The sequence below is a fragment of the Salvia miltiorrhiza genome, chromosome 7 (assembly GCF_028751815.1).
Source record: "Salvia miltiorrhiza cultivar Shanhuang (shh) chromosome 7, IMPLAD_Smil_shh, whole genome shotgun sequence".
Classification (NCBI taxonomy): domain Eukaryota; kingdom Viridiplantae; phylum Streptophyta; class Magnoliopsida; order Lamiales; family Lamiaceae; genus Salvia; species Salvia miltiorrhiza.
In genome coordinates this window covers 23,751,921-23,870,419 of record NC_080393.1, presented here as the reverse complement: position 1 = coordinate 23,870,419, position 118,499 = coordinate 23,751,921, and the positions used below count along the sequence as shown (strand labels likewise).

The 118,499-nt window shown below is 38.3% G+C and overlaps 11 protein-coding genes, 2 long non-coding RNA genes and 2 other non-coding genes across 15 annotated transcripts; 6 read left to right on the top strand and 9 right to left on the bottom strand.

Annotated features, from left to right (window-relative positions):
- The first annotated feature begins 7,321 nt into the window (after positions 1–7,321).
- Positions 7,322–9,541, top strand: LOC130993594 (uncharacterized). Its single transcript, XM_057918528.1, has 4 exons — positions 7,322–8,377; positions 8,459–8,611; positions 8,687–8,778; positions 8,848–9,541. Exons 1-4 carry the CDS (start codon positions 7,637–7,639, stop codon positions 9,443–9,445), a joined length of 1,584 nt encoding a protein of 527 aa, XP_057774511.1. The 5' UTR covers positions 7,322–7,636; the 3' UTR covers positions 9,446–9,541.
- A 96-nt stretch (positions 9,542–9,637) lies between these two features.
- On the bottom strand, positions 9,638–10,407 carry LOC130993595 (uncharacterized). Its single transcript, XM_057918529.1, has one exon. It carries the CDS (start codon positions 10,218–10,220, stop codon positions 9,660–9,662), a length of 561 nt encoding a protein of 186 aa, XP_057774512.1. The 5' UTR covers positions 10,221–10,407; the 3' UTR covers positions 9,638–9,659.
- A 3,317-nt stretch (positions 10,408–13,724) lies between these two features.
- Positions 13,725–15,828, bottom strand: LOC130993593 (uncharacterized). The gene is made up of 3 exons (XR_009091719.1): positions 15,522–15,828; positions 14,554–14,637; positions 13,725–13,950 (listed from the first exon to the last, which is right to left on the bottom strand). It is a non-coding gene; the product is annotated as an uncharacterized LOC130993593 (long non-coding RNA).
- Positions 15,829–23,152: 7,324 nt separating this feature from the next.
- Positions 23,153–25,234, bottom strand: LOC130993592 (uncharacterized). Its single transcript, XR_009091718.1, has 3 exons — positions 24,928–25,234; positions 23,959–24,042; positions 23,153–23,355 (listed from the first exon to the last, which is right to left on the bottom strand). It is a non-coding gene; the product is annotated as an uncharacterized LOC130993592 (long non-coding RNA).
- Positions 25,235–29,546: 4,312 nt separating this feature from the next.
- Positions 29,547–30,909, top strand: LOC130993591 (uncharacterized). Its single transcript, XM_057918526.1, has 2 exons — positions 29,547–30,159; positions 30,255–30,909. Exons 1-2 carry the CDS (start codon positions 29,833–29,835, stop codon positions 30,654–30,656), a joined length of 729 nt encoding a protein of 242 aa, XP_057774509.1. The 5' UTR covers positions 29,547–29,832; the 3' UTR covers positions 30,657–30,909.
- Positions 30,910–39,992: 9,083 nt separating this feature from the next.
- Positions 39,993–41,342, bottom strand: LOC130993990 (uncharacterized). Its single transcript, XM_057919029.1, has one exon. The coding sequence runs from the start codon at positions 41,340–41,342 to the stop codon at positions 39,993–39,995; it is 1,350 nt and encodes a 449-aa protein (XP_057775012.1).
- Positions 41,343–53,792: 12,450 nt separating this feature from the next.
- LOC130993590 (uncharacterized) lies at positions 53,793–57,909 on the top strand. The gene is made up of 2 exons (XM_057918525.1): positions 53,793–55,845; positions 57,610–57,909. Exons 1-2 carry the CDS (start codon positions 54,089–54,091, stop codon positions 57,614–57,616), a joined length of 1,764 nt encoding a protein of 587 aa, XP_057774508.1. The 5' UTR covers positions 53,793–54,088; the 3' UTR covers positions 57,617–57,909.
- A 525-nt stretch (positions 57,910–58,434) lies between these two features.
- TRNAG-UCC (transfer RNA glycine (anticodon UCC)) lies at positions 58,435–58,506 on the bottom strand. The gene has a single exon. It is a non-coding gene; the product is annotated as a tRNA-Gly (tRNA).
- A 6,005-nt stretch (positions 58,507–64,511) lies between these two features.
- Positions 64,512–64,583, bottom strand: TRNAG-UCC (transfer RNA glycine (anticodon UCC)). Its single transcript has one exon. It is a non-coding gene; the product is annotated as a tRNA-Gly (tRNA).
- Positions 64,584–64,593: 10 nt separating this feature from the next.
- On the top strand, positions 64,594–68,483 carry LOC130993588 (uncharacterized). The gene is made up of 9 exons (XM_057918524.1): positions 64,594–64,908; positions 65,025–65,101; positions 65,454–65,556; positions 65,870–65,967; positions 66,106–66,236; positions 66,483–66,591; positions 66,852–67,043; positions 67,146–67,282; positions 67,914–68,483. The coding sequence occupies exons 1-9, from the start codon at positions 64,686–64,688 to the stop codon at positions 68,206–68,208; spliced, it is 1,365 nt and encodes a 454-aa protein (XP_057774507.1). The 5' UTR covers positions 64,594–64,685; the 3' UTR covers positions 68,209–68,483.
- Positions 68,484–76,646: 8,163 nt separating this feature from the next.
- LOC130993587 (F-box protein At1g70590-like) lies at positions 76,647–79,083 on the top strand. The gene is made up of 4 exons (XM_057918523.1): positions 76,647–77,490; positions 77,969–78,102; positions 78,566–78,748; positions 78,822–79,083. The coding sequence occupies exons 1-4, from the start codon at positions 76,950–76,952 to the stop codon at positions 78,978–78,980; spliced, it is 1,017 nt and encodes a 338-aa protein (XP_057774506.1). The 5' UTR covers positions 76,647–76,949; the 3' UTR covers positions 78,981–79,083.
- A 3,172-nt stretch (positions 79,084–82,255) lies between these two features.
- On the bottom strand, positions 82,256–84,545 carry LOC130993586 (ARM REPEAT PROTEIN INTERACTING WITH ABF2). The gene is given in 2 exon segments (XM_057918522.1): positions 82,256–84,013; positions 84,015–84,545. Coding segments are annotated over 2 exon segments (1,908 nt in total). The 5' UTR covers positions 84,381–84,545; the 3' UTR covers positions 82,256–82,471.
- A 4,671-nt stretch (positions 84,546–89,216) lies between these two features.
- On the bottom strand, positions 89,217–89,843 carry LOC130993989 (uncharacterized). Its single transcript, XM_057919028.1, has one exon. The coding sequence runs from the start codon at positions 89,841–89,843 to the stop codon at positions 89,217–89,219; it is 627 nt and encodes a 208-aa protein (XP_057775011.1).
- Positions 89,844–91,561: 1,718 nt separating this feature from the next.
- LOC130993585 (protein DETOXIFICATION 30) lies at positions 91,562–96,355 on the top strand. Its single transcript, XM_057918521.1, has 7 exons — positions 91,562–92,031; positions 92,104–92,645; positions 93,576–93,662; positions 95,340–95,396; positions 95,489–95,727; positions 95,798–96,003; positions 96,076–96,355. Exons 1-7 carry the CDS (start codon positions 91,753–91,755, stop codon positions 96,157–96,159), a joined length of 1,494 nt encoding a protein of 497 aa, XP_057774504.1. The 5' UTR covers positions 91,562–91,752; the 3' UTR covers positions 96,160–96,355.
- A 1,719-nt stretch (positions 96,356–98,074) lies between these two features.
- LOC130993584 (uncharacterized) lies at positions 98,075–102,107 on the bottom strand. The gene is made up of 6 exons (XM_057918520.1): positions 101,601–102,107; positions 99,905–101,429; positions 99,670–99,816; positions 98,661–99,595; positions 98,479–98,583; positions 98,075–98,386 (listed from the first exon to the last, which is right to left on the bottom strand). Exons 1-4 carry the CDS (start codon positions 101,609–101,611, stop codon positions 99,287–99,289), a joined length of 1,992 nt encoding a protein of 663 aa, XP_057774503.1. The 5' UTR covers positions 101,612–102,107; the 3' UTR covers positions 98,075–98,386; positions 98,479–98,583; positions 98,661–99,286.
- Positions 102,108–118,499: the final 16,392 nt, after the last annotated feature.

Sequence of the window (118,499 nt, the reverse complement as noted above, 5' to 3'; positions counted from 1 at the left end):
CAACGTCAACTTGCGGGAGATCCAAAAGACGGTGGAATATTATGGCATCAAGCTGTATGATCTACCGATGGAGATAAGCAGAATATCACTCAAACAAGAGGAAATACTAACCCTCTTGCGTGATATCCAGACAAGAATGGAGGAGATCGAAAGGCGAAAACCATGTTCCGGAAAAATTCGGAATCAATGGTCCAAAGATCCGACGAATCCATCTCTATTCGATGCAGCACCCAAGGAGTTGCAGCCGAAGGACATAATCCGAATCATGAAAGGCAAATATCATGAATAGCCTTGACAGAATCGGATTAGAAGATCTACAAGAGTTAGCAGAATCTTTTGCTAACCTCAATATGGTTGATCTAAAGATGAATCAAGGAGATGAGGTTCCCAAAACCGAGCCTCAAGAAGGAGAATCGTCAAAGAAGGGGTCAGCTCAAGACGATGCAAGCCAGTTCCAAAGAACCAGGCGACGGAGACCTCAGATGCAGGATACTCCTGTAAGAAAGGTCACACTAGAACCAATCCATCAATACGGATTGATTCTCAACCTTGACGAAGCCAGTTTCAAAGAATGGGAGGGTCTCATCGACGAGTTGGTCTTCATCATTAAAAGTCGTGGTTGCTACAATTGATTACGACAAAAAGAATTTGCCAGAGTCTTCGAAGCTAGCTTGGCAGGAATGGCAAAACAATACTGGGAAAAACTTGAAGTTTTGACCAGGGAAGAGTTGTTTAGTAGTACGTCATTATATGACATCATTAAGGAGACTACTAAACAGATTAAAATCCATTTCTTGGGAATGGGTTTTTTCGAAGGATCCGCGGAGGAGAAACGCAAGAAATATCAACAGGCACTTTACAATCTAAGATTGATGGTGCTAGAGCCCAAAGCTCTCGATGAATTTCTGCGTCTGTACACCCTATATGTCCATATGGGTGAAGTAGAAGATCAGAAGGCCATGGACCTCTTCTTTCCAAAGTTTCCAAGTCCATGGAGGGAGATGCTCATCAATGAGTATGTTTCACCAGGAGGATATCCACTTGACAGTGCTTCAAGAAGGATGTCTTATGTCCACAAGAAGCTGTCCGAATGGTGCCAGAAGGCGGCGGACCTGAGGAATCTCAAGAGATTGGAGGAGACTCAACAAGAAATCCCCATTGATGTGCGACAACATCGATCTTCCAACAGAGATTGGTGCTGAGTTGCTGTATCAAAGGAGAAGCAGAAAGAAACATAGGTATCAACCCTATGAAAGAAAGTCCAGAAGAAGTTCTTGGAAGCCAAGAACTATGTGGACCAGACAAAAGGCACGCTCCTACAAATCAGGCCAACGGAGCGGACCATCAAGGAACCGTTTCTCTTCGCAAAAGAGAACCCCGGCGAGGAAAACTTTCAGGCGTACTCAAGCCAAAACAAATGAAAGTTTTAAGGATTGCAACTGCTGGACGTGCGGTGCAAAGGGGCATATTTCAACTAACTGCCCAGACAACGAGAAAAGAAAGATAAGAAGATTCGAATCCACACCGGATATCGAAGACGCTATCTACAACCAGGAATTGATACCCGTGTATCAGTTCGAAGATATATCCTCTGATGAGAGTATATATGAGCAGGAAGAAGTCTTTAGTTCTGAAGATTCGGAAATGACCGATGGATCAACCGGAGACGAGTCAGACTAAAGAAGAGCACGAGGTTCACCCACACCCAGAAAGAGGATCAGAATGGATTCACTAGCCATTTTCTGATTCCACAGGAAGAAGTGGTGAAGAAGCTCGTGAAAAAACTCAAGAAAGAAACCGAAGAGGTACAAACATACCAAGGGTTTTCTAATGGGAGACTGAATCGAGTTTTTCATAGCTTGATTCCAACCAAAATGAAGCATCATGTCTATTTTGGCGTCACAAGCCAAGAAATGGCGCTTCCCATTGAGATCACAAGTAATCAGGTGGAAATCCAGTTGGTTCCAGCTGAAGATATTAAGCAGGATCTCAAGAAAATGAAGCCAGAAGTCGCAAATACGATGAAATGGATTCATATTGGAGCAATTCAGTTGGTAATCAAATCCTCCATTTTTCCTGGGGACAGACCAACCGATTGATGTTGCACTTTGCGACAAAAGAGTCAGAGATGCCAGAAATTCAATTCTTGGAGCTTTTTCAGGCAATCTCTATGCCAAGAAGATTATAACCGAGTTCTATCCACAAATCGCTTATAATCTACAAGATTCATCCTTCAGCCGAGCCCTGACTCTTTATCAGGACTACAAGAAGAAGGAGTATATGACGAATGGAAATAGGCCATACTCATTGACTTATCAAGTCTCGTATGCCTTATCAAATTCTCATCACACGGAATTATTTCTGGGAAAAGAATATATTGAAATCCCAGAAATATTCAAGGCGGTTGCCAAGGCAGTCAGTCAAGACCGAGTGGAGATTCCTCAAATCGGAGAAATCGACATCGACATTGGAGACAAGCCGGTGCTTAGCCATACCCAAAGTCTCAGACTTGGAGCACCAAGACTATCCTTCCAAGGAAATAGGCTAACTTCAGGGCCTATATCAAGGAGTTTCTCTCAATCATATGAGAGAAGGGCGATTCAGGAAACCCCAGTTCCGAACATGAGAGTTAAGCTCAAATGCCCCGAAGGATGGAGACAGGTTTCCACAAGATTTAATACAACTAACAAGGAGAACAAATTTCCTTGTAGTTCGTTGTATTATTTGGCAAATCCAGGAGACAACCGATACATCGGAACTCTGGAGGTTGGAGGTTTTGAAATCCAGACCGAAGGCCAAGCCGGACAAGAAGCGGATGTCCTGATCTTAGGACGAGATTTCCTTGATAAATATAAACCATGGTCATGGAAAGGAGGAAGAATGGACATCACAATTGGACGCCAAAGAGTGATGATCCAATGACAAGTCCATTCTCAATATACATCTCTGTAGGGATGTTATACGAGAAATACAAAGCAGAATATTTTGCTGCTTATGTGGATTCAGGAGCAGGAATCTGTACAGCAAAACGAGGAGTCTTTCCAGCAGAAGTGGAAGAAGATCTACCTCGAATTGCAGGAAGGGATTTCTCCAAAAAGATTTTGCTTCTATCAAAGGGAGTGAAACAAACGGAAATATTGATCGGCGGAGCAGGACAGACACCTTGGTACAAGGTCAAGACTCCACCAATTTATTTCCATGATACTGGAGCAGATATATTATTTGGAAATAATTTTCTGCAAAGCTTCAAGCGATACACACAAGACAATGAAGCCAGGAGGCTAGTGTTCACAACCAATTGTGACCACAAGATCATTGTGCAAAGGCTCCATGGAGCTTTTAATCGCTCAATGCCAATCAAATTTCGCAGCAAGCGTGGTGATGATGGCAGACTCCGGAGACCCCAAATGAAGGATCAAAGGAGATTCGGAGAAGTTTTGCTCAAATGCAGAACTGAGGGATTTCCAGATCTCTCCGAGGAAGAAATCCAGATCCTCAAAGTCTCTCTGATATCACACAAAGATATCAAGGAAGAAGAACAGGTGTCCATTGCCGACGTCAAAAGGAGAATCCAGAAGTGTTACCACGAGGATCCTTTGGCATGGTGGGACAAGAACCAGCTCAGAGCAACCTTGAAAGTTAAAACTGGAAAGGAGCATGAGTTCGTAAGGTTCAGACCTATCCTGATGAACCCTAGAGATCAACAGGATATGATGAGTATAATCAAGGAACACCTTGATTTAAAGCTGATCGAAGAAGGAAGATCACCCTACAGCAGTCCTGGATTTCTGGTGAGAAATCATGGGGAGATCAAGCGAGGAAAACCAAGATTGGTCATTAATTACAAAGGAATTAATGATATTCTTGAGTTCGATGGATATTTCATCCCGAGCAGAGAACACCTTATCAACTGCATCAGAAGTGCAAGGGTATTCTCAAAGTTCGATTGCAAATCAGGTTTCTACCAGATTCACATGGAGGAAGGGAGTAAGAAGTTCACAGCCTTCTCAACTCCACAAGGACATTACGTCTGGAATGTCATGCCAATGGGGTTAGCCAACGCGCCTCAGATATTCCAAAGGAAGATGGATAATCTCTTCAAGGATTATTCTTCGTTTATGTTTGTTTATATTGATGACATTCTCATTGCATCAAAGAACATTCATGAACATGTCAGGCATCTGGAGATCTTTGCGGATGTTTGTCAACAAGAAGGACTTGTGCTGTCTGAAAAGAAGGCAGTCATTGCTACCCAGAAGATGGAGTTTCTGGGAATTGAGATCGATGAATCTGGAATCATTCTACAAGATCATATTGTGGAGAAGGTCCAGAATTTTCCAGAAGATCTCAAAGAGAAGAAGCAGCTCCAAAGTTTTCTCGGAGTTGTCAATTTTGCGGGGATGTTCATCAAAAACCTTGCAGAACAGAGAAGAATCTTCAGTCCACTACTGAAGAAAGATGTTTCATTCATATGGAAGGAGGAACATCGGGAGGGTATGAAGAAGTTAAAAGAGATTTGCAAAAATCTCCCGAAGCTTTCAATACCACAAGACGAGGATGACTTAGTCCTCTACACCGACGCAAGTGATTTCTGGTGGGCAGCTGTGCTCACAAAGATCACCCCTTATGGAGAAGAACCTTGCAGATACTGTAGCGGTCTTTTCTCCGACGACGAAGCTGTGCGATGGCACATAAATGAGAAGGAATTCTTTGCAGTGCGAAAGGCGTTTAAAAAATGGCCGCTTTTCTTACTTGCTAAGAAATTCGTTTTGAAAGTAGATAACACTAACGTTAAAGCTTTCTTAACAAAAAAGATTGAATCTAAACCTGAAAAGGCTAGATTGCTTAGATGGCAAGCAGAATGCCAATATTATGATTATGATATTGTCATTTTGAAATATGATCAGAATGTTCTTGCAGATTTCCTTACAAGGGATGGAGCTCCCTGAAGCGGAGGCCATCGGGGCAATACAGGGGCAGCTCTTCGAAAGTCTAGAGCTGCTACAACAAGAATGGCAGAAGTGTGTTCTACACACTAAACAAGCGGGAAAGATACAAGCGGCTGACGAAGCCCAAGTATCCAACCAAATCGATGCTTGCTTCATGAAGATGTTCAATCTTCAGGAAGCTCTCAACAAGCCGCTCTTGCGCGTTTTCCGAGATAATCGGAATAAAGCAATGCTTTCCGTACAGGGCGGATTACCTGTAGTAGGGGATTCAAGTACCCCTAGCACGAGTCCTAAGGCGCCGGTTTTACAGCCGGAGCCCAAAGGAAAAGATGTTGTTAAGGGGTCACACCCTGAATCAACATGTCAACCCTCCACCTCTGGGGTAAAAGAGGAAGAGATCAATCTTAGGCCCATGACAGGCCAAGTTAAGGTTGATACTAATTTTATTGATATTTCTCCTTCTTGGCAGATGTATCAAGACAGGTGGGAGAAACTTCTCACAAGAAGGGGCATTAATCCGGGAAATTGCCGGGTTGATGTTGCAGGAAAATATCCAAGAGTTTGGATGACTCCAGGAGCCAATCCAAATGACGTCAAGGAATGGTATGAGTTTGGGGCATTAGCCTCAGTTTATACCACCTCTCCAGTCTTCAACGAAATCAAGGGTTTACCCAAATGGATCCAAAGAACGGTGTTTGAAGCCTGGGAAAACAACGAGTCCCTTAAAAGGGGAGATGTTCTGGAACTGTATTTCTTCAGCGTAGCACCAGAACCTGTGGGAAAAGGAGTCCATGAAGCTTTCCATTTCATCAAGCTTCGAAGACCAGATACGGGAGCCTTGAACCGGATCAAAGTTCCCGAATTTCAAGCTGCAATCGTCTCAACATTTACGGAGGAACAAATCTCCACGAGACGAGCATGGGGTCTATGGGTCTGTCTCACAGAGATGGACAAAATGAAGTCTAGATTCAAGTTCTTTCAAAGCTCGGATCTAGGAACGTTCCTGGTTAACACAATGACAGGAACAACAACCCAGTTTGCCGAAAAATCTTTCGAGAATAAGAGGCAAACGATATGGGACAACAAGATTGCGGGGAGCAAGGAGACTCGTCGCAAATTCTGCAACATGGCTCATCTGGGCCAGTGGATCGAGAAAATCTGCGATCAATGTTCATCGCAGAAGGAGCCAGAATTCGGCAAAGGTTTCTTCCCGAAACCTGACAGAAGGAGGTTCCGGTCTGATGAGCATGACAAGCATCAGACTCCAAAGGGGAGAACCCCGCGGGCACCAAAAAAGTAAGGTGGCCGACAAAGCAAAGTGAATCATGTGATTCACAGCAAGGATCGCACCCACAAAAGAAACGACAAAAGTGGGTGGAATGACAGGAGGACCACTCACCAAACGCTCCAGGACAAACGTGAGTGGAAGGAAAAGCAGCCGGACCTACCAGCATTATCACAAAGCGATAAAGCAAGGGTCCAGCACCATGTGATGACACCAACAAGTGTCGGCAATAATGGCCAACAAAAGAAGGTGGCTGTCAATTTCAAGCAAGCTGGCCACGAAAAGAGAATCCGAGGCCAACAACCGAACAATAATAGAGGGATTCAGACCTCTATATAAATCCAAGTGCTGGAGAGAAGAAGGGCATTCGAAAATCACAACATTTTTCACAAACACTTCCTCTCTCTAGGAAAAAATTATCTTTGTATTTTTAATTTCTTGTTTTCAAAGTTTTTCGTTTTAGTTTTAGTTTCCTTTTTAATTTTATGTACACAAGTATTAGCTACTATGAGTAGCTAAAACAAGTTAGTCTCCTCCCTTGGGGAGTATTTTATGAAATAAATTAATATTTATATAATTCCTCTACAAACGCTTAGTTTTTGTCCAACTATTCCGGGTTGAGTAAAAATATTTTCTTTATTTTTCCAACAAAGTATTGAGTCGACACTTAGTGAAAGAGAAGGGTTGCAACCATCTCTTGCGAGTGTGTGGTTGGCGCGTGCCGGGAGGGCAGACGAGCCATAAAACGCAACAAGACCAACTCCTGAAGAAGACCAGTCGACAAAGGTATAATGTTGGTTTAATTTAAGATTTATTTCGAAGTGTTACGGAAGCATGTTGGGCCTGATTATTTGCTAAACTGTTTTAGAATTCATAATGAAGGTATTTTGTCTTGGTTTTGTTATTGTTGGGGTTATTCTGCACTTTTCTAATTCTGAGGGGTCGATTTCTAATAATTTGAAAATGGGAATGTTGAGATTGGCTACAATTTGAAAGGTAATATATTTCTTGGCAAAGATTGAAAGGTTAGAGGCAAAATGAGAATTGAGTTAAAGTTGATATATTTTGAGGCCAATTACCCATACCTATTTATACATTAAAAAATACTACTATATGACTTACTACTTTGTAGCAGTAAGGGCATCTAGTCTAGGACGTGAGCAGCAGAGGAGAGCAGACCCACCAACGCGAAACATGACCGTTATACTCCTCCGCAACGTTCCAAATTCCCAGATTTTAAATTCTTCATTTGCTGCCGACCGTTGAGCCTCACCTCACCTCTCATCACCACCGCTCCCCATTTACTTCACTCACGCAATCCACCTCCACAGCTAAAACAAAAGGGAAAATTTACCCGTTTCTTGGATTCATTGATTCATCCCCCTTTTCAAGAAAGCAGATTATGGCGGCCTTGGCACCGGGGATTCTGTTGAAGCTCTTGGACGGGATGAACACGGGGCTGAAGCCGACGAGCGAGCACCGGAGCTCGCTCGTGCAGGTCACCGACATCGTCCCGGCGGATCTCGACGAGAAGAACCTGCTTCCGAAGCACGGCTTCTACATCAAGGTCTCTGACTCCTCGCATTCCATCTACGTCAGCCTTCCCTTCGACCAAGACGATCTCGTCATGAGCAACAAGATGCAGTTGGGCCAGTTCATCTACGTCGACCGCCTCGACCCGGGATCGCCCGTCCCTGTCGTCAGGGGCGCCAAGCCCCTCCCTGGCCGCCACCCGCTCGTCGGCACGCCGGAGCCGCTCATGGGCCTCAGGGCCAAGGGCGAGAGGACCGCCGCCAAATTCTCCGCCCCCAAAAGGGCTTCGTGGGATACCGGGAGTGACGCCGTCGAATCGCCCAGGATTTTGAAGCCGGTGCCCTTGGATTTTGATCAGTGTACGCCGGTGAAGGAGAGGCCGCCCAGTGCGGTCAAATTCTCCGGGAATTTTCAGATGTCGCCGGCGATCAGAGGGCGGGCGATGAGGGATGGGAGCGCCGTCAGGTCCTCGGCCGGCGGCGCTCTCCTATCGAAAATGATGGAGACGCCGATGATGAGGAAGAGCTGCGTCATCACGCCCTCTGTGTCTCGAAGCAGAAGTGTTTGCGACAGAAAGCAACGGATTTCCAAGAGTCCCTTCAACTTAGCTGTAGGTACATCTTTGCTAAAATGGGGTTTTTGCCTGCTCGAGAAGAAGCCATTGTTGCTGATGCTATTTGTAATTTTGTAGGAGAAAAGGAGTTCGACTCCGCCTCCATCGTTCGCCGCCGCAGATTCGAAGCCCAAGAATAGCTCAAACCCTCAAATTCCATCTGATGATTCAAATTCCATAAGCACAAGTATTCACATGAATCTACCTGGAAAGCTCAGCAGTCTTGGAAAGGTAAAAACTTATCCAATTAGTTTGATCTTGAGTAATTAGGATAGTGTGTGCTAACTCGTGGTTTAATGAAAGTAGGAGGCCGTGCAGCAGCGGGAAACAGCGCAGAAGATCGCACTTGAAGCGCTACGAGACGCATCCGCAACAGAGAATCTCGTTCGCTCTCTCAAGTAAGATGGAGTAATTCTTATATTGGTTTGCAATTGAGCTTAGCTCACACTTGATTCCATTGCTTGTAGGGTATTTTCAAACTTGACAAAAAAAGCAAAAGTAGATTCCCCAGCAGCCTGCTTCGATCAATTCCTGGACTTCCACGCCCAAATTCTACAAGTAGTGGCAGAAATGACATCCATTCAAGCAGCAACCGCTGCTACCGAAAGATCAAAAACAGAAGAAAGTAGAGTTCTAAATGAAATAGCCCCCAACTCAATGGAGCGAATGGAGCATCAACCAAGCTCAGATTCCATTGCGTCCAAACGAGCTTCACAAAGGTCAGTGTTGGGGAAGCATTTAAGATCGTCAACCCTGAACCAGAAGGACGAGAACACAAAACCGGCATCTTCGTCTTGCAGCCTGTCCAGCTCCATCAGACTGGGAAAGCAGATCGAGACTGAAGCGGGTAACTGGTTCATGGAATTCTTGGAGAAAGCGTTGGAGAAAGGAAGCAGAAAACCCAAAGGAACAGCAGAAACAGATGCTCACAAACTTCCTCAGTCTCTTATACTCAAAGTCATAAACTGGGTAGAAGTGGAACAGAGTGACCCAAACAAAAGGCCAGTGCACCCTAGGGCTTCAATCATAGCTAGGAAGCTAAGGATTAAGATGAAGAACCCCTGAGTTCAAATCAAGATTAATTCATGGGAAAAATATTTCTGTTATATATGAGTGTGATCAGATTACAGCTGCTATAAAATTACATCTCTATTTTTTTTATCGCTCTCCAAATAATACGCATGTTCAGCAACCTCATTTCAAAGCAAGTTTTGTAACAATTTAAGCAAGAAATGAAAAAATGCAAGAAGAGCAAAGTATCGAACTTGTTGAAATCAATTCAATCCTCAAAAAATGCATCATCAGACTGTGGCCATACACTGGTCTTTTCTTTCTCGTATTTTACATAAATGGCGGAAACAGCCGCCACGAAATAAACCTGAATGAAAATAATGGAAGGAGTGTGATAGTTAATGACGCCCTGACCCGTCGCTAGCTCCACCAGAAACAGAGCCGTTAATCCCAGAATCGCAATCCGGCCATTGACCCGCTCCGAATACGGGCTGAACCCGAATTCCACATTCAGCCCTTCCGACTTTGGCTCTTTCAACGCCACCGGCGGCAGGAACACGCTCGACCCGGAACCGGATCCCGACCCGGTCTTCTTCCCCTTCCGGCTCTTCCGCACCTCCGCCTTCTTGCCGGATCCGCTGCGGTACCGGAGGCGGACTTGCGAGAGGCGGTTCTCGAAGCTGTCCTCCTGCTCAGAGGAGGCGGGCTCGGATGAGGAGGGTTCTTCTGGGGCGGCGCGGGGAGGCGCGGCGAGTTTGAGTGGATGGTGCGGTCGTGGTGAAGATGGGAATGTTATTGTTTGGAGAGTTGAAGGTGGTAGAGTCGCCATTGCTGCTTGATTTCTTATTCTGCTTCTCGCCCTTTCTTTTCTTTTTTAAGTTTGGATTTGTTTTTCTGAGGCTGAGGCCTGAGGGGATACCAACATTTTGTGGTAAATATCGCAGCCGTCCCCGTAATATTGTATATTTCCTTAATCGCCTCAGTTGTTTCTTAAATTAAAAATTCGATCCCAATTTTGCCCCAACTAATTGAGTTGTGTTATAGATATATACTCCTTCCCTAGTTTTAAATTTTAATAGGCAAAATATCATAATTCTTAAGTTATACTCCTTCTGTCTCATTATTAGTGGCACTATATCTCTTTTTGGGTCATTCTATATTTACACGGTCTGTTTTCCTTTTGAGTTAAAACTAGTTTATTACCCATCGAAATTCGACGAAAATTAATTATTATATATAAAATTTGATAATTATACAATCTGCAGATTATGAACTTCGTTTATATACTCGTATTTGTTTTAAACTCAATGAAAAATAATTTTATTATTCATTCTCATTCTAAGTTCATAATAGTAATATCCGCTAATTATTCAAATATGCTTAAATTTATTAAATATCTAAATAATCAAATACAAGTTGTTATGATAATTAGTTATCTATCTCAATAAAAGTTCATAACATTTCAAAATAAATATTAACAATAAATAATAAAAGATTAATAAATAAAGTTTCACGTACGCATGTAGATAATCTTTTATTTAGATTCTACAATTAGTAAAGTTTTCCGCAAAAAATAAACGTGGATTCCTGAACATCTATATGTGTGTGTTAACAATAAATAGTATGAATAATAAAAGCTATATAATTTGTGCACTCATTTAAAACTTACACAGTATATTTTTACTCTTGCCAAACCCGATTCAAAAGTAATTTTAATTATTCGCCCGTCCAAACTGACAAACATATGAAAGAGAGTAACTTTCTTTCCAAACATATATAATATCATCTATTAATTATCCGAACACATTTAAATTTTATAAAATATCTAAATAAATAATACTCCTAGTTATTGATTATCTAACTAAATAAAAACTTACAATCATTTATGTTTGTTTATGGACATTACAAAGTATACATTCAAAGTGTTTTTACTACCAGTTTCCGTCAAAACACGTATAGCAATATCCGCTAATTTTTCTCAAACTCGTTTACGTCTATAAATATCTAAAAAGTCAAATATAAGTTGTTACAATAATTGATTATCTGTCTTATTGAAAATCAAAACATTACAAAGTAAAAATTAATAATACCTAAATAATAAAAGTGGCTGATACTTTTCTCTACAATTAATAACTATAATTAATAACCTCACAATTCAAAAGTGGCCGGTACCTTTCTCTACTCAACACACTATCAAATAAACATTTCTTAAAACTCGTGTTATCCAATTTCATAAATTAGAAAATTATATAATTTACGAAACATGTTTAGAATTTATATACTCGTACAGTCGTACTCATATCATATCTGATTAAAAAATAATTTTATTGTTTGTCCTCCTGATACTCGCTTACTACCTGAAGTCGTTTAAATTTATAAATATCTAAATAATGAAATATAAATTGTTACAATAATTAATTATCATATCAATAAAAATTTGACATTAAAAAATAAATATTAATATTAAACAACACAAAAAATTAAAATGGATAAATTACGCTCTTTGTCATCTTCTAGGAAACCATTATGTAGCATGATTCCTTATAATTGTCTTTCAGGTTCACCTTTCTAAAATCATTGTAACACGTTGTGCCTCTGACGTGATTCAATAGCATCTTAAGTTGATACATTTTCTTATTTGACGAAGGAACATGAAAGATGATTTTTATGAAAAAATCTTTTTCTCGCTTTGTCCATTTAACTGCCTAATTTAAATTTGATCTATTTTTGAATTGCTATTGTAATCACAATTATAAAATTAAAAAGTTAATATGACGATTTAAAGTCATATAATAAACAAAAAAGTATAGAAAAAAATAAAAAAATGTACAATATTAATATAATGATTTTTAGATATTTAATGGTTTTTAGATATGAAAATTGATTAAAAGTTTAGAAAAAATAAGAATGCATGAGAATTGAGGAAAATTAGAATGGAGTGATTATATGTGTTGGTAGAGTGGTACGCGCGTAAAATATACATATCTAGAAATAGAAGGTGAAATAAATAAAATTAATTATACACATTTTTATAGAAAAAAATATAAGAATAGTTAATTTATCAAAGGATTCTTCTTCTGATAGGACTTATCTATATTTGAGTCAATTTCTTATTTGGTAAAAATTGTGATAACAATCATAAATTATTTAATCCAAATTTATAAGTTTGAAGTTATAAAAATAAAAAATCTAAAAATTAAAATAACATAATACATGAAAGTGAAATTTTATAACATTGCTACCAAATTAACCTAATAAAATCTTCCCATAACCAGTGCTACCAAATTAGTTATTAGTAAAAAAATGTGATGGATCGAATTTTAAAATAATATCCAAATTAATTATTGAAAAAATCATTACTACCAAATTAACCAAATTAAATATTCCTATAACCACGTTCAAATTAATTATTAAAAAATACAATAAATCAAATTTTAAGGGGTGGCGTTGATTAGATACACGAATCATTGGAATTTATCTTGTAATTTTAGATATTCATGATTTTTAGAGATGTAAATTGATTAAAAATTTAGAAAAAATAAGAATGAATGAGAATTGAGGAAAATTAGAATGGAGTGATTATACGACGCCACCCAGGATAGGATTTATTTTACTTATATATATATATATATATATATATATATATATATATATATATATATATATATAGATTAGAGCCTAATTAGAAGGTTAATTGTGACGCCCCAATTTTCTTATTAAATAAAAAGAAGTACTTTGAATAAAAATAATAAGATTTCAATACTTAAATAACTAAAACTCAAATCCAACTGAGAAATGTAAATAAACATCATAAACTGAGTCTTTATTCCAATTGAAAATAAAACATTATTCTTCTTTTATCTTGACCATCACTCGCCCTGCCTCTCATCGCCCGAGTCATCTCCTGAAAAAGATATTGTTTTGGGGTGAGTACAATAAACTCAGTGGGGTGCATTTATCCATATTATAAGAATCACAACAAAATATAAGTGCAATGAAAACTGTCTGCTCTTTCATATTGCCCGAAAGCAATAACTTTCTGTCTCTTAGCCCGAAGGCTATATAACTTTCTGTCTCATATAGCCCGTAGGCTATAACTTTCTGTTTCATATAACCCGTAGGCTATAACTTTCTGTCTCATATAGCCCGTAGGCTATAACTTTCTGTGTCACAGCCCGCCCTAACTAAGGATAGTTAAGCCGAGTGATCTACGACTAGGGATGGGGTTAAAGAAGAAGGGGAAGAAAAGGGGCGTCATTTATAGCCGTAAAACTTACTCATCTTAATAAAACTCATCATTTTTATTCATGAATACTCAATTGAAAATAGTCTATGAAAGACAGCATAAAACTTAATTAATATCATTAATCAAGTTATACATCATATGAAACCATTCTCTTAAGACTCAAAGTATGACATAACATACTATAACATCAACAACATCTTGCAGCGGAAAGTAGCTAGACATATGTATGAAGACATATTCTAGACAGGTTAACTATTTATTAACAACCCTGGAGACTCCGCTCATTGCAGCACCATCATCACATCAGCTCAACCTGCACATTTAGAAAACATATGCAGGGCTGAGTACAAAAGCACTCAGTGGGCACGTATGCCTAGGTATAAAAATACATGCTTCAAAACTGTAAATTGTCATGCCATCATAAACAGTACAGCAAGGGAGTTTTTCGCTAAAAAGGCCCAAGCTTACTAAGTTCATTTGTGATTCTTAAAGTTCGTCTGCAGACTAAGTTCTCTTGTAATCTATCATATCTGGAACTGTGTGCCGGAGAGGTGGCCACCTCTCACGGTCACTTGACCGGCCAACCCGCTAGATGACTCACGGTCACTGGTGTACACTAGCCCTGGCAGGATAGCTATCAACTGCTCAGGACCCGAATTCGATTGCATCATTGGCAAAGCCAAAGCAGATAGATATCATACTAAAATTTAAACATTTTATGGCAAGACAATACTTGAAATAACTTTAACTCAAATATTTTGTAACGAAATAACTTGCTCAAATGTAACATTAAACTCATTTGATAGATATATATAAAACTGAAATTAACAGTTAAATCATCTCATGCATTCATTCGTATAAGAGGCCTACGACACGCAGGGGATCTCTATATACGTATAGTAAAAGTAATGCCCACCTGATTGCAGTGTTTTGCTACTTAAGACAACGATTCTCTTTCCTTAGCGCGATAGGTTACTCAGACGCTTTTGTTTATTTGAACCTTTGATAACACGAAAACATGTGTTCGAGTGAATAATAGAAAAGCTAACAACAAATGCAGTGAATCACTTATTCACTCATTTCTCTAACTACCCATATTTCCTTAAACGACTATATCTAACTCATATACAATCGTTCTTCCTTTATCAAAATACTTCATGTACCTTTGAGGATGTAGGAAATTCCATTTTATTCATTTATTTATCTATTATAAATAAAGAATAATTCTATAAACATAAAACGTTTTCCTTTTCCCCATTTAATAATGCCAATCTCCAATATATATACATACACATCAATAGCTCATTTATAAACTAAAAGTGATATTTTATCAACAATAAAACTTAAAATCCTTAATAGGAATTATTTTGAATCATTTCCATCTCAACAAAACTGTATAGATTCAACTTCAACTAATAAACTGCTTTTACTCCGAACTCGTATGGAGTCGAATTTTATTTCAATAGAAACCTCTTTGAGTCTAGTTTAATTGAAAAAAAAGTGTGTTGAAAAACTCCAAGTAGTTTAAGAGATATAGCGATTTTCCCATCGCCTACCAGATTCGGCAGTTTCTGCCAACTGAAAGTCCAGATCTTTGAAAAATAGCAAACGTTTCCGGAATGACCCCAAATTTTATATGCAGATAGATAACGCATATAAATTTATACCATAAAAATTTGAGAGCTAAATATCAACATATGGTTACTGAAATAGTTAACTTAATCATCTGCCTCACGACAGTTTCAACAGATACGGGCAGTAGACTTCTCAAATTTTAAAAGGGTAGTAAACGAAGTTCAAATAACATGAAACTTTGTACAAATATTCACCACACTCCCATCTATACCCCAGAAATTTCACATAATATAATAGAAACGGGAATACCTTGAATAGGTGTATGGTATTAGTCTCTGCAGATTTTATATATGGCATAGATTAGAAGCCAATTGTGAAGAAGAATTGAATGAGATGAATAATCTTCACTCTATTACTTTATAAAACTTGCTGCAGAGGTGGGAATGGGTGAGTTGAGATAGTGGAATAGGTTTTAAAGAAGCAAAATTCTATTTGGAGATTGACTTTAGAGGTGAAGAAAATTGTGAAGTAGTAGGTGAAGAAAATTGTGAACGTATTGGTGAAGAAAATTGTGAACGTATTGGTGAAGAAAATTGTGAAGTAGTAGGTGAAGAAAATTGTGAAGTAGTAGGTGAAGAAAATTGTGAACGTATTGGTGAAGAAAATTGTGAACGTATTGGTGAAGAAAATTGTGAAGTAGTAGGTGAAGAAAATTGTGAACGTATTGGTGATTGGTTTAATAGAAGAATGAGAGGGATGTGGATGAATGAGAACCATATGTGCTTAATCTCATATAAACACATTAAGATATATAAGCCTAATTCTCATTGAAGCATAAAATTCACTTGAGCTTGCCTCTAACATAAATTAAATTACTCATGGGCTTAAGTAAACAATCGATAAAAGATTCATATTTAACACTTCAGTGTTAAATTCTCCACAATAAATTAATGGACTCAAAATATATTTTGAGTGCATCATCTATTGAAAATAAAAAAAATAAATCATCACATATATAAATTATCAAATTCATATAAGTTCGTATTTTATTAATGGATGCTGATCCCTAATTACCATAATCAATCCTTAAATCAGTAATTTAAAAGTATATAATCCTTAATAAAAAGTCGGGTCATTACATACTATCCCCCTTAAAAGAAATTTCGTCCCGAAATTTGTACCGCAGAAAACAACTCTGAGTACTTCACTTTCTTGTTAGACCGTAGTCTATTCTTGACCATGTTATATTCATAGGTCCCTTACTATCGGTATCGACTTAGTCCTTAGTACCTGAACTTCCCGATCTAAGATAGATTTGGATCTTCCTTCGTGACTCAAATATTGACTAATAACAATGTTGTTCTTATGGATCATATGTTTTGAATCGTAAACATTTTTCTCTAATTGCGACACATGGGATACATTACGCACATTCTCAAAGCTTAGCGCTAACGCCAAACAGTAAGTTATTGGGCCTATCCTTTCTACAATCTCGTATGAGCCTATAAAACGGGGTTTAGGTTTACCCTTCACATTGAGTCCAATGATTTCTCTTGATGGAGAAACTTTTATGGAAATTATCTCTCCACTTTCACATCATAGGTCAATTTGTCATTTGTCAACATATGACTCTGTCAATCATGGCCCCTATTTTATTCACTATCAAATTTTGACGGATGATTTCAATCATCTAGTCATTTCATCCCAACAAAGTGGTGATCTATATTTTCTCACGTGTAACGCCTCATTTGCCAACCTATCGATAGTCGATTGATAACTGGTATTATATCTCTCACAATGAGTGGCAAAAACATGTTCTCAGCTTTCACCCCGGTTTAGCTCAGTCGTCCTTAACATACCTTATTAGTAATTTCTATGTCATTTAAGCGGAACTATAACGACTAATATCTCTAAAGTATTCCTAAAGCAACTTAAACAGTTTGTAAGGAGACCCACCATTTCGAGCATGTAAGCAGTTAGCTTAAAATGCCGTTATAAACTTTTATTCATTCATTGAAGGAATCTCGAGTCATGTGGGCATTGACTACCCCCTTTCGTGACAACCTTTGCTTAAGTCTTAAGGATTCGAAAAATCAATCTCGACAAATCCATTAGTTCGTTAAGGGTTCGGTTTGTCCCAAACACGATTTTAAGCTAGACTTTATGAGCTCAAATACTCAAAGTAACAATATGATATGTTATAAAACCTTCACTTGCTAGCACGCAAGACATATCTCAACAAATGAGGTTACATCTCGTTTCATTCCTCCTAACTAGAATTTTTTTTCTAGATCTTAATACATCTTAGTACTTCCTGGTGATAGTATAAGGGTGTCGTGGCTTTATCTTATTCTTAAGTTCATTGTCATGGAGATGCATATCTTCCCTTCAAAGAAGATAGCATTATTTGATTCCTCGTGGTAATTCTTGAAACTTCTTATCCTTATTCTTACTCTTAACTTCTCATCCTTCCTTCGTGCTCCTACCACAATTTTCCTCAAGCTGGGTGGTTTAATCACTTCTATCATCATCTTATCACATCTTAGACGAGGCCTTCCGGCTCACTGTAACATCTACTACATTGGTCTTGTCCATGTGATGGTTAATACCAAAATCATAATCTTTTTCGGGTTCAACCCATCCTCTTTGTCTCATCAGCTACTACAAATTCCTTATCAGGTTTTAGAATTTCTAGCACTACAATTCAAAATCATCAAAACTCTTTATCAGTAAACTATCATTTATACTCGACACCAATTGTTCGAGTGTCAGATACCAACATTTATGTGCGTTATTCATAACTCTCACACTCACTCCATTTAGACACATAATCGATATCAAACTCAAATAATAATTTATATCTTAACAATTTATCATGCTCATAGTTCTCGATTAAATCTCGGACTTTGTAATTAAATACTAAATTCCAACTATAATTAATTAACATGCTTCTCTAATTTATTTACCTCATTTAAACTAATAAATCTAATCCATGCTAATTTCTCATACTTAGCCATTTTATATGCATTTCTCATGTAATTCAAAAAGCTCAATAACTTACTAATCATGCTCATCTCATAAATACTCAAATAATTCATATAGTCTTACTAACATAGCATTAACTCATATGCACTGCTAGTTCACTTACATGACTTCACATACTCCACATATCTCAACTTAATAAATCATCGAATAGTTAGAAAATTTGTATTTAATGGAAATAAATTCCAAAAATTTAAATACAAATATTTTTAACTAAACACATTGGCATGCTCAAAATAACTCAATTAAAATCGAGCATCGCTCGTCTCTGGCCTTATGACTCACGGCCTTCATCAAATCTGAACCTTGGTGTTTAAATTAATCTAAGTAAATTATACGTGCAATATTTAATAAATATAAACACATATATAAACTCAAATCATTCAATATGTTCCAGAAAATGCCACTTTCTTGAGCAAAACTCACACCTACTGATTTGGCATAAATTCGTTCACCCAATAGTACTTTTGTACATGGTCCCTAAATGTTCCTTATGTTCATCTTCATTCTTGGAGTCACTAAGACGAACTTATCCAGGTGAAGGTAGAATACTCTATCAATGATGCCCATGAATATATCTGGGCATTTGTTAGCCTGAATGGCACAACTACAAACTTGTAGTGGTCATAACCCGTTCTAAAAGTTGTCTTGGGTGATGACATCCGATCCTCAATCGATCTTGGAAAACACATTTGCACCTTTGAGTTGGTCAAACAATTCATCTACCCTCACTAAAGGATATTTATTCTTGAGTATTAATTTGTTCCACGCTCTATTATCTGTGCGCCTTTTTAAAGTACCATACTTCTTCATAACATACAAAATATGCGCTCCTGATGGGAATGCACTAGACATGATTAAACTTAGGTCTAGTCGTTTTCTGCAATTGGATCTCTAGGTTCTCCAACTCCCTTGGAGTAATCTTGTTCGATGCTTTTGATACACGTGTCGATCCTGGTACTAGGTCGATGGTAAATTCTACTTATCTATTGGGTGGCAGTCTTGGTAAGTTCTCCGGATAATCATAATGAAATTCACGTATAACTTCTACGTCCTCAGCTGTCCTTTCTGTGCTAGCTCATCCGTTTAGGTATACAAGGAAAACTTGGTAATGTTTCTTATTTATCACCTTCATGGCTTGTATGTATGAAATAACTGATATTCTCTCCTTATACTTATCTCTTGAAAACTTAATGCGTCTATTCTTGAAGGTTTGAAGGAGATTTCTCATTTAATGCATAAATCGTAGCATATAATTCTCAGCTAACCAGTCCATTCCTAGGGTTACATCTACGTTCTATATTGGTATAACATCAAGTTATTCGCTACCACCTTAAGTGATCTTACATTCAATTACAGGTTCATATAACTACGCGTTACTACCGTTATCCCTTCTACGGGTGAAAAGTTTTTTTTTTTTTTTTTCATGTCTTGACCACTTTGTTCAGTTTGAATTTGTGTCGGTTGATCCCCGAGCATAACTACCTTGGCGTCTAGAGTTTTGTTGAGTAATTCAAAGTACGTAAACTCACCGTGGTTGGCGAATGCCATTCTTATCTCATACTTTAGGCCAGGTCGAAACTTCTTCAGCATCTATTCATCGATGTCCACCTATTGTGGGGCATAACGGATATGTCGCAGCAAATCTGGTCGTACTTGGTCATAGACATCTTGTTTTGCTTGAGGTTGAACATTTTCGTTTCTTTCCACTTATCGCAGATATAAAAAAAATATGTAATATGTGTCCGTCTTATAGTCTTACTAAGACAAGTTTGCTAACATTCTTGAGTCATTGCTTTTCTTTTGGCCTCCCACCAAAATCTGTAGATCTAGTCAACTGGAATGCAACATATGAAGTCGTTCTGGTGCGGTACAAAGAAAATCAAAGATTCTCTTCATCGTCTTAATCTAGAGTTTACCCTCAACTGGATTCTTAGTTTCATTGATAAAACAATCTTTACTCGAGAAAAAGTTCATCCATCTTTCGTGATGGTTCATTTCTGTCCCCACCTCGTTTCTAGCTTCTCATCTACCAGACATTCTATTTTTAACAAAAAAAAAAAACGATCATCAATACATTCCTTTTCTCATATCACATGTGTAACATTTTTTCCATGATTCCATCGTGAAATCAGCATAGACAAAATAACTCAAGTCCTTATTCTCAACCTTACGGTTTGTACTATAAATTGTTAACAAAAGGAGTGGTCGATAATAATCAGAGGAGAAATACTAATCTCAACTAATTTAGACACAACTGAAAGTCAATTAACCATGCTATAGTTTGGGTGACTTACTAAGTCAATATACTAACACTTCTTAGTCGTATACCTCAAAAGAATCTACTAGAACAACTCAAAAGTTGCAAAGGCTCAAATCTCGAATGATATAAAGTGCTGCAGAAAATTTGTTCAAGAGACTCAAATAAATAACCAGAGGGTAGAAAGGAGTAACTACCAAGTCGAACAAAATGACCTAGAGTGAGAACCCATCTGATTTTTTTTTTTTTTTTTTTTAAACTGAAGTTGAAATACAGGGGTTTATAAACCCAAAAGACGTCTACTGAGATTTGGATCATGTGGACTGGCCAGGTCCAACATAATCACTTCCCAGTTACACGGGAAACATCATCCCGAACTTGGTAATTCTGGGTCTTCTAAATTCTCATCATACTATACATAACAAAACTTAAGTTCACACCAGCAAGCTAAAAGCTTAAACTCAGGGTCCTATGTTCTAGACTCTTGTTTCGAAAGTTCAATATTTTTTTGACTCTCCTCTCATGTTGCGGTGGTGGTGGCAGAGAATTATCCCGCCTATCTTTCACATCACACTCTTGATGACATCTTTGAGGCATTTTTGAAATCACAAAAGGAAAACTCAACTCGACCAACGCTCTAAGCATCCTCAAAACTCAAGTTCAATTTACTAACTCAACTTTAAGGAAACCCTCACGGTCACCTTAACATTCATCTGTAAGGCAATAAGCACTCACGAAATGCTAACAAAAAGACCACTCTGGTCAACCTAATATATCCATCAGTAGAATGCCTCTTTTTAGAGGACTTACATAAAGGGGTTATATAAACCCTACAAAACCATAGTATCTATCGTAATGTCCCTTCTAAACCGACACCATTAATAGTACTATGTCTCGGTCTGGACCTCTTACAGTAATTGCTACCAGTTAACTCATCTAGTTGCTACTTTAGCACACTAGGAACATCCATCTATTTAACATCAGTAGGGTACTATATTCGCATGCTTATCTATCATCATGTCAAAATCTCAAGTACCAGTATCTCCTAAGTAAGTTATATACATCGCAATGTAATTGCAACTAATCAAAAACGAGGGTGTACCGCGCATACTCTCAAGATCATCCTTAGCTCTAGCCTACATCGACTTCTCTTCTCATCCTCATCAACTCTAGCCCTCCTCGGCTACTTCTCATACTCATTATCGTTTATCATTTTATCATCTTTGGTAACTGATACTCAAGGATCGACTCGATATCTACTACACTCTTCTAGAGTCCCTGGTAGAAAACAAGCATCCGGTCAGTAGATCCGCATAGAAAATCTGGGTATCTGTAACAAATCCCATCTCCTGTGGGTCCAATGCTCAAGACGACATGTCCCATCATATTGAGTGGCTTTCTTCCTTGCTCAATCCTACCACTCGATTGGTAGCACGGGGACTAGGTGCACGATGCCATCCAGTCTAGTAACAACCATAAGGCTTTCATCCTTTCATAGTCTATGAACATGTGTTTGAAAATCTGCTAGGGTATCTCTGTACCACATACTGTACGCCTCGTCCTCGTATCCGATCTTTCCTGAGTTCGATCTCACAACAGTCCACTTTCGTGCAGTGCCAACAGTCCTGGCCAACCTATAAGGAGAACTTAAAGGTGACTCTAGGAACTAACTCTACTTGGCTCCATCAACAAAAATAAACAAAATATAACTTAGCAAAACTCCTATTAAGTAGTACTGTTATCTTAAAACTCAAGCTCAAAACATCTAAATTCTCATCTCGTCCCGTCTTTACTTAGTAGGGAATCTCTCTAAACAATGATATTAGATCCCTTAATCTAAATCATCGTGACTCAGTAAGACAACTCAACAATTCTCTCTCAAAGCCATCTCCAAAGACTATGGCTCATGATACCTCCTCAAGTACCATTAAGGTTGCGTGAGCAAAACTCGCGTCACAAAATAACTCAACATATCGTACAATATCTCATTGCAGCATGCTAATAACTCATCATTAATCATGCTATTATACTCAAGCTCATAACTCAAACTCATAACTCAAACCAACAAGTACTTAAAGCAATTGCTAATTCTCTCAAGCTTTAGCTCTAAGTTCTCATTTCATCCTTCTACTTAGTAAAAAAAAAAAAATCTCTCTTAACAATGACATTAGATTCCTTCATCTAAATCATCGTGACTTATCACAACTGCTCAAACAATTCTCATCACAAAACATCTCAAATACATCACATCATAACTCATCATATAACCTCAACATCATGCTCTTCAAAATTTAACGTCAAATAAACTTTGAAATTTTACATACCTCGTTGAGCCTGGTGTGATGGTGCGCTGAGCTCACGGTTGTTAATAACTATTAGTCTAGCGACTCATTCTAGACTAAACTCAAGACTTCTAATTCAGAGCTTTCCTTCGCTCTGATACCACTTTGTCACAGCCCGCCCTAACTAAGGATAGTTAAGCCGAGTGATCTACGACTAGGGATGGGGTTAAAGAAGAAGGGGAAGAAAAGGGGCGTCATTTATAGCCGTAAAACTTACTCATCTTAATAAAACTCATCATTTTTATTCATGAATACTCAATTGAAAATAGTCTATGAAAGACAACATAAAACTTAATTAATATCATTAATCAAGTTATACATCATATGAAACCATTCTCTTAAGACTCAAAGTATGACATAACATACTATAACATCAACAACATCTTGCAGCGGAAAGTAGCTAGACATATGTATGAAGACATATTCTAGACAGGTTAACTATTTATTAACAACCCTGGAGACTCCGCTCATTGCAGCACCATCATCACATCAGCTCAACCTGCACATTTAGAAAACATATGCAGGGCTGAGTACAAAAGCACTCAGTGGGCACGTATGCCTAGGTATAAAAATACATGCTTCAAAACTGTAAATTGTCATGCCATCATAAACAGTACAGCAAGGGAGTTTTTCGCTAAAAAGGCCCAAGCTTACTAAGTTCATTTGTGATTCTTAAAGTTCGTCTGCAGACTAAGTTCTCTTGTAATCTATCATATCTGGAACTGTGTGCCGGAGAAGTGGCCACCTCTCACGGTCACTTGACCGGCCAACCCGCTAGATGACTCACGGTCACTGGTGTACACTAGCCCTGGCAGGATAGCTATCAACTGCTCAGGACCCGAATTCGATTGCATCATTGGCAAAGCCAAAGCAGATAGATATCATACTAAAATTTAAACATTTTATGGCAAGACAATACTTGAAATAACTTTAACTCAAATATTTTGTAACGAAATAACTTGCTCAAATGTAACATTAAACTCATTTGATAGATATATATAAAACTGAAATTAACAGTTAAATCATCTCATGCATTCATTCGTATAAGAGGCCTACGACACGCAGGGGATCTCTATATACGTATAGTAAAAGTAATGCCCACCTGATTGCAGTGTTTTGCTACTTAAGACAACGATTCTCTTTCCTTAGCGCGATAGGTTACTCAGACGCTTTTGTTTATTTGAACCTTTGATAACACGAAAACATGTGTTCGAGTGAATAATAGAAAAGCTAACAACAAATGCAGTGAATCACTTATTCACTCATTTCTCTAACTACCCATATTTCCTTAAACGACTATATCTAACTCATATACAATCGTTCTTCCTTTATCAAAATACTTCATGTACCTTTGAGGATGTAGGAAATTCCATTTTATTCATTTATTTATCTATTATAAATAAAGAATAATTCTATAAACATAAAACGTTTTCCTTTTCCCCATTTAATAATGCCAATCTCCAATATATATACATACACATCAATAGCTCATTTATAAACTAAAAGTGATATTTTATCAACAATAAAACTTTAAAATCCTTAATAGGAATTATTTTGAATCATTTCCATCTCAACAAAACTGTATAGATTCAACTTCAACTAATAAACTGCTTTTACTCCGAACTCGTATGGAGTCGAATTTTATTTCAATAGAAACCTCTTTGAGTCTAGTTTAATTGAAAAAAAAGTGTGTTGAAAAACTCCAAGTAGTTTAAGAGATATAGCGATTTTCCCATCGCCTACCAGATTCGGCAGTTTCTGCCAACTGAAAGTCCAGATCTTTGAAAAATAGCAAACGTTTCCGGAATGACCCCAAATTTTATATGCAGATAGATAACGCATATAAATTTATACCATAAAAATTTGAGAGCTAAATATCAACATATGGTTACTGAAATAGTTAACTTAATCATCTGCCTCACGACAGTTTCAACAGATACGGGCAGTAGACTTCTCAAATTTTAAAAGGGTAGTAAACGAAGTTCAAATAACATGAAACTTTGTACAAATATTCACCACACTCCCATCTATACCCCAGAAATTTCACATAATATAATAGAAACGGGAATACCTTGAATAGGTGTATGGTATTAGTCTCTGCAGATTTTATATATGGCATAGATTAGAAGCCAATTGTGAAGAAGAATTGAATGAGATGAATAATCTTCACTCTATTACTTTATAAAACTTGCTGCAGAGGTGGGAATGGGTGAGTTGAGATAGTGGAATAGGTTTTAAAGAAGCAAAATTCTATTTGGAGATTGACTTTAGAGGTGAAGAAAATTGTGAAGTAGTAGGTGAAGAAAATTGTGAACGTATTGGTGAAGAAAATTGTGAACGTATTGGTGAAGAAAATTGTGAAGTAGTAGGTGAAGAAAATTGTGAAGTAGTAGGTGAAGAAAATTGTGAACGTATTGGTGAAGAAAATTGTGAACGTATTGGTGAAGAAAATTGTGAAGTAGTAGGTGAAGAAAATTGTGAACGTATTGGTGATTGGTTTAATAGAAGAATGAGAGGGATGTGGATGAATGAGAACCATATGTGCTTAATCTCATATAAACACATTAAGATATATAAGCCTAATTCTCATTGAAGCATAAAATTCACTTGAGCTTGCCTCTAACATAAATTAAATTACTCATGGGCTTAAGTAAACAATCGATAAAAGATTCATATTTAACACTTCAGTGTTAAATTCTCCACAATAAATTAATGGACTCAAAATATATTTTGAGTGCATCATCTATTGAAAATAAAAAAAATAAATCATCACATATATAAATTATCAAATTCATATAAGTTCGTATTTTATTAATGGATGCTGATCCCTAATTACCATAATCAATCCTTAAATCAGTAATTTAAAAGTATATAATCCTTAATAAAAAGTCGGGTCATTACATTCTGTCTCATATAACCCGTAGGCTATAACTTTCTGTCTCATATAACCCGTAGGTTATAACTTTCTGTCTCATAGCCCGAAGGCTCTGTCTACTTCTCACACATATAAATTGAGTAAAACGTATAATAAGGATAAATGTTAAATGCAACGTTATAACCCCACCTTAATCTTCTCTTTGTCACGTGTGAAGTAATTAAAGATTAAGTCTTGCGCGCCTCGCCTAAAATGAATTATAAAATCATAATTGTTGGGGATGGATCCAACAACCACGAAATTGGAAGTCAGGTACGTCCGGATCGGCGGGCACTAGCAACCTGAGAACCACAAACACGTTAGAGCCCTTCTAGGAACACCGGTGGGGGTGTCGATGGAAGGGTCTCCGACGCTCAAGTCAGTTCAACAATAAAAGATATTTAACGGAATTCGTAAAAATAATAATAAAACGTAAAATTAATGAAATGATAGAGTAAGGTTGAAGTAGTCGGTCCGGTTGGTCGGACTAGTCAGCCTGACAGGTCAGGGTTGTTCTGAACTTCAGACCGTGAGAGCGTGGAAGCGGATTAATTGAGCAAGAAAGCAAATCGTGTAGAGTATCAATGCAGGTAGCAGTGATTAGAGTATGAATGATTGGATGGGTCGTCTGACCTAGTCGGGTTGTATATATACTAGTCCCTTGGCGGCTAGGGTTGCTTCTCATCTTAAGTTCCACCCTAACTGCTCCGAAATTTTAGGAGAAGATCTCCCACGATGCCTATTTTCTTTTCCTCTTCACCAAGTAGCAGCCCTTTCTAGGGTTTGACATGACGAACCTGTATGTCTATGGGCCTAAATTTGGACTTTCGATATGGATCGAATCTGACCCATCCGATTGGATCATCTAGTTGGGCCGAATAAATTCATTTGGGCCTGATACGAATTTTGCCCAATACAGTTTGTCCCCCAATCTCTAATTGGATTATTTTCGATTAGAGATTTGTTTGATGAAAATCCAGCGTGACCTTTGTCAAAAATTTATTAGATAAGGTAATTTAAAATATTTCGGACGCTATTAGAGCTACTAGAATGGACCAACATAATTGGGCCCGTGCTTTCGATAATCCAAGGCGAGATCAGAAAATAAATGTATAAAATAAGTCATTGCTCAATTTAATTGGTCTTAAGCGAAAATTATGAGCAAATAAGGTTAAGTGATTAATCAAATCAAACTTTTCGTTCACATCACATATATAACATATTGGGGACCCATGATGAAAATAATAATCACCTTAAACAATTTATAGCTCAACATAATGAGTTGGGCGGTGGATTATTCATGAATATGTAGCACTATTTTTTTTTTTTTGTTCGGTGTATATATATATATATATATATATATATATATATATATATATATATATATATATTTGGGAGCCCATAACTAAATCAGGAAGCACCTTTTAAATTTGATGAGAGAGAAATGCACCACAAATAAATAAATAATGTGAATATCACAAAATTAACATTTGCTGGCAATTTCACTAACCTGTCATTCGAGATTGCTTTCTTATTTCATTTCACAGAGTAGGCTTTAGTACTTTTTCAAGCTACAGTTGGCGAGTCTGACACATTGCTCTACATACGAAAATTTTATTTTCTTTGCATGTAATCTTTGATAGAGTAGGATAGGATAGGTTGGGTTTCTTTGCATTAAACTTAACGTTGTATGCCTGCACATGAAAGCTTACTCTATTTTTTTTTTTTTTTTTTTTTTTGTAATCTTGGATTTGCCATCGGGTATTGTAGTGTAGGGTAGACGTGAGAGCTAGTTGGCAGCTAAACAAAAGCCACAAGTGGTTGGATGGGTTGGATAATTGGGAAAGCTGATATTAGAAGCAAGATAGTCTGTAACTAATGTGTATCTATCGGCTTGAGGTTTATTTCTCAATATACATGTAGGGTTGTGTTTGCCTCAAATGCAATGTGTCGGTAGGATGGGTAGATAGAGTTTGCTCCATTCTACATCAGATTTATTTTGTATTGTCAGGTTGGGTGGAGTTAACTTGACGGGTTGGCTGAATTTTGAAGGGTGTATCTTGTTGCTTTGATATTGAAGTGTTAGGTACATAGAGTAAAATAAGCTAGAACTGCATTGTCGGATTGGATGAACACTTATAACGTGTAGGGTATACTTCACTCATGCTTTCAAATAAAATTTTCCATACGTAGAGTTAGTCAAGTTATTGGGAGTTTTATTATGCCCGGTTGTTTGATCATCGAGGTGAAGCTTTCGTTGGCTTATTTGTAGGTTTCAACGAGACGAACCCGAGGCGACGTCGAATACATCAACAATGAGAGTGACGTGTATGTGCAACCTTGCAAGCTCGTGCATGTTGGGGTAAGCTCAATCTAATAAGCTTTGTGGTGAGAATTTAAACTATTTAAAGTTCATTTCCCATTTGACACGCTTTATTTTCGTTGGATTTTTGGAGGACTTGAAGAGCTTGTAGATTCTAGAGTGAAGATTTTTGGAGGAGAGTTCCAAGAGGTTGGTTTTCTTTCACTTACTTTGAATGTTCTTGAGGTTCTTTGAATATTCTTCGTATTTTCGTTAAGTTTTTATGAGCATGCCGTTTTCATATTTTTGTCGTATTTTGCTTTGACTCAGCTTGATTCGTCGTTTATTGTTTATAGCTTTGATTATATATGTTGAATGTTTATGACCTAGCCTCCGTCGGGTTGGATATTGGTTACATTATTTGTTTTGTTGCTACAACTTTTTGTATTTGTCCGTTTGGTTGGATTGAATTGTAGTTTGATATGTGCTTGTGGATAGTTGGCTTGGATGTGACTGTTAGTTTGTCATGCTTGTTCGATGAGTTGCGTCTTGGCTATAATATGTGCTTATTTGTTGTTGCTTGGTTGGTCGGTCGGTAGCCGTGGGGCTCTTTTAAACTCAAACTTGCTGCTTTATAGGATGTCTGATATGTCTTACCGAAGTGGGGACCACACGGGTTCGTCGGGTAGTTCCGTTAGGATATTTGGTGATGGAGAGAGCGCGATGTGTCTTGCCATTACGGGAAATGTGGTTGGGTCAAGTTGGGCTAAGTTGCCTGCTAAAAAATCCGGAGTCGGGTTTGGGGTGAATAGTTTTGGTCCCATTGTGGGTTCCCAAAAGATAGATGGCACTCTTCCAAAAAGCAATCGTGCTTCTAAGATAAATTCTGAGGATCAATTGCGTTGGATCCGTTGGGCTTATAGTATCCCAGAGTGGGCAAGTTTGCATGCTCCCGATACATCACTTCGCCCCAATTGGGATGTTGAGGGTATGGTCTGTATGTACGAGCTTCCCTTCATTTTGGGTCTTCGCCTTCCACTCCCCCGTCTGGTGGTTGAGCTTTGTAACTACTATCGAATTTCTCCGAGTCAACTAATGCCTAATACTTGGAGGATCCCACTGGCCGCGGAACTGTTTGCGGAACGGAAGGTTTTGACATCAATATATTTGATGTATTGTATGCTTACCAGCTGAGTGAGGCCCATATAGATAAGGGTCGTTGCCAGTTTAACTCCCGCTCTGATGCCCCACTGCTTATTACTAACCTTCCGGAGGATCCTACAAGATGGAAGGAAAAATATTTTTTTATCAGTGTCGAGGCTTTAGGGGTTCAAGACGGTTACAAAGTTCCGTCTGCTTGGTCCAAGCCGCGTGAGTATTTTGGTTTATTTGTTGTTATGAAGTGTGTTGTTATAAAATTGTTATCTAATAAGGCATCATTTCTCTAATATGCAGGTCGGATCAACAGGAGTCTTCCAGTTATATGCGGGTTACCGGAAAGGGCACAAAGGTTTTATTCATTCCCGGAGGGAGATCGTGACTGGCGGGTGATCTTGTCGGAGGACAATCTTAGGGGTTCTTCTTTGTGGTGTGAGATTCCTATTCGTACCGAAGGTATTGTTCATCCACCTAGTCGTGCTCGATTTCGTATTGCTCTATTAGCTAGAGCTTTGGAAATTCTAAGGCAAGGTCGTGAAGTGGAAGGTTTTCCATTATTATTTGAATTGACCCCTGCTGAGCGCGTATTTGTAGACCAAGCGATGGCAGACCTTCCATTCTACAAACCAAAAGGCAGTCGGGCTGCGTATGAGCGCATCCAACAGAAGAAAAAGAAAGTTATGGTTAGCTCAAGTGAGGAACCGACGACTGATCTCTTGGACGCGGTGTCTCTACCCTCACTTGTCGGGAGGGGCAAGCGATCCGCTTCATCCGTCGTCTCTGATCAGTCTGGTGGCTCAACCATTATGAAGTTCCCTGTGGATGCTGCTGCTTATACGCCTTGTGCTCCGCTGCTTGAGGATCGTGCTCGGTTGGATGCTGCTGGCTATGACTCGGCTATGGAGGCTATCGTTTCCCATTCATTTTTGGTAGGGTTATGTTGCTTCTTCTTCTTTGTGTCGTTCATTTTCTTTTTTGTTCAAATTGTAACAACTTATCGTGTTGATTGTTCTATGTCTTGTAGGGTACACGGGGTATCCTTTACTTGGGAGACAAGGTGAAGGAGCTTGAGAAACAACTGACGAAACTTCGTGCCGAGCAGGTCGACTGTAGGAAGGAGAATCGTGATTTGAAGAAGTGCAAGGTCGAATTGGACAATGTGATTAAGGGCTTGCGGGAACAAATGGCATCCCATGAGCAAGATGCTAGGAAGCTTCATGAAGCACTTGAGAATTTGGAGGCTGTCAGTGCTCGGGTGAGGGATCTTGAGTCTGAGATCGTACAGTTGAGGAGTATGATGGAGGATGTTGGGTTAGAGGCAGAGGTCTTGACTCGCGGTGAGATTTATCAAGAGTTTCGTGATGGTAAGTCGGGTGAGTGGGATATAGATAGGTGTATCCTTGAGATGGAGAATCTGTTGCAATAAAGGGCTGAGAAGGCTGTTGCTATCCAGGCCCAGGCGGCTGCCGAGGCTAATGAGTTAGCCGATACTCTTGGTCGATTGGATGCCGAGGATGCTGCCGGCGTTTCCCATGGTTCCACTGATTCCTGATTGGTGTTTTATCTTTATCGTTATGTAGACTTGCTCAAACTTGATATGTTTGGTTGTATTTGGTTTTTTCAAGATTATCTGTACGGATTTCTATGTTGATTTGTCCCCCAGTTTGGGTCTTAGTTGATTTGGAGACTAGACTCAAATTTAGTGTTGTCGTTGTATTGTTGAATTTTTTGGCATAGCTGACCAGTTGGAGGGTTTGAACCCTTAAATGTTATGAAGTTGTGATATTTGATATTGAGTTGATTTTCCTAAGTATTGATCATATTGTGAAGTTGTTTGTAACTTATGGAAGCATGTGGGTGTATGGTTGATAGGATGGATCTTGTCCAATCATATATTCAACATGCTGAAGATGGCAGTTGTGAAAGGGTAGGGGTTGAGGGGGGGTGGGGGTTGCGCTCCTTGGAGCTGCCTACATACCCTTTAAAGGGATCAAGCCCAAATGTAGTTCTGACCTGCATGGAAAGGTCAGTAGTTGTATAGTAGGTTGAGTGAGTCTCGTGAGACCTTTAAGAAAATAGAAGTATAGTAGAAGTGTAGAGTTCAAGTGTGATACTGTTTGAGATGGATAGCGTTCCAGCTATTGTTGATGTCACGTCCGTCTGTCGTTTGTAGTTTGTATGCTCCATGCCCAACCACTTTAGTGATCAGATATGGTCCCTCCCAATTTGGGCCTAGTTTGCCTGCTCTTGTCTCCTTGGTGTTCTGGAACACCTTTCGTAACACCCAGTCGCCGGGTTTGAACATGCGGGTACAGATGTGTTTGTTGTAATGTCGGGCAATACTTTGTTGATACGAGGCTAGTCGCATGTTTGCTCTGTTCCGTTTCTCATCGATGAAGTCTAATTCGTGGCACATAGCCTCTTGGTTTTCATCCTCCGTTGTCAGTTCGTATCTGGCGGTGGGCACTTCGCTTTCAGTTGGAATTATTGCCTCCATTCCATAAGCAAGAGAGAATGGCGTTTCTCCTGTTGATGATCTTGTAGTTGTTCGGTAAGACCAGAGCATGCCAGGTAGCTCATCTGCCCATCTTCCCTTGGCTTTTTCTAGTCGTTTCTTCAGGATGCTCATGATGGTCTTGTTGGAAGACTCTGCTTGTCCGTTTGCTTGGGGATACCTTGGTGTTGAAAAATTGAGCTTTATATTCCAGAACTTGCAAAAATCTTGGAAGTCTGCACTGATAAATTGGGATCCGTTATCCGTGACAATTTATTTGGGCACCCCGTATCGGCAGATCACATTCTTCCATATGAATCCCTTGACTTCTTTATCACGGACTTAGTGGAAAGAGTCCGCTTCAATCCATTTGCTGAAGTAATCGGTTACAGCTAACATATACACCTTCTGTCCTGGTTCAACAGGTAACTTGCCCACGATGTCCATCCCCCATTTCATGAATGGCCATGGTGATGTGATAGCAGTCATGGGCTCCGGGGGCAGGTGTGACACTTGGGCGAATCGTTGGCATCTATCACACTTTCTAGCATGGCCAGCTGCATCTGTTTTCATAGTGGGCCAGTAATATCCACTTGTTAATGCACGATGTGCAAGACTTCTCCCACCCGAGTGGTTTCCACACTCACCTTCATGTAACTCGGACAATATGTATCTTGCTTCTGCAGGGTTAATGCATTTCAAATATGGACCGGAAAATGATCGTTTGTATAGTTTACCTCGAATGATGGAGAATCGAGCTGCTTGAGCTTTAAGGCGACGCGCTTCATTCCTATCATCTAGTAGTGCATCATTCTCCAAGTATTCTATTATTGGGGTCATCCAGGTCCGTTCTGTTGATACTTCATTGACCTGTTCATTCGTCTCCTCCTTTTGAATTGCTGGCCATTGAAGACAAGTGATCGTTATGGTTTTAGGTTTTGCGGTCTGGATCGCTGATCCGAGGTTGGCTAAAGCATCAGCATGACCATTGTCCCCCCTTGGCACTTGGTTTATGATGAACTCTTCAAAGCTTGATTGAAGCTCCTTCGTTTTGCCCAAGTAGGCCAACATCTTAGCGTCCTTGGCTTGAAAAGTACCCTGCATTTGGTTAACTACAAGTTGGGAGTCACTGAATATTTTAATGCGTTTTACCCCCATTTCCTTAGCTAATCCGAGTCCGGCTAGCATGGCTTCGTACTCTGCTTCGTTGTTGGTCGCCTTGAATTCACAGCGGATGGACTGTTCTATCACGTCTCCTAGTGGTGAGATGAGTACCAGACCTAGTCCACTTCCTCGCATATTACTTGACCCGTCCACATATAGTTTCCAAGTTCCAGCTTGGTCGGGTTGTTCGGTCATGCAACAGATTTCCTTGTCAGCCTGCAAGGTAAGGTTAGGTGTAAAATCAACTAAAAAATCTGCTAATACCTGGGACTTAAGAGCGGTACGTGGCTTGAATGTAATGTCGTATTCGCTCAACTCCACTGCCCACTTCGCCAACCGACCCGACAACTCAGGTTTGTGGAGTATGGCCTTCAGAGGGTATGTGGTGGCGACTATGATTGGGTGGCATTGGAAATATGGGCGCAACTTCCTTGCTGTGTGAACCAACGCAAGGGCTAGCTTTTCTAATTGACCGTATCGGGTCTCCGCATCGAGCAGAGATTTGCTCACATAGTAGATGGGTGACTGCTTTCCGTCTTCTTCCCTGACCAACACGGCGCTGACGGCCGTATCGGATACGGCAAGATAAACCAACAATGCTTCGTGGTCTTTTGGTTTTGCGAGTAAGGGCGGGTTGGTCAGGTACTGCTTGAGTTGTTTTAGTGATTCCTCGCATTCTTCTGTCCACTCAAATGTTTTTGATCTCCTTAAGGTGTTGAAAAATGAGTGACATCTTTCGGATGACCTTGAAATGAAACGACTTAGAGCGGCTATCCTTCCCGTTAGCTTCTAAACATCTTTAACGCATGTGGGGGATTGGATACTTAAGATGGCATCAATTTGGGCTGGGTTTGCCTCTATACCCCGTAGGGTGACCATGTAACCTAAAAATTTTCCTGCATTGACACCAAAAGAGCATTTAGTAGGGTTAAGCTTCATATTGTATTTTCTAAGAATTTCAAATGTCTCCCTCAGGTGGTCTATGTGGTCCCTCGCATGGATGGACTTGACCAACATATCGTCGATGTAGACTTCCACTGTTTGTCCCAACAGATTCGCAAACATCCGGTTGACTAGGCGTTGGTAGGTAGCTCCAGCATTCTTAAGTCCGAATGGCATATACTTGTAACACCACAACCCTATGTTGGTCATGAATGCCGTTTTCTCCTCGTCGTCAGGGTGCATTCGAATTTGATGGTATCCAGAGTATGCAACCATGAAACTCAGCAACTCATGGCCGGCTGTCGCATCTACTAGCATATCAATGTGTGGTAGCGGGAACGAGTCCTTTGGGCACGCCTTGTTGAGGTCTGTGAAGTCGATACACACTCGCCACTTTCCATTCTTTTTCTTGACTACCACCACATTAGCTAGCCACTCGGGGTAATGGGCCTCTCGGACGAATCCGTTCCGTAAGAGCTTTGTGACTTCTTCATTGATGATCTGGTTTCTTTCAGGAGCAAATTTTCTTCGTTTTTGTTTCCTTGGTGGATAATCTGGGTCTACCTGTAACCTGTGAACAATAATATTCGGATCAATCCCCGTCATGTCCTCATGGGACCAAGCAAAACAGTCATAATGCTCAGCAAGAAATGAAATAAGCTTCTCTCTCAATTCAGGATTGAGTTGTGCCCCTATCCGGACTTTGTGATCCGGATAGTCTGTACTGATTTGGACTTCATCTATCTCCACGGCTTCTTCTTCAACAAAGCTGGAAGACCGCTTTCGATTTTCTGGTTTGTCGGATTGGTCTGGTCGTTCATGCTGCACATGTTGCTCTAGTTGTGGTGATTGGTCCGTCCTGGGGTTGGATGAACCATCTTCCTGTAGTTGCTATAAAGCATGTTTTGTCTTCATGGTGGTCTGGTAGCAGGATCTGGAGTCCTTTTGTTCTCCCCTGATCTCCTTGACGCCCCACTTGGTTGGAAATTTCACCACTTGATGAAAGGTGGAAGGGACTGCCTCCATGTCGTGGATCCATGGGCGACCGAGGATGACGTTGAACGCGGAGGGGGCATCAATCACCAAGAATCTTGTTGACAAATTGACCCCTTCGGCATAGACGGGTAGGTGGATCTCCCCTACGGTTGTTTTGCTCTCACCGCTGAAGCCTATGAGGACAGCGGTCTTCCTAGTTATGTTTGACTTGTTCAAACCCATCTCCCTGAAAGCATTAATAAACATGATATTGGCAGAGCTGCCATTATCGATCAACACCCGTTTCGTTAAACAATTGGCAATACAGATAGAAATAACTAAGGCATCATGATGAGGGTTAAGAAGCTTGTCTGATTCCGTAGTTTGAAAGCTGATTGTCTGTGTTGGCTGGTCTGCCATAGCTTGACCAGTCACATTTTCCCCCGTTCTGCTAGACCTGGCTTGCCTGGTATGCCTCTTTGCAGCGGAATGTGTAATCCCACTAACTTCTGATCCGCCAGAAATGACATTGACTGTTCTCTCATGGTTTGGCGGGTTGGGTGGGGTGACTTCTCTGCGCTCGTCTCGTCTATCACTTCCATGCTTTAGAGTGTGTTGGCCCTTGTCTGTTAGAAACTCGGTGAGGTGACCTTCTTTGAGTAAATGCGCCACTTCCAATCGTAGCGCAATACAATCCTCTGTTCGGTGTCCATGGTCGGCATGAAACTCGCACCACTTGGATCTATCTCTCTGGTCGGCTGGTGCCCTCATCTTTTCCGGCCATTTGACTTTGTTGCCTAGATTCTTGAGAGCTAAGATCGCCTCGGCTGGCGAGATAGATAAGTTGTACTCTGGTATCTTGGCCCTTTCACGTGGTCGTGTCTCGTAAGGTTGGTCATACTGTCTCCTTCTGTATTCTTGTCGTGGAGATGGGTAAGGCTCAGACCGCCTATCATTTGTCCTCCTATCCACCCTGGAGTCTCTTCTAGTGTTTCTGCTTGGTGAAGATCGGTGGTGGCTGTATTGATCTTCCTCCCATTTGATTTGTGCCCATGCCTTGGCAAGGACGTCCTCCATTGTTCTACAAGGGTATTTGGTGAGGTCTTTGTAGAGGTCTGAGTCGGGTAGAAGACCCTTTCGGAAGGCGGTGACCGCTGTTTGGGTGTTGCAGTTGGTGATGGACACCTTCTCTTTGTTGAATCGGCTGATATAGTCTCGAAGAGACTCGCCACGCTGTTGCACCACGGCGTAAAGATCCTCCGATATCTTTTCAAGTTTCCTGCTACTAGCATATTGCTGCACAAATATATCTGTTAGTTGAGCAAAACTTGAAATAGAATAATTTGGAAGGTTAGTCTACCACTGGAGGGCCGGTCCTGTCAGACTAGAACCGAACCCCTTACACATGCAGGCCTGCCTCAATTCACGAGGAATTGCGGCAGTGAATATCCTTTGTTTGTATTGAACGATGTGGTCGGTCGGATCCGTCGTGCCGTCGAACATTTGCATGCTCGGAAAGCTAAACTTGATGGGCATTTCCACCAAGGCAATTTCATCCACAAATGGCGAGTCGGCATAGCAGTTCTCTGAACTTTTATGGATGGGTGCCGGGACACCGGGAATTCGCTGGATCAAGGCCTCCATTTCCGCCAGCTTTCTCGCCAAGTCTTCATCTCTGATTGCGTATGTGCCGGTTGTGGCTGGTTGAGTGAATTCATTGGTGAACAGCTGGTCTTGGGTGAACTCCCTTGGACCGTGTCCGTCAGGCTGTTGGTTAACCTGGGTTGACGGCGTGGCCGTCTGATTTAGCCCTAGTGTGGTAGGTTGTGCGCCTCCAACGACGGTATTGCTCATTGCTCCGCCCGGTGTGGTGAAGATGGTTCGAGCATGTTGTCCTCCGGTGATGGTTGTTCCATCTTGTCGGAGTGTTCCTGACGTTCTAGCGTCCGGGTTGAGTTGACCAAGTTCCCTCACTTGCTCCAGCGCGGATGTTGTCATGTTAATACCTGCATTCAAAGTCATACGACCGGGGTCAGTCTGGTTACCAACTACATTACGGTTTCTTACCGAAGATGACGGATCCGTCATGAGGTGGTTGGATCCGTCCTTGCGAGTGATCGGTATATCTCCCAGAGGCTGCATGGAAGACACTTGGGCTCGGAAGCCGGGAGGTTCGATGATCTCGATAGGCTCCATAGCTTCGAGACGGTCATACAAGTTGGCGTTCTCTCTTTCCAACTTTTTGCATCTCTCTCGCTCCTGATTCATGTGTTCAGTCAGGGCGGCGATCTGGGCGGCTAGGTCAGCCTGAGCAGTTACGTGGGGAGCGTCGGGAGTTTCAGATCCGTCACGACCGTCAGACATGATTGATGCTCGTAGAGATCTGTGGAAAGTGCGTTGATTCGCTTGATTGCTAGGGCCCCACGGTGGGCGCCAAATTGTTGGGGATGGATCCAACAACCACGAAATTGGACGTCAGGTACGTCCGGATCGGCGGGCACTAGCAACCTGAGAACCACAAACACGTTAGAGCTCTTCTAGGAACACCGGTGGGGGTGTCGATGGAAGGGTCTCCGACGCTCAAGTCAGTTCAACAATAAAAGATATTTAACGGAATTCGTAAAAATAATAATAAAACGTAAAATTAATGAAATGATAGAGTAAGGTTGAAGTAGTCGGTCCGGTTGGTCGGACTAGTCAGCCTGACGGGTCAGGGTTGTTCTGAACTTCAGACCGTGAGAACGTGGAAGCGGATTAATTGAGCAAGAAAGCAAATCGTGTAGAGTATCAGTGCAGGTAGCAGTGATTAGAGTATGAATGATTGGATGGGTCGTCTGACCTAGTCGGGTTGTATATATACTAGTCCCTTGGCGGCTAGGGTTGCTTCTCATCTTAAGTTCCACCCTAACTGCTCCGAAATTTTAGGAGAAGATCTCCCACGATGCCTATTTTCTTTTCCTCTTCACCAAGTAGCAGCCCTTTCTAGGGTTTGACATGACGAACATGTATGTCTATGGGCCTAAATTTGGACTTTCGATATGGATCGAATCTGACCCATCCGATTGGATCATCTAGTTGGGCCGAATAAATTCATTTGGGCCTGATACGAATTTTGCCCAATACAATAATTAAAAAAAATACTTACAAATGCATATACCTTATTAAATATAATTTAAAAAGTGTAATTCTTGAACAATATATATATATATATATATATATATATAAACTTATTAAACAAATAAGGCATTCCAGCTGACTACTTAAACATATGAACATATATACACTATGTAAAATTTATCATAACATATAGTAATGTCTAATTTAATTTCCAATTAAACAAATCTAGTTTGTAGCTACAAACACACGTCACCCACTTTTTAATATATATACATACACTTATAGAGAAAACATAGTGGTGATGATTGATAAGAAAGCTTCTGACAATTCTTAATAAGGGAAAAGAATTCTTTTACTATAAAAATCGGCTATTGCATAGGTGTGGCCCAGAAACTAAAATGCAAAATAAAGAGAAAACAATTATGGATATAACCAAGCACATAGATATTTAAGAGAATATAAGGGTTATGACAGAAGTTTGTCTCTCACTTTTCTTCTCCTTTTTTTTTGGCGAGAAAGGCAACGAGTAAAAATAAGGAGGCACAGACTCGGGAAGAGAGAGGGAAGAAGATGAGAACACCAACACAGATTGAAAAAATTACAACAATAAACACAATTTTAGCAGAGAAGTTGTCGGTCACTGGCATGAGCCTCGGTTCAACCTTCTGTTCTAAAAGCTATAAAGAAAAGAGAGAAATTTTCTGACCTCTACGCTGCTTGATTGCTTTTGGTGTGAGAAGGATGATGGTAAAGAGGGTGGTATTTATACAAAAGCTTCCAGGTTTAATTAAGGTATAATGAATCAATCAGTTTCGGTCTCCCATAAATGGCCTATGTCTGAAAGGAAAAGTGAATTTCAAGATCCTTCGTTCACGCAGCTGTGAAGAAGAGAGAATAGGAAAGTTGCAGAGAATTACTTGGGGCTCAATTAATGGGCTTATGAACAAAATAAGAATTGGGCTTTAAGAATAATACTTGGGCCATATATAAAAAATAAAAATAAAAAATAGATGGTATCTTATATAAAAGAGAAATCCTTAATAATAATAATAATAATAATAATAATAATAAATGCTTGAAGTGATTAAATGTTCATGCTCATGCAATATCTAGGCGCGACTTATAAGACTTAAAATTTTAATTATTGAAAAGAAATAAAGAAGAGAAGTTTTTTTTTTTTTTTGTAGTTAAAATATTTTGGGGCACTACATTAATTAATCTCCTAATAAAACACTAATTTGATGCCTAATTCTTTCATTTATCCACGTCGCTCTATTCTCTAATCTCCCTTATCCTTCACTCCTCGAAAAGTCTTAGAGGGTGTTTGGCTGAGAGCTTATAAGCTCCTCAAAACAGCTTATAAGCTGTTTACGAGCTTATAAGCTCCTTCAAAGTATTTGGCAAAATAAGCTCCTAAACAGCTTATAAGCTCTAAAAATAAACTTTAAAAGCTTATAAGCTCCCAAAAAAATAAGTTCCTCTAACCCAACTTATTTTTTTATAATCTCATATGCAACAATCATTTTACAATTATTTTTCAACTATAATTTATTATTTTCATCATATATCATTCAAATTCATTGTTCTTCAATTTTCTCTCTCTAAAAAATATTTTCTCTCTCTAGCTTATAAGCTCAATTATCCAAACACTTTGACCCCTTCCCGGGAATAACTCGACAATGTTGCACACGTCATTAGTAGTTATCAAGGCGAATTTCTCTGAACCCTCCCGAGTATTTGACAGCTCTGTCAATTCCCGCCGCTCCTCTGATAGGGCAGCGACATCACCCGTCTTCCCTTTTTTCCTGGTATCCGATCCCTCTGTTATCCTTTCTCTTTTCTGGCCTGAGGAGTGTGTAAGCATTCATACATGGCATTCCTTTGACATTTTCTGATCACCCCACTCCTCCCCTACTCTTCCTCCTCCGATGGGGAACTTCATCTTCAGGTGGAACATTGAAATAACTGCTCTGAATGCCATCAGAGCAGGGCGGCCGAATATCACATTATAAGATGGTTTGGGCATATCTACCACTAGGAATCGTATCATCCTAGTTTTGCAAGCATCCGTCATGCCGAGGGTGACCGGTAGCTCCACGAATCCCAGCGGCATGACGATTTCCCCCCAAATCCGAACAAAGGGGCGTTCGTGGGCTCGATATTAGCTTCAATCCCCATATTCTGTAAACATTCCAGGTATAGAATATTCACTGCACTTCCTGAATCTACAAAAACGCGATGTACAATGCAAGATGCAATATCTGCTGTGAAGACCAGTGCGTCATCGTGGGGGTACATGAGCGTTCGCAGGTCTTCTGACCCGAAAGTAATGACTGGCTCCTCCGCTGCACCTGTGATCTCCATTACTTGCTTGGGATAATACCCTGACCTTATTGCCCGCACGACTTGTTTCTTGGCCCGATTGGAAGTTGGTATCCCATTCTTGCCGAAAATCATGTGCACTTCCCTTCTGGGTGGGTGGGGAGGTGCCCGACCTTGCACGGCCCCTCTATGTTGATCACAGTTTTCCTCCGAGCGTCGATCCCAATCATTCCCTTGAACTTGTCTGTGGTCGTTTCCCTGGGGCGGCTGACCCTGACCCACATTCCCCTTGGCGATAAACTGGTCCAAGTTGCCCTGGCGCACTAAGAACTCCAGTTGATGCTTGAGGTGTCCACAGTATCTAGTGTAGTGCCCGTAGGCGTTGTGGTATTCACATAACTTGTTGTTGGGCCCCTGTTGTGGCTGTCCGTCTCTATAAGTGCTCGGTGCCCAGAAAAACGGCTGGTTCTTAAGCAGATGGAATATTTCTTCTTGTGGTTTATTTAGGGGAGTGTATTCAATGAAGCGATTGACCTCGTTTACGGTGCGTTGCTGGTGGGTTGGTATCTCCGTCTGGGGAGGAAGCACCCTAGGGGGCAACCCTCTGAAGGGTGCCCGGTCCTGATTCCTGTTGTTCTGCTCCAGTGCAGCTTCGGCCCTTTTAGCCTTATGTTTATCATTTTCAGCCTTTCGCGCCATCCGGGCGTCCTCCAACTGTAAATACCCTGGTAACCTTGCCATGATATCATCAAAATCTCTGGCTGGTCTGATTTGCAATTCGTCGAAGAAAAGCCCCGGCTTCAATCCTCTGACATATGCACAATTCTTTATCTGCGACTCCGCCTCTGGCACCTCCAGAGCAGCGAGATTGAACCGGGTGGTATATTCTCGTAGTGTTTCATTTTGATCCTGTTTTATGTCCATCAAAGAGATAGCTGACTTTCCTACCCTTTGCGAGCTCGCGAATTGTCTCAGAAAACGTGTCTGCAAGTCCTCGAAAGAATGAATGGAGTTTGGGGCTAGTGTTCCAAACCACAACTGGGCGGGTCCAGTCAGAGTGGTGGAGAATATTCGGCACTTGATGCCCTCTGTGTACATGTGCAGTGTTACTAAACCCTCGAACCGGCTGAGGTGCACCCACCCCCGGGTCAGTGGTACCGTCGTAATCCAATTATATAGGCTTGTAGCTCCTTGGCAGAGTATCCGCCAAGATGTCAGCGGAGAACGGGCTCCTACTGGTGGTGGTCAGGACCCTTGATGTTCTGGCACGCTTGTCATCCTTGTACCTCTCGTGCTCCCTCCTGTCCTTTGGTAAGTCATGAGCATGATGGCGCTTGTGGCCTCTGTGTCCCTGTCTGCCGGAGGTGTACTCCTGCTCCCGTCCCTCTGTCCTCTCAGTCTGGCGTGACTTCTCTAACCGATGCGATTTCTCTTACCGGTATGATTTCGCTGCTCAGTGAGATCTCTCTGACCTTTGTACCTTCTCAACCCTCTCAGACTTCTCTCTCAGAGTATCCTCCAGATCCTTGAGTTGGTTCTTCAGTTGTGAAACTTGATTTTTTAGTTTTGCGTTTTCCCTGGGTCTTTCCTCCTCAAACATGGGAGTAATGGACCGACTGTCAGACTCGTCTACCCCTTCTCTCCTGACGATGCTACTCAACATGACGCGGCTCCCCTCTGGCCTCCTTTCCGATTCTCTCTCAGTAGGGAACCTTTGTGTTTCCTTTGGCAGTGTGGATTGCTTGTTGGCAATTTGTTCATTCACCTCCAGGGCAGCAAGAGGCGGGATTTCAGCGCTCTGCTGGTTGAGCATTCCCAGCAAAGGAGTTGTGGTGGGGACAGTTGATAAAAGCGGTGTTCCTAACGCTTGGCGCACAACAACGTAGTTGAGCAGAGCCATCATTTGCTCTGCTAGCACAAAATTCAGCGGACCGCCACCAGATGTGGGGACCAAACCCTGCAATTCAGATCCAGCGGCCACCAGAACAGATCTCTGGGGAGTGATGTTCTGACCCGTTAGCGGGGTAGTGGTGGTGTTGAGGAAACCCGGCGGCGTGGAGAAGACATTGCTGACTGGCAGACTGTTGAGCAGCGAGGTGGGTATCTCAGTGCGGGCACCAGAACTGAGCCCAGTGTTGTCAAGGTCCTTCTTGAGGGTGCGGCGAACATCAGAGGAATCCATAGTACCTACATGTGAAAAATGTGAGAAAAAACCCCAATAAAGACAATTTGAATTACCCTCTGTCAACGGAATCTGCGATACAAGATATCTCGAACACTGGCGCGAAGGCCATTATGAAACCCCATCCGAAATACCCCCGTGTGCTGGGAAATAAATCCAGGACACGGATCCAAACATAGAGAGAGAACAACGGAGATTTCCTCACGGATTCGGGTTCGAATTCGGCAGAAGGAACATATTACTAGAGAAATCAACCATGAAAATCCAAAAACAAGTGAAAACAGATCATCAATCAAGAGATCGTTAGTAAAACGTGTTAGATACGTCAAATAACAGAGATCATGCGAGAAAACACGACAGTCGCACACAATTATCATGACAACATGGAAAATAACTATAAATCAGCACCCAACTTTCGATCTCACCCATTTTCCCAACATGCGCATGCGAGAAAAACAACCAAACCCACGAATCTTATGAGTTTTCAGGCAGATCGAAGTAAAAGGTGGATCTATCGCCCCGAATCCACCTGGGTACTCGAAACAACGAACCAATCGAGGTATGCGCACGCAAATCCACCTACGATTGCAGATCTGCATGCACAGGTTGGAACTCACGCCTTAACTCATAATTCCCACAGACGGCGCCAGTTGATAATGTATCTTATCAACACCTAATTCTAAGTTACGAGTTTTACCTAGTGTTTGAGCGTAAAAGTTGAGAGAAATAGCTGAATTGCTGAGAGAATAAGTTTGTTGTCGTATTAGTGAAGAGCACGTAGTTTACACAATGGGAATACATGGGGTATTTATAGAGTACAATAGACGGGTAAAATAGTAATTTCATCTCTGAAAACATGCTCCCCGCGTGGTCAGGGGCATAGTAGTAATTTTGCCCGCAGACGGGCGATTCCTCTGCTTTGGTGCTTCCCGGGTAAAACGGTCGCTCATACCGCTGCCTATCTTGCGTGATAGGTCATTCCTCTGTCTTTGGTGATTCCTCTGACTGAGCCCATTCCTCTGGCGAAGTCCATTCCTCTGACCCTAGTGATTCCTCTGTCCGAGTTCATTCATCTGCTCTGCATATATTACTCCTCATCATATATGCACATATCATCAATAAAAAGTCATGGTTAATCTCCTTCGTACATAGATTTGTACTTAAAAAATCTATTTTTACTAATAAAGTCATGGTTAACCTCTTTCGCATATTACTCAATAAAAAGTCATGATTAATCTTTTTCCGGTATAAATTTTTACTTAAAAATCTACGTTTTATGTTGATGTATTAAGGGTTACTTATCGTCGAGGTATTAAAATTTTATTTGTGATGATGAAGAGAATTGTATGTCTACTGAGAATATTGTGTACCAACAAATTTTCAAAACTTATTCTCTAAAATATTTAGGTATAATGTTTTATACATTATATTTTATTTATTAAAATATTTTTCTTTATATTTATAATTAGATTTCATAATTTATGTATAATTTTATAAATTTCAATACCGTGCATCGCACGGGTACACACACTAGTTAGAATGTATGAAACTCGTGCATCACAACCATGAGTCCATGACTCCATAAAATTTTAAAAACCTGCAAAATAAACAACAATTTTTTTTAAAGAAACAACAAACATTAGTAAACGAAAATGCCAAAATGCTAAATCCAACCCCCCTCAACGAGCATTCACTGCACATTGTTTTGCTAAAATGTTGATACTTTTTCATCATATCTTGCTATAATTATATGTATTATCGTTTCCTCTTTGTTGTTTCCTGGAACTCTTTTTTTCTTTTTCTTGTTTTAACTAACAATACTTAAAAGTTACAAAGAAGATAAATCATTTCAGTTATTCTTTCAGGAGACGAGGCCATGGATTTTGAGAGTTAATGTTGTTTCCTGCATTTCTTTGGAGTTGAAGATGCGAAAATAAAGTTCTCATCTAATTTTCAAGTAATATTTTTTAATCGTGTTTATTTGTTATATTTTGTACCCCTTGTGTTTGATGAAAATATTTTATTTTATTTTATATATTTATTTATTTGATTATTTATAAAGCATTTTGTTTTAGGGGTTATGGGCTATAGGATAAAATAGTAAATTTATAATTACTTATTATTATTATTATAAATAGGGGGTTATAGTGAGTAAAATTGAGGCTATGAATAGAATCACCCGCTCATCTCACTCTCCTCAAACAGCCCCTCACCCACGTATTTCTAACCCAAGAGTTTTAACTGATCCACATATCATCTCCGATTTTCCTCTTAATTCGAATGGGCAGGATTTTAATAGCTCACAAGAATTAACTCATGATAGTACCCATCTTCATATTCCACAATTCGATATGTCACTACAAGAAAACACGGCTCTAACAACCGAATTTTCGGTCGTTAAAACATCAAAAACGGTCGTTAATCATGTTAACGACCAACCGAATTGACGACCGTTTTCGGTGGTCGCTGTTTGCTTCGTCGTTTCGGGTCCCAACAACCGTTTTTTTCGATCGTTAAATTTAACGACCATTTTTTTTATTTTTTCGGTGGCTAGAGCTCCATAGCTTACGATATTGTAATCTGACACCTCCGATTTCACCGAAAAATACATAGTCCACGAAGCCCTCAAATTACTGGACGCTCCCAACTTGCCCCTCAAATCCTTGGCCTTGGCAGGCCGGAGCCCGCCTCGGCACCAAACCCACCACACAAGATCCCCCTACTGACCGCTTACACTTCGGACCGGGACTCGCTCGCCCGCCTCGCGTTCCAAGCGAGAATCATACTGGACTGCGTCGACCCGTTTCGCCTCCACGAACATCCCGTCGTGGTGCCGTGCGTTCCGGCTGCTACTACTTGAACATTTATGTCGAGCTCGATGTCTTTATGTATTAACTGAGAAAATATATACGTGTGACAATGAGAGGATGATAATACTTGTGTTTGATTTTTTTTTTCTCGCGAATATTTGCTGCCGAGCATATTATATCAAGGCTATCAATACCTATTTTTCTGTTTGGAAAAGATATTATCGATTTTTAGATGAATAAATTAACCTCTTACGCAAGGTGAGATTACAAAATAAAGAGCAAGAGCAACAATCATGTCTTTTAAGGAATTTTTATTCTAATTCCTTCCAAAGTTGGCTGGTATAAATATGACACCTTCTTTTATTTGATTAATATATTTGTACAAATTGCCGTTTGCTTTTATTGATTTTATTATTACCTTTTAATGCTAAGAGTTTTGTTTCCCAGTTAAGTTGTTTCCTCATTTTTCTCAAAACCAAAAAATAAAACGTAAATAAGCATTACTTAGTATTTAAATTGGTTAATATTTAAATAATCAAGATTATTTTGAATAGTAAGCATAATGCCAAATGCATAGCTCGTATAATGTTGGTTCCGAATTTGTGATTTTGATCCTTTGATGTTGTTTATTGTAGAGTTTTAAGGCGTCTTTGATCAGGATGATTGTATACTGATCTTTGACTTTTCTTACAAGTTGAGTAATTTATGTAGATATATGGGGCTAAAACAAAGGGTAACTGGAAGTGCAATTTTCAATTGACTCACTAAATGCATGCCATCTTTTTTTTGTCATGTACTTGGATTTTTTGGGCAGTTGCACGAATATCTGTATGGAAAGGGTGTAATTGATTCCATTCACAAGCATCGGTTTGGGAAGCAAGCGAATCCTATCAGTTTGTTGAGAAACTCTTGATGAATGTTTTGCTTCCAGCTTGTGACATTGAATTTTGTGAAACCAGCTTTCTTACTCTATGGCTTCTTGCAATTATTTTACCTTGACTTAGCTACTAGAGGTGTAATTCTACTGGTAGATCATTTTTGTATAACCTTTCAATTAAACTTACAATACTATTGGAGTCAATAATCCAAAATAATTAAAAACCAGAGGGACATTATGGATGAAAATATAAACTTCAGAAGTCATACATCCTATTCAACTAAAAAGTGTGACACCGTTTAAACTCTTAGAACCAAGTTAAATATAAATAAAAAAGAAGAAACTCGAGCAATCTTAGCGAGCTCGATTATTTAATGAAATTTCCATAATAAACTATTTAGAGTGATGTTAGCACAATATGTTAATTCAAACTAACACTAAGCTAGCACATCATATATTGAATTGAAAAGGCGGTAAACAAATGTAACGCAAAAAAAGACAGAGAAAAAAAAAGAAAAAGAAAAGAAAAAGAAAAACGTAACTACTAAAGTTCTCATTCAAACTAAAAACTTAAAGATAAAATAACAATAGGATAGTGAAAGAAAGTAATTTTAACTAGAACGCAATATGCAAGTTTATATAATGAATTAATGATATATATTCAAAACTTAAAGTCTTATCCTACTTTAAGCATACAAACAAATAAAAAGTTATATTAAAAAATAACAACAATATATGAACTAAAATATTACATGTCTAAGGCATAGAATTTTTTTCTCCTTTTTTGCCTATTTGAACCTGCTTGACAATTTCTTCTTGCACTACAAAAAAACCGGAGATTACCGGCGGCATTACTTGGTAATTACTAGGTCCAGCATGTTCTGTCGCCATATACATAGGTGCTTCCCCGTGATAAACCCAAGTTGTGTAATTGTGGACAAATCCACGCCTAGTAACATGTTTTCTGACTCTAGGTACAGATAAAAAGGCTTCATTGTTACACTTCTTACACGGGCACCTAATGTTACCTACTCCATCTGTATACGTCGTTTGATTTATCGCATAATCAAGGAAACTCTCCAGCCCCGTTTCAAATGCAGAACGATCATTGTATCTCGCATACATCCACATGCGATTATCACTCATTCTTGCAAATTCTAATTGAGAAAAATAAATAAAATATCATAAATTACTTGAATCAAACGAAATTTCGACAGCATAACCCCACTATCCTAACTACCAAGTGCTCGACTCTACCAGCAGCTATAGTGACCATAGTGGTCCTAATTTACTAAGCCTATACTAGGTCTACCCGGCCCCCCAATGTCGAAGCAATATACAATACATATAAAGCAATAAAAAATAAAGTTTGAAATTTAAAACAATCATTTGTTGGGAGAAAATCCTTAAGAAATAATCAATTTATATCCCCAAGGGAGAAGATCCTTAAGAAATTGATTAAATCTATCCCACAATATATAATATCATATCATTTCATGATAAACACATACTAGCATACTTAAAATTCAATTAATCATACTTCATTTAACAAAATTATTTAACATAATTAATAAATCTCTAACAAATTCATACTTAAAATTAATCATGCTTTATAATTAATCAAACAACTTTAATTTAAAATTAATCAAACTCCAACTAATTATTAATTAGATTGTAAAAACAAATTTCAATATAATTTAACTAATTAAAATTAATCACACTTCACATATTATAAATTAATTAAAATTAATCAAATTAACATTAATTAGATTCTAACAAAATAATATTAAAAAACAAAGTTTAAATTAATTAATCATACTTTCAAATATTATAAATTAATTAAAATTAATCTAATTAATATTAATTTTAATCTAACAAAATAATTAATAAATAAATCAAATAATTAACGAGAACGAAAGCGTACGGTAGTGGTCGGCGGCGGAGCGGTAGCGATGGCGGTGTTGGCAGCGGCGCGGCGCGGCGTCGTTCAACTAATTAAATTTTAAAGAAATAAATTAATTAAATGTGAAAGTGAGAGATAAAGAGAAAGAGAGAGAAATAATACCTGCAAGGGTGGCTGGCCGGCGGCGGCGGCGGCTGGCGGCTGGCGGTCGGCGGCAGCGGCTGGGGGTCAGCGAGGAGGCGCGGCAGGGCAGGGCAGGGAAGGGTTTGAGGTTTGAGGGTCTGCGTGAGTTCTGTGAAAGAAAAGGGGATCTGCGATTTTAATTAAAGAAATAGCGGCGGCATTTTGCCGCCGATAATTAGCGGCGGCAATACCGCCGGTAATGCACAGATTTTTTATAATTAAAGATAAATTAAATAAGTTTTAAAATACCGGCGGCGAGCCGCCTCTAATTACCGGCGGCATTTTTCCTGCCGGTAATGCCGCTGGTAATTAACGACGGCGACAACGCCGCCGGTACTAACGCCGTTAAACAAGAAAAACGACCCGCCTTCTTGCGGCGTCGTTGAGCCGCCAGTAATTACCGGCGGTTATTTTGCCGCCGGTAATTTAGCCGGTATTTCGCGGTTTTTTTGTAGTGTTGATTCTTTGATGTACAATATCACGTCACACAATTGTATAGATAATTGTTTTCATATTGAAAGAACAATATAAAATTCTTATAAAAGTTGTTAATTTTTTACTAGTGCTTTTTGCTACTGTTAATTTTTATTGTGATTTTGAGAAAGTAAAATGAGGACAACTTAGCTCAAGCCTCAAGTTCAATAGAGCACACATAAAATAAGAAAATAAATAATTTTACAATAATGTTAAACACGACACAATAAATAGATACTGTAAAATGATAACATCCCCACAAGTCATGACCCAAATTGATTGTGTTTTTATATTATGTCGTGATCTGAAACTAAAAATTTATTTATCGCTTTTATCTAAAATATCTTATTTTATTATTAATTTAAGTATTTATTTTGAAACATTATAAATTTAAATATTATTTGCATATTAAATAATAGTAAAAACATCTTCTTGTCGACTCGAGTCTTACTTGGCGTCGTATGTTGGGCATTTCTGAGTCTGTTCATTGTCATATTATGTGGTCCATTAGGGATGGTAGGATCAGTTTCTGAGATGACATATGGTTAGAGGATCGATCATCCTTTAAGCTCATATAGTCATCCCGAAAATGGTCACACTTTTCCTCGCGTTTGTGATTTTTGACATGATTTTGCATGGGATGAAACTCGTTTGCATGATTTATGTGATTTCATTGATATTCCTACTGATTTGGTTGATGCTCTGAGCTGGACGCTGATTGTGATAGGGATGGAGGATGTGATGCATTGGGATCTGACCAGCCACGGCGAGTTCTTGACTTTTTTGCTTGACATTTTGTCTGGAGACGGCTGCCCAGGCAGACTTTATTTGCTGATATCTGAAGTGATTGTCTTACTCCCACCATTTCTGTTTTCCTATGGCGTTTGTTATTTGGTCATCTTCCTGTTGATTCTCGTCTCCAATCGCAGGGCATTTCTCTTGCATCCATGTGTCTGTGTTGTTTTTCTCCTTAGTCCGAGTCATGTCTGCATGTGTTATTGTGGAGTGAGGCTGCTTTGATTGTTTGGTCTCATTTTGACTCTTGGTTCCCTTCTGTGCACACACATTTTCACACGAGCACTGATATTGCACGTAGATTAGGTTACTGGCGGTGGGCTTTCCCCAGGGAGGCCAAGAGGTATATCTCTTTCCTAATCTCTTTTTTGGTTATGTGGTTCCTCTGGACGAGAAGAAATAACCATAAGCATATGGCTATTCCTTTTCGTGTTTCTCACGTGATTTTGAAGGTTATTTGATTTATGCTTAATTGTTCTAATTTTGGGGGTTTGCATGTGCGCATTTTAAGTTAAATATTCTGGAAATTGGTGCAGTTATGGGTTTGTTTTATGCTTTGCAGGAGATTTAGGTTTTATAGATGGAAGAGTGTAATTTTGGAAATTTTGGGTTAGAATGGCATTTTTAGGCACACTCTGGTGTTCAGAGCTGAAAAGCCCGCGCGCAGTGCAGAGCAGAGCTGACTTTCATAGTCAGAGCTGAAATCTCCAGAGCTGAACTTCCCTATCAGAGCTGAAATCTCCAGAGCAGAGCTAAACTTGTCAGAGCAGAGCTAACTCGACAGAGCTGACTTACGCACCAGAGTAAACATATCCAGAGCTAAACTTTGCAGAGATGAACTTTACAGAGCTGACTTTCAGCTCTGCCACCAGATCTGCTAATTCCAGAGCTAGCTTTCAGCTCTGTCATACCTTTCCAGAGCCGAATTTCCAGAGTTAGCCAATCTTCGCCAGAGTTAAGATGACTTGCAGAGCACGATACAGCTGGACTTACCTTTGAGTTTACGATTCTATTTCTTTAAGAGTCCAGTTTTGCAAGGTGAGTTTGAGTTTGATGATGATTAGGATTGGATTGAAGTCTATAAAAGGAGGCTTGAACGTGAATGAAAAAACATCATTTTGCCTCCGGCATTTAGTTATCAATCCTTCTGCCTCCGGCGCTTAGTTAGAATCAATCTCTTTGCCCTAATCTTTAGTTTCCGCCTAGGTAGCCAAAGTTTAGGTTTTTATTGCTTTCATAGTTTTTAGTTTCGATTTCTGTTCTTAGTTAGTTTATTATAGTTCTTTCAATTCAAGTTTTAGTTAGTTCCCGTTTAGAGTTGTAATCACGTGACAGGTTGCTTCTCGAGACGTTTTAAGGTATTTCTTAATCAAGTTTATTTATTTGCTTTTACTTGCGTTTCTTTAAATTCTGCAATTTAAATTATGCACTTTAAATTCTACACCTTTAAATTATGCAATTTAGTTTATGCGTTTTTATGATGCTTTCCTTTAAATTATGCACTTTAGTTTTATGCTCATTAGATTAGAAGGTTTTAATTTACAAGTCTTTAAATTCCTAGTTAGTATTTAAATTCCAAGTTGCTTTTACTTTAAGTTCGTTTAAATCTTGCCTAGGTTTAATAGTTTCTTGCCTAGTTAAATTTACAAGTTTAAGTTTACTTTCAAGTTAAGTTTAATTTATGTAAGTTTACTTTCCAAGTTTTAGTTTAATAATCTAAGTTTACAGCTTTCGTGTGACATAATTAATTGCCCTTAAAGATCTTCCTTGAGAGACAACATTGGGTTAGCTTACCACTGCTAGAGTGTCCTTGTCCTATTGCAAGTCAATCTAGAAGTGTTCTAGTTGAGTCATTATTAATCTTCTTCGTCTTCTTCTTGCGGCGGGGACACTCACCAACACTCATTGGCGGGGATGCTCTCCTCCGGTTGACTTCATGCCCCTAGCTTCCCCCATAAGGATGGCCTTTTGCTCTACTTTGGTGCGTTGGATCCCTTGGAGTACTCATGGGTAAAGCTGAACACAGATTGTTCATTCGATTAACAGACATAGCGCGGTGCGGGTGGAGGAGTGGTGCGTGATCACACTGGTGCCCTCCATATTGCTTTTTGCACTCTCTATACTGCCACGTCCAGTTTTGAGGCTGAGTTAGTTGCTTTGCTTGAGGGTCTTAGGTTGACTATTACTTTTTCAACTCATATTTGGGTTGAGTTGGATGCTGCGACGATCGTTTTGCTCATGCCTGTTGGGCATCATGGTCATGCTAGTATCGATCATATTGTTGCCTGAATCCAACAGCTTAATTATTCGGCACCGACGGGTTCGTTTCACTCACATTCATCGCGAGGGAAACCAGCCTACTGATTTTATGGCTAGGATAGGTCATCAGGTCATGGCGCCGGCTACTTTTGATTGTTTATCTGCCCCTCGCCATTTTCTTGCTCTGGTTATGATGGATTAGCTTAGTTATCCTAACTTTAGACTCAGATATCATGTTGATAGTTAGCTGGTCCTTGGCCTGCTCATTTTTTATGTTGTTTCCTTTGTCATATGGATGTAGTCACTTTTGGGCTACATCTATGTATGGTTTTGATCTGTTTGATTTTTATGTTTCCCTGTGGTTTCTGTTCGGCATTGTCACTTTCGGGCAACATCATGCATGGTATATTAGTTGATGCGTTATTTACAGGTTGAGGGTCTGCCTAACCCCCAACCCCTAGGATGTTTCTTTTAATTAATTTATTTATTAAATTTAGGGTTGTAAACGAGTTGAGCTGAATACTAGCAAGTTCGAGCTCGACTCATTTAAATATTTGAGTTTTTGAGCTCGACTCAAGTTTTTCTGTTGTTGATCGAGTCGACGGGTTCAGTTTGTCATCCACTTATCGAGTTGGAGCTCGACTCATGTGATACTTGATAATGTTGAATTCAAATTTGAGCTTAAGTTTAGTTTGTCAGATGTTCGAGCTCAAATTTATTAAAGACTCATGAAAATTTTGAAAATTCAAAATGTGCTATTGATCTTAATTAGTACTCCATCCGTCCCACGAACTTGAGTCAATTTCCTTTTTCGACCGTCCCACAAATCTTGAGTCATTTATATTTACAGTAAAAATTAGGCAAAAACATAAAGGATGAATAATTTTAGTCAAGTTAATTAAATTTACTAAGTGAACCTTAACCGCCCCCTTCTCACTTTCTCTCTTATCTCTCATCTTTTCTCTCTCGCCTCTCCCTCCCTCTTCACGCCTGGTGGCGAGCCGTCGGCTCCTTCATGACTTCCACCGTACAACAGAGGTCTTTCCACCTCCACCGCCGCATCTCCCTCTGTCGATCCCTAGGCAGTAGAAGCCACCCCAACAGAGGTTTTTCCGCCTTTGGAAATCCGATGACTGGTCCACGCCGTTAGGCGCCGGCCCCTTCTCCTTTTCCCTTTTCCCCGAGCTCTTATCTCAATATCTCGATCTGAGCCCTAATTTCCTCCTCCTTTGATCTCATCTCCGATGAGTCTTACCTTCAAGCCAAACTCCGCCGTCTGGAGCTCGTCAGCCGCCACCGCGCCGTCATCCCTAGGCCTTGGGATTCGTTGAGGGAGCCGTCGTCCGCTGCCCTTCTCTCAAATTTTGAATGTTGAAATTTTGCTATATTTTGCTCTTAAGCCAAACTCAGATTCTGGAACTATAAAACAAAAAGGGAAATGTAATTTTAACTTTATATATTAAATTAATTAAAAATAATTGCAAAAAATAAAATTAAAAAGATTAAAATACCAAGCCTATATATATAATAATTTTTCCACTTTATTACATACACACTTAAAACACTAATCTCTAACTCTTAAAATTTCGTGCTCAAAAGAATTGACTTAAGACTCGTGGAATGGAAGGAATAATAAATATGTAACTTAAATTCGAAGGCTCAAGTTCAATTAAAAATTCGTAAACAAGTTCACGAACAAACGAATCCAAACATATTAGCAAGCTCAACGAGCCGAGCCCTATGAGGTTTGAAATAAGTTCATTGTATTTCCTCAGTCCCTCAAACATCTTCCTAAATGAGGGTGACATGTGTTTTAATAAAAATTCATTGTGTATTTAATGAGTGGAGAATGAGTTTTACAAAAAGTGAAGATTATAAAGGTAATAGTGGGTGTAATTATTTTTAAAAGTAAATTATGAAGATGATTTAGAAATAGACCAGAATGAAAAGAGAGAAAAATATTTGAAAAATGGAGGGAGTATTAAATTAAGCTCTAGATAATTTTTTTTTTGGAATAAGTCTAGAATAATTTACAAATAGATTTGGTGGTTTAAAAACTAACAAAACGGCTCATCAAAAAAGAAAAAAGAAAACTAACAAAACGGGAGGTGCGACCGCGAGCCACAAAGGATTTGAAACCCCGAGATTGTTAAGTAGCCGCCATCAGTTCTTCCCCAATTTCCCTCTGATTTGGTTTCAACACTACCTGAGTTTCTTTTCACTAAACTAGCCGCCATCAATTCTATTCCCCTTATCTGATTTCATCTCTTTTCCGAATTTGTTTCACTAAACCCTATTTATTTCACTATTTTCTCTTTGATTTCACAAACCCCTATTTTTGTCTGGTTTCACTAATCCCTAATGGATCTCCTGCAATCTTACAAAGATACCGACATGGAAGACGAGTCCTCATCGCCTCACCCGCCGGCATCCGAACCCGACCCCTCACCCGATTCGTCCCCGGTCCGGGCTCTTCCGGCCAAATCCGCGGCCCCGAAAGTTGACGACACAATGCTCTCACTTACCGTAGCCGGACAGGCCCAGTTTCAGGCGCAGAAGCCAATCGACCCTACCCAGCACCTCGTCTCCTTCAACCCCACCTACGACCAGCTGTGGGCTCCAATCCTCGGGCCCTCTCATCCGTACGCCAAGGATGGCCTAGCGCAGGGCCTCCGCAATCACAAGCTAGGGTTTGTGGAGAATGCGAATATTGAGCCCTTTGTGTTTGATGAGCAGTACAATACTTTTTACAAGTTCGGGTATGCCGCGGATCCGTCTGAGAACAATTACGTGGGTGATGTCGAAGGATTTAAGACCAATGACGGGATCTCGGTGTATAATATACCGCAGCACGAGCAGAAGAAGAGGAAATTGGAGAAGAAGAAGGAGATGCTGAAAGAGAATGAGGAAAGCGGTGAGGTGGATTCGACGGAGCTGGAAAATCCTTCAACGGATACCTGGTTGATGAGGAATAGGAAGAGTCCGTGGGCGGGGAAGAAGGATTGGGTGCAAGGGGAGTTGACCGAGGAGCAGAAGAAGTATGCTGAAGAGCACGCCAAGAAGAAGGGAGAGAAGGAAGGTGGTGAGAGGGAGAAAGGTGAAGCACATGTCGACAAGACTACGTTCCATGGGAAAGAGGACAAGGATTATCAAGGGCGGTCATGGATTGCGCCGCCTAAGGATGCCAAGGCGAGCAACGATCATTGTTATATACCCAAGAGATTGGTGCATACTTGGAGTGGCCATACCAAGGGGGTTTCAGCTATTAGGTTTTTCCCCAATCACGGTCATTTGATATTGTCTGCAGGGATGGACACAAAGATTAAGATTTGGGATGTCTTCAATTCGGGGAAATGTATGAGAACCTACATGGGGCATGCCAAGGCTGTGCGAGATATATGGTTTAGTAACGATGGGTCCAAGTTTTTGAGTGCTGGGTATGATAAGAATATCAAGTATTGGGATACTGAGACGGGGCAAGTGATATCGACCTTTTCAACTGGCAAGATTCCTTATGTAGTAAGGCTTAACCCGGATGAGGATAAGCAGAATGTGTTGCTGGCAGGAATGAGTGATAAGAAGATTGTCCAGTGGGATATAAACACAGGGCAGATCACACAGGAGTATGATCAGCATTTAGGGGCAGTCAATACAATTACTTTTGTGGATAATAATAGGAGGTTTGTCACTTCAAGTGATGATAAGTCACTGCGTGTATGGGAGTTTGGGATACCGGTGGTGATCAAGTATATTAGCGAACCCCATATGCATTCAATGCCCTCGATTTCTTTGCACCCGAATTCAAATTGGCTGGCCTGCCAGAGTTTGGATAATCAAATACTTATTTACAGTACAAGGGAGAGATTCCAGCTCAATAAGAAGAAGAGATTTGCGGGGCACATTGTGGCCGGGTATGCTTGTCAGGTGAACTTTTCGCCTGATGGACGGTTTGTTATGTCTGGAGATGGTGAGGGACGGTGCTGGTTTTGGGATTGGAAGAGTTGCAAAGTGTTTAGAACTCTCAAGTGCCACGATGGAGTTTGTATTGGCGCTGCATGGCATCCGTTGGAACAAAGTAAAGTTGCTACCTGTGGCTGGGATGGCTTGATCAAATACTGGTATGAATTCTCATTTCTGGTTCAGCGTGCTATTTACATGTCTTTTTCAAACTCAAATAATGTTTTAAATCATGGCTTAATAAGAAGAGTAGAGTCTATTAGTATTAGCTTTCTGGCAACTATGGATTAGTTTCATTAAGGAAGTCCCTGGTATAACTTAAGTGATACACAGAATTTTCAGCACGATGCCGGTGGTTATACTTATTCTGATTGACGTGCCCCGCACTCCCAGTAGAGTATTTTTCTGATTGGTCTAGTCATCTTATTAGTCTGTTAGCTTGTATATGAGTTGCGGCCCCTTGGAGTTACAGTGCCTGAGGTTCAAGTCTCTTTTAATAATTCTGCCCATGCATTTGTGTATTATCTTTCTACTCAAGAGTATCATTCAGCTGACAAAAGTTCTCTGTTAGTCTAGAAATGCTATACTTCTTCAGTATACTAGCAATTATTGGCCGTGTTAAGCTACAGCTATACCCAACTTGGAATGATACACTTAGTACTCTAGTACTCAAAATGAAGTGCTCTAATTCATAAACATGATATAACTCTCAATGATCAGTTTTTAATTACTGTAATGTGAAATGCTGAACCCCTGTGTCCTCAATGTTGTCTCTCAGCTTGTACCATGTCATTAAATTTGGAACCCCTGTGTCCTCAAATTGTGAAATTTGCGCTATAGGACTTTGGGTTTTTACTTTTTAGACCTGTAAGATACAATCTAGCTCCAAAGTTGCTTGTTTCTGAAAAATGTTTTGAATTTTTTTCTCTTTTTTATTGAGGACCTTTTTTTTTTTTTTGAATTCTGCTTGTATATTGTTGTAGACTTGTAGTTTGATCTATATTCACTTTCCTCAGTCTTTCAATTGCGTTTAAGAAAAATCTGCTATAACTTAAAACAATTGTATCTGTTATTACTTATTAGTGGTGTATGAGAGTCACTTTGATGAGGGATGATAGTGCTTCATTTAAGAAGCACATCTTAAGATGTGCACAAAACATTTGAAAAAAAAATTATTTGGTCTTTGCAGGCCATTGTTCTTGTATAAAATTGTTATTGGTTGGTCCCCAACTCTTGGTATGAGAGAGTTTATTGGCTGAGGAACCTATTTGTTTGTTCTCAGGAAGCTTAAAAGTGATTGCAATTGCAAACTTCTATAATTTTTGGGGCGGGGGTTGGAAAGGTTAAGCACTTTACAAGTGGTGGATCTAGAAATTATCAAGATGGTTTAGCAACGGATTACACTAATATTATACATTAGAGCGAGTTAAAAATTTACAACCTAATGAGAATTTTAAGTGGTTGTATTGGCACTGCTGAATTTAGGTCTCAACTGAATCTGCCCGTGCACCGAATGCAATAGGAGCACATGCTATTACACCAAAAGCATATTACGTGAGATTTATATTCTCAAATTGAGCTGTCTCCAACCTCGGATATAACCTTGTTTATGCTTGTTTCTGTGAGCTATTTGCATATGTGATGGCTTGCTTGCTTGTCTACTGCATTGTGCTTTGTGGTCTTCAAATATCGTCACGGACTTTCCTCTTTACATGCCCACCTATCTTCCTAATTGGAACCACATATATGTGAGCTTCTGCAGTCTAATATGAATATCTTGTAAACACATCTGCCCATGGCACAAGTTGTTGGGACTTGTTAGCTCTTTTGTCAATGTATCTTACTCTGATCAATCTAGCATAATAAACCAACATGTTTTCTTCAAATGCCAGAGTAATTCTGACTTGGTGGTTTATTATTTTCAGGGATTAAGTTGCGGGTGAGAAATTGGGTTGAATGATCATGGTATCCCCGAAGAAGATGTTGGGAGGGGTGGGGTACAAAGACAAGTTCCAGAAGGGAGTTTGAGAAGAAGTCAAGGCAGAGATGCCAAATGCAATACCCAATGGACCCTCGTACGAGAGAGACAGACCACTCGTGTCGTGTGTAACGTTATTTGCCTTTTCCAAGTTGTCCAAATAGTGACATGTAATATCTTGTTTTCTTTATGTATACAACTGCACTGCGATATGGCTGAGCACTAAATACATATTTCATATTTGCTGGATTGTTGGATAATGGGTATGGGTTTGATTATACACTCTTATTTGATGCAAAACCTCAGGAATTTCCAATTGACATTATCATATGAGCTTTAGGGGGGTTTGTGGTTATTATAAGTTAGTTTTTAGTTGGGGAGGGGGAGAGGGGATGGTGTAGATTAAACCTTAAACAAACCGCTTATCTGCATGTGATTGGGTCCTTGATTGATAATTCGGTCTCCCCCATGGGATTAACACACACACTAATTATTCCACCCCAAACACTTTTTGAGATTAATTACCAATTATATCAAACACCCATGTGAAATTAGAAATCATGACTAATTCACACTAAATTATCAGGATAATTTATATCCTGATTAATCCAATACTGAAAATCAAACGGAAGGTATGGAGTAATGTTTAGTTAAAGCTACCATTGTAACAAGGAACAAGTTTTAGTTAACAAATTTCAGAAATAACTTAAAAATTCTAATATGAGTGTCATTGATTGTTGTGAAAATTATACCATTTAAAAACAAATAATAATGCGTTTGCCGGGAGTCGAACCCGGGTCTATTGCTTGGAAGGCAATTATCCTAACCGTTGGACTACAAACGCTTGGACGGTGCTTGTTTGAATTTGAAAAATAATACTAATAGTAGATTTTGGTGTATAATATACCGCAGAAGAAGCGGAAATTGGCCGGATCTGCCAGAGTTTGGATTATTTACAATGCATGGGAGCTCAAATATTGGTATACATGCATTTTCATTTCTTGTTCAATATTAAGAAAGTAAAATGCATAATGAAGTTTTGAAGCATGGCTTGCATTTTGTATTGATCAATGTTTGACTAATTTTCGAGTACCGAAAACATTTAATTTAGCATAATTAAATGACACAGGATCGATCTAAGTTTCGAGTAGATGATTGCAGTATATTTATTTACCCAAAATCGATTTAGAGTGAGTGAGAAATAATTATTTAAAGTTGGGTACTGGAAATGTGGAGTTATGAGAAATGATAAGCATTAAAGAGAGATTAATGCTTATCCCACATTAATTTGTGGATAACATTTATTACAGTATAAAAGTTATTACATCAGAGCATGTAATAAAACTGCGTGCACACGTCACACGTGATGGGTTGCAAAGCCCACACGCCGCCGCCGCTGCCCCGGCTTCCGGCACCCGCTCCAGGCCCCGGCCCCCGACCTCCGACACCTCCAAAGAACGAGGGTCAATCCGTTTGGGCCTACAAGTGCACATGGGGCTCGACCCGACGGGAGGACCCGTTGGTCTCCTAGTTAGAAGCTTCCATGATTTTGTAACTCCCGTCATAATGGGACGGGAGGGAGTTACCTGGCTGTTTCAAAACAGCAGGGCTGTTACTCCTGTAACTCCCAGCACCATTTGAAATGAACATCAATGCTGCAGGCTCCCCCATAAAGTGGTTTGTGCCTATAAATAGGACAACCTACATGCATCCAACACACAACATCATACGCACTGAATCTCTGCATACACGCACTCTCTGCATTCATAGTCGGAGCTTTGTTCTCGCTTCGTTCCAGTTCGTCGGAGCTCGTTGGTCTGCGGTGCTTCCACGAGACGAATTCGTTTCATCTTCGGAGACGACACGCCAAACCGAGAGCACTACCGGGGCGTATCTCGTCTTGCGGAGAGAGGATCCTCCTCGACTCGGCTACTATTTTTGGTTTTATTTCCTTGTAATTTCGATACGATTATTTTCCGTAATTCTGATCTTCCACATTTCTCGTTTCATTGTAACGCCTGCAAGCTTATTTCCAACAATCGCAAGACGAGATAGCTTGCTAGAGGAGATCAGTTTGGACACCTAATTGAATTTAAACTTTCATGACTTAATAACCTTTGCTGGAGATGTCGACTGGACCTGTCAACTCCACCGAGGCTGTCAATGCCATTGCTGCTGCCAATGCCACCGCATCTGCCAATGCGATCAATTCAACCATGGTTGTTGCCACCTCCAATGTCGTTGTCTCTACCTTCTTTGGTGGACCCCTTGATGTGAACAATTCTGTTTCACATGGTTATACTCCAACGCCTTTCATGAGCCTTGGAGAAGATGATGGTTCCGGGAATGGAACTGGACCGACTCTGTCGGGGTTCATGTTTGGTTAATTCCAAACTGATGGTTCTGGGAGTGGAACGGTTTCGGCGCCGCTACAATCTTCAAGAATGTTACCGCTAGCCGAAAAGCCATCTAAATTAGGTGGGTCACATTTCAAAATGTGGCAACTCAAGATGATGTTTTACATCACGACTTTGGGCTTAGTCGATTTCTTGTGGGAAGACGAGCCTCCTGTGCCGGCAGAGAACGAGACCAACTTTGTGGTGCATGTCGGGTATGACAATTGGTGCTATGGCAACTACATTTGTAAAAATTTCCTTTTAGAGGGCTTAGAGGATAGTTTATACATATATACGCCAATGTAACTAAAGACCTCCAAACAAATTTGGAAGGCACTAGAAAAGAAGTACCGTAGTGATGATGTAATAACGAAGTTCTTATACTTCAAAATGATCGATGGTAGATCGATCATGGATCAAGTGCAAGAGTTCCAACTCATCTTGCACGAGTTGGGGTCCGAAGAGATGAATTTGCCCGAAGCTTTCGCCTCTGCGTCAGTCATCGAGAAGCTCCCGCCGAGCTGGGCTGACTTCAAGAGCTACCTCATGCACAAACGAGAGGAGATGACTCTTGAAGATCTCATTGTCAAGCTACGTATTGAATTTGACGCGAGGAAACGTATTAACAAGATCAAAAGTTCATTTCAAGCCAAAGGTAACTTGTTGGAGAAAGGCGGTCCCTCCAACAACAAGCGTGCTCACCCAAATGTCAAAGATAAAGGCAAAGCGAAGATGAATGCCCTAAAATTCCAAGGGGATTGCTACAACTGTGGCAAACCGGGCCACTTGGCAAAGGATTGCCACAAGCCTAAAAAGAAGAAGGCGAAACAAGACGCCGTCATCATTGAGTAGGACATCGATGAATGAGGACAAGACAACTTGACGACTTAGATTAGTGTTTGAGTCAAAGTTGTTGTAATCACTGTTTGAATAACACCTTGGTAGAGTGTAACCAACGAACTTATCAAACTTAATTATTAATAAGAATAAATCCGTTGAGCTGTCTAGGGCCGCATCAACCTAACACTTATGAATCCAAAGAGCTGTCCAGGGCCCGCAAAGGACAAAAACGTGAGAACGGAATGAGGTTGAGGCATTAGTGTGTTAATACGGTTGTCTCGGTATACATGAAAGAGAAATGGTTCAAAGACATCAAGTTCTACCAATTCACCAGTATATTCAATAGTATTAACTAAGGATGGTTCAAGGCCGCAAACCACCTATTTTAATGCACTAAGGTCTCTTGAGAACAGAGCTTGTGTCTGCATATGCATTTTGGCTATTTCCACTCATGTGGGGGATTGTAGGAAATTGGTTTTATATTGACCAATGTTTGACTAATTTTTTAGTACCAAAAACATCTAATTTAGAAAAATTAAATGGCACATGATCGATCTACGTTTCGAGTAGATGATCGCAGTATATTTATTTACTCAAAACCGATTTCCGGTGAGTGAGAAATAATTATTTAAAGTTGAGTACTTGAAATGTGGAGTTGTGGGAAATGATAAGCATTAAAGAGAGATTAATGTTTATCCCACATTGATTTGTGGATAACATTTATTACAGTACAAAAGTTATTACATAAGAGCATGTAATAAAATTGTGTGCACACATGACGAGTTGCAAAGCTCACACGCGCGCGCCGCTGCCACCCGCCCGGCCCCTGCCCCGGCTCCCGTCACCCGATACATGGTCGTGGACTTGGATCTTGGCAATTGGTCTTTGGGTGGTTTTTGGGCTGGCCTTTGGGCCTATCCAGCAAAGCTGTTACTCCTGTAACTCCCAGCACCATTTTAAATTAACATCAATGCTGCAGGCTCCCCCATAAAGTGGTGTGTGTCTATATAAATAGGACAGTCTCCTCGCCTCGTTTCAGTTCGCCTGAGCTCGTTGGTTAGCGGTGCTGCTACCCACGAGACGAAGCCGTTTCATCTTTGGAGACGACACGCCAAACCAAGAGCACTACCAGGACGTATCTCGTCTGGCAGAGAGAGGATCCTCCTCAACTCGGCTACTGTTTCATTGTAATTTTGATCTTCTACATTTTCCGTTTCATTGTAACGCCCGCAAAATTATTTCCAACAATTTTATCTGACATTATTTGCAGGGATTAAGTTGCAAGTGATGGGAGGATACAAAGACAAGTTCAATAACATAGTTTCTTGTTGTTGAGGTGGAGAAGAAGAAGCCAATGGCCTATGCTATTCAGCAATTCCAACTTGTCTAATCTAACAATATGGTTGAGATTTTTTTGTATCAACTTGACCTTATACATATTATATTCTACTAAGTACTAAGAGCATAGCTGGTATGCAGGATTTGAATGAGAATGGAATGATGATTCCTGCATTCATTCTCAATCCTATGGCTGGTACCGTTTATGTAATGAGAATCGCCATTTCCGATGGAATGTCTATTCTCATGCATATGGGATTAGTCATTCCTCCCCTCCCCCATAGTATTATGTATTCTCACGGATATGAGATTACTATATAATAAAAGTTTATTTGTTTAATTAATTAAATAATAATAATAATAATAATAATAATAATAATAATAAAAATAATAAAAATAAATAATAGTAAAATAATTTAATATTATTAATATGATAAATAATAATAATTGAAAAAATAATAATATAATATAATAAAATTAATAATAATAAATACTCCCTCCGTCCCTGAAATGGCTTCCTCTTTGGGGACGGCACGAGTTTTAATAAAAAGTGGTAAAGTGTATTGATAGTGGAGAAAAAGTGATATAATTATTATTGAAAGTTGTGAAAAGTGTTATAATTAGTATTGGGAGTGGTGAAAAGTGAAAAGTAAGAATAAATAAAGTATTATTAGTGGTGGGGTAGGTTTCCAAAAATGGAAAGAAAGAAAGAGGAAGTTATTTGGGGGACGTCCCAAAATGGAAAAAGAGGAAGTTATTTTAGGGACGGAGGGAGTAATAATAGTAAAAATAATAAAATAATTTTAATAATAATAATAAATAAATAATATTATTTAATAAATAATAATTGTAAAAATAATAAAACAACTTTAGTAATAATATAATATAATAAAATTAATAATAATAATAATAATAATAATAATAATCATAATAATAATAATAATAATATTAATAGTAAAATAATAAATGAGAATAAATAATAATAATAATAATAATAATAATAATAAAATGTAGCAAATAATAATAATAATAATAAAATGGAACAAATAATAATTAATAATTAATAATTATAAAATAATAATATTAATAATTTAATATTATTATTATTATTGTGTTAATTTTATTTCATTCATATCCATTCATTCCTTGTAAATACCAACCATAGGAATCTTATATTTCATTCCATTCCATTTTCATTGTCATTCCATTTCAAAATCAATTATATTTCCTTCTAATTCCATTCCTGCATACTAACCATCACCTAAGTATACTTATTTATACTACTGCAAGTCTACCAAATTTCAACAATTTGTATCAAGATTTATTAATACTTTTCAGTTGCTGCAGAGTTGGTACCCTGACACTCTTTTCCTTGAAAAAGTTGTGTAAGAGCCCAAGTTGGGCTTCGGTTTTAAGAGACCAAATGAACCCCTATTCCTTTGGGCTTCAGGATCTTGTAAGGGGGAGACCAAACACACTATTTTGTCGCTAATCTAAAAAGCACAAAAAATGACACAATTGACATTATTAGTGTCATTTGTACTATCCTAATCCGTGAGTCCAATCTGACCCGAAGCTCAACCCGCACGCGTAATCCTAACCTAATCTGCTTAATTTTTGTGTTTTTTAAATGAGTGACAAAATATTGTGTTTCATTGTTCAATATGACTACACGAGCTCATCATTAAAATGCCAATACATACTCATTTAAAAAAGATTATCTAATATACATTAAAAAAATATTTTTCCCTATATATATTCGAAACATTGAAAAATTTTTCAACCATTTACATTCGAAATGACTCATTTTTTATTTCACTAATAAACTAAAGGGTTAATAGTGTTTTATGTCCCGAACTTTCAACGTTTTCCACAAAATGTCCCGAGCTTTCATTTTCCCTCAAAAAATCTCAAACTTTCAATTTTTTCCATAAAATGTCCCGTTATACAAAATTCGGTGACAAAAAGATGAATTATCTCGCCGAAAGAAATATTTTGGGATCTGTCATTGTTGGAAAACCATATTAGAAACCATCATTGTTGAAAAATGCTGAAAGTTCGTGACTTTTTTTTATCATTTTTTCGTCATCGAATTTTGTATAGCGGGATATTTTATGAAAAAAAACTAAAAGTTTAGGATTTTTTAGAATAAAATAAAATTTTAAGATATTTTCTGAAAAACGCTAAAAGTTCGGGACATAAAACACTATTAACCCTAATCTAAATAAAGATAAGATGAGAAATGACCTTCAGGTAAGAAAAAGATGATGATGATTGCGTTTGCCGGGAGTCGAACCCGGGTCTATTGCTTGGAAGGCAATTATCCTAACCGTTGGACTACAAACGCTTGTTATTGCTGTGATGATGATAATGCTAATTGAGTAGCCATACTTTGCATTTAATCTGTAACTGTTAAAGTGGTGGATTTTGGAACTTGACGAGCAGGCCAATGGAGATGACGCTGAGCCGTGGGCAGTGGATGAGGCGGCACCTCGCAACCCTCTGTTTCCCCCTTCAACCTCTTCACTCTTCCTCTTTCTCACCAATTCGCTTTCTCAATCCCCCATCCATCTCTCACTCTCTCTACTCCTTTCCATTTCTCTCTAATGGCCCTTCTCTCTCTTTCTCAGCCGCTGCCACTCTTCAATCCACTATCTCCTCCAACCCTAAAGGTAATTGACTCCCTTATCCACATAAACTTAGGCAATCAATCTTGCACTAAGATTGACACGCTTGCTGCTGTTTTCTCAATCCGAGAGACAAATAATTACGTTTTTCTTGTGCTTAGGGGGCGACGAAAGTATTGAGATTCCAATGAAGGGTTCAATGGTTATTTTAAAAGAGATGAGATATCACGAGCTTCAGGCACTTCTCCTTTTTTATATTATTACCATTCTTCTTTCTTCTTTAGTATATATTTTGGAAGAAAATAGTAGGTTTATATGATAGTAGCCTCACTCCTTAAGAATGATTGCGTACTTATAATTTACAAACCGCATTCTTTTAGCTGCCTATGAGTTACCTACTCAGTGTTATTTCTAATCAATTTTTTGCAGCATAAATTTTCTAGTTTTTGTTGTTGTTTCCTGTCATCTTCCGTTATAATTGCCCAAGTAATGAGTTTGTAGTGGCTCAATAGAATTGAAATTTAACATATGAATGTTTTTTTTTTTTGTTTTTTTGTTTCTGTTCCTGACTTTGTTTACCGCTATAACAGAAATGGGTTCAGTCGCATGGGTACAGGCCTGCTCAGGCTATGATGTTATGGAAACGCTTGTACGGAAACAATATCTGGGCTCACTGCCATGAAGAATTAGAAGGTCGGTCTCCTTAGCTCGGGTTCAAGTATCTAATGTCTCCGCGTTTTATTTCTTCCATTGCAATAGAGTGCATGAATTCTAATGTTCTATATCCACCTGGTTTGAAGTTTTACTTGTATAGCCCCTGTGAAGTTGCTTTTAATCCTTGTATGAGATGAGAATCAAGAAAGTATGTTGATGAAGGGAAGTTCACTCTCTCTCAGGCCAAAACCGAATATATTTTATTAGTTGCCATTTGTTTTCCCAAACCATCTCTTACTCCATTTCTTGGCCCTTATCAATAATTCCACCTCCCTTGGTTGGGTACTGCTAGGTTTGAACAAGGATTTCAAAAAGATGTTGAGTGAACATGCTGAATTCAAGGCACTACACTTAAAGGATATTGTTACAGCTTCAGATGGAACCAAGAAGGTAAACATGTCTTCCGACTGTTTAGTCACTAAACCTTGTATAGCTACACACTGTAATAGGTTGCATATGTACTACTTTCATGCACTTCAGCAGTTTTGAGGGCTGTCTCATTCAATTGGGAGTCGCGGGATCTTACAGATACTGTTCACTTTGGAGGACGGACTAGTGATAGAAACCGTCGTGATTCCTTGCCGTAGGGGCCGGACCACAGTATGTGTTTCTAGTCAAGTGGGGTGTGCTATGAACTGTCAGTTTTGCTACACCGGGAGGCAAGATTTCTATAATACATTTACTTTTCTTTCTATTTTATCTTTAGTTTCTTATTTATGAATGTAAGCAGACAAAGGCTCCTCATGTGCCTTCTGTGAAGATGACCTTGGGACCGAAATCCTTTGAGTTTCAAAAGGATGTGCTCAGGCTAAATCATCTGATGCAACTTTTTAACAGAAGAATGCTATTCTGATTGTTTATTTCATGATGCAAGTAATGATTATTTTTGCTAATTTCTTTGGCAGAATGGGACTGAAAAGAAATTTATCTGCTGCCGAGATAGTGGAGCAGGCTGTGTTTGCAAGGCGATTGCTTTCACATGAAGTTGGTAACATAACAAATGTTGTATTCATGGTAAGTGTTAATTGAGTTATGTCATTTAAGTATGACACTTCTTAAGCAACTACTGTTGTCAAAACTGTTTAAATGATGGGTTAAGTATTCTAGTTTGATGGCTCTCATTTGACCTAGATGTATGAGATAATTTGAATCAAGTGTCTGCAAAGCGTTGAATTTTTTACTGACTTAATCCGATGTCTTATGCTCTAAACTTTTAGCATTTTAGGGCTTCACATTAGGGTTGGTAGTTACCTATTAAAGTTTACTCCTTATAGGGGATGGGCGAACCACTTCACAACATTGAGAATGTTCTAAAAGCTGCTGACATATTGGTAGACGAGCAAGGTCTTCAATTCAGTCCTCGTAAAGTTACGGTTTCGACTAGCGGCCTTGTTCCACAATTAAAGCGTTTCCTTAAAGAATCTGACTGTGCATTAGCTGTCAGTTTAAATGCTACTACAGATGAGGTACTACCTCTAGCCTTCTTTTCTAATTATTCTCTATCTATAGTTATACTAGAAATACATTTTATTTAGATTTTAAATACTTTGGGGAAAAAACATATGCAGGTCAGAAATTGGGTCATGCCAATCAACCGCAAGTATAACCTTGAGCTACTTCTTGGAACACTTCGGGAGGAACTTCTCTTGAAACGCAACTACAAGGTCTTATTTGAATATGTAATGCTCGCTGGAGTTAATGACAGGTCAGATATCCTTATCATACTATTTATTTTGGTATTTGTCAATAAATAATACAGACTCACTGTGATGCATTTTCTAGCATTATGCATGAATTATGATGCATGTTGTGGGAAGAAGATGCATAAATGTGATTTAAGACAAATTCTACGTACTCTAATTAATTTCCATTTAAAAGAAATATTAGAACGAATCTGTACAAAGAGCTTGAAGAAGGATGACCCGTGATCTCTACATCAAGATATGGTGTAGTCCACAAATATGCATATAAGATGACTCAAAGAATCTATGACAACTCAAGGATATCAACGATTAAAGACCTACTCAAATATTGGATGTTAATTGGTTGTCTCTTTTGTATCCAACTGCAATTTTCTTATAATTTGTGGGTCTTTTACCCAAGAAACATATTTTCATACGACAAAATCAACAATCGCTCTTTGAAGAATTTCATTAAGAAGTAGACGACTTAACCAATATCTGCATTAAGGCCCAGTGTTTCTTGAATTACGTAACTATCGTACACAAATATGTTTTGATATGTTTATTGCATTTATATATTTATATTGCAAGTTTCATTGGAGAGAAAAAAAAGTGAGTACGAACATTGTGATGATGATTTGTTCTATTTTGCAGTGTCGAAGATGCTAAGCGGTTGATCAATCTTGTCCAAGGCATTCCTTGCAAGATTAATCTAATATCTTTCAACCCCCATTGTGGGTCAAACTTTAAGCCAACCAAAGACGAGAAGATGATTGAGTTTCGCAACATACTTGCTGCAGCAAGAGTCGTGGTTTTCCTACGAACCAGCAGAGGCGATGATCAGATGGCTGCCTGCGGCCAGCTTGGCGAACCTGGTGAAATCCAGGCTCCCCTGTTCAAAGTCCCACCTAAGTTTCGACCTGTGCTGGATTCTTCGCTCGCAACGTAGGCTTTGACCATCCGACTGCATATAACTTTGATTTGGTTTCTATTGTTGGGAATCTGATTGCTTTTATCTCTACATGTTTTCTCAGTTTCTTGTATGCGGATTTTAGTTTTAGTTACAGGTGCATTGGGCATCTCTGAACGAATGGTGTTGAGTACCATTTTCATAAGAATGTTAGAATTTGACGTAGATGGAATCTTTCAATATATCATATATGTACCATCTGATATGTAAAGGAATGTTATGTGACTATGTGAGTATAATCCTCGTTTAGTTCACGTTAACAGTATTTTTTTTATCTCATACTCCCTTCGTTCCATTTATAATGACATAATTTTTTTGGGCATGGGATTAAGATAAAGTGTTCAGAATGCAAAGTAAATAGCGACCACTTGTAAAAATGAAGCGAAATAAATTTATGGTGTAAAGTAAATGTTAACTACTTGTTTCGGATATAAAGTAAGTTGGACACAAGAATTAAAGAAAATTAGTGACATTAATTTTTATTTATTTTTAGAAAGTATCATTATAAATGAGACAGATTAAAAAGAAAATTATGTCGGTATAAGTGGACAGAGGGAGTAGTATTGTGAATCTAATACCTCAAAAAGTTTTATTAACTATATTAATTTTACAAATTACATAAAAATTAGGGCTAATTGCCAAAAATTCCTGACATTTCGCTAAAATCAGTTATTTTCCATAACTTTTAAAATTGGAATCAAAATACATGAACGTTGAGTATTATTTGACTTTTCCTATGACCTCTAATTACCCTCAAATTAATATTTATGTGGCAACCGTAATTACAACATCGCTTAATCGTCCGATGAAATGAAATGGCGTCGTTTTCACTAAACCAAACAATGTCGTTACATATTTTCCTAATCTCAAATCATTCAGCCACATTTTCACACGACTATTATTCCCATCACCTTCCTGTCGTTCCCGGGCCATCAAGAGATTACCCCTCAATCCCTCTGCTTTCCACCTAGATTCAGGGTTAGTCCTGGGCAAGCGCAACCGCCTTGTGTGGGAGCTCCTCTTTTCAGGGAAGGTTTTCTTTCTTGCTTCTTTTTTGGCTTGTTTGTTTTTATTTTTTGCTTGCTTGGTTGTGGTGTGGGGAGTTTGGTTCTTCGTGCTTGATTGATAGCTGGGTTTTGGGTACTCCACTCAGGCCGAGTGCGGAAAATTGGTTGATCCTGGTTTGGTGTTTGGAGTTGGTCGATGTCCTTGTCTCTCCTGATTTCTACTGCTCTGGTTGTGCTATTAGTTTAATGTTTTGGGTGCAACAACTTGGTGAGCAATTTCTTTACGCGATTTGTCCAGTTGATGTTATGGGGAGTGTTTTCATTGCATTGCCTAATATCTTTCTTTGGTGTGAGAAGCTTGGTTGTCTATTGATTTCTTTGGATCTCTGCTCCTCTGATGCTTCCATTCTTCATCATGAGCATGGGAAACCACGTGAGAATATTTTGGAATACCTCCGAAAGTGCTCATCCCATGAAGTTGATCTTTCTTCTAAGAATTTGAAGAATTGTTTTATGACTTGGTTTGAAATGAATTATAAAGGTATATGCATTAGGAAACTCACCCATAACGGAGAATTGGGTCTGAGCGGATTGAATTGTATCAGCTTGTTGTTGCTCCTTGAAGCCTTAGCTTTGCGCACATCTTGGAGTCTGTACGATCTGGTGAGTCTGGGATGGGAAGGTGATGGGTCTGGAGAGGTTTCACCAATGCTCTGGCTTGGCGGGTTGTGGCTGTTGCTTGAGATCTTGCTTTTGATTTGGCTGGTGGGGATCTTTTTCCCTGTTTTTGGGTCTTTTTTCGTGCTTGGTTTTTGCTTTTATGTGTTTTTCTCTTTGTCTGCTCTCCTGGGTTTTGTGGTTGCTGGTCTGCCGTGCTGTCAAAGGTGCTGACCCCTGCTGGTGTTGGTCTTTGGTCTGCTTTCAACTTTCTGGGCTGTGTTAGTTTGGTTTGCTGTTGTTTTTCTTGTTTCTAGTTTATGTGGGCCAGGCCTCCTAGGGGCAATGGTTCGGCTGGAGCTCCTGAGGGGGCTTACTCCGTTCACCGCTAGTTCTCTTTTTTGTTTTCTCCCTAAACGGGCACTCTTTTTCCTCTTTAAGGGTTCCTCCCTTGGGTTACCTTAAAGAGGTTTTAATGAGGCCTGGCCATCAGTTGCGTCTGTGCTCTCATGGGTTTAGGTTCTCTTTTTAGTTTTTTTTTTAATAAAATTTCTATTTCAGCATTCATTCTCATTTGTTTCTAAATTTTTAATCAATTTTCATATCTAAAAATCATTATATTAATATTCTACACCTTTTGGGATATTGGGTTAATCATGTACATCTTCTTATATATAATACGATTATGAGTCCAATTCTATGTGACTTTTTCTCTATTTTTTGTGCTTATTTTTCTAAATTATCATGGCTTTGACTTTTTAATCAATTAATTTATCTTAAATCCCATATCGAAATTTTAACAAAATTCACCAATTGTAGTCATGTATTTATTAGGATCAGTAAATTCACAAACAATTAAATTTGACCAATTAATTAGTTAATCAAATAAATAGTTATACATGTTTTGACGGGAACTTGTAGTAAAAATACTTTTGAATTGGGTTTGTGACATGACAGATATATAAATTCTAAAAAGATTTCGTATAAACAACAATTACTACATTTATTATAAATTAATTTTTAACCTTTTATAATTCGACACCTACAGTATATTATATGTTAATTTTTTTTTTTTACCAATTAATAGGTGAAAGTGACGTAAATTACTAATAATTGTCTCATTTTCAGATTTTGTACATGTTTTCAACTAACAAATGTACGCTTTACTTACACAAGTACCTTTGTGTAAGAAAAGTGCAAGAACTTTTACAAAAAACAATGCAAACCTAGGGTAAGAATGATACTTCACATAAATTTGGGTAGATTCATCATGTTTATTATGAAAGTGAGTATTTAAATTCTTACCCTATTATAAATGTATACTTTGTAATGTCCACAAAACAAACATATTGATTGTAAGCTTTTATTGAGTTAGATAATCAATATCTAAAACAATTCATATTGTTTATTTAGATATTTTATAAAATTTAAATGTGTTCGGATAATTAACTGATACTATTATATATATTTGGAAAGAGAGTTACTCTCTTTCATATGTCTGTCAGTTTGGACGGGCGAATAATTAAAATTACTTTTAAATCGGGTTTGGCACGAGTAAAATTATATAAGTTTTAAATGAGTTCATAAATTATATAGTTTTTATTATTCATACTATTTATTATTAACACACACATATAGATGTTCAGGAATTCAAGTTTAGTTTTTGCGGAAGACTTCACTAATTGTAGAATTTAAATAAAAGATTATCTACATGTTTACATGAAATTTTTTCTATTTTTTAATATTTTATTATTTATTGTTAATGTTTATTTTCAAATATTATGAGTTTTTGTTAAGATAGATAACTAATTATCGTAACAACTTATATTTGATTATTTAGATATTTAATAAATTTAAGCATATTCGGGTAATTAACGAATATTATTATAATGAATTTAGAATGAGAATGAATAGTAAAATTATTTTTAATTGAGTTTAAAACGAGAACGAGTATAAAAATAAAGTTCATAATCTGCAGATTGTATAATTATTGAATTTATACATAAAATTAATAACAAAATTTATTTATAATAATTAATTCCCGTCGAAATTCCACGGGCAGCAAACTAGTTGTCCTATAATTTCAAATAAATGAATAAACGAACAAACTGATCTTTTCATTTTGTCATTTTATTGATTAATCGTTAAAAACCAAAAAAATCTATATTACACGAATTACGTAAGCTACATTAATTTAAGTTTGATTGAAATTGTATAATAATTTACTCCATCCATCCCGACTATCTTGAAATCTTTTATTTGGACACATGAATTAAGAAAATAGTATTTTTATGTACGTATAGGTAAAAAAAGTAAAAATGTGAATAAAGGGTAAATTTTTTGTCAAATAAGAAAATGTCTCAAGATAGGTGGGGCACCCAAAAAAGAAAGTGTCTCATGATAAGTGAAACTGAGGGAGTATTTTGAATTGTTATATGAGTTCACGATTTGCTTACACTCTTAATTAATACTACGCAGATTATTAGGTGCGACCGTCGCACAGGCGTGCGACGTGTCGACCCGGCTCCAAACCCGCCCTCCTGACCCGGAACCCTGACCCGCGTGGATTTGACACATGCTCCTAATTATTACATTTGCTTATAATAATTGTTACTTTTAATAAACACAATATATACATTTGCTTATTAAAAGTAAATACTCCTATTAGGGTTTAATGTTCAGGCTTAGGGTTTAGTTTACAGGGTTTAGGGTTTAGTTTATGAAATTTAGGGTTTAGAAAATATAATACTTTATATTAAATGAAGGTAAATAGTAAATACCTATATTTATATAAGTATACATTTGTGCGAACAAATGTATATTTCATGCCTATTAAAAGTAATAATTATTATAAACAAATGTAATAATTTAGGATTCAGGATTTCGGGTCTGGGCACGGGTCGGGGCGGACCCGTCGCACTGGAGTGCGACCGCCGCATGCAAGACCGGCCCTTAATACTATTCCCTCCGTTCCACAAGAGTGTGCGTTACTTTTAGGGAATAAATTTTAATAAAATGTTAGATGAGTATATTAAGAGTGGAAAAAGTGATCCACTTTATTATAAAGTAAGAATAAGAAATAAAAAATTAGTGGTGTGATAGTGTTCAAAAATAACAAATACACATTCTTATGAGACGTCCCCCCCAAAAAAAAGTGCACACTCTTATAAGAAGGAGGGAGTATTACATAAAGATTTGAACGTGTAACATGTTAATAATATTTGATCTCAAATCGTATAATCATGTAATAATTCAAATTAAAATATGATTATTATTTGCACAATTTTATAAATATTAGCAAATAGGCAATAGGCCACCGAAGTGTGAAATTTGTGTTATTGTCTAGTATGTATGTGGGATCGACCCGAATAGGCTAATTAAAAGGAGAGTTACAATTAAAAAAATTTAGCCTAAAAAATTTCAATCCGAATAATTCAAACCGAAAATTATCACTAAATGGATTGAGCCGATTAACTAGATTTTTTATTATTACTTGAGTTTCAAACTTCATTATTAAAATTATCACTAAATGGATTGGCCCGATTAACTAGATTTTTTATTATTACTTGAGTTTCAAAATTCATTATTTCACTTTTTAATTTGATAATAAGATCTTAATACTTATTGAATGTATTTTGATTTTCTCCAATAATTAATAAAAAACGTCATAACATAGAAATCAAAGATTATAGTAATTATATTAAATGTAAATCCAATTATTATCGGTAACGAAGTTAATTACGCTCTCCGTCCACCAATTCATGTCCTACTCATTTTTAGTAACTATTTATATATTTTTTTAATTGGTGAGTCCCTGTAAACAATACTCCATTCGTCCCATAAATAATGATCTGTTTTCCTTTTTGGGTTGTTCCATATATGATCTGTTTTCCTTTTTGAGCTATAATTAACAATCAATTAGAATTCTTAATTAACCTATCAAACCTTAATCTTTTCTTCCCCCACCTAATTTTTCGCTTTTCCATTTCCAACATTCCTCCCATCCTCTTTCCTCTCTCTAGTTCTCCTCTCCCATTCCTCGTTCCTCCACCACCACCAACCTCATGGCTCCACCACCACCGCCCTCCGCCCTCCAGCCTCACCGCTTCCACTGCCTCCGCCCTCCACTTTCATCCATTGACTCACCCACCTCCAAAAATTAGGGCTCGAGACTACCCATATTCCTCTGTAGCCATGGAATTGCAGCAGAACGGAAGGGGTTTCAGGCGGCGGCTCCGGCTGGTGTCCGACTTGTGCAGTGATGTCGAGCCCTACTTGGAGATGAGGAGAAATTGGAGATGGAGTTTGGTGGTGGGATTGGCGATGGGTTTCGCACCGAGGCGGCGAAGGAGGCTGGAGATGGCGATTTTCAAAATTTTAATTTTGGGGATTTTCAAGATTTAGATTTGGGGATTTTTAGGATTTTAGTTTTGGGGATTTTTAGGATTTAGATGATGGCAAGAACATCAACAAGGGTGAAGGTTAGTGTTGCCGGATTTCTGTATTGCTGGTGTTGGCAGTGGAGGAATGGCGGGAGGTTGGTGTTGCTGGAATTCTGTCGGAGGATTGAAGAAGAAGGTCGGTCGGATGATGTAGATTAGCTAATAATTAATCTTACTAATAACATCTTTAAATACATGACCCATCACTTTATCTCCTTAATTCAACACTTCTTAATCTCCGTGCCTAAAAGAAACGGGCCATTATTTGTGGGACGGAGGGAGTACATTTTTTCTCCACTCAACTAATAAACAATACACTTTGTGGGTCCATTTCTCCACTCAACTAATAAACAATACATTTTTTTTAAAACCCGTGTTTCCTCTCCTAGGTCATGAATTAGTGGACGAATGAAGTATTAGTTACATCCTATGTTCACGAAAAAGAGTCTCAATGTTAAATTTATTATAACTGAAATAAAGATACAATTTGTAGGGATATTGTTAGTACAAAATGGAATAAAGATACATTATTAATTAAAAATTGAAATAAAGGTATAATAAATGTATAATCTATATATTATATTAAAGACCAGTTAAACGGTCATTTTTCCCGCTACCTACCTCTCCAAATTTTAAATTTTCAAATTAATAGGTGTCATTTTTTCGAAAATAACTGTCTTAATATCATAAATACAATTATTTAATTAAACCCATTCAATGTATCCGAGTAATTTAATTAACTCCCACTAACTCCCAACCATAACTGTCTAAATCACACAATTTACAAATCTCTCTGATCACATCTCTCAAACTCAAGCACCCTCCCTCTGGAAACTGCCGCCGCCGCCGCCTCCTCCGGCCAACGACGCCTCTCGCCCCCTCTTAAACTTTCTCCTTCCCTCTCTTACTCTCTTCTCACAGAACACGCCCACACACGAACAACCTACGCCGCCGCCCAGACTCCGGCGACTTCGCCGACCGCCACTGCCGCGGTCACCACCACCACAGCCCACATCTCCACCGCCTTCCACCTCTTCACCCAAAAGCCATATATCTCCCCCCGGTACTCTCTCTCGTCGCCGCTGCACAGCCACAGCCGCCGCTGCACATGCAGCGACGGTGGCCGTCGCCGCCCCCTCCTTCACCAACGTGCTCCTGCTCGGCCTCAATCCTAAATCCGGTGACCACCTCCACCTTTGGCCATCTGCCGCCTCCTATCTCAATCTCAAAGTGTCCAATTTTATTCCAATTGTGTAACTGACAGAATTTTATTCTACTTCTATTGGTTCTAATTTCTTTTCAATTTTCGATGAGTTTAGAGGAGATGAATCGTTGAGGGCATCAGATTATGTATAAGCGTGTGTATGTTTTCTTTAACCGAAGATGTGTGTTTGGGCATCTGAATTTAAGAATGAAAATCATGTGAGAGGTTAGGTGTTTCTGTATTTGCAGAAAGTAAATAAATAAGAAGATAGTTGAAGGTATTCTGCTGTGTCGAATAAAGTTATGAAAATTTACAGACTAATAAATTTTACAGTTGAAGCTCTGTAGTGAAAAGATCTGAATGATTGTTGGGCAAAGAACAGAATGGGAAGTTTTTTCAAATGAGGAGTAAGATTTACGGTTTCAGAAGAAATGAGATAGAATGAACTTGATGAACAATGAATTTATGTGGTTGAACGTGGCTTAATTAGAAAAAGAGTGAGGATACGCAGATTAAATTTTGATTCCAAGAATGTCATTGACTCCTGCTGATCCAAGATTGTCATTTAAGTTTGAACGACGACAATTCCCCCTGATTGTATCTTATGCAATGACGATCAACAAAAGTCAAGGGCAATCGTTTTCTCATGTTGGTTTATTCTTGCCAATACCAGTTTTTACACATGGTCAATTGTACGTTGCAGTGTAAGAGTACGAAGTCGAGCAGGACTTAAAATATTGCTTTCTGAAGATGGTAGAAATGATGATACTACTACTACAAATGTTGTGTATAGGGAAGTTTTTCAAAATGTATGACAATATGTGTGCTATTGTTTTGCATTTAATTATAATTAAATTTAATTTATATGAATATCATGTCTTATTTTCATATTTATTTATTTAAAATATTATTTAAAAATAATACTCAACGTGCAGCACTTGTCGTGCAACGCACGAGTGGGTGTTCTAGTTTATAGGTAAATATAAGAGAGAACGTAGGATGCGATAGTTTAAAAAGTAAAATGAAACTCATTTTCTTGGTTAAATAAAAATGAGTAAATGAGACTCTTTTTCGTAAGCAGGTGAAGTATTATGTAAATTTACATTGAATTATAGTGATTTTTGTATTTAAAACAAGGCGAAATGTGTTGAATAAAAATATACAGCATATTTTTGCTTACAAAAATTCATACATATAATAAAGATCGAAATATTTTAGCCAAAAAATAAAAAATCGATTAATCCGAATGAAAAATAATCCAAAATCGATGGACGTCCTATTGGCTACTTTGTTCAATTTCAATTATTCAAACCGTTGAATTACGACGTGAACACCGACGGTCCGACACCAGTCTCCGCCGACCTGTAACACAGCCAATTCCGCCGCCGCCACGACCAGCGCAATCTTCCAATGAAGCAGAAGCTACGGCCTCTTCGAAAATCAGTTAGCCCCCGCTCCTTGATCAAGAAGCAAAAGAATTCCTATGCTTGCGCAAAAACCTCGAAACCCCCAAAACTCTCCCAATTCAATCCGTCACCAGATCTGCCTTCCTCGTCCTCTTCAAATTCCTTACCGATTCCCGACTTCTCGGCCATCCCGTACGACGCATTAGTCAGAATTGCGGTGTCGTTCACGCTGCCGGATCTGAGGGCGGCGTCACTGGTTTGCAGAGCGTGGAGGGACGCACTCAAGCCGCTGAGCGAGGCGATGGTTATGTTTAAGTGGGGGAAGAAGTTCAAGCACGGACGCGGAGGGGTGCAGCCTAACTTGGACAAGGCTTTGGATAGTTTCTTGAAGGCAGCGGCGCGTGGGTCCATTCTCGCTATGGTGGATACGGGTTTGATTTATTGGGAAAGGGGGAAGATAGAAGACGCGATTGTTTGGTATAGGAAAGCCGCCGAGCTTGGTGATCCCGCTGGACAATGTAATTTGGCTATCTCTTTTCTGCAAGGTACTAATTCTTGTTAATTTCAGATGTGATCAAAATGATGATTCTTGATTTAGGGCTCTTGTGAATATCGATTTTAGCTATTCTTTGGAAGCTGGGAGAAATGGGAATGTATTTGTGTTTTCGGCCTTCAATTTGATCATATAGAGGTTTAGGACAGTTATTGATGATTAAGTGCTAAATGAGAAATCTTTATCATGGATTTGCAGGAAAAAATATGTTCAGAACATTGTAATACGAGATACTGAAATGAGTAACATAAAAGAAAGCATTTTGGAAAATTGGATGGATCATTCTATATGTCGTTTAGATGGAAATTGGTGGGTACTTATATTAGTAGTATAAGCGTCGTTTTCCATTGCTAACTGTCTAAAATTAGTTGACATAGTGAATGAGCCATATCCAAAACTCTTGTATCAATAAGATTAGAAAAGAGAGCTCGTCCTTTAATGATCTCTTTATGATTGTGCATATGCTGAAGCTAATCCTCCAAATACCAAAGAGGCCGTTGAGTGGCTGTACAAGGCTTCCAGTGCCGGCCATGCTCGGGCTCAATACCAACTAGCGCTTTGTTTTCATCAAGGTCAAGGGGTGGAACAAAGTGTACAAGAAGCGGTATGATACTATCCAGCTTTTCTTCATCTACTGTATCTGTGCTTACTGTTTTGACCTTAAAATTAGGGGTTGGCTTACAGTGGCCAAGCCATTGAAACAGAGAACAAACCATATGTCACAAAAATGGTCGGCCTAAACGAAGTAGAAATGCAACCGGACTGAAACAAGAGATAATTAGAAACAGAAACGTGTAATAGAAGGCCAAAATCTGGATGCAGGCCAAAATCTGGATGCAAACTGCATATCCAGTTTAGTTTTTCAGTTTGACAGTGTCTTTATAATGCTCACCCTCACCCCCATTTGATGCAAAAAAACTAATTCATTACGAGTTTGTTTGTTTCTTTATATTGTTAAATAATGAAGTGCTCGTGGTACGTAGAGGTCACAGCTGCTCTTATGGATTTATGGGGTCTTCTATTGCTCACTAATGGTTATCCTTTTCTTGGATTACTAATTTCGATAGGCCTGCTGGTATGCAAGAGCTGCAGAGGGGGGATATGCGCGTGCTATGTATAATACATCCCTATGCTACTCACTCGGCGAAGGTTTGGGGCAGTCTGATACGTTGGGTAGAAAATGGATGAGGAGGGCAGCCGACCACGGTCATAGCAAAGCTCAGTACGAGCATGGATTGGCCCTCATTTCGGTGAGCATCCTTTGCTTTGTGTCATCGGATTAATTGCATATCAACTCTGATATAAGTTGTACTGCTTTGACAGGAAGGCGACACAATGAATGCTGCGGTGTACCTGGAGCTGGCCGCTAGGGCAGGGGAAATGGGTGCAGCAGCAGCAAGAGACGCTGCGCTCGACCAACTCTCACCAACTTCTCGAAATAGAGCCGTGCTTCTTGCGCACAAATGGCGTGCTTCGTGCTGACTCGACTATGCAGCTACATGTAGTCAAATTAAAGTGTTAAGGGCGTTGTAACTTGTAACATTCAAATTGATTTCAATGACAATTTTATATATATATTTTTTTTGTATAATAGAGTACAAAGATTAAACTTAATTAAATTAACTTCAATTATTATGTGAAGTAAAAGAAATACTTCTCTTTTTCTTCATGTTTTCTATAATTGTTTTTTTCTCAAAATTATGCTATTTCGTTAGAAAATTATATGCAATATGTATCTTGCAGAGAAGATAGTTACACGAGCTTCAATGTAGTATACTAGTATAATATATAAAAAAGGGTTAATTGCCGGAAAAATCATATACTTTTTCGATTTTTGATTTTTTCCCATGACAAAAAAAATCTGAACAGAAATCCATGAATTGGAACATTAATTGCAATTTTCCCCCGCGTCCATTTTTTCCCCCAAATTGAATTCGAGGTGGCAATCGGATTTCCAGCGTGTCATCGCCGGGAATTGTACGAGACGACGCCGTTTTATGTTTTTTTGACAATTGAATTACAAAATCTGGAAGCTCGTCGATTCAGGGTTCGTCGATTTAGGGTTCGTCTATTTGGGGTTCGTCGATCCAGGGTTCGTCGATTTAGGGTTCGTCGAAACTTTTAGGCTGATCTTGTTGATAATTATGTTGATATTGCCGTATTACAAGACCATTGTACTGAGGTTGAAAGCTCTGGCCGAGGACGGTGTAGCTGGAGATGGAAATTCCGATGGGTTGTGTTTTGCTAAATCAAATAATGGAGAATCAATTTGTGTTGATGAAGTGAAGACTAATATGACAAAATTGGAGAATGTCGTGAAGAATCTTGAATGGAAGATCCGAGCTTTATTGGTATGGTTGTTTATTTTGCCTAATTCAATTCAATGTAATAGTTATGCCAACAACATTTCAATGGAAATGAAATGTTGGTTTGTAGATTTTAATGGTTGAAAATCTGGAAATGAAATGCCCTGCTCAAAATACACAATCTGTAGATCTTAATGGAATGCCAGAGCTGGAAATGGAATGCCAGAGCTGACCTACTTGACAGAGCGGACCGTCACTCACAAGGCCGCCAGAGCTGCCAGAGCTGACCAAGGAACTCTGGCTGCTTTGGTCAGCTCTGACTGTCAGAGCTGACAACTCGCCAGAGTAGATGTGGCTGCCATGTCATGATTTTATTTTAACACTTGGAATTAATTAAGCCACGTTGAATCGGACCTCCATCGGAGATCGCCGGAAAATGGACGCGGGGGAAAATTACAATTAATTTTCCAATTCATGGATTTCTGTTCAGATTTTTTTTGTCATGGAAAAAAACCAAAAATCGAAAAAGTATATGATTTTTTCGGCAATTAACCCTATAAAAAATTAGTTTAAAATGACCAAGGTATAAATATTTAAATTTTGAAATGAATTATGTATATACACGATTTAGAGCACTCCAGCAGAAATCCCAAAATTATGCTCTTATATTCCTCCCTAAAGCTTCCCTATTTAATTTTAGGATCTCAATTTTATAAATGCATACACCAGATCTCCTATTTTCTACATAAAAACAATAATTATGTGTGGGCCCTATTAATTATAAGCTTAAAATAAATTTAGGGTGGGTGTAAATTTAAGATTGAATTTAGGTAGGTGTAAAAATTTTTGTGGGCCCCATCCAATTTAGGGGATCTGTTGGATGTATTTTTTATCTCACTTTCAATTGTTTTAGCCTAAATTTAAAGTTAGTGATGCATTTAGGTGATCTGCTGGGAGTGTTCTTATACTATGCATTTTATCTCAATCTTATCATTTTTCAATTTCCTCATTTTTCTCTTTCCTTTTTATAATTATGTAGTTCTTTTCAATTTTTAAAATTATGTATTTTTATTTATTTTATATCAAAAACTTATTAGTAAGACATTATAGAATAATGCATAAAAATTATTATTTCCTCCATCTAATTATGAGTGGCACAAACACAAAATTTTTAGGCACAATAATTAAGGATAATGTATAAATTAGTTAAAAGTAATACTTCATCCGTCCATGAAAGAATTTCTATCTTTTATTTTTGGGACGTCCACCAAAAAATTTCCAACTTATTTTTGGACTATACCCCATCATTTATAATTACTTTTACTTTTCACTTTTCACAACTCCCAATATTAATTATACTCCCTCCATCCACAATTTAAAGCCCTATTTGCTCTTAATTTTTTGTCCACAATTTAAAGCCCTACTCTACTTTTTGTATTTTTTTACTCTTCTTCTTTTCCTATATTTACCACCCTTTGTCACTAATGGACCCACCTTAAAACGTCTTTATCATTTTAATATTTTATATTTACTACACTTTATCACTAGTGGACCCATTCACAACACTTTTATCACTTTAGTCAACTACCTTTATCACTTTAGTCAACTACCCTTATATTTCATCCACATCACCTTTTTCAGTTTTCTTAGTCTCTGTGCCCACACCAAAGTGGGGCTTTAAATTGTGGACGGAGGGAGTAACATCTTTTCACCACTCTCAATACACTCAACTACCTTTTATCCACTTTCAATACACTCAACAATATTTTTTCTTAAAACCCGTGCCACTCCCTCCTAGGAAGTTCTTTCATGGACGGGGAAGTAGAACTTATATTTTTTCAAGAGTTAATTTTTTGTATTTATAGAACATACCACTTATGATCAGAGCATAATTTATTTTAAGAAAGTCTATCAATATATAATTTTAGTTAACATATATATATATATATATATGTATATTTAATTTAATTATATATAAGGTTGGATTAACATAAAAAGTTATTTCTTTAGAAATAAGAACCCAAATTTTGTAAATACATGGTAACATAATTTTTGTTGCATTTTCCTCAAAAAAAAAAAAAATTGTTGCATTTTATAATAACTATATTTGTATTTTGACATTTCTCATCTTCCTAACCTATATAAAAATTAAGCTGTTGAAATCATACACATATGATATTAATATATGAAGATGTAAATATAAAAGTGCAAATACAATTGTTGTAAAATACAAGAAAATATATGCTAGTGTGCATTTACAAAACTTAATTCTCATTTTTCACAATACATTTATTTTTTATTAGAACTGTTTCTATACACATGTATCTTTATTTAACTATAATTATTACAGTATATCGCAAGATGAAATATTCTAGTTTATAGTCAACCATCAATTAATGAAATCCCAGCATTCTGGTTAGTTTTAATCGCACAGAGACTATAGGCAATTAATTTTTCACAAAAGGAATGATTGATTTCCTGTACAAAAATCTGATTAATTTCCACACAACATCCGAAAGAATTGACTCTAATTTGAAGAGCAGCTAGAATTTGGCAATAACCAATAAATATATAGAGAAGCTAAGACAAGTTTTATACATGTATGGAGACTTGGCACTTACTTCCCTGTGAAGCCGAAAGGCGATGAACCATACAAGCTATCTATGGCTATGGCGCTAGAAAGGGCCTCTGAGCAAGCATACCAGAGTGAGATTGATGAAAGACACTAAGATGGTAGAGCGCTTGAGTTATGAGCTCCTTGAGTTCCGGATGCTGGGCAACAAATGCCCGGTCCACCCCCTCGAACGCGTTCACCACTCCTGCTCGTTCCAAATCATCGCTCTTCCCCGCGTGGATTGCAAGGTAACACACCAGGATCAATCCATGAAGCTGTGCCCTCTCATTTCCCTTCAACAATCTCATTAGAGGAGGAACACCCCTAAACTCAATAACAGTCTTTGAATGCTCCACGCACAGAAAATTATCGGGACAGGTGAATTTCCCAAGTGCAACAGCAGCCTCTATCGCCACATCTTGATTTCTGTGACCAAGCTGTTCCACTAAGGGCCCAACGATCCTAGTCTCTCGTGCAGGAAATGCTCTTGCTAAGCAGCCTATGGCCGTTATAGCTGCTATGCGCAGCTGGGAGTCATCTGATTCTTTGATCACTCTAAGGAGCTGATCCACAACGGCCTTAGAAGCCGGGGAATTTGTCTTGAATGTCGCTCTTCTGAGGTCTGCGTTAGATTCAGCTGCGTGTGTTATCTCCATTATGGTCATTAAACAGTTGTACTGCAACTCCCCTTCCTCTGTTTCAACGAGCTTAGCTAAACAAAGCAACCCCTTCGTTTCTGTGATTCTCTTGCTATTCGGCACATTCCCTTTAGCCAACATCCACAAAGCTTCGGCACAACTGATTTTCAACTTGTGTTTCACCTCCGGCTTCTCGTTCTCTCTATCCTTCCTGTTACTCCCTCCCTTGCCACTTCCCTCTGAGTAATGCATAGACTTAGAAGTGCCTAATCCTGGCTTATACAAACTCTTCTTCTCCATCTCCTTGTTGATCTGTACAATGGAGTGGATGCTTTGCAACCCGGATTTGAGCTTAGCATCTTCCATCAACAAATCATGTGACATCAAAGTCACAAGAGGCCTGATCACATTCTCCCTGGCGAAATCCTCTTGAGCCAAGGGGCAGTGCTCAGCCATTCTCGCCACCACATTTGCAACCCTAATCTGAACCTTCATGGGCGAATCGCCTAAAACTTGAACAATAGTTGGAACCCCAGATTCATCGATGATTGCTCGGACCCTTAATACATCATTAGCTAAATTATAGAGTGCGGAAGCAGCGGCAGCTTGCCCCTCCGGCGAAGAACTATCCTTTAACAGCTTCAACAATGGCGGAATACCGCCCTCTTCGACTATAATCTGCTTATTCCTGTCGTTATCTTTGGCTAATGAAGCTAACTCATTCGCAGCTTCAATTTTATCCGGCAATTGACCCATATACAGTGAAGAAACGAAAGACCAGACCCAAGAAATCATAGGATCGTTACTAGCGATGGGGGGTAAAGTGAGGACGATACCTCCGCCGCCCGCTTCGTAGACGCTGAGGACCCATTTCATGTCCGCCACGGAGGATTCGAGGAGGTTGTGCAGCTTCCTGAATTCGGCGTTGGAGACGATGGTGACGACGCGGCGGAGGGGGGTTGCGGCGGCGGCATTTCTTCACGAGGGTTAGGGATTTCTCGAGATTTTTGGAGACCTCGGTGGCGATGCGGCGGACGGGGCGGACGTAGAAGGTGGCGCCGGGGGCGGTGGAGGTGGCGAGGCGGACGGCGGTGCGGAGCATCTGGCAGAGGCGCTCGACCTGCTTGCCGACCTCGGAGCACTCGAATTTGAAGATTTCGGCTTCCTTGACCGCGCCGTTGATTTGGTCAGATAAGAGGATCGGGTAGGATAGAACCTCCTCGATTCGCTTCTCTTGCTGCTCGATTGCGGTCTGCTTTTGGGGCTGGAGCTTCTGGGAGATGGCTGATAGCGTCGCCGCCGCCGATGTGGGTTTTGCTGCCATTCTCACTCAATCGAGGAATTCTCAAAAGATTTTAGGGATGTTTTGTGCGGTTTCCCCAACTCATTCACTGCGTCTCTCTCTCTCTCCCGATTGGTCTCACAAAGTTGGGGAAATGGAATTAAAATAAAGCCTTCTTTCTTTTTTTTGTGCATCGCATGTTTGTGCTTCGGACAGTTGTACCCTCTTCAATTTGTTTTTTCTTTTCTTTTTTTACACCTGAGCAACTAAATTTTTTTTTTCTTCTGCCGAAATCAGTATGTGGTCAATTATTAATTCTTTCTTCTCCTTAGAGAATCTGCGCAACCATGGTCAATCATGGTCGGAATTATATGCGTCGAATGTACGCATATTTTATTGGTCAGGGAAAACATTTTCAAGTATTTCAAACATTTATCTAAAAAATGTTTTTGACAATAGCTTCTAACTAGTCACTAGACTCACTACCGCAAACCTTAATAATTTTTAGAATTTCAATAATTCATATTTAGATTTTAATAACTACTTTGGTTCAATCTAATAGATAAACAGTACGCTGCTCCCTTGCGTGAGCACCTTTGGGCTTTGGGGGTGAGTATTGATCAATGATCACATTTAGTTAACGTTAGTATTATTTTTATTTTATTTTATTAATATACAAAATTATTATTGAAGCTCGATTTATTTCATTTTTCTGTAATTTTAATTAAATGAATGAAAAGAACAATTTGAATTTTGATTTTTATATATATAATTTACAAAATTAATAATGTTGATGATAATTTTAGGTATTAAAATCAAAATAAATATATAAAATAAAAATATATAATCATAATGTGTGCTAAACATGAGCAATGCAGTGCTCATGAAAAGATGAGCGATGTATCGCTTCTCTATTTGAATGAGTAAGATTTAAACGAGTTTCGAATTGATTTTTTATGAACAAAAAATGAATTTAAAGATGATTTTTAGGGTAAGATATCGCAAATAATACGAGTTTTGGATTAAGAAAGTGTTAGGATGAGCTCATAAGTTGTTTAAAATAATTTATAAATTGTTTAGAAGCTTATAAGTTCGTTCAAAGTGTTTGATAAAATAAGCCCATAAACAACTTATAAAATTGTAAAAATGAGCTATAGGAGCTTATAAACTCCCAAAAACAATAAATTTCTTTATCTCAACTTATTTTTTTTTTTTATAATTTTATATACAAAAATTATTTTATAAATATTATTTAACCATTGTTTGTTATTTCCATCATTTACTCTTTTAGGTTCATCTCTCTTCAATTTTTTCACTCTAGCACAAAATTCTTTTATTAACTATACTTTGACAATTTTTAAAATATTTTATAAGTTATTAAACTTATACTAAGATCTTTAAAATAAGATTAGCCTAGTACCCTCCAAACCTAAATTCCACGCAGAAAATGTGGGATTTTTTTAAAACTGAAGTCATATGTTAGGTTAATTGGGCTTTCGGGCATTAGATTTCTAAATGTGAAGTCCGGACCAGCCCATGTATGATGAATCATTAGAGTTGGAAAAAGAACGGATTTTACAAAGGCCACTTCAGAAACAAAGAAAAAAATAATCTTATATAATGTGTATCCCATGTGTTACTCTTAAACCTCATTATTTCAAAATTACTACTTATTTTTTATTTATAATTATTTTCATTTTATATTTTTAATTATAAGTTAAGTATTATTAATGATAAATCTTAATTAATATTTATATTTATTAATCAATCAAGTAATAAAGACGTTACAAAAATATAAATCAATTACTCCCTCTATCCACCAAACATCTTTCTAAGGGAGGGTGACACGAGTTTTAATAAAAGTTAGTTGAGTGGAGAATGAGTCCCACAAAAAGTAAAGATTGTAAGAGTAATAGTGAGTGCAATTATTCCAAAAATAGGTTAGGAGGATGTTTTGGAAACGAACCAAAATGGTAAGAGATGAAGATGTTTGAGGGACGGAAGGAGTAATATTTATATATATTGTTTATAAATATTTACAATAATTTTAATTGTGGTGTGATGCTATTAAATAATTTATGTATGTTAATTGTAATGAAATTAGTAAATATAAAATGCAGTCAACTATTGGGTAGGTTCAAAAAAAGATGAGCAGTAAAACCACATTTTTAATCAAGTTCGGACATGTATGAATATATATAATAAAAAAATGATTCTATCTAAATTAACATTACTATTTATTAATCAATCAATTAAAAAAGATGTTGCCAAGGCAATAATAAATTTATATATATAGGGGAGAGTTCAATGTAGACCACTCCCCTATATAGAGAATGAAGACCAAATTTGGTTCATTGATCTAACTTAATATAATGGTGGTAATTTAATTGATTAAATTTATTAATTTTAATTTATTTTATAATCAAAAGGTTAAGCATGTCATTTTCTATTTAACACTAATCTCACTCACTCTCTCTCATTCACGCTCTCTCTCTATCTCTCTCTCTCAATCACTCTCCCCCCTCTCCCGCCGCCTCCCCCAATCCCCTGTTGCTCCGCCGCCTCCCCATCTCTGCTGCTCCGCCGCTTCATATATATATATATATATATTTATAAATATTTATATATAATTCTAATTGTGGTGTGATCATTTGGGCATGTAATTGTAATAAAATAGTAAATATTAAAATGTAGTAGATTCATGAAAATAAAAATAATAATAATTGTTAATAAATACTCCATCCGTCCACGAAAGAACTTCCTATTTTTTCTTTTTGGGACGTCCACAAAAGAACTTCCTACCTATTTTTGGACTATACCCCACCACTTATAATCCTTTTACTTTTCACTTTTCACAACTCTCAATATTAATTATAACATCTTTTCACCACTCTCAATACACTCAACTACTTTTTATTCACTCTCAATACACTCAACAATATTTTTTTCTTAAAACCCGTGTCACTCCCTCCTAGGAAGTTTTTTCATGGACGGAAGGAGTATTATATATATGTGTGTGTGTGTGTGTGCGCGCGTGCGCGCGTGTGTTTATTGTGATGCTAATAAATCCATGAAAATCGAAAAAAAAAGGGTTCAAGAAGATATGAGTAGTAAAATAACCTTTTAATCGAGTTTGGATATATACGAATACATAAATTTTAAAGGTGTTCAAATATCAATCGTCATGCCTATGTCAATTTTTTAAAATGTTTTACTCCCTCCGTCCACGATATCGTTTTCACTTTTGTCATTTTAATCGGTCCACAATAATTTTCACTTTCATTTATAGCAGTGGGGTCCACAAACTCCACTCACAATAATACTATTATCCACCATTTTCTTAAAATTCGTGTCGTCCACAAAATGGAAATGATATCGTAGATGGAGGGAGTATTATTTATATTACTATTTATAATTAAGGCATATAACTTTGTAATGTTTGATTATATTGAGACAAATAATCAATTACTTGTATTTGTAAATTTAAATGTCTAGAAAGGTTTAAACATTTATCTACATGCTTAGATGAAGTTTTCTCTATTTTTTGTTCTTTTATTATTTCAATTATTATTTATTCGGTAATGTTCGAATGCGTATTGAGACAAATAATGTTGTTAGAATTTTATTTGCTAGAGAGCTGACAATTTGCATTATGATAATACTCCCTCTGTCCCCCAAATAACTTCCTAGTAGGGGACGACACGAGTTTTAATAAAAAGTTGTTAAGTACTCCCTCCGTCCCAATAATGAAGACACACTTTCCTTTTTGGGCTGTCCCAATAATGAAGACACATTTCTATATATGGAAATAATTAGGGTTGCCAAATTAGAATTAACTTAACCTTAATCACTAATATAAATAACAAAAAAAAACCCTAGCCCTATTAAATGAAGCGTCCGCTTCCCTCATATCAGCCTCATCTCTCTCTCTCTCTCTCGAATGTTCTCTCTTCTCCTTCACCATTTCTTCTCCGATCTGATCTGCCGCCCTCCACTACGCCGCCGCCCTTCTCCGATCTGATCTGTCGTCCTCATACTCCTCCGCTACGCCTCCCTTTGTCTCCAATTTTTTTACCCTCCGAAAATTGCGCCGCCCTCCTGTTAGGGTTCCGCCGCTCTCACCCTGAATCTGTCTCCACCATCTGTTAAATCCACCTCACCCATTGTTCAAATGGCTGATAAATTGGGTTGGGAGGCCTATTTGAACTCTAATTTGTCCCTGATTCGGAGGACGAAGAATTCTTCGATCTTTTACCTCCGTTGCCTTCGCCGCCGTCTGGTTATGTGTATGAGAGCAGCAGCGATTTACAGGGGTTCCAGGAGTCTGGCGGTGCTTTTGAGGAGGGTTTGACGGTGGTGCCGTCTCCGGTTCGACGCCCCATTTATCGCCGGCCCTCTACCGCGATGAAGGTCGAAGACTCGGATCTACTCCATTTTCTATGTACGGAGAAGTGGGACGACGTCGTGCGCGAGCGGGAAGAGGCTGCCGGCGACGATTGGTGGCGCCGATGCTCCCCTGCTTTGTGAAGAATGGTCGAGACCATGTATCCGGCTCTAAAAGGGTGAGATTGTTCTATTCGCTTGTGTTTCTGTGCAATGTAGGGTTTGGCGGAGGAGTACAATGTGGTAGATGGATTAATAATGCTGAAATGATGATTCTTTGCTCAATATGTTCCCTTTGGTTGCGTTCTTAAAAAATCTATGATTAATCTGCAATTTATATGAGATTGTGGGCTGATTGCCCTCTGATTTCGATTTTGGCAGCCTCTGTGGTTCTTTCTTGTGACTAATTTTGTGTGATTGAATGTGGTGTTGGCCCTGTGTGTTGGTATGAGGGCTGATTGCTCTCTGGTTTCGATTTTGGCAGCCTATGTGGTTCTATCTTGTGACTAATTTTGTGTGATTAATGAACTTCTTACTCTTGCATGTGCGATGTGGTTCAGTTTCTTGTGGTGTTAAGTAAAATCTGTGGTTTGTCTTGGTGATATAGAACCACTTCTCATCAATATGCACTACATTGTGCATAGGCTTAAACTTTAGGGCCATGCATATTCTATCATACTCAATCTGTTCAAGAGAGAACTTAAGCCGTAATATCTTGTTGGGGGCTGTCAAATCAGGTCGGATAGCACTTGAATGAGCTCTGATCAGCCCTCTTGATATCCATCTACCCACTGTACTCTTCGAGCAGTTGATACCTGTTGCTAGCCTTCGAATTGTTCCTCTTTTGTGCAATTCCAAACTTGAAATTAAATCTAAATCGATATGAACTATTTTCCTTCTAACCTTGTTGAGTTTTTTACTTTGAACACATATTAACTGACCTTGTGCTAGTTCTTCCTTTGCAGCCTTCCATAGACGAGCGATCGAACTCCTACAGCAGCCCCACTTCGTCATGGCAGCCTTTTGAGTGCCGTAGTTCAGCTTGCCATCTGCACTGTTGCGAAGAAGGAAGAGTGCAACAGCTTGCCTTTCTTCACTTGTTAAATCCTTTCTTCTAGCCATCCTTTTCTTTTTCTTTTTGTGTGAATTTTGTGAGAAAGCTGGTGTATTATGGCAGATTCTGAACTCCCTTTATAAGCTGTACATTGCGAATTTTTGGTGGGAAATTTAAGCCCCCAAATTTTCGGTGGAAATGAAATTGAATGAACCGCCTTTTCTTTTCAATTAATGTCTCTTTTATTTTCAGTTTGTAAATTTTGAAAGGAGTGCAGCTTTCTTTTCAGTTTTTCATTCTTTAACTTAAGTGGAATAAAAAATATTGGAATTAAAATGAATTTGAATTGATAACAGTGAATAAAAAAAATTAAAATCTGGATAAAAAAAATAATTTAAATAAATTAATTAAATTTTCGAAATTTAATTATTTAAATATTTAAAATATAAAGTCAAAACTTAAAATAAAGTCAACAAATTCATTAAACTTCAATTAAGCAAAACACTAATGATGTGGGCCACAACACTTTATCATCTAAACTACCTCTCCTTAATCTTCGTGCCCAAATGAAGTGTGTCTTCATTATTGGGACGGAGGGAGTATATTGGTAGTGGAGAAAAATTGTTATAATTAGTATTGAAAATAGTGAAAAAAAATGTTATAATTAGTATTGAGAATGGTGAAAGGTTGAAACATAAGAATAAATAAAGTAGTGGCGGTGTAATGTCCCAAAATGTATAGGAAGTTATTTGGGGACGTCCTAAAGAGGAAATATAGGAAGTTATTTGGGGGACGGATGTAATAATTTTACATTTAATGATGATATCTTAAGTTTCAGAAGTGATGATATTCATAACTTAGTTGCAGTGGTCTTTCAAGTTCCAAATGAAATAATGGTTATAAGTCATAGATGACCTATCAAACTACAAACAAGATTATGGTCAAAACTCAGTTATGATATTTTAAACTACAGACAAGATAATGCTCAAAAGTCAGCTATGATCTTTCAACTTATACACAATGCTTAAAATTGAGTTCTGACCTTTCAAGCTCCAATTAAGATAATGCTTATAAGTCAATTACGATCGTTCAAGCTCTAGAAGATATTATGTTAAACAGATAATTTTAATCTCACAAATTTCAGATGATATGATTAACAGAAAAATGTGAAACATCAATCCTCCATCATGTCTTAGTATCTTACGACAAAAATTTACATATTTTCTTATTTTTATTTAAAATGAGTTTGAATAATTAGTTGGTTATTACTATACTAGTTTTAACCGAGAAGGGGTAGTAAAATTATTTTTTAAAACATTAATTGACATACTTATATGAACTTTTATTTACTAGTTTTTAATATTTAATTATTTATTTATTTATTTATTTATGTTACTTTATAATATTCGAGTTGTTAATTGGCAAATATATTAAGTTATTACAGCAAATAATATATAAAAATTACTCCCTCCGTCCCGCGAAGCGTGACCCACTTTTCTTTTTGGGTTGTCCCACGAAGCTTGACATGTTTCTAAAAATAGCAAAAAATTTACCATTTATTCACCTTTTTACTTTTTCACCTACCACACTTAACACACAAAATACCAATTTGTTAATTCCAGTGCCGAAAAGAAATGGGTCACGCTTCGTGGGACGGAGGGAGTATAAATTTAAGCGAATTCAAGTAACTAATGAATATTATTATATAGTACGTAATCATTTTGATTTATTATTGTACTCTACCATAAACAACAATTACGTGATGGATATACAGACTAATTAATATCCAAATTATACATGCTGCATGCAGTGGTGTGAATTATGATTCACTCATTTCATAGTCAATCGACAGTTCCACTTTTTTCCTTGAGTTGGGATCCACAACCACATAAATCACCAACTTTCTAAACCCTTTCCCTCATAAAAGTAGAAAAAGAAAAGAAAATTCAATTAGTCCAACACGAAAGTGTGAGAGAAATGGAACACTCATCCGAACAGCCCCTTCTCCCGCTGGGGTCAAATGATTCTGTCGCCCAAGACCTTTCTCCGATCGCGGGCCCCCGTCACTTCTGCAACGAGTTCATGGCGGAGTCCAAAAGGCTCTGGTGTTTGGCCGCCCCGGCCATCTTCACCTCCGTCTGCCAGTACTCGCTCGGCGGCATCACCCAGACCTTCGCCGGCCACGTCGGCACGCTCGAGCTCGCCGCCTTCACGGTGGAGAACTCCGTCATCGCCGGCTTATCTTTCGGCGTCATGGTACGTGTCTCCGAGTCCGACTGAATTTATGTTGAATTTGAATTTAGGAAATTGAAGGGTTTGAGTGAATAGATGGGGATGGGGAGCGCGCTAGAAACGCTATGCGGGCAAGCTTACGGCGCGGGGCAAATCGAGATGCTGGGGGTTTATATGCAGAGGTCGTGGGTGATTCTGCTGGCCACCGCTTTCCTGCTGATGTTCCTCTACATCTTCGCGCTGCCGTTCCTGCTGTTGATCGGGCAGAAGGAGGAGATATCGGTGGCGGCGGGGAGATTCGCGCTGTGGATGATCCCGCAGCTCTACGCCTACGCCATGAACTTCCCGATGGCCAAATTCCTGCAGGCGCAGAGCAAGATCATGGCGATGTCGTGGATCGCGGGGGCGGCGCTGCTGCTGCACGTGCTCTTCAGCTGGCTGCTGATGCTGAAGCTCGGCTGGGGCATGGCGGGCGGCGCGCTCGTGCTCAACGCGTCTTGGTGGTTCATAGTGGTGGCGCAGATGGTCTACATATTGAGCGGCACGTGCGGCACCGCGTGGACGGGTTTCTCTTGGGGGGCCTTCCATAACCTCTGGAGCTTCATGAGATTGTCTCTCGCTTCAGCCGTCATGCTCTGGTAATTACCAACCTCTAATTAACTCTGTTTTTTTTCTTTAATCACTACATTTCACGTTACTTTTTTCGTTTTAACTTTCCAAACCAAAAACTGTTTTCTTCTTATATTTCAGATGATACATGTTCTGCAATATCCAAATCCAGTTTCTGATTTAACAATTAAATGCTTCAATCTACACAGAGCCACCTGAATAAACTTATAACATTGAGAATTTTAGAGTTTTCTAATTTATGGTCCGATCGATTATTAGGTAGTACAAATTGATGGAAATAAATTTATAGGGTCCATTGATTCTGCAATCGTCCTTTGTGTCACATCGCGCGCGCGTGAAACTCGTGTAATTAATTTATTAATTACTCCATTAAGGTTGAAATATTAGAGTTTGGTTTGATATTTGGTTTGTGATTACTTGCAAATCTGTATATAATCACATGTTGAGTGCTTCCTTGTCTCATCAAATGATTCTTTTTTTTCATATCTAGTCTCTGCATGGTCCAACTACTCTGTCCTCGGCACATGAGGTGTGATAATGAATCAAAAATCCATTTATGATTTTATCAGGATTCAGGAAAGCGTCGGCCAAATTAAAAGTATATTACTAGTAATTGAGTGCCTAACTTTTTTGTTTAATTTAATGTTATCCTCAAACATTAGATTTTGTGATAATAAGGCCCTCATATTTTTATTTGATCGACTTGGTTATTAAAGTTTAGTGCGTCTTAAATTGTGGCACATACTCTTGAAATTGACCTAATTAATTACAGTAAAAAATTAAACTTAGAATCTAATTTTGCAGAACATGGTTTAGAAACTTAATCGTGATATCGATATAACGCGAAGTTTTAAGCAAATATGGATTCAATGTATTTATAAAAAAAAATTGAATTTCATATTATTCTAATTTTACTTAGTTTTTTCATATGCTGGCAGCTTGGAAACGTGGTATTTCATGGCGTTGGTGCTGTTTGCCGGATACTTGAAGAACGCAGAAATTGCTGTGGATGCCATTTCCATATGGTAATAATTAATATCCCTAATTTATTTGATAAATTACAAGAGAATGCATGATTTTTAAATTGTTTTTTATCCCTGCAAAATAATAACTCACATGCTACCTCTATAAATTTAATTTAGATTCATAATATTAATGAGCCACTGTTTTGTGGAGCCGTACCCGCTTCTAATTAATGCTGCCCATACAATTCCATGAAATTAAAGTCAAAGACACCAAATTTTCATTATATATTAATTTGCATATCACGGTGTTCGGATACAAAAAATGATATAATTGATTATGTAAGATATAAATTGAACTGCACCATGACTAATAATATATATATGAGATATTCGGAGCGTACGTCACTTTCTTTGCGCTGATCAATTTATATTGCTGATGCAAATAATCAGTCATTCTCTTTTAAATTATTTAACCACAATATACATATAACTTTGAAACTAGTGATCCATGGAAACTATAAAACAGTTGAATAAATAGAGATCAATTACTGACTTGTGACGAATGATTTCAAATCTGAGTTTTGGATCACGCATGAAAGGAAATTATTCGTCGACAAGGGGTGATACTGATACTTTTCTTCTGGCATTAAAAAGGTTTTTTCTTTTCTCGAAGTGGTTTGTACCTAAAATGTTGCTGCCAAATTAGCTTTCATATGTCCCACAATTTTAAATGCATTATCATGTCCCACTATATATTATATTTATTATTTTAATAATATTTTTTATAAAAATAAAATTTCTTACTATTATAAATTGTACTTAATTTTTGTTTCAAAACATTATATACCATATATATCAACCTATTACTACCTAATAAAATCAAATTAAATGATAAAAAATAACTATATATCTTAATTAAATGGAATAAATCCTAATAATCACAAAATTAAACTAGATCATGCAAAATTTAAATTGGAGTAAAAATATGTAAAAGAACAAAAAAGAAAAAGAAAAATACAAGTGAAACATAAAGTGGTACACTGAAACTCAAGTAATATTTCCGCGATTAGATCCAGTTATAGTCGCACTTGATTTTTGATCGGACGTCTCTATTATTTTATATTGAAAAGTAGCTCTAATTTATTCTTATAGATTATCAATAACAATAAATCTAGGCAGCCACAATGCGGTTGCCCACAAAGTAGTGAAATAAGAAAAAAAAATTAATTTATTTAATTTACTTTTTAAGATAAAAAAAGATTTAGTTATTTTATTGTATTGTCTACAATGTAGCTATTCTTTTAGTAATTTTTTGTTTTTATTTTATTTTGAAAAAAACTAAAACTTATTGAAAGATTTTTTTTTAAGTCCAATGTAAACAATACACTAAAATAACTAAATTATTTTTTAATTTGAAAAATAAATTAAATAAATCATTTTTTTTTATATTTAACTAATTTGTGTGCAGCCACAACCATATTGTGGTTGTACATCATCACTCTATCAATAATTGACTATAAGCTCAGAAAAGGAAATACTTTCTCAAGTTCCGTATCTTCTTACAAAGGTAGGGATCCAAAAATCAGAGAATTAGGACATAAAAGAGTTGTGTTTAAATCTATAAATTCAGTTTTGAGAGGCAAGGTGTGATGCTAAAATGTGCATGTTCATATTGCTAGATATATATATCATCTATATATATAGTATTTCTCATGGCCTAAACCTTATGTTTTGCAGCACAAACATTGTGGGGTGGACAGTGATGGTAGCCATCGGATTCAATGTAGCAATAAGGTGTTCGTTCATCTACAACAACACACAACACAATTGTAAATCCCCTTTCTTTGTATATATATTAATTTTTGAATTACTTATATATGGTGCAGCGTAAGAGTGTCTAATGAACTGGGAGCTGCTCATCCAAGAATGGCCAAGTTTTCTGTTGTAGTGGTGGTGGTATCAGCCTTCTTGGTGGGCCTCATATTCGCCGTCATCCTTCTCGTCTTCCAGAACCAGTATCCTTCGTTATTCTCAAACAGTGAAGAAGTGAAACAAATTGTGTATCACCTAACTCCATTGCTTGCATTCTGTATTGTCGCCAACACCATTCAACCCGCACTATCAGGTTTATACTCGAAATCTAATTGGTTTTCTTTTCTGTAATCTCAAGAATGTAATTAATGCTGGTGTTGCAGGTGTGGCTATTGGAGCTGGATGGCAAGCCTTGGTTGCGTATGTTAATATTGCATGCTATTACATATTTGGGATACCATTGGGTCTACTACTAGGATTTGCATTCGACTTGGGTGTTAAGGGAATATGGATGGGAATGGTAATGGGAACAGTTGTGCAAACGTTGGTTCTCTTTTATATTGCTTACCGAACTAACTGGGAGAAAGAGGTATATGTGCTTTGATTTTAAATTTCTTGGTTTCTGTTTTGAAATTTTACATTTTTGTTATTTGTGATTTAGGCTTCTGCGGCAAGTGAAAGAATCAATACGTGGGGAGGAGGACAAACATCTGCTAAAACAACTGACATTGAGAAATACAGCTAAACGGAGCTTACGCACTTGTTCGTGATTTCATGCTACCATTTACGACTCTCATTTATAGTCCATGTGCTTTGTTCTGTTATGGTTGATTTCTCATGATCATGGATTTACTTTAATTCCATTTCGTAAAGGGAGGAATTCTAAACTACCCACCTTTTTAAAAGTATATTTATCAAATATCCACTTTTTATTTTTGCTACACCCCATATCCATTCTATTTTTTAATATTTCTTTGGCAGGATAAAGCTGTATTTCGTGTCATTCACGGACGACAATGATTGGGTGTCTGAAATATCATCTGGAATTTCGTGTACTGCACACTGTTCCCTTATTTAACGGGGTAATTTTTTTCGCATAGATGTTATATATGCGCAATATTTAGGCGCAAAATTATTGTTTGTGCGTATAGTTGATGAGAGTTAGATTTGCCGCATTGTTGTATTATATGTGGAAGAAATCTGCTGATTTTTTTTTTTTTACGTAATTGTGATTTATTATTAATAAGAAATCCGATGGGAGATGAGAGGGAAATTTATAATAATAAGAAATCTGATGGGAGTTTGACATATTTGCGCAATTTATAATAAAAAGATGAGAGATGAGAGGGAAATTTATAAAATTTTAATATTTAACAAATTTAATTTGTACATTTTAAATCAAATATTTGCATAAAATATATCAAATTAAAGCTTTTATCGTGATCTTTAATTTGATATGCATATTAAATATTTTATAATTAATCGAATTTCACAATTTTGGAAAGAAATAAAACATCAAATAAGAAGTTAAAGAAATGGAAAATAAAAAGAAAAATAAAGTTTAAACATAAACCTTTTGTATTTTTTATTTGGGCAAATTGCATGAAAATACCCCACTTTATACCAAAATTTGGTTTTTTGACAATCTTTTCAATTGTTGCAAAAAATTGAACCACGTTCCAATTTGTTGCAATTGAGTTCCAGCGTTATTTTCCGGCGAAATGATTGCTGATGTGGCTTCCCGTTAAGTTGATGTGGCACGCACTCCCGGCCTCTCAAACGACGACGTCTCTAATCCCCTAAACGACGTCGTTTTTTCACAATTTTAAGCAAATTACAATTTCAAGGTTTTATATTAGGGCTTCAATTCACGTTGTCCTCATTTCTTCTTCGAAAAAAACCTCAGACGTGGAAACCTAATTCCATAAAAACTCAGCAACTCAGCAGCTGCGAAAATCGTTGAAGAGATGGACTCTTCTTCTCAGACGGGACGACTGAGCTCATGCAATTTGTCCTTAGCCCCAAAATTCTGCAAATGCGAAGAACCAGAGCCGTGCATCTTGCAGGCTTCCAATAGCGTGAGTAACCCGGAGAGGCGCTACTACCATTGTTGTCGTCGTGGTCGTCGTGGTGATTGCAAGTATTGGGAATGGGTTGATCCCGTTCTACCGGAGTACTACAAGAATTGTTTGTTGAAGATGAAGGTTGAAAGGGACTTGGCGGTTGAAGAATTAGTTCGGCAGAGGGCAAATAAGGCAGACAAATCAAATGGAGATGAAGGAGTCATACCACAGTCGGATGGGGATGAAGAGTACAAGATGCTTGGGACTAAAATCCATGTTGTGGAGAAAAGGATGAAGCTACTTTATTTTGGTTTTGTACTACTTGTTGTAGTGGTTTTTTTTGGTTGGGTTTAAGAGGTAGCTGATGTGGTGATGGCATGTAGGACTTGTTTTTCTGTTTTGGTGATGAAGTTGGTAGAATGTTAATGCAGTTGGTATGGTAGATGATGAGGAATGAATGTGGTTGTTGTATTATTTGGTGAAATTCAATGCAAACAACATTTTGTCAAATCTCTGTTTTGAAATTGGTCTAATGATACTAAAAGATGGTCCTGGTTAACAAGAATAAACAAGGAAAATTCCAATGCACCAAAAGCATCATCCAAAAGCATCATATAATAGCAAATAAGAGTATTGAGTAGCAATATCTGTTACAGCAAATGAGGCGATTACTAGCCAAGGCTGTTAAGCTAAAACATTTCAGAATCTGAGATAATGAATTCTGGAAATGGATCCACAACATTCCCAACAAAAAAAACTAAATATTACATCAAAATGTTCTTCAGGATCTAGCTAATTCCCAGCTCGAGGCCTACTTTCTTGAGTAGATGGCCCTTCCCTTGCGGCTGTCACATTACTTTGAGATGAACAAACAGCATCTTGCTGTTGAATGTTGGTCCTCCTGCTACCCTACAAGTTTTGAGAAAGTCACATTTTTAGAAATCAACACACTATACCTTACAAATGAGGAATCTGCATTACATTACATTTGAAATACTTACTCTCCTTGGTTGATCTTGTTGACTTGATGACCCTTCCTGCAAATTCCTAGTTTTCTTAGGCTTTGGAGGCTGAATTGGATGAATTCTGGGCCTGCCTCGTTTCCCCTGTTTCCATTTCAGTATGTAAACACATAGCAGTAAACAAAGAAGAAGTAAGCAAAAAAACTTGCATAGAATGCTACCTTGGGTTTCGGTGGAACTTTCTGATTTTTACAAGTCTTGATGTTGTGACCCTTCTGCTGACAGTTTCTACAGGTCATTACCAAACCAAACCTCTTCAATTTATGTTGATTTTTTGGATCTTCTTCAGGATCCCTTCTCCTCACTTTCTTAGGTCTACCTGGTAGCTTCCTAACCAATGGAGGCTTCACAACATAGCCATCAGCCTCCGGCCACATCTCCTCACTAACCAATGGCTCTATGGCATACTTGTATGCTTGTAGATATCTCTCTACAGTGTAATAAGCATGTACATATGCAGATGGCTCCTCACCCTCAAATTGTAGGGCAGCACAGCCATGAAGACATGGTATCCCTGTGAGATCCCATTCCCTACATGTGCAGCTTCTACCATTGACATCAACCACAAATGCCCTACCCTTGTAACTCACCTCATATTTCTTCAACATATTAGGAAACACATAAGCTGACACACTCTAAGTCTTAATTTTTTCCAAGCTCTTCATCACAGCAGGACACACTCTATCAGACACCATAGCCATCATTTTCAACTTTTCAACCTGTCTAACCATTAGATCCCTTCTAATCTGCTCACACATGTGTATAATATGCATGCCCCTAGCTGCTATTATGTAGCCATTGAATGTCTAGCTATGTTGTTATCTACCATATCACTACATGGAGATAAAGAAATGAATGCCTTACAGAAACGTTTAACATCTCTTGCCACAAAGTCCTCATAGGCAGCCACATTCTCTGCCTTTAACTCCTCAAGCTTCAGCTTGTACTCTTGCTCATAGGTGCTCTTCACAATCCCCCAGAATATGTTCTTCAAACTTGTGCCTTTGTGTTGCTTTTTCCAATTCATGTACACGTGTCGTGCACAGTTCCTGTGTTCAGCCAGTGGTGCTAACTTACTGACAGCATTCATCAACCCCTACAATGCAAGCCAATAAACAAATATACATAAGACATATAACATTATTGGGCTACAATAAGGAAATATTATACCTTTTGTTGGTCGGATATAAAACTCCATCCATTGCCATCTGTTATTCCTAGATCTTGAAGCAGAATCTCCAAAAACCAATTCCAACAGCTCTCGTTCTCAACCTCAACCACTGCCCATGCAAGTGGGAACATTTGGTTGTTCCCATCCTATGGATAAACATGCATAAGTGTTAGATAAAACTGCCCAACATTAGATAAATACAATCCAAGTTAATACAGTAAACAAAAGGATTACCTTGCCAACAGCTGCCAACAGGATTCCCCCTAGATAAGTCTTGAGGAAGCAGCCATCCAACCCTATGATAGGCCTGCAACTTTTCTTGAAACCGTGCCTTAGTGCACTGTGGCCAATATACAAGCCCTTAAATACTGATTCCTCACCCAATGACAACCTGTAAGTCCCCTCTGGATCCACCCTCATAAGTTCTGCAACATACCTCCTAAGTAGTGCATAATGACCCTCTACTGATCCTCTCATCATCTCTTGACCAGTAGTCCTTGCCCTATATAACCTATCTCTGCCCACAATGGTTTTATATCTAGTCCTAAGGTCATCAGCTAAAAGTTTTATAGGCAAATTGGGCTGCACTCTGAAAACATTCTGATATTTGGTTGCAATCCATTTCGAACTAACAAGCTTATTATTACTCTTTCTGCCACAAGTGTGTGTTGGGAAGTAAGTCTTGATCATGAAGTAGTCATGTGCTTCGACAAGAGAAGCAAACACTGTCCACTTGCAAGGTGGTGTGCAAGTTGCTCTGCAGGTAGTCTTTGTAACCTTACCAAACCTAATGTGCTTCCCATGTGCTATGGCATTATCCCTCAAGGCTTCTCTGCACTCAAAGCCATCTGCAAACCTCATACCTAATTGCAATTTCAGTTTTTTGGGTTTTGTTCTAGGGTCATAGCTAGATCTGAACTTCCTATTCCTCTTTCCCTCCAACTCCTCATCTGTAGAATTTGAATCTTCATTCCCAGAGGTTACATAGTCAGATTCTGCATCTTCATGATCATAAACAAGGTTGAAACCCATCCCTTTATCAGGCTCTTGCTCCACTAAATCAAATATGCTCCTTCTAGCCTTAACTTCTTTCCTAGATTTCTCATACTCTTCATCATCTGCGACTAGCTCATCATCATCCAACTCATCATCAGAAGACTCACCACCTAGAGGGATGTATGTTGAGTCTTCAGATTCATCATCATCAGAATATTGATTCTCTACATCTTCATTTACTTCACCACCACCCTCTGCATTAGGTTCATCCTCACCATCTCCACCCCAGTCCCACTGATAAATATTGTCACTCTCATACCCAGAATCATACTGACCCTCATCACCATCTCCTGCCTTACTACTACTCCCATCATCAATTTTCTTAGCAACTGATTTACTCCCACCATCAATTTTCTTAGCAACTGTACTACTCCCACCAACATTCTCACCTGCCTTACTAATTGAAACAACCCCACCATCAACATAACAATGCAAAACCCTGATATATGGAGTAAGACAAGAAAGCATCTCCATGCAATTTTTATCATCTTGCAAGACACAAAAGGACTGACTTCTAGGAATTTCATAGCACAATTTTACCCAACTTGAGTATCCCAGATTTTTCACTATTTCTTCTACATCGAAATATCCAAACATATCAGGATCATGTTTCAAGCTCACCTCACATTCACCTCCAACGTACACTTCTTTACCATCCAACCTCACAATTCTCCCACCATGATGAATGTAAAGTCCAAATAAACTGTCAAAAATGAAAAATAACAAAATAAATACACAAACCAAAGTATCGACAACAGTAACCCAAGCTAAAAAAACATTTTTTATCAAAAGAAAACACACAAATTTCTACAATCAACTACAGGCGATAGAAACCCAATTTTTAAAGCTTTGAAAGAAGAGATTAAAGCCCTACCTGTCCCTCATGTCTCTCGCATTCACTATTCTCCTTGTGCTGCTGGGACCACCTCCACGGTAATGACGAAAAGGGCACCAATTTGATGATTAAACAACTCTACAACAAAGGATTCGAGGTATTTTTAATTGAGAAGACTGCTATTGAAATCGCCCTAACCAACAAAATCTGAAGAATCTTCCACTGCTCCCTTCGTTTTTACCCCTAATCAGAGACGGCGTCGTTTCCTTTGTTCCCGCCAAACCCTTACGACGTCGTTTTGGGTTTTTTAATTTTTAATGTATTAGTCATATACAGGTAAGCAATCCATGAAATAATATTGAGTACACGTCATTCGCCAAATCAGATAGTAATGACACATAAGCAAAACCCCTAATTTAAGTTCGCCGGAAAATAACGCTGGAACTCAATTGCAACAAATTGGAACGTGGTTCAATTTTTTGCAACAATTGAAAAGATTGTCAAAAAACCAAATTTTGGTATAAAGTGGGGTATTTTCATGCAATTTGCCCTTTTTATTTTATTTTAATTGATTTTTAAAATTTATGATCCACTTTTAATTTGTTTCGTCCAACTATAAGAGAAATTGGAATACATTTCATATATGAACTGAAGTTGGATATTCTCCATGTTTAAGACCAAAAAATATATATGAAAATTTTCGAAATAGGACCAAAAAAATCAAATTAACATGCAATTTTCGATTTATATAATACTCTCGTTAACGATTTCTTAATTAATAATAATGGTTGTTTTTTTTATAATCGAATTAACATGCAATTTTAGTCAACAATTGAGAAGTCATGACAAAGCTATCAATTTTAGTCAACAATTGAGAAGTCGTGACAAAGCTATCAACAATGTTATTATAAATGTTATTCGGCTTTAATTTCATTACTATGCGCATTCTCCCAAAATGCTCATTTTAACTGCGCAACCATAGAATGCACAAACATGCGCATTGTCCCATTTCAAACCACTTCCAATAACAATGCGCAAGCATGCTTAACAATGCACATTCAAACCACTTCAATAACATTGATCCATGTACTAAGAATTTCACATATATATGTATGCTCATGCAATTCAATATCTTTGAGCAAATAGTGGCGTAGAGATGTCTTTGCGCATACTATTGTATGCGCAAATCAATCAAGAATTAGCTCAAATAAATCAAAAAAATAAAAAGAATATAATTCACAACAAAAACACAAATTACATTTTACGCAAATAGATCTATCTGCACTATAAATTGCGCATACATCTCTATGCACAATTCTATTCGCGCATAGCTCTCTGCGCAATACTCGTTGCGCATAGTTCACTTTTCCTGCACATAGTTCCCAAATAAATAGCCAAAAACCCCGAAAAAAATACAAAAATTTCCAAATAAACAGCCAAAAAACCAAGAAAACAACGCAAAAGCTAAATGGAGAAACCAATAAACCATGCAATTCTTTGCGCCAAAAAAAGGGAATACAATACTTTGCGCAACAAAATCTATGTGCAAACAATTTTAAAAGAAAAGCATGCTTAAATTGTTCTTTAATTCAATTTAAATCATATTACCACTTCATAGCACCCAAAATAACATAAAATTAAACAGCAAAAATTAGCGCAAACAATAAACATACCCATAAATTAAACGAATACACAACAAAAATTGAAGGACAATTATAAAGGAAAAGTGGGGCCTCAAATTGAGAGAATTGGAATGCCGAAAATAATACAAAAAAAAAAAGAAAAAGATAACCAATCCCACCTCTCTCCGTGCGTCTATCTTCTCCGGCGCGGCGCCGAATTTTCGGTCGAATTTGTGTAAATGGGAAGGTTTGAAGGAAAAAGAAAGAAAGAACAAAAATTGGGGAGGTTTCCGCAAACAAAGAAAAGTTTGCATAAAGTGTAATTCAAATTTTAACAAAAAGAAAGTTAAGACATAATATAACAATTTCACCTACCCAACACATATTTCAATAAATTCGGTCATGAATTTCAGTCATCCTGCCGTATGACACAAATTGGAGGGGGGTGGCAGGTGTACTTTATATTATTTAAAAATAGGAATGGTCATGGACTGAATCAACTACAAAAAGTGGCTATTTTCATAATTGAGAATGAGTTACTTGGGTAGTTTTATATATTCTCACTTACGGTGTTTACCAAATATCTACTTCTTACATTTTAATTTGTCGCATCTTATACCCATTTTCTTTTTTAAGTACTTGTTTATTAAAAAAGATAACTTGATGTTGACTCTTATATCATAAATCACACACTTTAGACAATGACTGAATCTTTGATTCTCTTTCACATGCCATATTCAATTAAAAAAAGGCTAATATAGAAAACCTAAGATAGGATGAACATTGCAGCTGGCCAAAAAAAAGCTACAAAGAATTTTAAGTTGCTGAATCGGTTTACCTTAAGCTAAAGCCCTATAAGCAACATTCACATTGTTTACGCGAAAACTGAAAGCTTAACCCCCGATACGCAAGACCTTTTCAGTTCATCAGATATGTTAGATCAACTGCTTATGTTTTGGACTTATCTCCAACTGCTAAAATACACCAAATGTTTCACTCATGGAAGGTTGATTTACATGTTTTTTTCACTCCTTTATCGCGTTATTCTTTAGTGTTTTGGGCGTCGCTTTTTGAGTTATTGAATGTCTTTGTTTCGATTTGCTTAGTTTTATGGAATAGACTACTCGTCCGTGTTTGTGCTATTTTTATAGGTTTTTGACTCGCGTTGGATGATAATAGAGAGAAGTACGTGAAAAGACGAGTCCATAGGCACGAACGAGGCTCAAATCGGGCATAGGATGAGAAAGAACGAGCGTCGGGAAGTTCGCGAGTCGAAGCGCACGTGCTGGAGGTCGCGCGGTCCGGGCATGCGGCCGCATGCCACGGCCGCGCGACAGAGCAGGACTCGCTGGAGGACCGCACGGCATAGCCATGAGGCTGCGCGAGGAGGCCGCGCGAGCTCGCGCGGGCTGGCCATGCGGCCGCGCGAGACGCCGAGTTTCCGCCCAGTTTTCGGTTTTTTTAGCTATGTACGCGATTTTGGGGTATTTTTGAGTCCTACTTAACCTAGAGCATATAAATATTCCCCAAGAACTTATTCTCCGAACCTTTTTATCACTTTATATCATATTTTACTTTTCCTGAGAGCTGAGAGAGACGGAGAACAGAGCAAGAGCAAGACTGAAGATTCTCGATTTTACTACGGTTTTTCTTGTTGGATGTTTATTTGTTTTATTGAGAATTATATTCTAGTTCATATGTCTATGTGTGGCTAGAGTCCATTTTTCCTAGGGTTTAGGGAGTAAACATGATTTGAATTTCTGACTGTTTGATTCAATTAATTGAGATCGTTATTCCTTTTTATGTTCTTGTTATAATTATTTACTTTATTGATTGGCCACCAATTTAGCATAATCATAGATTTTAATTTGATATCGGGAGATGATAATTATTACCTGAACTAAGAACATAGAACTCATATATTTAATTCTAAAGGGAATTTGATATTTGTGAGGGCGTTAATCCTATGAGATTTTAGGAGTTACATGTTAGAAGTGCGATCCGGGGACGATAGCCTTACATGTAATCAATGGTTTGTATGTCACGGGAGTGGGTATGAACTAGCTTAGAGATTACCTTAGAAATTGTCTTATTAATTGAATTGAACATGTTAGTTAGGAGAATCTGTTGAAACCTTTGCATTGGGAAATCTTTTCTTATTTGTTTCTCTGTTTCGCGGCTTGATTTGTTTCTTTCCTGCTGTTTATTTATTTTGTTCTTTACAACAAAAACTCTTTATTTCGTTTGTCCAGATAGAGTAGAATAATTTAGGATAGGAATTGATAATAATTAGTCACTGTGGAATACGAGCTTGCTTGCTACTGTACACAATTGCACCCGTACACTTGCGGCGTGTAAAGAAATTAGTGAACAAGTTTTTGGCGCCGTTGTCGGGGACTGATTTTTATCAGTACTATCTGTTGATTGTTTGAGACTAATCTGGATTTTTATTTCTGTTTATTTAAATTTCTGTTCTTTGTCTTTCCTGCGATTCTGATTCTTGCGTTTGGAGTTTTCTAGGTAGTGCATGAACACACGATCTCAGAATCTTCCTCTTGAAGATTTTGATCCCGAGATTGAAGCTACACTCCGCCGCAACAACAGCCAGGCAAAGCAAGATAAATTAGATTCTATGGCTACCGCAGAAGAAGTCTGTGCTCTCAAGGAGCAACTGCAGCGTTTGATTGAGGCGCAGGAAAACCGCGATGCTCAGAAACAGCCTCCCATCAGTGAGGCGTTCACTCCGCAGTATCAGTATCATGAGCCTCCAAGAGTCAACACGAATAATTTCGAGCTTAAGACTGGTTTGATCACCATGGTGCAGCAAAACCAGTACGGAGGTAAAGCCGTGGAGGACCCAAATGCGCGTCTGGCGCAATTCCTGGAGTTGTGCAGCACTGTCAAGATGAACGGAGTCCCTGATGACATTATACGACTCCGCCTTTTCCCATTTTCACTCAGGGATAAGGCGAAGCTGTGGTATCAAACACTACAGCTGGGTGCCAATCCAGTATGGGGGGACCTGGCAGAGCTTTTCCTACGGAAGTTCCACCTTCCTGGGCTTACTTTGAAGTTGAAGATGGATATTCTTCAATTTCAACAATTTGATGGAGAGACTTTGGCTGAAACATGTGAAAGATACCAGGAGAAGTTGAGGAAGTGCCCGTCCCATGGCTTTGATGAGGGGATTCTGGTGGTCATGTTTTACAATGCATGCGGAGAGCGTAAGGGAATGTTTATGGATACAGCAGCTGGAGGTTCTCTGCTCAAGAAATGGAGCTCGGAGGCAATGGAGATCATTGAAAGCATGGCCACTACCAGTTATCAATGGCCATCCAAGAGAGTTCAGTTGAAGAAAGTTGCTGCTGCGTCCAGCTCAGATCTCATGGCATTGATTTTGACTCAGCTGGCCGAGATGAACTCGAAAATCAATGCTATGACTGTTGGCAATCTTGAGCCAGTTGTAGAGATCCCGACAGGTGTAGAAGACGCCAACTACATCAGCGGTAGAAACTATGAGAACTTTCAGCATGGGCAACAGAGCGGTTATAATAATGGACAACAGCTTCATCATGGAGGGCGTCCACATCCGAATTTGGCGTATGGAAACCCAAACAACGCAATCCAACCTCCACCGGCTTCTCTATTACGAATGGAATCATTAATGAAGAGAAGAAGCCAAATATAGAGGAGCTGATGATGAAGTTCATCTCCAAGGCAGATGAGAGGATGGAAAGGATTGAGTCTACCACTGCTGCATTGGGAACATAGATGAAGATGTTTGAGACCCAATTGGGTCAAATAGCCACCGCCGTCAACAAACTCCAACAGTCGGGCAATTTCATAAACAATGCCAAACTGAACTCAAAGGAGCAGTACATGGCCATTGGATTAAAGAGTGAAGTCACCTCTGAAGGCAGCCATGGTTCTCATGAGATGGAGAAATGAGAGCTCTCATAGAGAGTCCATGAGGAAGGCCGACGACTTCCACCTCATCTGCGTCCTCCTGGGTGAATGCCGTTTCCCCAGCGTCATTTTAAGATGGTTGATTTGCCGAGCGGGACTACACATGAAGGGGCTATGACGGAAAAAGATGAGAGTGCACGGCTGATTGAGGAAAAAGCTGAGGAGGTCACTGTTGAGGTTTCTGGCAGAAAGAAGGATGAAAAGCAAAAAGCTACTTCGCCAGCAACGGTGACCATACCTTTCCCTCAGCGCCATAAGAAAGAGAGGGTGCAAGAGCAGTTCTCCAAGTTCTTAGAGATCTTCAGGAAAGTGCATATCAATATTCCATTGGTGGAAGCATTGCAGGAGATGCCGCAGTATGCTAGATTCCTGAAAGACATTATCTCGAGGAAGAGGAGACTGGGAGAGTTTGAGACGGTGAATCTCAATGAAGAATGCAGCACAATCTTGCAGAGGAAGCTGCCGGCGAAGGTCAAAGATCCGGGCAGCTTCACACTTTCCTGCATTATTGGAGGCCAGCATTTCGGAAGGTCACTCTGCGACCTGGGGGCGAGCATCAATCTCATGCCGTTATCTGTTTTCAAGCAGCTGGCAATTGGGGAGTTGAAGCCGACATCTATGAGGCTGCAGATGGCAGACAGGTCGGTCAGTTATCCTCGTGGAATTGTGGAGAACGTGCTCGTGAAGGTGGGGATTTTATTCTCCCTACCGATTTTGTGGTTCTAGACATTGAGGACGACAACAAAATTTTGCTGATTTTGGGGCGCCCGTTCCTTGCAACGGGAAGAGCTTTGATTGATGTGGAGAAAGGAGAACTCACGCTGAGAGTTCACAATGAAAGCCAAACGTTCTATGTATATGAACCGTGCTGCATCCACAAGAATGAAGTGCCCAAGAGAGCAAATGATCCAGGTAAGGGTAGAGCTGATGTTCTAAATACTTTTAATGAGAATCATTTTTCTTGGCAGGATCCAGGTGATCAGAATTCGCAAGAAGGGAGCACGGCTGGCAAGAGTGGAGCAGGGAGCAGCTGGTCGCAGCACTGCTTGTACCAGCCACCTTGAAGAATTTGCTGTTCTGTCGAGCTAACGACGTTAAAAACATCGCTTATTGGGAGGCAACCTAATTTTTGGTTAGTTTGTTCCTTTTTGTTTGTTTGTTAGTTTTCGTGCCCCACAAATCCTTTTCAAACTTATTCTCCTTGGTGGTGAATAAGTTTGGGGGATGTGTCTTTGTGGGTGCACTTTTTGCTTTGGTCGTTTTTGTTTGTTTTGTCGTTGAGTTTTCTTAGTCTTGCTTTGGTGATTTCTTTGTGATGTTACCTTGATGCTGATGTGAGTAGTGTAGAGATTTGTTGGATAAAGGTAATGAGGCCTATATATGTATATAATAATTGAAATTCATAACATTGTTGAGTCGATTAATATAGTGTAGTGGTGAGGTTACCTCTCCAAATTTTTTGTTTAACGTTGATCACTAATTTCTTAGCAACAAATATCGCAACTAACACGGTGCAATTGTAGCAAATAATCAATAACCGAGTATCGTATCCACAGGGACTGATAAACGAAATTACTCTAAGTAATCCTAATAATTCCTATAGCAATATTTAGGCAACCAAAAATATGTAGGAGAATAAAAAAACTAAACTCAAGGCAAAATAAATAAAATCATATAAATAAAACAGATAAATAAAACGACTGATCTTAGGGATATAAATTCATTAATCAAATTCACATAATCAACCAATTAATCCTAATTACCAGTTTAATCCAGTTATGATGAGAGATCAATTAATTAATCAATTACTCTTGCTAGAGCAGCAACGATCGTAGATTAGTAAATTCTCTATCTCCGTTAGGTCTCAAGAAAATCTACTAACTCCCAATAGCTCCCTATGGTTCACCTATCTCCGCTAGGTATCAAGGTTAAAATCATATCATACATTCCTGAATCTGCTAAACAGTTATCTCCGTTAGGTCTCAAACCGAGTAGCTACACATGCAAATTATTGGCCAGATAATCCACAAGAAATCAAGCATCATGAATTATGAATCATAAACTAGAAGGCAAAAAATGTATTAACAAATTAATTACATGAATTCAATTAACTATTTACAAACCCTAGAATCAGATAAAGACTAGCTAGACATCATAAAATAAAATAAAAGTATAATTAAAAGAAAGCAATTGAAATAAATAAAATAGATAAAACCCGAAAAGAATTTAGGATGAACAGCTGGAATCTTGAATCTTGCAGGAAACAAAATCTAATCTATGAAAGCATTAAAATTCTAAGTCTAAAACTGAAAAATATGAAAAAAGAAGAAAATGAGGTGAAGAGAGGTAAAAAGATATGTCTATTAGGTAAGGAAAAGGACCTATATATAGGCACAGGTAGGGGTGTCAATTCGGGAAGCAGGTAGCAGGTATACTCGACCCGACCCGGCACCCGAGCGGGTATTGGGTACCCGTTACCCGACAAAATCGGGATTGCGGGACGGGGCCGGGTATGTAATTTGTGAAAATGTCGGGTATCGGGTATACCCGTCGGGTATGCGGGTATACCTGAATACCCGTATTTTTAATAATTTATCAATTTAATATTATATATATTTAAATTTATTATAATATGGAAATTGATTTATTATTCCCATTTTCCAACCCCATCAGGAATCCCCTATTCGGTCCCCCTCATTGCCAAAAATTGAAAATTGAAACCTTCCCTACCCGATAATCCAACCCACCGCCGCCAAGTCCTCAGGACACCCCGACGCCAGGTGCCACGGTGCCACCGGATCAGCTGACCAGTCGCCGAGCCCCGACGCCTAGTCCAGTCGGCGCAGCCGCGCAGCGCCAGCCTCGCCCAGTGGGTCGCGGTCTCGCCGGTCCACCGTAAGCTTTAATATGCCCTTTCTGCTAGAATTCCGGTTCCAGTTGGGGCATATTGATTGTTGAAAGTATTTTCCATAGGCTTGTCGAAAATCATTGTTTCTTCTGTTAAAATTAAGAAAATTGGTGCCAATCTCTTCCTCCTCATAGCTTGCATTATTTGGCATCCTTGTTGGTTCATGATGTTTACGGAAATGGTAGAATAATATTTGTTGAATATTGAAAGTTAAAAGAAAGGGTCAAAGTCTTCGGGTATGCGGGTACCCTAATACCCGCGTCGGGTACCCGACTCGGGTATTAGGGTACCCGACTACAAACAGCGGGTCGGGTTCGGGTAGTTCAATGGCAAAAAAATCGGGGTCAGGTACCCGCAAAATTCGGGTAGGGTACCCGCCCCGCCCCGAATAGACAGCCCTAGGCACAGGGGATAATTACAGTATAGAACTCGAAAATACTGATAAAATCCAAAAATCACGAAAATTCCCAAAAATTCGGAAATTCCAGTCGGACACTTTTCACTACTGCGTGCGATTTTCTTGTTTCGGCAATATCTTTCTCGTCCGAACTCGGATTTGCGAACCGTTTGTGCCTACGAATTCGTATCGCGATGATCTACAACTTTTATTAAGACCAAGAGTCCAAATTCGAACTCCATATTTCTGTAAAATTCACCAAAGTACGAGCAAGTAACATATTTCACAAGATAAAGTAATTTAAGCACAAAACAACTACCAAACACTCAATTTCCTATAAAATTAACATCATAAGAACATTAAAAACCATGGAAACATGAGTGTTATCAACTCCCCCAAACTTAAGTCATTGTTCGTCCTCGAATAATGAGAATAACACAATCAATAACACGAATGGATAAGAAATCTAGCTCATCGATGCCTCCGAAAGATAAAGAATGATAGAATTCTCAAATCCTCAATAATCAAGCACAAAATTCATCAATAAACACAACCTATAGCAAAAACAACTTTGACATTCCAAACAATTGAATCTCACAAGGTATGTGTATCACTCAACTCTCAATTTGATGGAATGGAACGTGTATACTCTCATCGAATTCAATGCAATGTAGATCACTTATCATAGGCTTGCCAATTGTCTACAATCTCTATCGCTAAATGTATGCCAGGACTAAGATAAAAAATGTCTTTTTCTTCGGGTTATAATGTAGGAACATTGGTTAAGGTAGGGAAATATAGGCTAAGTGACTCAAAATAATTAAGAACACCAACACCTTATAACTTCACAAATCGAGCATGGAATAAATTTCATCTTCCACCCAACTATATCACCATAATCAACACAACTCAAGGGATTTAATCATCATAATACAAAATTAAACACTCTTTTATGCTCTCCACTTATTTTCAACAAACAAAGTCGATTTTCTAACAAATTTTTCAATAAACACTCGACTTCACACTTTTTTCTCTTTTTATTTATTTATTTTTTTCTTTTATTTTCTTTTCTTTTCTTCAACAATTTATTTTTTTCTTTCCACAACTTTTCTAGAGCTTATAAGAGTAAATAGTAACAGAATATCATCCCTTCTTTTTCATGACCCACTATAAACATTCACCACACAGAGAACCCATATACTACATCATCCCCTATCATCCGGCTAAAGAATAAAAGCTAAATAGGCTAAAAATTGATAACAAATGATAATTTTTTTTCAAGGACAGTGTTTGGGAAAAATTGTGGCTAACAAAAGATGGCCTAAAATCATCTCCTAATCCTGGGCACAACAACAACCTCAACACAGAAACCATGGCAAGTTTTAGAAGATCACCACATGCATGACAAAGCTCACAACAAAGAAAAAACTGTGTATGATAAACAGTTATAGCTCAAAATCTCACAGGTTTATTCAACGTCCAAAAGTCAAGGTTAAAATCACTCTAGAGTTACGCAAATTAGTTCCAATTATGCTCAAATCATCAAAGAAAATCAAACTCCAAATTTTTTTCACAGAAATCATCATTGGCGTCTCACCAGAAATCTAATGGAGCAATAATCATATCAAAAACTGAACAATCACACACCACCAACCAAGCAGGATAAAACAATAAAGCCAACAAAAAGATAAAAGTGATACATATATCTACTCTCACCCCCCTTCCCCAAACTTATTACAGAACATAAGTTCACAAATAAGTTTGGAGGGATGATGATATGCGTGTCACTACTCACAGAAACACATGATCCATGGTGGTGGTATGAACAAGGCGCGAGTTCCCGCATCTTCCAAGCTCAACACTGCACTAAAACCCCAAAACGAAGAAAACAAATAAACAAAAAGAAACTAAAAGAAAGAAAACAAAACAAAGAAAACTGTTGGGTTACCTCCCAACAAGTGCTTAATTTAACGTATAGAGCTCGACGATACCTCATGGTCTCAATGAACATCAAACGCAGAGGGTGTGACAGACCGCCCAACACGAACAGAGACAGAGGACTCATGTGCATCAGCTGCGTGAAAAATAATGCTTCCATTCGGCACATCTATCATAACTCGCCCTGTAGCTAAGAATGACCGACCAAGTATCAATGGTGGATCACTAATTTCTTAGCAACAAATACCGCAACTAACACGGTGCAATTGTAGCAAATAATCAGTAACCGAGTATCGTATCCACATGGACTGATAAACGAAATTACTCTAAGTAATCCTAATAATTCCTATAGCAATATTCAGACAACCAAAAATATGAAGGAGAATAAAAAACTAAACTCAAGGCAAAACAAATAAAATCATATAAATAAAACAGATAAATAAAACGACTGATCCTAGGGATATAAATTCATTAATCAAATTCACATAATCAACCTATTAATCCTAATTACCAGTTTAATCCAGATATGATGAGAGATCAATTAATATCCGCTCGGACTCAAGAAAATCTGTTGGAATAAATATCTTATTTAATGTCATAATTACTTTGGTAATTAATGGAATTAAATGATATTTTTGAATCTACATGTTGAGTAGATTAAATTGGTATATTTACTTATTTAAATCTATAAAGAATTGAATGAGTAATTAATGCCAAAAATGTGGCGACGGTTTAAGACCGAAGTGACATGATGGTTCGGACATGTTTATCCAAACAGTGCGCATGGCAGCGGTTAAGGACCGAAGAGACACGATGGTTGGGACCACATGTTTGCCCAAACAATACACCCCTTCGGACAGAAGATACACATCTCTTCAAACAAGAAGGGTGCACCTCTTCGGATTGAAAAATCACGTCCGTTCAAGGAAACCCCTGGAACACTATAAATAGGGCCCTCCAGAATGAGATTAAAAACACCAACAAATTCAGATAATTAATCTTGTCATATTAGTTTAGTTTACATACTCAGTCCTGAGTATCAAGCCGTTTGACTGGATAGCGATCTCCTAGTTCTAAGGACTCGTCTATCATCCCTAAACCGTTGTATCTTGGGGGTAATTACAGTAGATCCGCGAGCACAGAGCGGAAGTAATTTTGCCTTACGGAGAGAGAATATATTCTCGCCTCGGTTCTGCATCTCCCTATGGTCCACCTATCTCCGCTAGGCCTCAAGGTTAAAATAATATCATACATTCCTGAATCCGCTAAATAGTTATCTCCGTTAGGTCTCAAACCGAGTAGCTACAAATGCAAATTATTGGCCAGATAATCCACAAGAAATCAAGCACCAGGAATTATGAAGCATAAACTAGAAGGCAAAAAGGTATTAACAAATTAATTACATGAATTCAATTAACTATTTACAAACTCTAGAATCAGATAAAGAACTAGCTAGACATCATAAAATAAAATAAAAGCATAAATAAAAGAAAGCAATTGAAATAAATAAAATAGATAAAACCCGAAAAAAATTCAGGATGAACAGCTGGAATCTTGAATCTTGCAGGAAAAGAAATCAAATATATGAAAACATTAAAATCCTAAGTCTAAAACTGAAAAATATGAAAAGAGGAGAAACGGAGGTAAAGAGAGGTAAAAAGATGTGTCTATTAGTTAAGGAAAAGGACCTATATATAGGCACATGGGATAATTACAGTATAGAACTCGAAAATACTGATAAAATCCCAAATTCTCGAAAATTCCCGAAAATTCGGAAATTCCCGTCGGACACTTTTCACTGCTGTGTGCGACTTTCGTGTTCCGGCAATATCTTCCTCGTCCGAACTCGGATTTGCGAACCGTTTGTGTCTACGAACTCGTATCGCGATGATCTACAACTTTCGTTAAGACCAAGAGTCCAAATTCAAACTTCATATTTCTATAAAATTCACCAAAGTACGAGCAAGTAACATATATCACAAGATAAAGTAATTTAAGCACAAAACAACTACCAAACACTCAATTTTCTATAAAATTAACATCATAAGAACATTAAAAACCTTGGAAATATGAGTGTTATCAGGTGTATTTTGTACTCCCTCCGTCCCATAAAAACATGCATTGTATGAGACGATATGAGTTTTAAGAAATCCTGTAAAGTATAGTGTGAGTGGAAAAAGGGTCCCACATTGATTGTGATGTTTAGTGGGATAATTATTACTATAAATGGACTATGCATATTTTTATGGGACAGACGTAAAAGGAAAACTATGCATATCTTTTTAGGACGGAGAGAGTATGTGCAAAGCCCAACGTGATGTTGGAGAAATTCGAAGCTCAACGCTATATGGGTCATGGCTGAACTGTGGCATTATAATTATCTTCATACTTGAGACGAGACTCAAATCTATTTCATTATTTGTATTACTCCCTCCGTTCCATTTGTATTTGCCCCCTTGCCATTTTGGGCTGTCCCAATTGTATTGGCCTCTTTCTTAAAATAGCAAAAATAAGGGCGGCTCTTAAGTGGGCAAAAGTAAAGCACTCCACCTACTTAACTAATAAATAAAGACTTTCTTAATCTTCGTGCCCAAAAAGTAAGGGGCCAATACAAATGGGACGGAGGGAGTATTATTGTTATTTTGAATATTTTGCGCATCACTGACTATCACGAGGCTGACAACGAATGTGGAAGTCAATCATTCGCGGGTTGAACTGGCAAAGGCTGGCTTCAACAACAAAGATGTAGAAATGAAAGGGTTATTGGTGAGATAAGTCTCCCGTGGCATCGGGAATTCGAATATTCTTTCGCAATAAGAGGACGTAGCTTTGAAGCTCCATAACTGATGACATTTAATGGGAAAACATGTGTTCTCAACTTGACAGCCCTGAAAGATAGAAAATTTATGTAATACTTCATCCGTCCACAAAAGGGTGTGTGGTGGAGTGGAGGGCACATGTTTTAATAAAAATATTAAAAAATATGATTTTAGTGTTAAAAGGTAGTATTAGACCCACCAAATTGTAAAAGTAAATGGTGGGTTTCTTGTAAATATTGAGTGTGAATGAGGTTTAAAGTATAAATGAGGTTTCTAAAAAGGAAAACACACAATCTTTGTGGACAAAAGAAAATAGTAATAAACACACAATCTTTGTGGACAGAGGGAGTGTGAATTGTATTGTTGTGGTTGGATATATGGTTGGAGTAGTCATTGATAAATCTCTCAAAATAGGTGTGGCTGGGTTGGAATGGATATTGATGTGTGGAATATAGAGAAAATAATTAAATATTAAAGATGTTAGATTGGTTGGAGTGGTTGGCTGGTTATTGTTAATGGTAGTCTACCATTAACAGCAGCCACTCAATCCCAAATAAGACTCTATTAATTGGGTGATCGAACATCCATTTGAAAAATTTAAATATTTGCGATGCTGCTGCCTCTGGGCTTTGATGAATAATTGGAATGTCAAGATTTTGTGCATGTTAATGGGGTAAAAAGTCATGTTAAGTTGACATTGCATGAGGGCCCAGAGGAATGCACGAGGGATTTAGAGAATATGAGTGTATGTACTGTGTGCGTAATTGTAAGGGGATTTTGTAAAACTACACAAGTTTGCCAAAGTGTCTACTATACATACCCAATTTTCATGTCTTCTATACAATTTATATCCATTTTCTTTATTATTTGTTTAGAAAGATGATGTCGATCAATGCAGGTCTCACAGGTTATACACTACAATAATTGCAGTACCATAATTTGTACATAATTGTTACTTATATTCTCTTTGAATTTGTTTGTTTCAGCAGGCTTATATACGCTGAGCGCATAAAGTTAGAAAGGGGTATTATTATTTTTTAAAGATGAGAATGCGCTGAGCGCATGAATGATTTTTTTGAAAATGAGTCTAATGTTATAATATTTTTTTATATGGCTCGATGTTGTAATGAATGAGTAGTGCGCCGACCGCAAAAATAATCTATCCACTACTTGTTATGCAAAATGCACCGAGCGCATTTTGCAAATTGGTTTTCATTTTTTTTGGTTCTTTTTTTTTGAGATAAAAGCATGAAATATTATAACTCAAGAAAGGTTTAACAGAACATAAGGGGCAAGACTCGAAAATAAAGGGCAACAACGACTAGAAATGGCAAACTTAGCAACTCTATCAGCCACACTGTTTCCTTTGCGAGGAGTCCAACTGTAGGAAATTCTTGTGAAACTCGTTGACAAGTCGGCAATGCCCATGAGGGTGTCGCCCAGGTAGGTGAGATCATTGGCGCCGTGCTGCAATTTCCAAAACAAGTTCTGGCAGTTAAGTTCAACCACCACATCATTTTTCCCCACATCCATGCAGTAACGCAGCCCTTTAGCAACAGCCATGCCTTCTCATTCCTTCACCGAAAACACCCCTACAACGAAGCCAAACAGACATCCAAAAATACTCCCTGTCGAATACACCACCGCCGCGATACCCACCTCAACTCCACTGATAAAAGCTGAATCATAATTGACTTTCCATTGCCTAGCTTCAAAATTCAACATGATGCACAACGTACCCGCGGAGAAAGAGTACTCACAATTTTCGTCCATTGAGAGCGTTGGGCGAAGAGGTAACAATCCTGATGGCTCATCGTCTTGCCTTGAAAAATAATCAAATTTCGGGCGTACCATGCCATCCATAGGAGGATAGCAAAAAGCTGATGCACTTCCTTTGGGTGAGACTCCCTCATAAACTCGAACCAATAAGAAAAGGAACATGTAGCATCATTCGGAAGTGGCGCAAGGTGGAGGGGCGATGTTGCCCAGAAAAATTAAACCCAATCCTTGAGGGCATGCTCAATCGTTTCCAGCTGGGTTCCACACCTTCGACACATGGGGTCCACACGGATAGAACGACACATCAGGAAGTTTGCTGTCGGAAGAGCTCCTTCCAAGCATTTCCACAAGAAAAGTTTAAATTTTGGGATAACCTCCAACTTTCAAAACCACTGCCATAATTTCTCCGTTGTAATAGATGGGGATGGATCAAAACACGTTTTGATGTTGCACGCAAGGTGGTAGCCCGATTTGACCGTGTAACAACCACTTTTCACCGCCGGCCAAAAAACACGATCAGGTGTAAACTAATGTCTGAGCAGATGACCTCCAAGCTTCCACCAATCCTCCTGGGGAAAAATCTCCTCAATTAACTCCCGATTCCACCCATAACCGTCCTCAGCAACAAGCTTTGCCACACACTTCTCCCTCCACTTCGCACTAACACGCCCTTTCAAAAACTGCCCGTTGCTGTCAGAAAGCCAAGCATCCTTCCCTATTCGAATCCTTTTACCATCACCAATTCGCCAAGCCACACCCTCAATCAAAAGGTCCCTACCTGCTACTAAGCTTCTCCACGCAAAAGAAAGATTATGGGCATTAGCAGCTTTGAGGAAATCTGATCTCGGGAAATTACGAGCCTTAAGGGATCTAGCCAAAGGGGAGTCTTCATCGTGAATCAGCCACCATCGCTGTTGTCCTCATTCCATTTCATATTTTGATATTTTTTTCTAATTTATGTTTTTTCTTAAGTTTTTATTATTTCCATTTTATTAGTATAATTTTATTAAGGGTAATATGGTATATTTACATAAAAAGTGATTAGAATTAATATATTTTTAAGGGGTTAATGCCGCTAAATCCTCTAACTATTTTCATTTTCGCGTTTTGCATCAAATTCAGAAAATTTGCCACAGTATACCCCAACTAAGCCTTGAATCGATTTTTGCATCCGGCGAAGAATTCCAACGACCTAACTTAATCTACGTGTCAAAAATTTTGATGACAAAGCGGAATAACGTCTACATGAAAAATACATGTTTTGCTTTTTTGGTGGGGATGATGATTTGAGAACAGGGGCCTACAGCGGCTGAAAACCCTGAGCAAATCCAATGAAACTTTGGGGATCGACTTTGTTGGTTTGATATACATGTTTGATGGGGATTTGATTTTGTGATTTTGGTGGATGATGATTGATGGAGAAGGCTGCGAATCGTTGTAATTGAAGAGAACATAGAGCAAGACGCTGGATTTTCAGAGTTGGCGGCGACCGAAATCGAAGAGAACAGA

Coding starts and splice junctions, on each gene's coding strand:
- LOC130993594 (XM_057918528.1), top strand. CDS start 7,637: ATGGCGGCCTTGGCACCGGGGATTCTGTTGAAGCTCTTGGACGGGATG. Junction 8,612..8,686: donor AGCTCAGCAGTCTTGGAAAG/GTAAAAACTTAT, acceptor TAATGAAAGTAG/GAGGCCGTGCAGCAGCGGGA. Junction 8,779..8,847: donor AATCTCGTTCGCTCTCTCAA/GTAAGATGGAGT, acceptor CATTGCTTGTAG/GGTATTTTCAAACTTGACAA.
- LOC130993595 (XM_057918529.1), bottom strand. CDS start 10,220: ATGGCGACTCTACCACCTTCAACTCTCCAAACAATAACATTCCCATCT.
- LOC130993591 (XM_057918526.1), top strand. CDS start 29,833: ATGGCAGACCTTCCATTCTACAAACCAAAAGGCAGTCGGGCTGCGTAT. Junction 30,160..30,254: donor TCGTTTCCCATTCATTTTTG/GTAGGGTTATGT, acceptor TATGTCTTGTAG/GGTACACGGGGTATCCTTTA.
- LOC130993990 (XM_057919029.1), bottom strand. CDS start 41,342: ATGTACACAGAGGGCATCAAGTGCCGAATATTCTCCACCACTCTGACT.
- LOC130993590 (XM_057918525.1), top strand. CDS start 54,089: ATGGATCTCCTGCAATCTTACAAAGATACCGACATGGAAGACGAGTCC.
- LOC130993588 (XM_057918524.1), top strand. CDS start 64,686: ATGGAGATGACGCTGAGCCGTGGGCAGTGGATGAGGCGGCACCTCGCA. Junction 65,557..65,869: donor CTGCCATGAAGAATTAGAAG/GTCGGTCTCCTT, acceptor GGGTACTGCTAG/GTTTGAACAAGGATTTCAAA. Junction 66,237..66,482: donor CAGTTTTGCTACACCGGGAG/GCAAGATTTCTA, acceptor TTTCTTTGGCAG/AATGGGACTGAAAAGAAATT.
- LOC130993587 (XM_057918523.1), top strand. CDS start 76,950: ATGAAGCAGAAGCTACGGCCTCTTCGAAAATCAGTTAGCCCCCGCTCC. Junction 78,103..78,565: donor AACAAAGTGTACAAGAAGCG/GTATGATACTAT, acceptor TAATTTCGATAG/GCCTGCTGGTATGCAAGAGC. Junction 78,749..78,821: donor ATGGATTGGCCCTCATTTCG/GTGAGCATCCTT, acceptor CTGCTTTGACAG/GAAGGCGACACAATGAATGC.
- LOC130993989 (XM_057919028.1), bottom strand. CDS start 89,843: ATGGCTAGAAGAAAGGATTTAACAAGTGAAGAAAGGCAAGCTGTTGCA.
- LOC130993585 (XM_057918521.1), top strand. CDS start 91,753: ATGGAACACTCATCCGAACAGCCCCTTCTCCCGCTGGGGTCAAATGAT. Junction 95,728..95,797: donor CATTCAACCCGCACTATCAG/GTTTATACTCGA, acceptor CTGGTGTTGCAG/GTGTGGCTATTGGAGCTGGA. Junction 96,004..96,075: donor GAACTAACTGGGAGAAAGAG/GTATATGTGCTT, acceptor TTTGTGATTTAG/GCTTCTGCGGCAAGTGAAAG.
- LOC130993584 (XM_057918520.1), bottom strand. Junction 99,817..99,904: donor TGTTGGCAGCTGTTGGCAAG/GTAATCCTTTTG, acceptor GTTTATCCATAG/GATGGGAACAACCAAATGTT. Junction 99,596..99,669: donor TTATATCCGACCAACAAAAG/GTATAATATTTC, acceptor CTTGCATTGTAG/GGGTTGATGAATGCTGTCAG.